At 40.7% G+C, this 144179-nt stretch overlaps 6 protein-coding genes and 1 pseudogene across 11 annotated transcripts; 4 read left to right on the top strand and 3 right to left on the bottom strand.

Annotated features, from left to right (window-relative positions):
• Positions 1-4897: 4897 nt before the first annotated feature.
• capslb (calcyphosine-like b) lies at positions 4898-15943 on the top strand. Of its 2 annotated transcripts, XM_035914898.2 has the most exons (6): positions 4898-5073; positions 7402-7539; positions 9134-9311; positions 9606-9815; positions 9970-10086; positions 15685-15775. In XM_035914898.2, the coding sequence occupies exons 2-5, from the start codon at positions 7403-7405 to the stop codon at positions 10069-10071; spliced, it is 627 nt and encodes a 208-aa protein (XP_035770791.1). In that variant the 5' UTR covers positions 4898-5073; position 7402; the 3' UTR covers positions 10072-10086; positions 15685-15775. The 2 variants fall into 2 exon arrangements, with proteins under 2 accessions (XP_035770791.1, XP_006782224.2); XM_006782161.3 differs by lacking the exon at positions 9970-10086 and having other exon boundaries at positions 15685-15943.
• Positions 15944-16036: 93 nt separating this feature from the next.
• Positions 16037-25512, bottom strand: il7r (interleukin 7 receptor). The gene is made up of 8 exons (XM_006782162.3): positions 25388-25512; positions 23041-23182; positions 22798-22955; positions 22444-22595; positions 21703-21859; positions 21507-21618; positions 21355-21427; positions 16037-20652 (listed from the first exon to the last, which is right to left on the bottom strand). Exons 1-8 carry the CDS (start codon positions 25476-25478, stop codon positions 20251-20253), a joined length of 1287 nt encoding a protein of 428 aa, XP_006782225.1. The 5' UTR covers positions 25479-25512; the 3' UTR covers positions 16037-20250.
• A 13763-nt stretch (positions 25513-39275) lies between these two features.
• Positions 39276-85219, bottom strand: myo5b (myosin VB). 3 transcript variants are annotated; one of them, XM_087843427.1, is made up of 40 exons: positions 85115-85219; positions 68935-69045; positions 67831-68002; positions 67209-67353; positions 65913-66069; positions 65256-65399; positions 65092-65173; positions 64680-64787; positions 63354-63463; positions 63012-63277; positions 62845-62926; positions 62619-62759; positions 60162-60284; positions 59354-59437; positions 58948-59082; positions 58777-58874; positions 57618-57704; positions 57224-57335; positions 56337-56548; positions 55906-56062; positions 55139-55378; positions 53926-54162; positions 53490-53583; positions 52484-52614; positions 51589-51708; positions 51123-51257; positions 50949-51014; positions 50575-50832; positions 49475-49569; positions 47984-48061; positions 47112-47310; positions 46929-47022; positions 46696-46839; positions 46126-46277; positions 45951-46040; positions 45715-45865; positions 43032-43326; positions 41849-42023; positions 41680-41760; positions 39276-40448 (listed from the first exon to the last, which is right to left on the bottom strand). In XM_087843427.1, exons 1-40 carry the CDS (start codon positions 85142-85144, stop codon positions 40296-40298), a joined length of 5544 nt encoding a protein of 1847 aa, XP_087699553.1. In that variant the 5' UTR covers positions 85145-85219; the 3' UTR covers positions 39276-40295. The 3 variants fall into 3 exon arrangements, with proteins under 3 accessions (XP_087699553.1, XP_087699554.1, XP_087699555.1); XM_087843428.1 differs by lacking the exon at positions 85115-85219 and adding an exon at positions 81527-81924; XM_087843429.1 differs by lacking the exon at positions 47984-48061.
• Positions 85220-87568: 2349 nt separating this feature from the next.
• On the bottom strand, positions 87569-93254 carry cfap53 (cilia and flagella associated protein 53). Its single transcript, XM_006782163.2, has 8 exons — positions 93038-93254; positions 91654-91883; positions 90939-91112; positions 90261-90564; positions 89691-89909; positions 88246-88450; positions 88040-88142; positions 87569-87932 (listed from the first exon to the last, which is right to left on the bottom strand). Exons 1-8 carry the CDS (start codon positions 93104-93106, stop codon positions 87683-87685), a joined length of 1554 nt encoding a protein of 517 aa, XP_006782226.2. The 5' UTR covers positions 93107-93254; the 3' UTR covers positions 87569-87682.
• Positions 93255-98771: 5517 nt separating this feature from the next.
• LOC102790796 (scavenger receptor cysteine-rich type 1 protein M130-like) lies at positions 98772-107484 on the top strand (annotated as a pseudogene).
• A 6996-nt stretch (positions 107485-114480) lies between these two features.
• Positions 114481-142969, top strand: LOC148102045 (scavenger receptor cysteine-rich type 1 protein M130-like). 2 transcript variants are annotated; one of them, XM_087843430.1, is made up of 14 exons: positions 114481-114612; positions 115877-115903; positions 115999-116298; positions 129780-130085; positions 130164-130454; positions 132809-133114; positions 133193-133483; positions 135589-135894; positions 135968-136258; positions 138357-138662; positions 138741-139028; positions 140091-140396; positions 140475-140765; positions 142599-142969. In XM_087843430.1, exons 1-14 carry the CDS (start codon positions 114564-114566, stop codon positions 142691-142693), a joined length of 3453 nt encoding a protein of 1150 aa, XP_087699556.1. In that variant the 5' UTR covers positions 114481-114563; the 3' UTR covers positions 142694-142969. The 2 variants fall into 2 exon arrangements, with proteins under 2 accessions (XP_087699556.1, XP_087699557.1); XM_087843431.1 differs by lacking the exons at positions 129780-130085; positions 130164-130454.
• On the top strand, positions 119128-126221 carry LOC148102046 (uncharacterized). 2 transcript variants are annotated; one of them, XM_087843450.1, is made up of 6 exons: positions 119128-121201; positions 122084-122143; positions 122255-122303; positions 123889-124044; positions 124248-124340; positions 125616-126221. In XM_087843450.1, exons 4-6 carry the CDS (start codon positions 123973-123975, stop codon positions 125928-125930), a joined length of 480 nt encoding a protein of 159 aa, XP_087699576.1. In that variant the 5' UTR covers positions 119128-121201; positions 122084-122143; positions 122255-122303; positions 123889-123972; the 3' UTR covers positions 125931-126221. The 2 variants fall into 2 exon arrangements, with proteins under 2 accessions (XP_087699576.1, XP_087699577.1); XM_087843451.1 differs by lacking the exon at positions 124248-124340.
• Positions 142970-144179: the final 1210 nt, after the last annotated feature.

Below are 144179 nucleotides of genomic sequence, written 5' to 3'. Positions count from 1 at the left end.
CCACAATCATACACACCATTCCCCCCGTTTATGGACAATAGCGCTTGGACATCTCTCATGGCCAATATGACAAATCACATATTTGCTTCAAAGGGGTTAAGTGTTCTGAAATCATGAAATCACGATAACTAGCTTAATTGTTTTTTGACATAGTAAAAAACAACATGTATCACTTTAGATTTTAAGCTAATTGGGCTGAAGAGTGTCTTGTTTTGATTGGTAAACAGTTCTTAGCAAATGTATTTGTCCGCTCCTCAATGAAAGTTTTATCCCAAATATTGACAGTGTTGGTAATTAAAGGAATCCTTTTTGGGTTTTCTGTAATGGTTAACTGAGCAGTATATGCAGGCTATTTAAATAAAATAATATTTTTACTGCAAAAATATTATTGATGTTTTATCCACAATTTTTTTTATTTTACTTTTTTACAAAATAGTCGGAAAAATAGTCAAGCATATTATTGTGCCTTGAGGCAATTGCTGTTGTGATTTGGTGATATATAAATATAATAAAATAAAACTGAACTCAGTTATTATTATTATCTTTATTAAGATGCCAATTTAGAGTTATTTACTTGCTTACTTGATTGATTTCTGATTTCTCAGTGTGCCGGCTTAATTTTGGGTATAGAAACATTAATTCAGTTTGTCAATTGCCTAATAAAAAACAACAATTATTGTGTTAAAAAGCTTTTGGCATGTTTCTAAAATATTAGTATTTTCATGCATTTATGACGGGTGGTCTAATAAATTTGCTCACACCCGCACTTCAGGCAGGAGATCTTGCATGTTAATGCATTTACAGTGGCTTGCAAAAGTATTTGAACTTTTCCACATTTTGTCACATTACAGCCACAACCATGAATCAATTTTATTAGAATTCCATGTGAAAGACCAACACAAAGTGGTGTACACGTGAGAAGTGGAACAAAAATCATACATGATTCCAAACATTTTTTACAAATAAATAACTGAAAAGTGGGGTGTGCGTAATTATTCAGCCCCCTGAGTCAATACTTTGTAGAACCACCTTTTGCTGCAATTACAGCTGCCAGTCTTTTAGGGTATGTCTCTACCAGCTTTGCACATCTGGAGACTGAAATCCTCGCCCATTCTTCTTTGCAAAACAGCTCCAGCTCAGTCAGATTAGATGGACAGCATTTGTCAACAGCAGTTTTCAGATCTTGCCACAGATTCTCGATTGGATTTAGATCTGGACTTTGACTGGGCCATTCTAACACATGGATATGTTTTGTTTTAAACCATTCCATTGTTGCCCTGGCTTTATGTTTAGGGTCGTTGTCCTGCTGGAAGGTGAACCTCCGCCCCAGTCTCAAGTCTTTTGCAGACAGGTTTTCTTCCAAGATTGCCCTGTATTTGGCTCCCTCCACCTTCCCATCAACTCTGACCAGCTTCCCTGTCCCTGCTGAAGAGAAGCACCCCAGAGCATGATGCTGCCACCACCATATTTGACAGTGGGCATGGTGAGTTCAGAGTGCTGCTAGCATGGGGCGCCTACAGAAACGCAAAGCAGGAGATGAAGCTGAATATGTTTCCAAACCAACTTCATTTTAAGCCAAAGACTAGAAAATATGGTGAAGCATGTCTTCCCTTTGGCTTTACCTGCACAAGTGCCAAGGTAGGTCTCCCCTGCAGAATTGGTTTTCCCTTCGTCGGGAGCAGCGCTGGGCTCTTCAAATCACGGACAAACAGTATCCCACATTCTTGATTTTTAGTTCACGCACACTTCTTGTAATGACTAACTACTCCTGACATTTTGGAGATGTTAGCTCTTTATACAGTAAAGTTACAGTGGGATACAAATAATATCAGGCTGATCCTGCCACGATTTGTTCCCCCGGTTCAAATCACAGACAAACAGTATTCCACAACTGTTTATGTTTTTAAACCCATTTTGCACAGAGAGGGATTTTTTGAAAAATGTATTGATAGAAATGTTGAATATTATTACACAGGAAAAAAAACAACTACACGTAAAACAATTACACCGTGACGCCTCTGCCATTCTAAATAGAGGGACATTAACTGCGTGTGTATGTAAGCGTGTAAAACCTGCAGATAGTCAGATTAACAGTATTTTGTCTCTATCTGCCATTCTGCAATTCATCTCATGTAAACAATAACGTGGCACACAGTGTGACGTAAAAAAAAGGCACATACCTTTAACGTTGCGTGACGAACTCTGTATTCCTCGTCCACACGTAAACGCAAAAAAGGAGTTTTAAAAAATCTCCGTTTTCGGTGATTCTAAACGCCGTTTACGTGTGGACGAAACAGCTGCGTTTTCAAAAATACCCATGTAGGTGCGGACATAGCATAAAAGAGTTAGTTTATTTCCTTTCTACCTGTAATTTATTGCAGATTACTTGTATTTGCTTAATTGTTTACTAAATGTTTGAGGTGTGAAATAAACCGCAATGAAGCAAAATATGGGTGTGTGTGATTGAAGGATGTGTGCGTGCGTGTGCGTGTGCGCGGGGGGCGCGAACATTTTTCTTGTAAAACAAAGGGAGGCCCAGCAAAAAAAGTTTGGGAACCACTGCCCTATGGACAGATTCCCCCACCTGAGCTGTAGATCTCTGCAGCTCGTCCAGTGTCACCATGGGCCTCTTGGCTGCATTTCTGATCAGCGCTCTTCTTGTTCGGCCTGTGAGTTTAGGTGGACGGCCTTGTCTTGGTAGGTTTACAGTTGTGCCATACTCCTTCCATTTCTGAATGATCGCATGAACAGTGCTCTGTGGGATGTTCAAGGCTTGGGAAATCTTTTTGTAGCCTAAGCCTGCTTTAAATTTCTCAATAACTTTATCCCTGACCTGTCTGGTGTGTTCTTTGGACTTCATGGTGTTGTTGCTCCCAATATTCTCTTAGACAACTTCTGAGGACGTCACAGAGCAGCTGTATTTATACTGACATTAGATTACACACAGTTGCACTCTATTTAGTCATTAGCACTCATCAGGCAATGTCTATGGGCAACTGACTGCACTCAGACCAAAGGGGGCTGAATAATTACGCACACCCCACTTTTTAGTTATTTGTTTGTAAAAAATGTTTGGAATCATGTATGATTTTCGTTCCACTTCTCACGTGTACACCACTTTGTGTTGGTCTTTCACATGGAATTCCAATAAAATTGATTCATGGTTGTGGCTGTAATGTGACAAAATGTGGAAAAGTTCAAGGGGGCCGAATACTTCTGCAAGCCACTGTAATTGACCTTTAGTGCCAGCATTGTAGCAGCAGATCATATCTAAATATTATACATGCTAACATGGTGCTATATGCATTATAACATACATTCAGAGACTCAGCAGTGATCTCAAAATATTACTGGTTGCGCTAACATGGTAATATTACTATTACCATGTTAGCGCAACAGAACAGCAAGTGCATGCACTTTGTTGTCTGTGAAGGTTCTCAGTCATCCAGGTCATCGTAGTCAAAGGAGCTTGCAAAGAAAAGCGTCTGGACTTCTTTAAGTTGCTTGAAGACGTTTCACCTCTCATCCGAGAAGCTTCTTCAGTTCTAAGGTCAAATGGTGAAGAGACCCAGATTTAAACCTAGTGGGAGTTTCCCCCCACAGAGGGACAAAAGGACCCCCTGATGATCCTCTAATTGCCTGAGCCAAGGTGTGAAACTGGGTGTGGGTCCCAATCAGCCAGGGGAGGGAACTCAAAACTGGATTATAGATGGCAGACAGTTGGTGTCGTAAACCACCGCCTCTGTTCAAAGATGGTCGCTCACAGTGGACATAAATGGCTCCTTTCACTCCTCTTTCAAACCATCTGTCCTCTCTGTCCAAAATGTGAACATTGGCATCCTCGAAAGAGTGACCTTTATCCTTAAGATGCAGATGGACTGCTGAGTCTTGTCCTGTGGAGGTGGCTCTTCTATGTTGTGCCATGCGCTTGTGAAGTAGCTCAAAAACCTGATTCACTTTGGTGAGTGACTCATTAAAACTCTATTCAGTAAAAAGAATCACATTTACAATCACTAAACAGTGTCCAGCTGTGTATTTGTTTGTGTTTTTAAACACCATACTTACCTGTAACACAGGAGAGAATGTTAACACAGGAGACACGCTGCCTTTCGTCTTGCCAGAATGCAAGCTTACGGCAGCTATGCACCCCACTCAGTTCACAAAGCACGCTGCTGCCCCCTACTGTCCAAAGTGTTATACACTCTCCTGGCAACAGAGAACTTACATGACGTTGCAGATTTAAATTACACCAATAAACCAGCAACATAAAACATGTATAATAATCTCCATATATCACGCCACTTAACTCAAAATTGTGACCACATATTTGTGTGGATCACACAAACATGTTGGATAACTAACCACAGATCTTCTGCGGATGTAGGCTTCCTCCCATCCTTCTGTGTCTGCATGTAATCCCAGACACACTTAATGATGTTGAGATCAGGACTCTGTGGGGGCCAGCATTTCTTGTTCTTCTTTGTGATGAAGATAGTTCTTAATGCATTTGGTTGTATGTTTGGGGTCATTGCTCTGCTGCAGAATTAATTTGGGGCCAATAGACAATCAATTATATTTCTGAAAGCATTCTTTGTTTACAGCATTTTTTCACACCTGCCTAAAACATTTGCACAGTACTGTATATTTTAAAATATATATTCTAATATATATTTCTACATCTTTCTACATTTTTATTAATATGTTTGTGGAAGAAGGAAAAGACCTAATTAAAAAAATACTATCACTATCACTTCAGTTTACCGGATATTAACGCCATAAATTTAGTCTCTGTTGAACTAAACATATACCTCCGGTTACTCACTGAGAAACACCGGAACTCCTCCCACTGAGCATGGGAGAGCCAATCACAACGCAGAATGGGTCAGCAAGTCTCCATGGTAACGGAGTATCGTTTGGGGAGGGGCAGACTGGGAGAAAGAATCTAAAGGTTAAAGTGTTAAAACTCCTCAGTCGGACTCCTCTCTGTGCTTACACTGATCCTCCTCCTCTTGGGCTTCGTGTTTACCTCTTCATCCTCACTAAGCTACAGACAGCGGACACACAGCAGGACAGGTAACACACCTTCAGATCCTCCATTACGCTTCCATTTTCTCGCTTTTGGAAATCAGAACCTTTGAGGATGAACAAGAATCAGCAGGAAGTGTGGAGATTTAAAAATAAAAGCAGGGAGCAGACCCAACAGTAAGAGCCTCAAACTAACAGCTGGAGCATCGGCTGTTGATTTGTATGTCTGTGTATGAAGAGCAGCTACTGTTTTCACAGGCCCGACACAATAAATACACACATTTATGTTACCATACACTCCACACACACACACACACAGATATATATAATATAATATAATGAGGTTATCTAGTGGAGGCAAAGCAGTAAGGTGACAGAGGCTAAAGCTTCATTTAACATTCAAATGATTTAGTGTGACCACAGAGCAGGAAAACGATCCTGCTGTCTGCGTTTGTTTAACGCATGTGGTTATTTTGCTGAAAGTAGCTGCAGTTGTCAGAAAGATGAAGGAAATCTGAAATATTTCACTGTACAAACTTTATTTGTAGAATAAAATAGAAATATTCCGTGTGGTACTGTGATATAATGTACTTCAAATCTGAAATACTTCTACTTCAGTTTTTATTTTAACCATAATTTCGTAAATAAATAAATATTTTGCTTCATTACAAACTGCTGCTGATATTGGGCCTGCTCTCTCCTTTTTAACTTCTTTCTTGGAATGAAATTAAAACTTTTCCTTCTTTAATTTTTAATGTTCCGCCTGCAGGTGCTTCCAGCCTCCAGCAGGTGGAGCTGTTTGTCTTTTAGAATCAGAATATTTTATTAATACCTAGGGAAATTATCTGGGTTACAGTTGCTCCGGTACAGTAGCATTGACAAAAACAAACTAGACTATTTATCAATACAATATGTTAAGATGTGAGGAAAAACACAATTTATACAAGTCACCAAGTAAAACATTCAGGGTTGACAAATTATAAATAAATATCAAGAAATTGACAGCAACATTACAGAGTAAGAAGATGTGCGAGCTGTGGATCAGTTGTTGTTTTTTTAAGACTTCAAGCTGTTATAAATATCTGGATCAGTTTAGACACAAACTCTGTGAGCCTCTCTTTTTTAACATCTCTCATACATGTGAGCGAATTTAAAATAGTCTTCAGATGACTGACAGCAAGACAATGTAATATGAAAAAACAAAAGAAATAATAAAACAGTACAAGTAACTTGAATATAACATTAAAATATAAGAACAAAAGGATCAAAGGCAACAAAAATGAATAAAACAAAACAAATGCTGAATAAAGCAGATAAATTAGAACAGAAAAATGAAATAGATTTAAATGTATTTACATGAAATCTAATCAGTTAATAAATGAAAGTAGAGCTGAATGAAACTTCATTTAAAAGCCAAAACAATAAAATAATACAGAGGGCTTTCACAGTTTATTTTAATTTCTTTGATGTTTTAGTAAAATAGCGAAATAAATAGGTTCACAGAGTCGGTGAACGTGTAAAAAGAAAGATTACAAAATTGTTTGCATTATTTAAATATTTAATATTTGTGCATTATTGATAATATTGATATTTATTTTTAAAATATCATAATTAATGTAACCATGTCACTCTTCTACAGTAAAGATAAATCACAGTAAATAAAACAAAGGAAATAATGCTTATAATGCAGACTCAACAAAAATCCAGACTGAAGAGTTTTTAACCCATCCTGCTGCTCGCAGGTTCTCAGTTCAGACTAATCAAACAGTTCAGAGAGAAACACAGGAAAAAAGTAAAATACAGAAAAACTCAAACGTAATGAACTAAAAACTCTAAACGACCAACTAAAACCAAAACACAGGATGGATAATAATCAATAAGAATTAATAAGAAAGAGTCCCACAATATCGATCTCAATGTTCAATGTTCCGTGACATGATCTTCATAGAAATAAGAAAGAAATGAAGAAACAGTTATCAAAACAGACTATCTGACCACAGCCCTCATGTCCAAACACACCTGGGCCTGTAGACAGAGCTAATAAGGGGTCAGGTGTGGTTGTGGCCTCAACCTAAAGTCTGGTCCTGCACACAACAGTGAAGATAATCACAGGGATAGAAAAACATCCATGGATGGGGTTTTCTGGAGCGTCCTGGTTGGCTGATCATGGCGGTTCAACGGATGACGCTTTGTCTAAATATGATTTAGGAGATATCTGTCACACCTCCAGGAAGTGACATTTAAAAAATTTTTTTAACATAACATTTCATATTTTATCTGGCTGAGGTCAGACAGACACACACAGTACACTGTAGGCTGAGTTAAGGTATAGATCAGCTGTCAGAGTGAAACCTGATTGGTCTGTGTTATGTCAAGGATGGCGGGCACATCGAGACACGACAGAGAGATGGCGATGAACGCCAAGCGCCAGCTGTCCGAGTGTTCAGACCCCATAGAGAGACTCCGGCTGCAGTGTCTGACTCGAGGCTCGTCTGGGATCAAAGGTTTGGGCAGGTGAGCTCCACCACTTCCCACGTGTGCTCACACATCCAACATCCCAATCCAGAAGAAAAAGAAGAAGGAAAAAAAAGAAGGAAATTCTGTGTTTATAAAGATGTCAAATCAAATCACTTTTATTGTCACATCACATGTGCAGGTACACTGGTACAGTACATGTGAGTGAAATTCTTGTGTGCGAGCTTCACAAGCAACAGAGGTGTGCAAAGTACAATAACATGAGAACAAGCAAATATAAGAATGGCTAAATCTGAGAATTATATGAATAAATATATGTACAATATAAGAGTGTATGCATATTACTGAATGTGTATACTAAATATGTATGTTTACGTGTGTGTATATATGTGTGCGTGTGTGTGTGCACATATTTTACAAATTAAATAGAGTAAAAATAAAATAAATATATAAAATATACAGAGGTTGGTAGTACCAACATAAAAAATCTGAGTTAAGAAACAGAATCAAAATTATTAAAAGTTCGCAAACACGTAAAGATACCCGAGCTTCATCATAACACTGAAAAATAGACTCCAGTCACTCGTTCCTTTTTCCATTTTATCAAACTGAACAACAAATGTCAGCTTCTACAAACATGAGAACCTGCTGCGAAGCTGCTAATTCTTCTGTTGTGTTAGCCCCCCTAATGTAAAATCCCTGGACCCTTAAAAAAGATTTTTTATTCTCTTTAGAAGTAAAAAAAATCTGTGTTTTTAATTTCAGACTGCTTTAGAGTCCTTCGCAGGTCTCTTTTCTCCATGATCAGAAACTATAGGGACCTCTATAGTCAACCAAAGCTTGTCACTTCCATCTGCAGTTGTCTGTTCTGGGCCCTTCCCTCAGATCAGTTCATGACTCAGGCAGACATTCTCAGTTATTCTTTAATGCAGTGGAGTAAATGTCGTGGAGTGTAGGTCCTCTGCCGGCTGTGATTTGTCCCTTTAATGCAGCGGCGGCGGGTTTCGGGGTCAGATGAGAGTAATGAAGCACTCACATCGATGTTTACGCTGAGGTTTTCCTGTCAGATCATCGCTGAGTCGGCACGGCTGCAGGATGTTGTTGTGTTTGTCTTCGTCGTGTTGTTGCTCTTCTTGTGGTTTTTACTCCGCTGATGTTCAGCTGTACACTCTGCAGTAACCTCAGGTCCTGTAATACGCACATTTACTCCCAGCACTGCAGTACTGGAGTACTTTCAGTTTGAGCTGCTGCATACTCTGCTGCTCTACAACTGGATGATGATTTAAAAACACAAACAGTCTGTTAAAGTTCATAAGATCAGTTGGTGAGCTGCAGACACAGTAATGACAGTATTCATACTTCACACATCAGAATCTGAATCCTTCATCCAGCGCTGACTAAAGGAAACAATGTTTCTTTTTTCTAAAGCTACATGAAAGCGGTAAAGACAGAAGTGAAACTGTCTGTTCTGAAGCAGCTCAAATATCAGGGGACTCAGGACTAAAAATACAGTTTACTACTTCTTTACTTTACTGACATATAGACAGTTATAGTTTTTTTTAAAATAAAGTTTTACTTTTCAATGGTATAAAACTGAAATGCTGCTGTCTGATTCGCTGATTTTGTTTGTCAGGACCTTCAGAGTGATGGACGACAACAACAACCGCTCGCTGGACTTCAAGGAGTTCATGAAGGGGTTAAATGACTACGGGGTGCTGATGGAGAAGGACGAGGCCACAGCTCTGTTTCAGCAATTTGACCGTGACGGCAGCGGGACCATCGACTTTGACGAGTTCCTTGCCACTCTCAGGGTAAATCAGACCAACGATGAGAGCATGAGATGAGATGGCCTCCTATCAGTCAGCCAGAACTAAAAAATACCCTCAAAGTCCTCCTTCCATACGTTTTTAACAACTGTGGTTTCAATGCTCGTATTTCAAGGTAGACAGCTGCTCTGAATAAAAAATAGTTGTGAAGGCCCCTTAATGGCATGGATGTTTTAATCTACAGTCAGCGATCGTCTGTTTCAAACTACTGAATGATGTGTCATAAGCTGGACTGAACTGAATCTTCACTCCTTTAACTTCCCCTTCTGTTAACTGCAGCCGCCAATGTCCAAGGCCCGGAAGGAGGTGGTAATGCAGGCGTTTCGGAAGCTGGATAAAACGGGTGACGGGGTGATCACCATCGAAGACCTGCGGGGTGTTTACAATGCCAAGTACCACCCCAAGTACCAGAACGGAGAGTGGACGGAGGACCAGGTCTTCAGGACATTCCTGGATAGCTTTGACTCTCCGTATGACAAAGACGGAAAGGTAACGAGCTTCTGACAGGAATGCCAGACAGGCGGTGTCTGTGTGGGTGGAGGTCAGTGACTGTGGCCCACAGACCAGTAGCTCCTACACTGAAACAGACTTTAGGTGTGAAACTTTCCTCAGCGTTGATGAAGCTTTATGCTCCTCTCTGAAGGTGACCCAGGAGGAGTTTATGAATTATTACGCTGGTGTGAGCGCCTCCATCGATACAGACGTCTACTTTATTGTGATGATGAGAAATGCCTGGAAACTCTGAATTAGCGCCGTTCTGGTAATCGAGCTCCATGGTGTTTGGGTGGTGGTAGGAGGGCAGCGAGTATTTCCATTTTGAGGTGTTTTCCATTGTAGAAAAGCTGTGATTAAATTTCCTCACTGGGGAATCTGGTAATGTTCTGCAGGGTATGTTGTATGGTTTTACTTGTAAATGTGTTCCAATGAGATGGACTCAAAGAACCAGACAACATACAAACTCAGCAGTGAAATCGTTCATTTAGCGTGTTAGTCCACGCACTGCAGGCTGCTTCACTCTGGCTTCTTACTGTGGTTCAACCTAACCAATCAGCTTTTTCTCTTTCACTTTCTGGATGTAAACAAACTGCTGTGTAAACAAACACAGCCGTGCTGTTTCCATGCAGATATGAAACTCGCGCAGAGGTGATCAGTTCTCATCATTTCCTGCTCCACATTTTTATTCTTGCACTCTCCCAGAGCAGCTCTGCATGATTCACACTTCAAAATCATCCTTCTTTATCTTATACTGCGCCTTAATGCAGCCTGCAGTTCAACTTCTGTTTGAAACAAGCTGCTTTATCTCCTCCTACTTTTAAATCAGCTTTCTTCTGATTGGATGATTTGTGAAGTCTGCCTTGGTTGAGCACTCAGTGCTCATGAGCTGTGATGTTTACAAAGATCTTTTGGCTCATAGGGAGTATTTTTACATATCATTACCTTTATATTTTAAACTTTAGCAGGAGCATCTGACACCATAATATCATGCACATGTTGGAAAATGTGGAAAATAAGGTGATGAAAAATTAAACATCTTTTAAAAGTTAAGTATACCCCAAGTAACATGTCTGTAACACACCCAAAGAAAGATTCTAGGTCTGACCAACCGTCTCAGTCGTGGGCAAAAAGATGACAGTCAATAAAATTCTAAAAGATAATTTATTGGCAAAAAAATCAAGAGAAAGGATAAAACAGTCCAGTGTCCCATTTATGAATCAAATAAAAACACACAATCCCAAGGCCAGAGCCAGCTATGCCACACTGCCAGTTGCACTCCACATGTTGCCTTTAACAGGGTTAGAAGTTTTCCTCTGAGACCCACCACCCTGCAAGCATATAGCCAGTGGTCACTCCAGCCTCTGCAACTCTGCTGCCTTTAGGCTGTGGCATATAATAGGCCCTGGCCTGCACAGAGAGACAAAACGACACAGCAATGTTTGTAGTGTGGGCTATAAGTAGACCAGTGTATCAGTGCAATCAAGTACACCTGCCTCTAATTAGTCCAACCCCATTCCAGCCATTGGCTCACCAAAAATGTGACACACACACACACACACACACACCACCACTCCCAACCCAGTGCAACTTCACACAATAATATGGAGCTGAATTAACACAGGCACATTAGTCTACCATGTTACACGTCCTCTCTTTATTTAATAAATGACTTCATATCTATCCATAAACCTGTCTTTTTACAGTTGGCAATGCATTTCCATTTACAGTTAGATTCAGATGACCTCTGTCTAAAGAGCCATCTAACTGCAATTTAATGTGTTTACAGTTTTTACGGAATTTCATAACTATTAGAAATGTTACCCCCATACTTTGCTTTAATTAATTTTTTTTATACACATTAGAACACCTCGAGATTATTGCCTTATTTTGATTTGAGTTTTTTGTTTTTTCAATAATTTTTTGTGCAAATCAAAATGGGCCTATTTTGTTACTTTGTTTTTCCAATTTTAAACAAGAAAAAAATAGATTAAACTGTATGGATGATTGGATGAAAGAGTGGATGGATGGATGTCAATCAGGTGAGGCACCTCATTGTGTGGATGCCCTCAAAGGCATCCACACTATTGAGTTCCTGTTTCTCTTTATTGAGAGAATACTGCTTATTCAGATCTTCTGCAAAATTTTCAGCCTTTTCACCTCTTATTAGCACAAATCTCAGCTGTTTTCAGAAAAAACTCTTTTGAGCAGAAATTCTGCTGATTCATCTCTTTTCAGCGCAACTTTCTGCTTCTTTACCTCTTTTCAGCAGAAATTCTGCTTTTTAAGTTTTCAGCCTTTTCACCTCTTATCAGCACAATTCTCAGCTACTTCTGCTCATTTCAGCAGAATTGTCAGTCTCTCCACCTCTTCTTTGTGAGAATGAGTTTGGCTCAGTGAGATGAGTAGCCGCCTTGAGACCAGGAGGTTCAGGTTCGAATCCTGTTCACGGCAGCCTTTTTTTTTCAGCAAAAATTTCTCCGTCTTTACCCCTTTCAGTAGGATTTTTTGCTTTTCACCACTTTTCAGCAAAAGATTTCTGCTTCTTCACCTGTTTTCAGCAGAATTTTCAGTTTCTTCACCGCCATACAACTTTTTGCAACTTTTCAACTTTTTCAGCTTTTTTCAGCAGACATCTTCAGCGTTAAGGCATCCACACTGCATTTTCGCAGGAAATGCAAATTTTTCTAGTTCTTTATCTTTTCTTCATCTTCAAGTTGCATCCGTACGTTTTTCGGCACTTAACTACTTCCTCAGTTTTCAGCCGATTTTCTCAGTTCAAACTCTGAACTGTTATGCTCTTTCTGCTAATTCCATACTACTTTCTATTTCTTCTAAATCATAGTATTTCAATAAAATCTCAAAACTTGTGCTAAAATGCAGTATTTCGGCTGAATCATAGTATTTGTACCCAATCATAGTATTTCTGCCAAATTATAGTATTTGTGCCCACTTACTATTTCTGTTATGTTATAGTATTACTACTAAGTCATAGAATTTCTGTTATGTCATAGTGTATCTGCTGAGTATAGTATATGTGCCAAATCATAGTATTTTTACCAAATCATAGTATTTGTGCTAAAACATAGTATTTCTGCCATATTGTGGTATTTGTGCAAGAACATAGAATTTCTGCAAAATCATAGTATATCTGTTATGTTATACTATTACTACTAAGGCATAATATTTCTGCCAAATCATAGTATTCCTTAAAAATCATAGTATTACTGCAATTTCGTAGTATATGTGCAAAAACATACTATGTCTGCAAAATCACAGTATATCTGTTATGTTGTAGTATTACAAGTAAGTCACAGTATTTCTGCCAATTCGTACTAAATCATAGTACTTGTGCCAAATCATAATATTTCTGTTATGTTATAGTATTACTACTAAGGCATAGTATTTCAGCCAAATCATAGTATTTTTGCTGAAACATAGTATTTCTGCCAATTCGTAGTATTTGTACTAAATCATAGTACTTGTAGCAAATCATAATATTTCTGTTATGTTATAGTACTAGTACTAAGTCGTGGAATTTCTGTTATGTTGTAGTATATGTGCTGAATATAGTATATCTGTCAAATCATAGTATTTATACCAAATCATGGTATTTGTGCTAAAACATAGTGTTTCTGACATATTATAGTATTTGTGTAAAAACATAGAATGTGTGCACAACCATCGTATATCTATTAAGTTATAGTATTACTACTAAGGCATAGTATTTCTGCCAAATCATAGTATTTGTTTCAAATCATAGTATTCGAACCAAATCATGGTATTTGTGCCAAAGCATCGTATTTGTACTAAGTCATAGTATTTCTCTAAATCATAGTATTTCAATCAAATCTCAGTAGTTGTGCTAAAACGCAGTATTATTGCCAAATCACAGTATTTGTACCCAATCATAGTATTTCTGCTAAATCATAGCATTTGTGCCAAATCATAGTATTTGTGCAAAAACATAGTATGTCTGGAAAATCAAAGTATAACTGTAATGTTATTTTATTACTACTAAGTCATAGTATTTCTGCTTTGTCATAGTATTTGTGCTAAAATGTAATATTTCTGCCAAATCATAGTATTACTGCTATTTCATAGAATTTGAGCGAGATTACAGTGTTTCTGCAAAAACACTGTATTTCTGCTAAATCATAGTATTTCTGTTATCTTATAGTACTTGTAGTCAATTATAGTATTTGTGCCAAAGTTTAGTATTTCTGCCAAATCATATTATCTCTGCTAAATCATAGTGTCTGCGAAATCCTAGTAATTTTGCTCAATGATAGAATTTCTGCTATGCTGTAGTGCTTTTTGCTTGATTATAGTATTTCTCCTAAGTCAAAGTATTTCATGTAAATCATAGTATTTCTACCAAGTCCCAGTGTTTCTGCTAAATCATAAATAATGTTTTTGCACAAATTGTATGATTTGGCTCAAATACTATGATTTGGCAGAATTTTCTATGTTTCAGCACAAATGCTCTAATTTGGAAGAAAAAATATTATTTAGTATAAATACTAAGTTTTAGCAGAAATACTATGTTTTAGCACAGATTTAGCTAAATACTATGATTTGTCACAAATGCTATGATTTGGTACAAATACTGTCATTTGGCACAAACACTGTGATTTACCAGAAATACTGTGATTTGGCAGAAATAATATCAATTGGTTCAAATATTATGATTTAGAAGAAAGACTATGTTTTAGTATAAGAACTATGTTCAAACTTCTGCTATTTCTGCTATAAACAAAATTCTGCTTTTTCTGCTAATGTGTGCTAAGACTTTTGACCATTGAAATGAATGGAACACATTTTCAATGTAGTCACTGATTTGGCTTGCCAGGTTGAGCTGTGTTTTAGCTCAGTGAGATGAGCAGCCGTTCTCAGAGCGGGAGGCCCGGGTTCAAATTCCGCTTGTGGCAACAATATTTTCAGTTCACAGTTGAACTTTTTTAACTCTTTTCAACACAGATTTTAGCTTCTTCACCCATTTTCAGCACAAATTCCAGCTCTTTCAGCTGTTTTCAGCAAAAACCTCTTTTCAGTAGAAATTCTGCTGATTCACCTCTTTTCAGTGCAATGTTCATCTTTACCTCTTTTCAGCAGAAATTCTGCTGATTCACCTCTTTTTAGCAGAATTTTCTTCTTCTTTACCTCTTTTCAGCAGAAATTCTGCTGATTCACCTCATTTTAGCAGAATTTTCTTCTTCTTTACCTATTTTCAGCAGAAATTCTGCTGATTCACTTCTTTTCTGCAGAATTTTAAGCCTTTTCATCCCTTATCAGCACAATTATCAACAACTTCTGCTAATTTCAGAAGAGTTGTCAGTCTCTTTTTTTGCGAGAAAGAGTTTGGCTCAGTGAGATGAGTAGCCGCCATGAGATCAGGGCCAGGTTCGAATCCTGCTCGTGGCCGTTTCTTTTCAGTACAAATTTCAGCTTCTTTACTCATTTTCATTAGAATTTTTTGCTTTTCACCACTTTTCAGCTAAAATTTCTGCTTCTGCACCTTATTTATAGCAGAATTTTCAGTTTCTTCACTGCCATGCAACTTTTTGCAACTTATTTTTATCTTTTTCAGCTTTTTTCAGCAGACATCTTCAGCGTTAAGGCATCCACACAGCATTTTCGCAGGAAATGCAATTTTTTTTCTAGTTTTTTTAAATTTTCCTTTTAAACTTTAAAGCCACACAAGAAGAAACGGGCCGCTGTTTCATTCTGATCTAACCAATGAATAAAGTTGGCTCCTTCCTCTTCATCTCTGCTGTTTGTCTTCATAGTAACACTTTGAAGTACTGTCGTGTTTGATCTCTATGTATTTAAGCTGTCATTAAAGCAGGTTTCTTGTACTTGACAGGTAACCCATGATGAGTTTATGAACTATTACAGTGGCGTCAGCGCCTCCATCGACAGCGACGTCTACTTTATACTAATGATGAAAAACGCTTGGAAGCTCTGAATCACATTAAAACTCCAGAATCTAAGCACGTCATGGATTTCCGACAAACAGAATTTGTTTTAAATGATCATAATGATGTGTCTGATCAATTCTGCAGCCTGAATTCTGTCATATTTTCAGTTAGAAGTCATATTCTAAATAAATGCAGTTACACAGATTGGTCTGACTTTTATCATTTTTGTATCGTGTGCACATTTTTCATTACTAATTACATCACAGGGAAACAGCAGGATTTCATTTTCCACTTTATTACTATATACACTGATATGCATTGTGATTAAATAAAAACAATTCCACGTTACATCAACACGAGTACATTTAGACATTTCCATAAAGTATGTACGTTGTATTTAGTACAGATTACAGACTTCTTGTTTCTGAGTATAAAGCGTACATTCCTGTTTTTGTTTCAGCCATTGTGAGGTCGGTTGTGTCAGATATTGAAGCAGCAGCATTGGGTTTAGCATCTCCATGACAACAAACAGAAACAGTTGCTACAGCAACGCATCCACAACCCGCCTACAGACAGCTGAGCGTGCATGGACATGACGTACACGACTGCTCAGAAGTTGGAGATCACTTTGAAACGTCATGTTTTCAGGAAGAAAAGCTGATTGAGAGAGTCATAAATGGATGTTAAAGTAGAAATACTGATTAATTATGTAATTTCTACCTAACTAATCATTCTTTTTATGGAATATCTATGTAAGTGTAAAGAGGCCCATTTTAAGCAATCATCTATGTTCTAATGGCACATGATGTTCTCTAAAGGAGTTTTATAATATTAAGAGGCTTATTGATTATTAGAAAAACCTTTTCCCACCACGATGGCACACCTAAAAACTGCTATACCGATTATAGATGTACTAAATCTGGCTAGTTGCATCTCTGGAGCATTTCTGTGTAGATGTGAAGCTTTAAAATGGCCAAAAGAAGAATGTGTTCAGGCTGTGTTCGTGTTCTAAGAAATGAAGGTGATGCCTTGCAGCCACAAGAAGAAAACAAACAAAATAACACTGGTGTGTATTACTCTCAAGAGAGCACTGCTGGCAGGCCCCCGGCAACCACAGGTTGCTAGGAGAAAAAGGTGTATTCCCCAGCCGGCTGGCAAGTGGTTGCTGTTGGTTGCTGGCAGTTGCTGTGAAACTAAAGCCACAGTCATACAGGCCTAGAGACCAGTGAGTTACTCACTGTCAACCAGCAGCTGCTCTGGAAAAATGTGTATTTCCTGCCCGGTTGGTGAGCAGCTGCTGAAGGTTGCTGATTGTGACTGTGGCTTTGGTCACTTGCAGATTATTGATTATCGACTTCTCTGCAAACATTTACTAACTACTTGCCGAGTAGAAGTAAAACTGTAAAAAAGTCAGACACAAGCTGGAAACAGAGCAAGTTTCCCTTCAAAATAAAAGTTTTGCCTTTTGAATCGTGTTGATTGAGGCACAACTTTTACTCTGAATTCAAACATTCTCCATTTGCAGTTTGTGTCAGACTTCATTTTCATTTCCACTCAGAAAGCAGTTGGAGAGTGTTTGCAGACAAGTCGGTGTCTTCCATGCAAACTGCAGGCGACCGTAGCAGCCTGCTAGTGACCAAAGCAATGACATAGTGCAACCATGCAATTGATTTCACCCAGCAACAGCTAGCAACCACTTGCCAAACAAGTGAATATGCACATTTTTCCCTAGTGGCCTGAGGATGTGAGGAGATTGCCAGTGTGTAACTACTTAATTAGTACAGCACCTTTACTAACATGATTGGATGGTTTTTCCAACAATGAGTCAGCCTTTTAATGTGATAAACCTGCACTGCTTGCCTCTGATGTAGATATTCCAATAAAAAACTTTGTTTAATGATTCAGTTAGTTATTATTTATGTTCACTTTAACTGTAAATTAAAGCAAATTAGCTTTTCCTTCAAAAACATGGTAACGTCTAAGTAACCCCAAAGCTTTAAGTGCTGTACTATGATTCAGATGAGCTTTAGGAGGCTTTACATGTGATCCTGTTTGATATGCATGGTGAACGCTGCAGCATGAGTTTCAGTTCCCAAAGAGTTTAAGTGCAGATGAGTTTAGATACAAGCAGCTTTAAATGACCTCACTGGTGTTGTTCGATTTTTTTGGTTCAGGAATGAGAAAAAAAGAAAATACAGATGGTGAAAAATTGAAAAATCTGATATACAGGTCTTCTTATACCAGACTAGTTTTTGTGAGATGGAGCACTTATGAGTAAATCCATAAGCTGAAGTTTAATTAAATTCATTTCTACAACACCTGGAGAATAAAAAGCAGGTCCCAAGAGTTCTTCAGGTTGTGGTCATGTGACTCAAGGTTTAGGTTGTAGAGATCTTACAGGTCCTTTTAACCAATAACAATGTTCCACAGATTGTTTAGGTGGTTCTTCTCTATAGGTCTCTTTGTGGTTCCTTGGTTAATTGTAGTGGCTCCTTTTGGACACTGAGAACGTACTCAGGTTCATTTACAGGGATCGTGGTTACACAGGAGGTATCAGGGATGTTTTATGTGGTTTTAATGGCCTCCAGTATGAGCTTCTAGTAATATTTTTTTTATTTCTTGTGGCCCTTTAGACGGGTAAAGTAGGAGCTTTGATCTAGCAACCAGTTAGGTGCTATGAAGGCTCATTCAGTTGGGTGTTTTGGTAATTTAGGTAGTACACTGGGTCAATATAGATGTACTTTGGAGGTTTAAAGGGTTTCTTTAGATGAGCCACACTCTTAAATATCAAATAAACTTTCATTTCTCTCTCATCTGTCAACTGAAGCTGTTCACCACCTCCCAGGCAGCCAACACGATCCATAATGCTGAGTTAAAAGATAAAGTGATCACTTAGACGCTGGGATGCCTGGAAGGTAGTTTTATCTGAAAACCACTATTCTATGCTATGTAGTAAAACAGGCAAAAACACAGGTATATATGATTCCTCCAACGACAAATGACTACATGTGGAGGTGTGTCAGTAAAAACATGAAAACACACTTGGCCTCAAAGCAATAAAATAAATCCTGTATTTCAGAGCTGCAGGTCAACAGCCTGCTCTACTCAAAGCTACATTTTGGGTTCAAGTGAAAGATTAAAGCTAAAAAAAAATCTGTTGGTACAAGCACAAGAATAACAGCCAATTCATCACTTTAAAAATAACAGCAGTGACTAAACATATTAAAATAAACCAGATTATAAAGGAGCAGAAACAAACTAAGTTCATGTTGTTAGAATAACGTGTAACACATCGTTACTTTAGTTGTCTCAAATGTTTTTTGGTTTATGAGTCACAAAAATTAACCACAGGCTGTGTTTTGCTGTCTTTGAATATGAGCTGTGAGCAGCTCCACTGCACAAAAACGTTTTTTTCCTTTTTCTGTTTTTTTTCTTAGCAAGCCTGTTGATGGCTGACTGTCCAAGAAAATGACACAGGAAGAGAGAGAAACACCAAAGTGAGGACAAATTTACACGTTGGTGATTTTTTTTTTTTTAAACGAGTCAATGATGGAGACTCCCCTCACCCCCAACCAGTCACAGCAGATGGCGGCACATGAGCCTGATTCTGCTGAGGCTTCCTCTTATGAAAAGGGAGTTTTTCTTCACCCTGTCACCAAATGCCTGCTCATGTTGTCATGTTGTCTATTCTCGCTTTACAGCCTGTAAAATGTGACACTCCCACTAATCCTATCACGGCTAGCACTTCAAAACCTTTTTCTTAAGTCCCAGCTGGGAGCCAGCTTCTATACAAAGATGAGCCGATTTATTTTGGGTTAAAATGCTGGTGCAAAAGATGCAAAAATATGTTCATGAATCAGAAAAAGAACCCATTCCATGTTAGTGGCAATGGGGAATAAGAGTCTACACTCATGTTAGCAGCTTGTTGAGGCTGCTACGCTTAAAAAACTCTGCTAAACTCAGAGTGTAGCAGTGACAAAGTGATGGATGTATAACATAATGAACTGAGGATGGTGTGAAATTACTAAATGTTATCACTGTTCATCCTGATGGGAACATCTGAACCAAACATCATAGCAGAAACTGAGTAATTCTTGTGTATATTTGCTACAGAACTCCAAGATGGAGTTAAAATAAATGTCAAAAGATGACAAAACCTAAAAGAATTTATCCTCTTAGGTTTATGCACAAATGAGAATCCAAATGAGATACTTCACCAGTAAAAGCTTGATTTCTGTAAAGGGAACCAAACTTCAGCACTCCATTCAGTGATTTTTCTTTTGGTAATGAATGCCAGATGTCTCGTTCTTTGGACAGAGGTCCAGTGTCATTGAAATCCAGGTGAAATGTAAGTGGTAGATAGGCACATATGGACTAAAAGGCAGCATGTTTGTGTTTCTGTTCTTTCACTTTGCTCTGAAGACCTCGTGAAGTTGGAAGCTCTTTGCTTTAGAGCATCCTGAAGTTTGATAAGTACAGTCTCTGATCCTGTTAGCTCATCACTGCATCACCTACTTGATCTTATAGAAACTGGACATGGTGACGTAAGCCTCCTCCTGTCGATTTGCTCCAAACACCTCAAAGTCATTGACTTCAAATTGTTGCTCAGGCTGCTCGGGTCTTTCCCCAAGCTGGAGGATGTCGATGGGGGAAGGACTGCAGCTCGACAGGCTGTCCTCGGCTTCAGACGAGCTCCTGCTCAACAAGGCAGAGAGCTCCAGCTCCTCGGTGCTGGCGCTGGCAGTACTCCTGCAATCTAAGCTCTGGGTGGAGCAGGGTTCGCTCGACTGAGTGCTGTAAGCAGCAGCAGATGCAGGACTGATCGCAGGCTCTGTTTCCTCACGCGCTGTCGTCTCCACCGGGTAGACTTTGAGATCACTGAGCACCTCAGGTCTGAAGGTCAGCAACAGAGGCTGCAAAACCAGAATGACATCATATTTGTCTACAGCCAATCAAAAGCTCCTTTGTCATATCCTTTGTCTTAACAATTACAAGTAAATACACTGGTTCTAACTGCCCTACAGTGCAACAGTTAAAAGTAGCTTGATCTAGCACCTCTAAAAAAAAACTCATCACAATGTTAAACAGCAAAAACCAACAGGCTGTGCAGAGGCACACCAGAATTTCACATAGTTAGTTAAATATCTGCTGCAGACAGCAAATTTTTGTGTTTCTTATTAGTCAAACTGAAAGTTCCAAAGATTCATGTCAAAATGAGTTTCATGAACCTGTAGTGCCTGTTTGATATCTTTTGTACCAGAGAGGTCAAGAGTGCAATGTCAGCACCGCTCACTGTGCTGTAAAATCCTGGTGTCACATCAAAAAACAAAGCAATGCTTTAGGTTTTACAAGCTGTGTTTATAAGCTGATGTGCTCAGCATAGCTCAGCAAGTTGGTCAATAAAAAAGTATCAGCAATATGAATGTTTATGTTACTATGTTGATGCCACAGTTTTGACTACAATTGCTCTTTGGTAGGGGTACCACCACCTGAAATCTCATCTAAGTGACTATAGATTTTGTGTTGTGATTTCTACAGCTGGTCCTGTCGCTCACACGTGACTTGATGTTGCTTTGCAGTGTTTTTATTTTTTATCTGACAGTAGAATAACTCACATTGTTTGGCTTGCAGATCTGCACCAGAGTCTGTTTAGGATGTGGGATGCTTGGCCACATGTAGGTAAATATCCTGTGGAATAAAAAGGGAAAGAAACTTAGTGAAGGGAACTCACTACACAGATTTTTCTGACAGAAAGCAGACGTCATACTTGTTTTTCCAGAGGATGATGATACTAAAGGTCACCACCAGCAGAGAGACCAGACACACTCCGACTTGGTACACTTCCACCTGTACTCCACTGGTCTGCTTCTGGAGGTTTTCTTCAGGAAGGAGAACAACACAGATCATTACTGATATCAGTGTTTAAAAAAGGTCGTGCAGCAGGACTAGACTATTGTTCTTACCAGGGGTAAGGAAAGTGAACGTTTCGCTCCACTCACTCCACGTGCCCTGAAAAATCTTTGGGAGTGTTCGCGCCCGCACTTTGACATAATACTTTGAGCCTTTTTTAAGGTGTCCCATGTTGATATTTATGAAGTCCTGGGATGAGGTGTTCTGAATCTGTGGTCAGAGAGAAAAGAAAGAACATTTCAGTCATTGCAAAACATTTTTGATATTGTTGATGTAAAACAGTCTTTTTATGTTGAAGCACGTCCTGGTACAAGATAAGACAAGTATTAAATTCCAGATGACCTGTAATGTAGCGCTGGTCCATTTTGACTCTACTGGGACTACAGTTTTCAAAAGAAACAACATGTTTTACACAATAAGGTTCAAAACTGGTGATTGAATCCATTAAATTATCAGGAGAGTGCTTAAAATTTATCATTGTGTGAGAAACTGTGGAAATCAGTTTGACCTCGATTGGAACCAGGTGCATTTTACCAGAGAAAAGGTAAGACGATGCTCTCAGATTTGTCTGCATTACAGTTAATATCACAGGAACTTCAGAGACTACTACGGGGCAAACCAAACACTGAAAGATTTACTTTACTAGATTTACTAGATTGTTTAACATTAAAAACAATCCACAATACAACAGTCTCTGTAGGAGAAACTATGTCTGATGTGATAGCAAAAACCTGAAAGTCTTGAAGTAGAATGTGAGATTGCACTTCAGAGCTATACTTTTTAGATCACTGTACCATGATTTCCCCAGCTGTCTCAATCTGAAACTGGAATTCCTGGTTCTTCACTTTCAAGTAGTCGTTTTGGTACGGGATCTGAATCCAAATCTTAGCCTCGTTAGATTCTTCTTGGAAGGTGATGTTAAACACCTGAGGACTCATTGGTTTAACTGCAGGGACAGCACAGAGAGAGAGGACAGTAATGACAGCAGCTTTGGTCAGGCAGAATTCAAGACTTTTACATTTCTATACTGAAAAAAGAAAATGAACATGAAGTCTGACAGGCAGTGCACTGGTGACTCTTCACCAGGCAGCTACTGATGTTTAGTAGCATTTGTAAAGTCTGAAAATGTAACCAGATGACATGTTTACCTATGTTCTTCAGGTAGAGTTTTTGTGAAATCCTGCCACCACTCTTTAAGTGGACGGTCAGATTGAGTTCCGACAAGGGCTTCAGGTCTGGGGAGCTGAATGTATCACTGTATGTCTCCATGCACTTCACCATTACGTTGATGTCATAATCAAGGTAGCTGAACAGAAGAGCAGTGACCTGCATCATTATCTGAATTTCCTCTGACATGCAGCACAGTACTGAACGTTATATCAAAGGTTTACCACAGGGTCATCCTCTCAATGCTGTCGCCTCCATCACCTCCACCCTCTTCATCGTCCTCGTCATCATTTCTGCCTTCAAGCAGCTTGCAGGTCAAATTGCATCTTTTCATCATGATGTGAGACGTGCAGCTGATTCTGGGCTCTGAGATGAAAAACACTTTCAGACATTTCTCCACTTTTTAAGTATTACACTCTTGTCTTATTCTTCTTTTTAATTTTTTTTCTGTCAGTTAGCAGTATATATATCATATACTACCAAAGATGTCTAACCACGGCTGATTTGCAGTCCATGTGCCTTAAGCTGATTTAAGATTGAGCTTTACATACAACATGCCAACACAGACATGAAAACAATCAGGGAGGGAAACAGCAGTGAAATAAATGCAAACTACATCAAAAAACTTCCATGTCACTGATCAAATATTTGTCTTTGTCATTATCACCAGTTTATGCTTTTATCTCTGAGTGTTTCAGATCTTTAAGAGTGAAAAAAGACTAAATAAATGTAGTTTTGCTTGTTCAAAGCCCCACTGACTGTTCCTGTGGTTAAGTATGTTGATTAAGTAGATTGTGGGTGATTTAATTTATGAAAATGTAAAACTTTGAATTTCATGGTGATGCCAGATTATTATCTTCTGGTCCAATATCTTGCATCATGAACACTATTTATTGCTGACTTGTTTAACCCAAACAGTGACATAGCATGAAAGGTGTGATAGACTATATCCAAATAGCTGAACTGATTTCTTTCTAATCAGAAGTTACTGAGAAACCATCACATAACTCAACAGCACACTAGAGTCCCTCCTGATACGTAGATAACTGCATCATCAGCATAATTTTGAAACCCTGCCTCTACAGCTGCCTGTCACTACAGTATGAAGTGCTTTGAGAACATTTTTATTCAAATTTGTCACAGTATAAATAACTAATTCTCTTTGATTTTAGTGATGCAACACAAAAATAATTATTCTGTAGTAACTTGTTGAAGGAAAACTGACTGTGCATCATCTGCATAAAAATGAATACCGAATTTGCTTCAGTTTTTAATTATAAGACTAATTGGAAGCATTTAAGCAGAAAGGGGGGTGGGGGTGGTGGTGGTGGTGGTGGGGGGGGGGGGGGGTGCAGAGGTTAGCACTGACTACCTGTAGCAGCCTCTCACACTATGAAAGCTAGGTTAGGCTCCAGACCCCCGCCCTCACTCTGGCAACCCCAGGACGTTAAACTAGGTCGCGAGAAAGGAGAAAACGCTGAGGCTGTAGATGTCTCTGTTTACCAAACACAATATGCTGCATGACAAAATCTTACCAGTGACTTGACATGTTGACCTTACAACCATGTTCAACACCACAACACTTTAAAGCTGCCAGCATGATTAAATCGTGTTATACAAGTTGTATAACACGATTGATTGATAACCACAACTTTTCTTCCTGACTTTGCAGTTCATTTATAGTCACTGCTTTACTTCACACTAACTGCCTGAACGCCGAACAGTGTCCTTGCTCACCTTAAATACGTGCATTTAACTTTATTTATACCATTGCTTATTATAAACTGCTTTTATGTGTTTTTACTGCTAAATGGATGGCTTAGGTGGGTTTTGCCAGTACACTAAAACTGCATGCACTAAGCAGAACCTCTAAACTGTCAGTTATGTGTGAAGATTTAACCACAGGAGGAATTTTAAGCACCTGATCCAGTCCACCGCGGTGCAGAAACTGAACCGAGTGAAGCTCTGATGGAACAAAACGCAGAGCATCAGTGGAGCCCCACGAGCACAGAGACGAAGCTGTGTTTACTCCCAACTGTCACGCTGATAACATCACTGCTTCTGATTTTGTTTGTGCCTACGAGCCGATGTGCACGAGAAGGCTGATTATTAAATCAATCTCGGATATCAAAAGCTGATGATGGGACTTAACAGGTGTCTCATTTTTCTTCCGAATTTGTGCCTCAAAGCTGAAGTGAGTGTCTCATAAACTCCTGAAATGATGATTATTCATTTGTTTTTGTCTTAAGAGACACAAATTGTTCACGCTTCTTCGAAATTAACGGTAACCACACTTGAGCGCAAAGTCATTTAAGGATTTTAAAGAGTCTCTTCATGAAGCTTTTTAATTTTGAGCCATTATGCTCAGGTAAGTGCTCCACAGGTGCAATAATTCATCTCAGATAATATGTGCTGCAAATAGATCCAAACTTTACATTTTCTAATATTTTTCTGTATTTGTATTAGATACTAATAAGATAAGATACTAATGTAAAATAATCACAACCCTCACGGTGTTTCTCATCACCTCCAACATTCCTGTGCTAACCGCATGTTTTAAAATCTTCTTACCCATGTCGGGGTCTCCATCTCCGCTCTGAGCCTCACACACAGCTGGCAGCAGCAGCAGCAGCATCACGGCGATCCTCCAGCCGAACTGCATCTCATCACCGAGTCTCCGTCCAGCTGCACACACGCTCACCTGCCGCTCTGCTCTTTCATAACCCGCCGTCACACCAGCTGAAAGCTTTTCTCGTCAGCAGGCTGGGAGAGAGGAAGGAGGAGTGGCTAGTCTGCAGAGGAAGGAGGAGGAGGAGGAGGCGGGGGCGATGCTGGGTAGTTGAGATCTTACAGGACGCTCTGTAACAGAAAACATCCTTGATTTGGAGACTGCGGGGTCTGTGTGGTTAGAAGGCTGACGGACAGTTAACTCTCAGATGACAGATTATTAGGAACATTCAGGCTCAGTCACATGGACACAACAACATTTTTTTGACACCAAATGAAATTAAGCCCACATAGACACATTTAGAGCAAACATGTTTGAGTTCATTTATTTTTGAGCAAATGTAAAATAAAAAGCCGCAGACCAAAGAACAATTAATATTCCTTTACTTTATTGTCTCAGACAGAAGATAATCATCATAGATCAATCAACAAACATCACAAAAAAAAAAAAAACAAACCAGACAACATCAAACAGCTAATAGCATAGTAAAAAGCTTAAAAAAAACATTATAAAAACAACACAAGGAAAAAAAAAATACAATAAACAATCAGTGCTCAGTCTGGTGTAAAAGTATGCTGATAAGACTCGGTCCCGCCACAGTTTAAGAGCAGAAACTGTGACAAGCTGATGTTTTAACCTGGACTTCGATCAGAACCGTCCCCCCATCAGACCTCTGACATCTGTGGAAGCGTGCAAGTTCAGAGAGCAGAGCAATGAGCGGGTGCAGAGTAATGACTGGAAAACAAGCAGAGAACTCTAAAAGTGACTGGAGGTGAAGAAGCAGTGTTTGGACCAGCTGCAGTCCTGAAAGTAACCACAGACTGACACCCGAGCAGCGACCACACCGCCTGAGATGAAGGTGTGAAGAAACTGCTCAAAGTCGCTGATGGAGGAAAACAGCTTCTTCCTCACAAGCTCATTAAGGTGAAAGTTATTAATACATTCTTAGCATATATTTAAACCACGTTTCCCTCTGGTTACATTCACACATGCCAACTTTAGTCATCTAAAGACCCCCTGAGCAGATTCTCCTTCCCAAATCACTCCCCACCTACAAGCCTGCCCTCAGAAAGTCCCCACAAAGTCATACAACCAGAACTGTGGCCAGGTTCATGAAATCCATCCCACCTGTTCATGTGTGATCTCACTGACTGACAGACATAAAATGTTCCTCCGCAGAGGGCTGAGACTTGCCCCAAAAACATGAAGAAATGAGCAACGCTGAAGTTAAGTCTTGAACATTGAGACTCACTGATGATTTAATGAGTGATGGAGCTGATCTGGGGTCAGACAGATGCTGCAGCAGCTCGGTGATGATTCCAGGTCGCTGTTTTTGTTGTGTTGGCAAGAGAATAACAGCAGAGATGGATGCATTCCCACCTTCTGGAATCATCTAGATGTCAAAGCTCTAACATGATTAGTGTAGCAGTACCTGAGAAAATGGCTTCCACTTTCACTTAATAGTTTGTTTTTTCTTTAGAGGGATGAAGAACACGAAAGGTCCCATTATCCCATTTCTATGCTGTACGTCCCACAGATCTTTCACTCGCGACTTGTTAACGATTACCTGCTGCGTCTTTTCTTGACTCTGACCGAGCAGTGAGTAAGAGTGAGAAACAATTGAAAAACAAAACAAATCAACGGGTTAAAAAAAGATGGAAACTGTGCTCACAGACTGTGTGTGTGTTATCTCTCATATATCTGTCCCTTAGAATCCCACTGGTGATATTTTTGCTGCTTTTAGAGTTCATGTTCACCTTTAAACTAAACATCAGCAGCTCTATACAGATGTGCCACAGGCAGGGGGATGGACCCACGGTATGGCACAAGTGTTTGTGTTATGTTGTATATTGACTTCAAATCAAATGTTCTGAGTGTCAAACTTGAGTGTCCTGGGAGGCGGAAAAGAGTGAAAACAGGAATTCTTTCGATAGTGGTGAGGCAATGTGGAGCTTTGTCTAAGGTTTGTTTTGGGGGTTTGTTATTCGTCCAGAGTTAGAGCTGACAAAAGCTGCACAGACTATAAACGTATCTGCTGTATAAATAAACTCAACGCGCCTGATGTAAAGAGCCAGAAGGTAAAAATAGCAGTTATCAGTCTGTGGGAAATGTTCTCTCTGCTGTGACCAGACTGTACACTTTTTATCTTTTCTAGCCATCTTTGTGCGCAGACCTATTGTTTTCCAGACTTCTGAGAGGGTGAAGTTTGTGCAGCTCTGAGCGAACCTTTGCCAAACAGCAACCATGGAGCTGAAAGTACAACCAGTAACCTACAAACCACTTCCTGTCTACTCTGGTTTGTTTTCAAATGAGGCCAGCATCTGTTTTAGTTTACTACGAGCTTCAAATTCAGAGGCAAGGTTGCCGATCGCCCCGAACTTGGTCACATGTTAACGCGCCATTATTTACAGAAAAAATAAAGACATCAGCTTTGACGTCAGGAGTTCAGATTTCTGTCAGTTTGCAGTTTTGCTTCATTCCCCTCACACAAACAACTTCTCTGTTTCCCTAAATGAGTATTTAGTTTCTCTGCAGCCCGCAGCCTCAGCGTGGTTTGCTCTGTTTCCTTCTCAGCTACAGGGCCAGACGCACTGCATGTTTCAGGTCGCAACACAGGGCATGCTGGGAAAACTGTGGTGCAATACCTGCTGCCTCAACCTCTAATCTGTAGAGTCGACTGTATGAAGGCAGCAGGAACTGCACAAACACCGCAGTCGGAGGAGAAAAGGGGTTAAAGTTTGAAGCAGCACTGGTTTATTTTAAGCCTCCAAAGGCTTCAGCAGCACAACTCATGAGGTTCAAAATGCACAAAACTGGAAAAATCCAACACTAATGACTATTCAGAGAGGCTCAAGGAACACCAGCAGGGTTTAACCTCCACAACAACCAGCAAATCTGCAGTTTGAAGTTACAAAGTTGCAGTCATGGCGGGAGATGATGACTGTGCAACGAAGACACAAACTGCAAAAAAAAGACGCTTCACAAATCTCTTCAACCCTGAGCTGGAGAAACACTAAATGTAATCTGTCGATTCATGTTTTCATGAAGACAAACCTTTATCCATCAACATAAAATCCCATTTTAAGAACGAAAAATCCATATTCTAGACACTTGCACTTGTGTTTGTTGCCTGGTTAAGTTTAGGCACCTAAACGAGTCACTCAACAACAGAAACAAGGTCACGGTTTGAGTTGTGATAGAACAGTTTCCTCTTTTTTCACGACTCGAGTATCCTGGTGCCGGCATGAAACAACATTCAAACTGAAATAAGTTTAGTTTGAAAATCATGTTGATTGCAGCAAAATACAAACGCTAACACACGGGGAAAATGTCTTTTCATGTGTAGGAACTGTGATGGATCTCATTTCTGACTGAACTAACACTTCAGTCTCAGTGTATTTCACAGTTTTGTGTATTTAACAACAACATAAAAGTGCGCTAGACTGAAAATCACAGCTGTTCCATCGCTGAGCCATGAAAACTGTCATAGCTTCAAACAACCTCCGAGGGCAGCGGTGCGACCGTGGCCCCAACAGGAAAAAATACAGTTTGTTGGTAGTTTGATTTGATCAAAATCTTTGATCGTTTTTCCATCCCACAACAACAAACTTTATTTTATCAGGGCTTGTTAAAACTGTGAGCCACGTTTCTGACATCCGCTCACATCTGCCAGCGATGGAGAAGGAGAGGATGGCTGTCAGCGGGGTGACCTGCAGTTAACATGACACCTTTGTTTGGGTGCCTACTCTCCTGTCAACAAGCAAAAATTACCTCAAAGCCACAAGCTATGCAACTTTATGCAGAATATGATAGAAACTATCACAATGAAAAGGAAACACAACTTAAATCAAGACCAGGGAACTACTGACTGGGTGAGGCTGCGTGGAAGGTGGCTCCAACAGGGGTTTTACCCTGTTTGACTTGAATTTATTAAGGGGGGAAAGTATGGTAGGAGGTGACGGAGCACACGAGAGTATGACTCAAAGAAATGTGCTGCTCAACAGACGCAACCAATGATTAGAGCAAACACTGAACATGTTAAAAACTGAACATGTAGAAGAAGAAATCAGACTTTAACTTCCTTTAAAGATTTCTGGATTCATCTGCTTTCTAAAAATCTCCACGGGAGGGAGAACCTGCTCATTTAGCAAAGATAGTTAGCTGTTACGCTAATGTTATTTCATCTTTTTTGTCATTAAGGTAACGTGTACAGGTGCTGTATTCATGTTGTATAATAAACAGCTAGGCTAAAAATGGGCTAGCTTCAGATGAGGCTAGCTGTGGCCACTGGTGTTGGGTTCTCAGCAGATATTTGGCTCCTAGTTTGTTGCACTGACTGTGTTTATATGCTATTTGTATTTGTGTATCATGAGGCAGTGGTGGGTGGAGATAACACCCGGTGGGTACGAAGGTGAGGTGGGGCATCGAGCTTTCGAATGCATCTGTGGGTGGCAGCTGTGGTTAACATGCAGTTTTCGGCTTTTAGGAGGCAACCTGGAGAAAATCATGGAAGGAAGAAGGAGATGGTGCGATCCTTCGACTGCAGCGACACAAGGCGGGACAGGAGCAGCTGCCTGCGCCTCCACAACGTTCATGGAGGTGAAGATTTAAGGAAGCTGCCGTGCTGAAAGAGCACAAGTCTTCAGTCTTAGGACGGTGCTGCGCTCTCTCTGCTGCACCTTATCTGGGAGAAGAAGCTCTCCCCCGCCCCCACCAAACCACATGCCTGAGGTTCCTATCTCCGCTCAGCATCGCAAAACATCTTCAGCTGTGGTTTCATGTGTTCAGTCGCCTCCCTCTGAGTCGCTGATGGGAATCTGATGAGCCACCTGTTTACGCTGAGTGCTGTGGTTCTGAATCCTGGGGGGTTCAAGATACTGGGAGCAGCGAAGGAGGGAACTCTGCATCACCCGCATGAACACAACATATAGACATATACGAAGAAGATAAGGATGTACACAGTCAGGCTGCTGCTCTGCCACACAACATCAACAGCAATGACACGTGTATAAGTGAAGGTGAAGCTTGAAAGAGGTCTGAAAGCTTAACTTCAGGTTAAGCTGTTCTGCTTTCCTCCAACAGAACAGCTTTGCATGATCCACAGTTCTGGTTTAATTTGTACTGCTCCTTTATGCCGCCCTGTGTCCTGTGTCTTTAATCCTCACAGGAATTACCTTTACAGGTGGCACGTGACCTCTGACTTGTAACTTTATATATATATGTATGTATGTATGTATATAAACATGAGAATATAGGATAACAGCCTTCATTTAAAATGTGTACACGTTGATAAGTCTAATTACTCTGTGACTGAATGTAAAACTAAACTGCCCCTGATTCAACCTAAGTTAACATGAGATTATGGTTTTGTTTTTAAGACTGTTTCAACACACTAAATATAAATCTATAATATAAAGTCGCAATTTTAGTTAAAAGAAAAAACTGCAAAGTAATTAGAGAATTCGCACTGTGCTGATTAGCTGTACCTGTATTAATATATGGCACTCACATATTCAAAATTTCACCTGTAATAGAAAAATATCACTTTTAATAAATCAGCATCTGAACAACAGAGTTGATTGAAAGCTAAATGATGCAACTGCGAACGTTAAATAGTTTAAAGCTGTTTTTGTTTGTAAAATGACCGAAATGGAAAGTCACAGACACGTATGTCCACCTAACAGATAAAATGAGGAAATAAACTGCCTTTATAGACATTTAAAAACATATTTACCTCAGTACAACATCATGTTATAAACAGCAGTTCAGTATTCTAATCTAAACAACTTTATTTCCTTCTTACATTACATTACATTACATTACATTACATTACATTTATTTTGAAAATCATCTTAAATATAAACTGTACTTTGTTCTGACATATAACCCTGACATGTAACCCTGTTTTCTTCATGCTTATCTAACAGCCCAAAAGTACAAACACATGAGCTTATCAGTTTATTGTAGTTTGACTTTATCTTATTCTAATGATATAAAAACTGATCGTATGTTTCAGGAAATGTCAGCTTGCACACATGATTACAGCTGCTGATTAAAGTGTGTCTGAAACTTCAATGAAATTATAATAAAATCTTTGTGTTTTGTCATTTTGATCTAACCTTGGAGTGCAGTTTGCATCGTAGTGGAGGATAAACATTTAATAAAGGAGTTATCACGTCTAAACTGTACAGTTGTAAAAATTAACAGACAAATGAAAACCTGAGCTGTCAGTGACGTGAGATATGTTCCTCACTGTTTTATTTAATATGTTAAAAGATGGATTTTTTCATCTTTAAAGTGTAAAAATTGAGGTGATGAACTTAAATAACACCTGCACAGATTGTTTTCATATATTAACTTACCACAGCAAAATAACGTCACAGCAAAGACGACACTCAGGGGCCCATGTGAGGGGCCTGTGGGCAGTTGACTGTGGCCCATATTGCCAAGAAATGTAGAGAAATGTAGGGCACATTCGGTTCCCCTAGATATGTTTGTAATTTCTTTTTTTTTTTGCTGATTAGACTTTGTGTGCAATCGTAATGTAAGAAAATAATACTAATATCTTTCTGTTTTGTCACAGGTGCAGAGCCCAGATGTGCTCCACATTTCATGCTGCTGCACAGACGCTGAGCCCATCTTGGTCCCACAGCTCAGGTACATGACCAACATTTGCTTGTATGGTGCGTGGACCATAATGTTACTCAAAAAGGGGGAAAAAGCTACTTTTAGCCACTCCCTTATTCACAGGGGGTTACTACATTGTTGGTTTGGCAGATTTTTACACCAGATGTACTTTAAATTGAATTTATTTGTTCTTCCAAACTCAGACCAGGGATTCTTTGTTTGACAGTCAAATACATAAACCACTGTACTGTGGAGCATGCTCTCAAAGGAGGGATGAAAAAAAGGGTTTTTAGTCTTTTTAGAAAATACAGTGCAGCCTAGAAGGGCACAATCCACACTTATTACATTTGGGCCCCAAAGTGGGCATGAGCTGTCAGCAGTTTTGCCACTATGGACGGTCCATAGAAAACTATCATGGGATTCAGGGTTTTCTATGGGCAGTCTATAGTGGGACAGCAATATACTTGCTTAATGGCGTCCCAAAGGGCAAAACAGCTGTTCTGTGTGGTGACACCCACTTGGAGCACACATGGGCTGTGTTGTTTTATCCTGCCCAAACAGCTCCACAGTTCACCCACTGCAAATGCTGTGGGCCAGCACAGGCCCACAGCATTGGCAGTGGGTCCCATTAGGGCCTAACTGTAACATCTAGTGTTATCAGCAGCAGTTTACAAAGAAATCAAATTAATAATGAGGAGAAATGATCTTATCTGGTTCCAGGTTCTCACGTGGCCCCAGGAGAAAATGAATTGCAGATCACTGTCATAAAACTGATCAGATTTTATATAAACTCCATGATCATTAAAGCTTTTTGAGATTGTTTTTACTGAAGTAACTGCAGCTTTCAGATAAATGCAGAAACATGAACTGCTGAGAGGGTGAAAGCTGTAAAGAACAAACGAGAAAAGTTAAAGCTGGGTGCTTTCTTTTTTCTGTTTCAAGTAAGAAAAAAACCCTCCAGCGTGGTGGTATTACCTATTCTGAAGTGAAAAACCTTGGTCGCCAATCATCTCTAATAACTGACTGATTCATAAAGTTTCATGAAAAACTGAAATAGGCCCAGAGTGGAAACAAACAGTTTAAAGTGTAGAAAAGTTTCATTTTACCCGCAAACATTTACTGAACTACCAATGAATCTGTCCCTCCGATGAATGATATGATGACACGAACCTCTGAGGCCTGTTTTCTCTGCGCTTCTGTGGAAATGATGGCACCTGCATGTATAGGCGCCCCCGAGGAGGTCACTGACTGCAGGTCTGAGACACTAAACACTGCACGTTCAGGATGTCTTTCCCTTACATACACATACCTGCCTCCACATATACCTACAGAACGTACAGCTATTTATGTCTTTACACCTACACCCATACATGAAACCACAGTGTAAAATCTCATGGTGCTGAATTTGAGTGAAGCCACACCAAAATGAGTGAGTCTTTGAAGCCGGGGCTACAGCAGCCACATGAATGTCTCCTCCGTACAGCCTTGGTACAAACGCTGCTTCCTGCTGCTCCTCGTGTCTTGTTTGTGCTTTTTTCAGCCCGACTGTTTTTTTTTTTCTTCATCCTCATCACTTCGGTGCATGTCAGCGTGAGTGTGAGTGCACAGCTAACAGTGAATTTCTGTAGAAAGGTGTTGCACGTTGTGCAAACAGGGTAGGGTTAGGCTTGTTTAGAAATGACTTGTCACCACATCCTTTTCCTCCCTCATAATTTGTCTTCATCCTTTTGAAAACAACAAGCAGCTGAAGTGAAACATGAGTGCAGTGAAACTCCTCCGAGTCACTGGGAGGATTTGCTGGGCAGAGGATGCTGACCGGACGAGCTCGCGTACATGTGCAGGTTTCATTCAGCTGCAGGGAGATGCGCTGAAGGCCGCACGAAACTTTCTGTTTCTGCACCACAAACACTGAAATAACTAATGATTCACACAGACTGACAGACAAAAGAGGTCTGTCAGGAGGCTCTTACTAAAAGTTGATCAACTTTTTCATGAGATCTGATTTAGCTGTAAAGGCCCCGAGTGCTCCTCCCAGTGCACTGATACGCTGACCGTGTGTAACTCCTTAGTAATGAACATGATTTTATTAAATAAGACGTACCATAAAGCAAACCAACACAAAACCACAAACTGAAAACAGCAGCAGTCCAACACCGCATCCTCTCAACAAGGCTTCTGGAATAGATATACAAGTATGCAGAGGCTCATTTTCAGCAGCTGTCACTCCAGTAACACATTAACTAATGCAAGCTAGCATGTTACAAGACTCAGTGATAATTAGAAAACAGTGAGTTAATGATGATTACAAAAACATAGATACCTGCAGAATCAGCCTCTGTGGGTTTGACTGAAGCCTAAAAAACGAGACTGTTCTGAGTTCCTGATCCGAGAAACGAAACTCTATCTGTGAAATTACTACAAAAAGAAAAAGAAAACAAAAAGCAGAAAGGGGATTTCATGCACTGGTATGTGTTCCTCCCTCCAGAGAAACTGGCAAACCAGATCCACCTGACACTGCATTCCTGCATTTGCCTCCACTACAAGCACGATCTGAGTCCACACATGAGTTTGTGGTTTCAGTGCACTCTCAGGGCATTTCATGATACAGTCTCAACTTCTTATCTATTGTTTCATCTTCTTGGATATAAACTTTGATCTATGTGTCTGGTCTCATCTCTCCCACCAGAGACCACAGTCCACCACACACATCACAGATTTTCATACTTCCTATTATTTCTCATTAAAAACTGGTTGGTTAAGTGTAGACAGAGCTCATAGTTTGGCTTAAAATACAGCCGCTGATGTTTCTTTTAAACCTACTTTATTGGTTGTCATGGTGATGGGTCACCGCTGAAAAAAATAAGCCTACACACTGCCAATGCCTCATATTGCTCTTGCTGAACAACGTTACTTACAAAGTAGAAAAAAGTTGTTTCCATGACAATAATAATTGTTAATGATTTCAGATTATTTCTAGATTCAGATCAACTCCAAGAATTACTCACATACAAATTTCCACCTTCAGGATATTTTCATGTAAATTACTTTTAGTGTAAACTTAACCAATCATGAACAACCTCCGTTCTTTTCATGCTACTCCTGCCATTAGGACACAAGGAATGTCAACCATGTGACGTCTTAATCAACAATAACCTGAATTCTAAACACTAAACCTGTGCTATTATAATACAGATTTGTTTTCTTTAGTAATCAGTTTTCCTGAATCTTGGTCCAAAGAGGACCAAAAATGAAAAAATTTCATTCCTTCAAACTGAAAATAATTTCTTAAAAAAAGATCACCTCCACCAAAGGTAGCGTAGAAAAGGGGAACTCAGTGGACTCAGTGGAAGTCTGTCATTTAAAACTAAAAAACTTTATATAACAAACTGCTTTCAGTGCATTTTTATACTGTTTCTTCCCATGGGTGATGTCAAGGTGCCTGTGTTCAGTTCTCCTTCACAGTCTGTGGTTAAAATGATTGATCTCAAAGGGACTGGGATGGCTGTAGCTAGTGTATTATAACTCATAGGGACACTCATGCAGAGGTAGTATCTCACATATTTTTATATTCAGCTGTTGACCTGAAGCTTTGGAGAAGTGGTTGATCACCTGTAAGGCTAAAGGAATCTGGTCCAATCTGGTATCATCTGCCAGCTGACTTATTATTATTAGTTGACCCATACTATTTAACCCGTCAGTGTGACTGTTTTTAATCTGAATAGATAAGAGCTCAGCATGATAAACAGAAGTGGTGAGCTGCTGCCTTATTCCTCTAGTGACCTCAAACCTCTAACAGGTGCTATGTTCCAGCAAAACAGAGCTGTTGATAGAATTATAGCATCTCTTTCACACTGATAAATTCTTCTCCAAAACCAAAAGACTGCAGGGTTTTAATATGAATGTATGTTCAATTGACTCAAATGCTTTTTTAAAAACCCCAAAACAGGATGTATCCCCTCTCTTGGATTATGTCACTGTAATCAAGGAGAAAAGCAGCCTAATATTATCAATTAGTTCTTTATTTTCTATAGCTCCTTTTAATGCACCAAATGGCAAGCTTCTTATGTCCTTCCAGAAGAACTGATAAAAAAATAGCAGTTTTCCCATTTAGTTCTTCTTCTTTGCAGAATTTTATGACATCACATGTCTATGCTTTTCTGTGTAGTTCCTGATGCTCAGAACTTAAACTGCACTGTTGGAAATGGTTTATTTTGCTGCACATGCTGATTTTTTTGCAAATTGTGCACAATAATATTTATTTTCATTTTTGCTGCAGTTTACAAAAATTAGTTTATCTCGAAAATGAAACTATGAAGACACTCAAAATAAGTGGTTGGAAATTTTGTGCAACTTTTTGGATTTAAAGTTTTGAGGGATAAACCTCTGAAATTTCTGTAACAAAAATAATCTGTAAAAACAACAACAACAAAAAAAACATTTTCTTTGTAGTTTATTGCGCTTTTTAGAATTTGATGTAGTTACTATGGACTTAATGTATACATATTATAAAAAGTTAGGATAGAGCGGTTGTATTGATGTATAGGAACTTGAAATGCTCTAAAAAAATACAGCATGTAAAAATGTAAAGGCTCTGGTGGACTTGTTCTCAGGGTGGCTGAAGTTAAACAGGACATAACTGGTGCGTTTGTTGAGGAGACTGTTTAAGTTATGCACTCTTAGAACAGACGTGTCAGACTTGACACAACAAGCTTGGTTTTAAAATGTTAAAATAAATGCTTATTATTTTAACACGTCCATTATACATGTGTGGATTATGAAACTAAAGACACTTCCTCTAGTTTTATATTTAACTTTAAGTGCATATTATTATTTTGGGTAGTTTCCAGTTTTTTAAAATTCAGTTTAAATTCTGTTCCACAATTGTTTAGTTTTGTTTTAGGTCATTACGATAAAACCTGAACAAACTAAAGATGGTGAATATATTTTATTAAATACGACTGTTTAATTAAAAATATTCACTCTTTTGCCCGACAGTGACTCAGTGTTTTATTAAGCCTGCAGTCACAGTGTGTGAAACAGATCAGTGGGCGTCCTGTGAAGCTTTGAGCCACCTGAGCGACAGGTAAACCACGGACGACCTCGCAGGCCGACAGCTGGCACAACTGACAGCGAGCTGCTGTGGGAAGCAAACCAAACCCTCGTTCACAGAGCTGCTCTTCTTCTTCTCTGCCAACAGTCAGTGCAGACTGTGGGGAGGGAGACATTTTTATAGTATTTATTCACTCAGAGATCAGAAACATTAGAGAACGTTGTAGTTTTAATTCAGGGTGATAAATCTTATTTTCCTTCGACATCAGTGACATGTCGAGCACCAAAGTGCCTCATCTTCAGACTGTGTTTGAAAACTGGGTTTGATTTTTCTCCAGTTTGAAGAAACTTTGTGATTGTTGAAGATGAATATAATGAAATTTGATTCTTAATGTTGAAGAATAACAGTTATTTGAGGATAACGTTAAAATGCACTGAACGGGTTTATTAATGAGGTTTAATTTTAGTGTTTTATGTTTATACTTTGCAGGTTCATTTTATATTCAGTGTTTTTCATTCTGACTAATTCAGAAAGTATTTTTGGAGGAAGCATTTGTGTCCTTTTGGGTCATTAGATGCTCATATCTCTGTGTTGGTTCATTTGTTTGACCAGTTTGTAGCTTTTCTGCAACACTTTAAGGTAAACATTTTTTCAGAAATCAGACACCAGGTAAGTATGTGCATACACGTGCTGCTCTCAGATGTTTGGAACCACTTGTAAATAAGTTTTCTTACTTTAATATTTTCTCTGAAGGCAGCACACTGAGAAGTTTGTTTGGCTGCTTTAGACATGAAAGATTAATGAACTGACATCGGGCTGCTTTTGTGTCTCTTGTTTGGGGAAATAATCCTGATTAAAGTTGCATTTAATCACCATTTCATTGTATTTTGATTTGATTGAAAGTTAAAAATAACAGAAATGTCCCTGAAATGTTTGTAATTTGTAAAAGTTCTCTGCACATTAAAAACCTGTCAGACTTTCATTTTTAGTGATGAGCTTATTGCTGCGACTGCAGTATTGAAGTCTAAACTGAAGTTTACACCTAGGCCTACAAAGTGCATTTAGCAGTTTCATATTCTCAAACATTTTCTGTTTTTAATTTATGCTTCAGCAGTTTCAGACTGGCACTATAAGCAGTGAGACATCAACAAACACACCTGTAAACATGCCCCGGCTGTGACTTTGGGGCAGAAACAAGGGGCTCGGCTCTCTGAATGATCACAGCAGCTACAAGTGTGTAAACTTGATTAAACTCCCATCAGCTTCAGCTAAACTGTGGAAATAACATTTATATTTTTTTGCCAGAAATGTTTCAAAAAGAAATTTCATTTCATAAACAAAGAAGACGCTAACAGAACATCAGCAAGACTTCAATTCCAAAATATATTCTTTGAGTTACAGTGATTGACTCTGTTTCATCCAGACTCAAACATCTGAAACTGAAGATCTTTACTGCAGAATAAAACCAAACATTCAGTTACGTGTGAAGTCAGCACAAAAATATACATTTTACGGTTTTTGTATTATGAATGACCTGAATTATTAAACTTGTGCACAGCAGGTTTGCAGTGAAACTCTTCACATGTTAAACTTCATTTTATTACATTTGTACTTCATAAAAAGATGAAGATGAACGGCATCCAACAGAACACGATCAGAAACATGAACATCATCAGTGTAGAATGGCACGTGGGTTTGGAGGAAAAGGAAAAATGTGAGGGTGTGATGGTTTGCAGTGTTATCTTGTGCATATTTAGTATTTTACTTATTAGTGTTTCCACGTGTGGTGCAAAAGAGAGAAACAGAAGAACAGAAAGAGTAAAAAAAATAACTTCCCACAGAAATAAACGACATTACAGAGAGACGAAGTGGAAGTCCTGCACAGACTCTGAGGAGATCAGGAAAAAGTGTTGATTTGTGTTTTACAGACTGCTCTGCACAAGCTGAGTGAACAACAAGGTTTTCCAAAAGTCAGGGGGAGAACAACCTACCTGCTCTTTAGCTCATTAACTGTTATCACACTGCCAGCAGCTGTTATTAAAAACTACACCGTCTCATTTTCATTGCTTCATTTATTAGTCTACATTTGAACATTTTTCGGTCTTTAAATACAAAAGAAAACAAGATTCACGTCTCTGCGCCAGCCAACCTGAATAACCCTGACATGTCCCAGCAGTTAGTTTCATGTTAAACATTTGCTTTCGTTTGCAGAATTATTTTATCATTTTGTTTTTTAATTGGCCAAACGATCACAGGAAGACATATCTGATAACTTCTGATACTTTCTTCTGACACGTTTGGATCCTCCACAGCTGACTGTGTGTATTAGGAGCAGCTGAGAGTCACATGATGACAAATGACTGGAGGAGCAGGAGCGAATATGAGATTAAATAACTGTTAACAGCTTAGCTTTAGTTTAGTGTAATTTTAGTGTTTAAAGGTGTTGTTATATCAGTACAGAAGCAGATAATCAGCCTTTTAATGCTACTGAATAACTAAATAAATAAATACGACCCACAACCTTCAAGGCTCAAAGGAAGTAAAGAGTCTACAGAAATCAACATGTTACTCCTCTGACACAGCCAACCAATCTCATGCAATTTTGACTGATTAAGCCTGAACTTTTAAATGCTGAAAATTGTCAGTTATTCGGGTCGCTGATGTTTGTCTGCGTTTGAAATCTTCAGAAACCTTCACGCACATCTAAAAAAATCTTGTTTTTCTTCTGAGTCTAAATGATCCCTCTGAACCTTCCTCCTGACCTTCTTCATCCTTCTGCAAACCTTTCTGCTCCTTCTGTGTTTCTTTATCTACTCAAACAGCAGCACAGTTTACTGTCAGAGAAGAACAACTGTGATGTGGACTCCACAAACTGGACTTCTGCAGGTTTTCTTCAGAAACATGGAGGATTTACTTCAGAGAGACGTGAGGAGATAAACTTGTTCGGCAGAAAGGCAGACGTGCTGCTCTCAGGAAGACATGGAGACAGAAACAATGATCAATAAGAGGTGTCAGGCAGCAGACGCTGCTGGGAAACAGTCAGATTAATGAGAGTTCGGATTAAAAGCAGGTCATCAGACTCTGACGAGGAAGTCGATGTTAAGCGAGGCAGGAATGTGCAGCATCTCCAAGCTAAGGGCAGACGGCGAGTAAGGGAAGAGGACCGGGAAAGTGTGTTTGGTATCCAAAAGAAGCTGAGGAGGGTCATTCCTCTCCTGAAGGCGATTCTGGACACACAGAGACAGAGAGAAGTCAAACATGAGGCTGACATCACTGACATCACTGGTCCCGTAGAGGCAAAGTATTCATACAAAACCCCCAAAAAGAACGGACATCAGAAACCCGTTTATATTTCATGCTTTTGCTGTGTAATGTTGCACACAGCTGAAATGACTCTGAATGCAGACAAACAGAAACCTTCTAGTTTCTGGACGCAGTGGCTCCTGCTTACTTTCCTGTTCCAGGACAGTTTGTGACCTGGATTCATGAACTTTGTTCTACTACTGCCGTGTTACCGGCAGCAGGACCAAGGCAGCTGAAAGCAATTCAGCTGTTTATAGTTGTGCAATCTTTAACCTCCTAAGACCCGAACTCTTTCATGGTATGATTTTTAATTTCTCTTTGTCATTTTGGCTGATTGGGACCTGATGAAAGTAAAAAAGAATTACCAGATTTTTTTTTTGTACCGGATTTTTGTTTCTGAGAAAAATGAGATGAACAGTGGCAGTATAATGTCCTCGTAAGTGGATATCAGGACCTTGTGGAGCAAGATTTAGTATTTTGGTCAAGACAACCCAAGATGTGATGTCCACGTATGTGGACGCCCGGTCCTAGGAGGTTAAATTTGCTCTTAACGTCAAACAGTTTCAGTTTATCCGAAGACAGCAACATGTTTTTTCGCAGAATTGACATTATTGGATATGTTTACGCATGTATGTATGTTACGTATGTTTACGCTTGCCTCATCAGACCGAACGTGGGCATTTTAAAGGATTCGTGTAAGATATCAGGTTTTCCTGAAAACTGCTGGGAGCTCCTGGTTTTGTTTAGCAATGCAGGGCTTTCCCAAATATCTACATTGGATGTGGGCAGTACAAAGTTAAAAATACACTTTGGTAAAAAACAGAAGTAAAAGCAGAGGTGCTCATACAGAGCCTTTTTTCTTTTTTTACACCACCAGAGTGAACTATTTCCAAAGCAGAATAAGAAGCACAGAAGCAAAAATAATTCTGCAGTTCTGTTTTTAAATGACCTGATTGGTTCAGATCTTCAGATTTGGCACCAGCAGCATGAGGTGTTAAATTTTCTAACATCACATCTGCTGTAAAAGGATCTGACATTCAGATTCCACCTTTTATGCTTCAAAAATTTACATTTGTTCTTTTCATGACCCAGAGGAATCCTCCCTCTGGTGTTTGGTAGAGGTATAAGCAGCTAAACAGTCTGTGTGATTCACACCTGAATGTTTCTGATGAAGGACACAGTGACTCGTTCTTCAAACTCGTTCAGAGGTGTGTAGAGGTTCAGGATTTTCACGATCTGCAGGAGACAGCAGGTTAACATCCTGTCATTATCTGATCGGGAGTGTTATCGATCGCCTGCTTGCGCTCAGATGAGCTGAGCGTACCTGCTGCACGGTGAGCGCGGTGCACAGCGCGCAGATGGCCTCGGCGTCCTGCGACGTTTTCTTCTTGACCTGCAGCAGCTGTGCAGCCTGAATGATCGGCTCCAGAGTAGCTGCAGCTTTACTCTGATACAAGTTATTTCCTCTGAGCCACTCCTCCAACTGACTGGTGTTGTACCTGTACACACACACACACAAAATTCAAAGTGAGGGTTGGGGTTGATGGGGGACCCACAGAGTTCAGGCTCACAGGCAGACCCATCTGTGGTTCAGGCATACAAGGTTTTAGCGACGTGACGTAAGTGACGTTAAAGCCAACCTCCATCTCTCTGTGCAATCTTTCTCCAACCTGAATCTGAACACTAACAACAAACCAGCACATTATGTAACAAGTTATGGTCAATACTCTTCTTCAACCAGTGCTTCTTTGATTTCTTGTTCTTTCTTGTCACCCCAGAAAAATCCAGATTATTATTGTAATAATTTCACTTCTTAAGTAAATTTTTTTAATTATTATTTTGGACAGAGCGCAACCTAAAACTCAATTTAAGCTTTCATGATATGAATAGAATAGAAAATCATCATAAACTGGATGATGTTCTATTCCAGCCTTTCTATTTAACTGACACAGTCATGTTGGATTGAGGTTGATGTGTTTTTGTGTACTGCATGAAAAAGCCCTACAAAAGGGCAGCCTGTAGTGATGGAACAGCTGGCTGAGCTCAGTGAGCTGTGAATTAACGGTGTAATTCGTGACCTGTTTGGGATTATTGTTAGGTTTGTTGATAAAAACGAGTCATTAACCACAGCTGAAGCTATCTGCACCATTTATCTCTAGAACTTGTAACTAACGAGGGAAGAACTTCAAAGAGGAACTGAGCTCACTGACGTGTCAAACCATCAGCCAGCTAACAAACACATGAACGAACACACATGTTTATTAGCTGTCTGTTTTTGTTTTGGTGATTATACAGAAATGTAGAGGATAAGTTTTAGTTTTTCTTTAGTTCATTTAACCTGCAAAGAAATTTTCACTGGATTCTAATTCAATATAAAGTATAAAGACAAAATTATAAAATGTATATGTACTCTACATAGTTCACAGATTTTAGTAAATTTGTTTTGCATTGTAATGGAGTACAAACTATAAAGTTGAGCTTGTGGGTGTCGGCTGCAGGTTTAGTACCTGAGCTGCATGCCGGTGCTCCAGGAGCAGACGTCCTTGCGCAGCAACAGGTTGTTAAGGGTAACAGCGTTGATGCAGTGGAAGAGCTGCCGGACCGCCTGACCTATGATCTCAGGGTCCAGACCGTGGTCTCGCATGATGTTGTGGAACTGCCCCAGCTGCTTGATCAGGGCCTGCAGGGTGTAGCTGGTGGGGCCGTCGGCGTCCATGTCCATGCTGGACGAACGGTTCCTGTAGCCCATCGGCTTCACGCCTGCCAGGCTGGGGATGCTCTCGCTCTCCAACATGGCCGACACTGGTTGGCAAAACAGAAACCAGAAAAGGAGTTCAGAAAACATCATGAAGATAAAAACTGCCAAACTGGAGGTAAACTCCGACGCTGACATACAAAGAAGAACGTTTATTGAACAGATGGGAAGGTACAGACTGACACCAGTTACACAGCAACAAAATGATCTAGAAACTTTAAAAAAAAAAAAAAAAAAAAAAAAAAAACACAGGATGGTGCTATACAGACTTAGCTCCTCCAACACTTGTTTTGTTCTCCAGTCACTTTGTGGTTTTGGCTTTTCTCCATTTAGATTCCAGAGTTTTCAGATCTTCAATGAGGTTGCAGCTCCAGGTATGTTGAGGCAGTCTTGAGCAGCACTTTGCTGCCAAAGTTGCTCGCTTTGATCTAAACCATGAATCCATGTTTGCTGTTAGCTACTTCAATTCAGTTTTACTTTGCTCACTCCAAGAACATGCAGCTGATTGTGGTTGAATTCCTGCAGCAGCTCAGAGACTCATTTGCTTCGGTGGAGGGCATGCATTCGCCAAAAAAAAAAAAACAAAAAAAAAAAACCCTCCAGAACTCATCTTTCTTCAAGCTCTGGACCGTGTTTTAGGTTTAGTCTTCGATTTGACCAGAACTCATCTGTCCACTGATAACCGTCCTGCAGCTCTGAGGGGATTTTTTTAGCCTGCCTTTACTCTGTTCGACTTAAAGACTTCTGGTAGATAAAAATACCTTTGATAACGATGAAGTTCACACTGACCACAGCTCTGTGGTTGCTGTGGTAACCACTGTGCACAGTCCGATAGCAGAAAGTCACATGATGACTCATATGGGGACGAAATGAGTCAGCTGCTACCTCAGAGTGACGTAGTTTCTGAAAAAAAATTCCCCAAGTGTTCAACAGACAAACTCAACGAAAACTCAAACCAACAAAAAACAAGAGAAGAGTGGGACTAGAAGATTTCACCATGGTGTTGTTGTGATAACCTGCTTCTTCCTCATGTTATGACACTTGACCAAACACTACAAATGACCACATTTATCATTTAGTTTAGCATCTAAATAATGCTTCGGTTCCGTTTCGTGCCGCTCTCATTACACAATGATGGTTCGCTGGACGGTACATTAGAAACCCCATTTTATTTTTCTGTATAATTGTAACAGGACTTCTTCGGTGGCCCTCAGCTCCTTTGATGATGCGGTTACAGCAGTGAGTTAAAATAAGTGGTTCAGCTCTGAATTGAGAACACAGAATTTGGTTTGGTTGCACCATCAACCTTTGCATTAATGTTTTTGTGACAGCAGATGAAACAGCAGCTACTAGTGTGGCTCATATCTAAAATGTCACTGCAACAGAGAGCAATGATCTGTGAAAGCCAAACATCTTTGACAGCCACTCACTGACACGCTGCATGTTTTATAAGACTGAAAGTGATGTCTGCAGATTCGGGTTGTGGTTAAGTCACTCAGTTTTTCATATTTAACAACAGAGATGAGGCTTCATGACACAGCTGTCCTTGTCATCATTTTAACCTGTTGGCTCCAGAAGTCTTTATTTTCACTTTCACTTCTTTTTAATTTACCACCAGACTTCTGTCCATCTGGTTTAAACACACTAATGGATGGTGTTGTCAGCTTTTTTCAGCACAAACATGTTTGTGTTTCTCATAAAGGGACTCGGGAGGAAAGTACCTCTTTCCCCACAACTGACTCTATACCCACTTCTGTCGGTATGTCAAGCAGCTGACTTTTTCAAGGAACAGAGTTACATCACCTGAACACAGTCAGCAAAGTCCAGCATGTTTTCATTTTTTCAACTACTCACGCAGAAATTAAAATGCAATTTTCCATTTTAAACGTGCACAATTTTACAACCCTGGTGAAAAAAAGATCAAACAATATATTACTACCTTCCACATCCTTAAAGAAAACAAACTCAGGGTTTTCAGATTAAAGATTAAAATTCTCACAGGTTGGGGCCTGTCTCAGACAGGTTAAACATCCCAAATATTTAGTAGAAAAATGTGAAATAACTCTTCAACAATTTTGTAAATGAATCTGCTGCAACAGGAGAAAGGCCATATCTCGAACAGTTTCTAATCTCTTTCTACTGGCTGGATATTTATCCTTCTAGAAATCTGACTGATGAATGCAACTCATATTGTACAGGACATTTGACCATCCAGCAAGAGAGGAGCTTTGCAAAGTTTTCTATAAGGTCCCGTGCTCTTTATTTTTAACCATGCTGAAATAACACACCAAGCTGAATGAGAGGCACCGATTAGAAAACCACATAAATATTTCTTTAAGCAAAATATAACCAACGCAGTATGTGCATTTATGCATCTTGCAATTAGATGCATCAAACCATAAAATTCTCCTTTTTGGTGTTTCAGGCAAACTCACCGATCATGGGTTGAATGATGCCTTCTGCCACTTTGATGAGTTGCTGGTAGATCTGGATGGAGAGATCGCTCAACACCTGTCTGTACTCAGCCAGGTCAAAGTTCTTCAGACAGTGTTCGTTCTGTTTGGGCGTGTTCTGTGTCATAAATGCCTGATGAAGAAGATGTCAGGATGTGAGAGCGGTTAATCGCTGCTTCTGTCTGCTCATTCATTACAGATATCGATCAGGTCCTCACCTCCTCACCGCTGTATTGCTTCAGACAGTGAAGCAGTCGGCTGGTGTTGGCCAACCAGAAGGATGTCATCTCAAAGTCATCGTTGTTCTTCTGCACAATGAATAAAAGGACTTTCAAAATAAAAGAACCTGTGTGTGGAATCAGACAGGTGGGCTGTGTGTGCAGTAGCACCAACCTTGAGGACCTTCTTGATTGCGTTGATGGTGGAGGTAAGCAGAGACTCCACCTTCTGGTCATCATTGATGTAGTCAGCATGGCGGATGCACATGAAGAGGATGTAAGCTGGCAGACAGGGCACCGTACCCGACACGTTGTTGGGGCGGATGTCTGAAATCACATGTTTGTAACCATGCAATGGGTGAAAAAACTCTGGTTTTATTATCCTGAGGACATGCATCCTGCTGCTCGTCTTGTCATCACATATTTTCAACTTCACCTCCAGCTCAACTTTAGTGACAGTAAAGTCGTCACTGTGAGGGACATTGGGGAGCTACAGAAACAGCTGGAAACCAGACAGCTTCTTGTGTTGCTTTTTCTAACTACCAAATGCCCGATTTAATAAATATTTAAGTTAGAATATTTGTTCAGAGCTTCTATTCTAACTTCTGAAAGCTGTGGGAGAAATCTTCTTATCCAGCATGCGGTTTGAACAAACGCAGTCTGAGGTGGATGGGAATACCTCACCCACAATATGAAACCTCATGTAAGATAGAAAGACCACATGAAGCTGGGGCGATGTTCTTACCATTGATCAGGGTCTTGACCAGCAGCGCCTCGTTCTCCTTGTTGTACTCCAGCATCCCCTCAAAGTCCTTCTCTTTCCTCTGGACGGTCACCTGACGTATCAGCTCAGGTTTGGACCTGCTGCTCTGAGCTGCTGCTTGAGCAGCTGAAAAACAGACACATGGACACACACACACACTTAGCCCCTGACCATCAGGTGCAGCTCTACAGAGCAGCTTCCTGTTCTTCTGTTACCTTCCAGCTCCTGGACCTTCTTCATGTAGATCTTGAGCTGCTTCTTCAGCTTCCTCTCGTTCTTCTCCAGCTTCTCCACCAGCTCTTTGAGATCCTGCAGGAAGACACAGGGCAGCGTCAGAAAACAGGAATCAGGAATCAGGAAGGGAGTCCGGCAGCAGCGGCAGCTGCAGTATTACTCACCAGGTTGTCATTGGTGAGCCGCGTGATCTCCTGCTGGACGCTGTACTCCACCTGAGCCTCTGGAGACAGAGACATCATGTAGCTGAGCTTTTCCTGCTTATCCTCGATGTCACCCTTCAGCAGCTCGATCTGAGTGTGAAGGGCCTCCAGCTCGTCTTTGTGCTGCCTGGACTGAGTCTGCAGCTGAGCCTCCAGCAGCCTGGCAGGACCGGGAGGACCAGAGTGTTACTGACAGACACCAAAAACAACAAAACACCAAAACAAAAAAACAAAACAAACAAACAAACAAACAAAAAAACACAGCAAGACACCGCGCAGACAGATCAGTGGTGATACAGCCAATGTGTGAAACATCCTCTGAGGGCTAAGACACATTTTCATTAACCTTCCCATGAAGTAACAACACACTGAAGGTTCACGATGAAGGTTTACTTTGTTTTATTTTAGAAGTAATAATTTTATGTGATTTTTGCTCTAAAAGTTGCTGAGTCAGCACTGACATGTGAATGTGTGACTCACTGAGTTAATACTGATGCTGATGTTTGGGTATTTTAAATTAATGGTGTCCTCTTCTTCAGGCTGCATGAATATTAAACTGCATATGATTCATCAGCAACTCTCAAACATATAAAGAGAATATTGAGGATAATCGTCGCCTTAAGCTGAACCATCACAGCTGCTTTCTGGGCTCATAAACAAACTTCAAATCCAGATTGAGCTCACATGGCAGATTTTACTTAGGAGCTGAGAGCATCCTCATATTTCACACACTGGGTGTAACAGCGGCACTTTACGAACAGACTGAGGTCCAGAACATTACAGCGATGATTTTTTGAAATGAAAGGAAGCAGAGGAAATGAGCAAACAGAAACCTGGCCACTTGTTTGAGGCCCTGGTAAGCCAAGCCCAGCTCTCCATCTTCATTCAGGTGACACCAGTCCTGATGGTTACTGGTGTCCAGCAGCAGCAGGCAGAGGACACACAGAAGCAGATAAAAGCAGCATGTGAGGAGCAATGCAGCGAACAGAGAGGAGGAAGAGCAGCAGAAAGGTTAGTCGCTACATAAACAAGAGAAAAACCACAACTTCAGCTGCTGCCACTAAAACACTGTTAGAGCTGCACTTGTTATTTATGATGATCACAGCCCTGTGTTTTGGTGGATCCGATGAAAAAGGAATGGCACAAAGGTGTTTTATTTTAACCCAAATCACAATCACTTTTGTGGGACTGATTTTGGGGGTTTTTTTTGCACTTTAAAAATGTAACACGTGCACACGAGGAGATATCAGACCAAAGATTGAAATCAAAAATGGGGAAATTCATGTCTAGAAACACAACTGAACAGATTTAATGTGACTAAGCGAAATGAAGTGCAGTGAGACGGTGCTGGTTCAGCAGGAGTGTCTATGATGTCTTCTGAAGCTACATTTCTCCTATATTGGCTTCCCCTCATTGGCTCCCTGTTAAATCCAAAATTCAATATCCTGCTGCTCACATACAAGGTTTTAAATAATCAGGCCCCATCTTATCTTAATGACCTTGTAGCACCATTAGAGCACTTCGCTCTCACACTGCAGGCTTACTTGTTGTTCCTGGAGTATTTAACAGTATAATGGGAAGCAGAGCCTTCAGTTTTCAGGCCCCTCTTCAATGGAACCAACTTCCATAGAAGAGCTCAGATCAGCAGTGTTCATGCTCGACATGAAGTCAGATTAGTTTTGTTTTCTCAGAGTTTGTGAAATTTCAGGTTGTCAGAACAACAGTCCTTCTAGAGACAGCAGGGGAGCTGGATGTGGCCCCGACGTGCAGAAGGAGCCAAATTTAAACCAGCTGTTGGTTATTTTGTTTGTTGTCTTTTTTTGTTTGTTTCTGTTTGGTAGTTTTGTTTCTGTGTTCAGCGGTAAGGAGCTACCTGTTGATCATTATGTAGGTTTGGGAAAAGCCTCAGAGTCTTGTGAGACTCTCAAACTGGACATTAAAAATGAGTAGAGACTGAAAATGTGTGAAGGAAACAGAAATGTGATCTGTTGAAGCTTCAGTACAGCTGACAGCAACTGGAACAGAAGTGAATGACACGAAGTCTGCGACAGACAGTCCTCGTGTCCAGCAATCTGTCGCTCTGAAATCTGATTTAAAGTCTCAGAAAGTTTCAATTAGCAGGATCATTCATTAGAGAAGAAAAGAAGGATTTTTTTAATCAAATACTTGAGAACAGCCAGAGCAAAGTACAAAGAGCGCATTCAAAGCCTTTTGTGTCAACAACTAAAGAGGAGATCAGCTGACGTGACCTGTATAGAGGATCTCTTCTGCCCAAATACCTCACTGTGGTAAAGCTGGCTGGTTTCGGTTCTTTAGTCACTTACTTTTTGGACTCACACAGTCCATGGTAAGCTTTGAGCGCCTCCTCTTTGTCCACAGGCTCTTTGCTGTTGTTCACCACAGGAGTAGAATCAGTTTCCTGCTCAGACACAGAAAGAGCATGTCACATCACCAAAACAACAGCTCACTGACCTCATTTTAATATCACTCTAACACACAAACAGTTGACACATGAACACGATAAATTCATATACATCCTCAGCCCTCTGACTCATCCACTGCACTGCAGACTGTGTGTTTATCTGAAAGCAGTGGCAGCAGGTGAGAGACTTCATCAAGAGAAATGTCTAAAGCAGAATCCAGCCCGTTGCTGCAGCCTCGTGGGAAGTGTTCTCTCACATTTTCAATCACTTTGAGCAAACTGTTACTGAGCCTAATGATTGGTAATATTATAACATAGCCTCTCTTCATAAATAAAAGTCTTAAAATTCCCCCTTTGAGCTGAAACTCCATTTTCTGTTTGAATCGGGCTGGACAGTGCTTCCCATCTAAGCTTGAGACTGCAAAGCCTGTTTATACTCATGTCTGTATGTGGAAGTAGGTCGAACAGTGGAAGTGAGTACACCACTGTGCAATATGAGTTAAATATCAAATTATTCAATATTGCATCACTTTGCAGTGACCTCATTGCTTTTGAATAAGGAGGAAATAAGCAGATTTCCACCTCTGTGAAGCTGAAAATCCTCCTCTATTACTACCTAAGGACAAACCACAAGGTTTGTCTTTGTTGTAATAGTAATAATAAAAATAATGATAGTTTCCTTCTGTCACAAAAATCGTATTCTTTGATAAGAGATGAACGTGTCTTGAGAGCTGTAATCACAAACAGAAACACCACAGAAAGAAATTGTCTTGGCTGCTTTTTAAAATGCTTAAACTGACCTCACAGCCAAAGCTTATCTCACTTTTCTAGACATGCAGACACGCTGCCAACACAAAGCTGAGCTTCTACACTGATAATAATGTGTTTTACCAGAGAGAACACGTGACGCTTTGGTCCATCTATAGTGTGTGGAGTAGCATGATGAATAACAAATACAAATCTGGCCTCCTCATAAGGATTAGAACTTTGTTAATGTGATACCGTTGTGTTCAGGCTCAGGATATTCTCGTTCTTCTCCTGCAGCTGGGCCGCGCTCACAATCTGCGTCCTGAGGATGAGGACTTCCTCCTTGCGAGCATCCAACTCCTCATTGGCTGATTTAAGCTGGCTCAGCAGCAGGTTGTAGCTGTCCTGTAGCTCATTGGATGAGCTGTTCTGTGAGGCTCGCTCAGCGACCGTCTTCCTCAGCTCATTCAAGTCGTTCTTCAGTTTCTTGTTCTCCGATTCCAGCTCTTGCCTCTGCAGAGACACAAAGTTCACCGTTTAAGTTTTAGATGTTGATTTGTTACACACTAGCTTCATCTGAAAGGACAGAGAAGAAGTCCTGATGCCATGAAATGGTTTCAGTTTTGTACCTTGAGATTATTGTAGGCCAGATCGGCCGTCTCCTGCTCAGAAGTGGAGAGCCTTGACTCAGAGCCCTAAAATGAAGGAAGCACAAAGAAAAATATCAGAACCCGATTCATTTCCAGCAGATAAAAACTCACAGGAAGCAGCTGAGCCCCTCTGATAAATCCTTGCTCAGTCACCTTTCGCTTGGCCAGCTCCTCCATCTTCTCCACTGTGAGCTGCAGTTTCTTCCTCTCCTGCTCCAGCTCTCGGACTCTCTTCTGCAGCTTCATGAATAGACTAATATCCATAGCGGCCTTGTCTATCCCCATCTCCTGCAGACCAGCATGATTTAACACACATCTCTGAACACCGAATCATCCAATTGTATTCTTCATGAAGTGATTCAGATTTAAAACCAATGTTTTTCTTTCGTTCAGATCACAACAGCTTAAATGAATAACTGGATATCCTGCAGCAACACATTTGAACAAACTTGCATGCACTTCTGGAGAATCTATAATCACACTTCACCCACATCATTACTGATTTAAATCCTGTTAGTTAAACATCACTGTGTTGAACACCCTCTATTTTTCCATCTCTGGCTCTTTACTTGTGTGATCTGATGCCTGCTCTGTGCAGATAAAGTACAAACTGACTCACGTCCACCAGCTGAATGGAGTCCTCGGTGTCTCCAATCTCTGAGGTGGAGACAGACGGGTAATTAGAGTCCGACTCCAGGCTGCTCTGATTGGACGTGTTCCTCCTGTGGCCAGGCTGGAACTGTAGGATGACAGGAGGAAGAAAGTCACTACAGATGTACTAAAGTCGCTGATATAAAAGGGGAAAATATAGACTGAAGGTCTAGGAAGAAAAACTAAAATAAACCATAAACTTTTAGAAAACCTCAGAAGTTCTCAGATATAAAAATTCTGAGAACATCTGAGTTCAGATGCTGTGACGATTGTGTCGTAGAGCTGTAGGTTTTTAAGTCTGTTTCAACTCTAACCTTTCCCGATGCCTTCATCATTCTGGTACTAACAGTTTTCTTACTGATAAGATCAGACTGCAAAGAACACCTTGATTAGTTTATCCACTACATCTGTGCAGGGATCAACCTTACAGTGTTATCATTGCAATTTAACACTTTTACTTAACAAAATATTTTTTCTTTTCATAATGGTGTTATTAGAGTGTTCTCATGAAGCCTTTAGGTCCCAGGATATTTTTCTGAATGAAACAAAAACTGAATATGATCAGTTAGATCTCCACAGATGTGAGCACCGAACTGAACAACATCCAGCTCTCTGCTTCAAACACACTCGGAAGAACTGTGAAATATCAGCCTGTTTGTTTGTTTGTTTGTTTTTGTTTTTTAAAACATCGGGTCAGAAAGAGGGCAAAAGATTTGCAGGAAAGAAAAATATATTTTTACTTCTCCTAATTCAGAATGACTAAAGGACTGCACCATGACCTGGAGTTCATTGTTGCCCTCCAAATATAAATGTCAGTGTGTGAGTGTGTTTGTGATGACGTCTCTCTGAGGTCAGGAGGTCACCTTGTTGAGCGACATCTCCTCCTTCAGGTTGTCATATCTCTGCTCCAGCCTGGAGAACTCTTTGAGGAGGTTCTGGTAGCGCTCCCTCTCCTTATCCAGCTCCGACTGCAGAGACACACTGCTCACTTCCTCTGAAACACACACACATATATCAATGAACGGCAGCTTTCAGTAAGTAAAGCTGTAAACTCTTCACAGCCTGCTTCACTTCAAAAGAAGCTGAAAAAAGTTCCCAAACATGAAGGTGCTAAATTCACATCAATGATAAAGCTCTGAACTGTAACTGAATGTTCTAATTGTGCTTGCTTTAAGTTCAATAAATGCTCCATAAGAAGATACACTTAAACACTTTCCATTTAAAACCAGGAAGGAAAAGTCCATCACAAGGACACGCTGAGCTGTAGAGCTTCCTGTGGTTTTAGCAGTAATCGCTCCACTTGGATAAAAACAAACAAAACTAAATAACTAAGTAAATAAATTTGATGCGTCTCCAGTCTGGTTTGTTTTTCCTGCACTGCTCGCTGCCACCAGGAGATGAGGGCATTTTTGAGGCTCAAAATGTGGTTTTAGTCTCAGGGTTACAGTTAAGTTTAGGCTAACCATAACCTGGGTTAGGCATTCATTTTTGATGGTTAGGGAAATAATTTTTGTCAATTAGATGTCCTCACTAAGACTTACAAGGCAAGTTGTGTGTGTGTGTGTGTGTGTTATAGTCATCGGTGCTTTAGTCTCTGAAACTTTTCGATTTTATTCTGCTTCCAGTCGGACTTTCTGACTGAATTCACCTTCGTTCCTACTTCCTGTTTCCATTGGCCACTGAGAAGCAAGCCTGCAGGAAGGCATCAATAAATCATTGTTCTCAGCTTAAAGACAGTCACAGAGGAAAAGTGACTCACTCGAGCTGACTCGTGTTTCCTGTTGCAGACAGAGAGACTCTTGTGTGAGTGTGTCGCTTGCACGTATGCTCGCACACATCTTAATCCAGGTGTGTTTCCAGGTAATTTACCTTCTGTGCTCTTTGAGTGCTGCAGGATGCGTCGGTTCATTTCCTCCTTCTCGCTCTTCAGCAGGGAGTTTTCTCTCTCCAGCTCATCCACCCTCTGAACCACACACACACACACACACACACACACAGAGTGATTAAAACACACACGTCGCTGTGTGCCAGTTTTACAGCAGTAACACTGAATCAGTTTAAACACCTCTGATGAGTCAAAGCTGGAACAGCGAGCACATTAAAATCCCACCGAGGAAACTTTTCTGCAGTGAATACTTTTACTTTTAATACTTGAAGTAATATTTTCTGATCATATTCATATAATTTGACTTTCACTGCAGTACTTGATGTGAGTATTTGTACTGTGTAGTATGAGCACTTTTACTGCAGCAAAGCCTCTGAATAGCCTGACAGGACGTGTGCTGTGTCTGTCTCCCTCGCCCACCTGTGTGAGGTCCATCTTCTCGTTGATATGCTCCTCCTCCATCTTGTTCCTCTGGGCATGCGCCTCCTCCAGCTCCTTCCTCAAGTGCTCCAGCTCCTCCTCCAGCGACCTCACCTGGCCTCCGTCCTCCTGCTGACTGCGCAGCAGCTCCAGCTGCTTCTGCAGCTTGTTCACTTCTGAGCCCAGCGAGGTGTTTACCGTCTGTAGCTGCTCGTTCTGAGTGCGGAGCTCTTTGGACTGAAGCAGGTGAGCAGGTGAAGCAGCAGTGAGGTTATCATGTACATCACAGCCTTTGTTACAAAGTAATTTGCACTGGTCCAATACTTCATCATAACTCATATTTATTGAGTCAACGACTTAGACCTGGATCGTTATATCCTATTCATCAACATGTTTGCTGCACACAGGAGCTCACACGTGATGATTATTAAAGGATTATAGTAGAAAAATAAATTGTATTTAACAGACTTTTCTCCTGTGTGCTGATTTTAGATTAAATTATTTAATAAGCTCTTTACCCAAAATAACTCCAAAATAACTTCACTGGAATCATGTGAATCTGCTTCTGCTCATTTTTTTTTTACATAGTTTTAAAACATGATTCAGAGCATCTGACATCAGTCCGCATGACTGTTCACAGATAAAAAATAAATAAAGTAAAAAGCATTTTAAAGCAGTATCACTGCACAGGAGAGGACATGAGTGAAAACATTATGTTTGAGTTGTTTGGAGAAACGCTGTCTGTGTGTAGTCACATAAACATAACGTCACAGATCGACTCTGATCTATAGGTTTAATTAAACAGGTGCAGTTTGTGAACTTGCACTTACACTTGTTTGTCACTAGGGGGAGATGTGGTGTACTCTGATGTACTGTCCACTGAAGACACTTAACAGATCTTAGAGGAAGCTGGTGTTGGGTGGGACAGTTCAAAGTCTTATAAAAACCCACTTTTGTATCATCAATACACATTTCTGTTTATCTACCATCTCTTCACTCCGACGACCTAAACTAAAATGACCTTTATTCACCCCATGTTCACATTATTACAGAAGCAGCGTGGACACCAACTCCTGAAGCTGCTGCTCAGCTAAACCTTTAGAAGACTGAATAGTATCAAATAGGACGACCTCCATTTAAATACAACTCAACATGTTTTATTGTGTGTAATTAACAGACTAGCTTCAGAATAAAAACACGCTTGGTGGCGTACCTGGTCGTCCATTTTCCTCTGCAGCTGAACGATCTTGTTCTCCATGCCCGTGTTGAGCTTCTTCAGGTGCTCGGCAGAGCGAGCTTCGATCTTCAGCTGCTTCAGCTGCCGTTTGGCGTGCATGCGTCTGAAGGCGCACTGGATGGTGATGGCGGCGTTGCGGGCTCGTCTAAACTGCTTCCTCTGCATCCAGCCGCGTACATTCTTCTGGATGATCATCGCCTTGTGATGCAGCAGGAACTGTAGAAGTAGATGTAGAGGTGGTCATGGTTGGAGGACTAACAGCACGCACAGACACACAAATCCATTCAATCAGAGCGTCCGCCTGACCACATTCCTCCTTTAACTTTGTTTCCAGTTTAACGAGACATCAAAAACTGAGCCGAGTCTTTCCAAAGAATCGGCTTTAAGACTCGAAGTTCATACAGAGTAAAGAACGGGACAGAAAGTCCAACGATTACATAACAAACACATAAATTTATGAACACATGTCCCAGCTCCATTCAGGGGTTTCCTGTAAAGAGGAACTTCTCTTTCATCCACAGCTGCTTCATGAGGCACTTAAAAGCTGCATGTTTAACACTTAACACTCATGTTTGTAAGAGCAGATATTCATATTTCTGAAAACTTCAGTAAAGTTAGATTCAGTGTTTAATGAAGCTGTTTTAATTTTATGCAGATTTCTGTCTCTATGCTTGTTTATTTGCTTATTTTTTTAACACTGCAGTTTTGTCGCTGCTAACACTGAGCAGTGATGGCGGCTGTACCTCTTGGTAAATCCTGCGGGTGAACATCCCTTTGGCGTACGCCTGGATGGTGACCACTGCGCGTCTCACTCTCAGAAACTCGCGTCTCTCTCTCACCATGCGGTACTGCTTCTGACAGATGATGGCCGCTCGTGTCTGACGCAGGAACTCAGCGTACCTGCAGGACGGACATTCATTAACATCACTACCTGATTCGCTGCAATGTGAGCTTAAACATGGCGGCGTTGAAGTTTCAATTTCTGATTGGCTGACACAAAGAACTTGAAAATAAAGCAGCATGGATTAATTTGATCTTTACACAGTAAATTAAAACAGTTTAATTCCTGGAGTTCTGGATGATCATTAATTATATCGGCTGATTGACGTTTAGCTCATTTTCTAGCCTCTTCACTGAATCACTCACAGAGTTCCTGGTGTGGGTAAAGGCTCACCTGCGGGCCATGTATCCTCGGCCGTATCTCTGCAGAGTGATGGCCATCTTGCGGATCTTGCGGTATCGGATCCTCTGCAACCAGCCTCGAACCGTCTTCTGGATCTTGATGCAGGCCGAGCGGAACCTGTCAGTCCGGAGCTTCTCCAAGTACGCAACCTGACCCGCTCGGAAGAAGATCTTTGTCTTTCCAAACTGGAACATGTCAGGCTCCTGAAAGACGGATTTAAACGAGGGTGAGGGCCGATTAAATCAGAATAATTACCAAATAAATAAATGTGTGAGACATGTGGAAGCATACACAAAAGAATCCCTCTACATGAAACGCAGACAGGTTTAATGAAATTTTCGTTAAAGTTGACCTTCTAAAAGTTTGGTGTGCAAAATGTGAATAAAAGCTTTACAAACAACAAATTATCAAGCGTTGAAACAAAGTTTGTGTTATATTTAAACATACAGGCTCATTTTTATTTACGTAGAAGTAATATGACTAATTTTATATCCAACTGTGTGTGTGTGTGTGTGTGTGTGTGTGTGTGTGTGTGTGTGTGTGTGTGTGTGTGTGTGTGTGTGTGTGTGTGTGTGTGTGTGTGTGTGTGTGTGTGTGTGTGTGTGTGTGTGTGTGTGTGTGTGTGTGAGAGAGAGACAGGCTGCTAGAAATAAAGTGCCTAAAGACAAAAATTTAATTTTAAATGTAAATTTGTGTGGACACAACACTGGTTCATCCCTCAAGTCAGGGGCTGGTTTATGTTGGAATCATTCATAGGTCAGAGTTAAGAGTTGAATGGTCAGGTGCGAGGTCCGGACTGAGAATGAAAAGACCTTTGTATTGTTTTGCACATCACTGAGCTTTAATGAAAGCTGTGTTTATGCTGCTGTGTTTCCCACCTTGATCAGCGTCTCCAGCAGGTTTTTACACACCAGCTTCTTGTCTGCTGTCGTCATGTCTGATTTCTTCATCAGGACTCGATACCTGTTGAAGAAATCTGGGTACGTCCACCTGGAGAAGCGACACACAACACATGCGGGCATCAGTTCTGTGAACTGTGATTTCACTTCACGTTGTGTTGGTTGAACTGTCAAAAACAAGAGTTCTGTTTCTCGTTCACATGACTGGTTATTAGATTTCAGATCATTATGGCGGCACAGACTTCTCCTCAGGCCTCGAGGAAATGGAGCAGACAGACAAGCAGAGAGCTGCTGGATTTTCCTACCGCTCTGACCATGAAACTTAAACCAGGTGAGGGGTCACATGATTGAATGACAGCTGAGCTGGACTCACCTGGACGGATACCCGGCCGCGCTGATCCGGATCGTCTCCAGGACTCCACAGGCTCTGAGTTGCTGCACCGCTCGCCGCGAGTCAAACCTGCAAAACAAGAAACGCGTCAACCCCCCCAAAACAGAATGATTTAAAGTCCCACAGCCCAAACTCTTCCTCTCACCTCATCCTCTTCATTGGGACGACAGCAGAGTCAGCTCACAGCAGACTGAGTGAGTTGGTCAGCTGAGAGCCGAGTAGCAGTCAGACATGTGACTGAGGCGCTTTATTTAATTTACCCGCTCTGACACAGAGCAGTTTGTGCTGAGCAGCATCAGCAGACAAACACGATGACAGCTCCCAGCGAACACTCAAAGAATCATCTCATCAATCATCAAATCCACAAAAACTGAACTGAAAACGTTCACAGAAATGTGATTGTTTTCAGAAAAAAAATACTAACACGGCTGTTTGTAGTCGGTCTGAATCCTAAAAATGAATCCTGTCATTACTCAAATATAAACCAACATCGACACAGTGCACAGAAGAACCTATTTTAAGATTAAGTGGAGAGGATTAACAGACTGCTACTACTACTTCTTCATCATCTACTATTACTACTACTTCTAGTAACAATAATAATAACCTTTTGATGTAAACTATGCAGCATTACGTTTGCGAATTAATTTGAACTGATGGACATCTTTTCAGTAAATTTGCATGTTTATTGTGAGGCACATGTGTTGTTCCTGGTGTGTTTGTGACTTGTAGGAAAACACGCTTTAGGGGGAATCCCTTTGGTGTAAAAATTCTGCGGCGCTGCTCGCTGTGACGGCCGTTAGTGAAACATTTATTTTTGAAGTGAGCTGTTGTGGAAGAATGCGGCTCGCTGCGTTTGGAGAGACAGGAGTGGTTTGGCTACTGGTTTGGTTCAGGCTGTTTTTTTTTTGTTTTTTTTGCTTGAATAAATAAGAATTTAGTTGGAAGTGGATCCTGTTTGAGCAGGTCGATGTTCTCACGCCCATGCAGAACCTGTTCGTCATGACCTCTGTGATATCAGACCTGCTCGTCCTGTAGGGCTGCGCCACAATGAACTCGTCAGCATTTTGAACTGACTCGGCGTGTACAACCTCGGATCACTTCCTTTGATTCAAATAGAAAACGAGACGAGCTGACTCACGAGAAGGCCTCTTTGAAGTCGTTGGGTTTGATGCAGCGCACGTAGTGAGGAGTCGTAGCATTCAGGGTGTCCATGAGCAGATGCAGAGACGTCCGGAACTGAAAACACAGAAATGTGTGAGAACAGCAGCAGGAAGCACTACAATGCTCCTGAAAGTCCTGCAGAGCTCACCTGATGCCCCACCGTCTTCCTGTGCTCTTTGTTCGGAGCTTTGGGAACCGTCTTCAGCGCTCGGACGTTCACTCTGGCAGACTTTGCAGGGGTCACGTCGTCTTTGTCACTAAACAGGTCGGCGACGAGCTGAAACTGAGGGGAAGAAAAAAAAAGAAAAAGAAAAGGAGGTCAAAGAAATGTGACATGCATTAAGATTCAAGTTCACCAGTTCATCAGAAACAAGCAAATTGAATTCCTGCTACACCAACAAACCCAGATAAAGGTCAAATAAACCAGCAGGAAGGACAAAATGATTATTTGTCATCAGAAATTACAAAAATGTGCAAAATGTGCAGCTTAAACAGATGACGCGGAGCTGGAGTCTCTGATCTCACAGGAAGAAAGTCCTGGTTCTGGTTCGTACCTGGCTGGCCTTCAGGATGTTGATCTGCTCCTCGTAGACAGTGTCTCTGTTCTTTTCCAGGAAGCCATCACACTGATACTCCACCTGCAGAGAGGGCAAGCTGAGCGTCAACCATCAGATGAAGATGAGCAGCTGGACTCAAACTGTAAACTCCCATACAAACACATCTCCTTGCTTTTTATTTTTTCTACTGCACATCTAAATATTTCATAGTGATCATGATCAAGGCTTTATTTAGTCATTCTAAGCTTGACTGTAAGTGTGAAAGGAGACCTGCCCAGAGTGTATGCTGTCATGTATTTTAAAATACACCCTATTAGCCAAAAGGACCTTAATACGATTTCTCCAGGTCACCTTTTAAATCAGATAGTCTTGCCTTCATAATTCTAGATCTGTCCAAGTGATGTAAATATGAAACTTTTCAATGTTTTTATAATGTGATAAACAGCTGGACCACAGCCTGAGGAGACTGTTTAAGGAATCCACGTTCCTGTGAAGTGAAACCCTGAGGACATGAGAAGGAGTCTTTTTAATACCCTCTGCAGGGGGTGAACGTCCTCGGCTTTAATCTGTCAGTGGAGACAACTCTGCCTTCAGATGATCACTTTCATTCATTTCTGCCCCCAGACTCTGGAAACTTTAAAGCTGACCTATTCTGCTTATTTTCAGCTCTGTTTTTCACTCTCGCTGACATCCTGTGAAGTTCTGTAAAACCAGTAAAAAGATTGAGTTTCCTCTGAGAGTACAGTGTTTGGATACTCAAACTCTGAACCTCATCAAACAGCTGGTGGAGGAGTCCCTGGCTCACCTTATCAGCGAAGTGTATGATAATGAAGGAGATGTTGGACATGCGAGGTTTCTGGAAGTGAGCGCTGCTGGAGTGCTTATTGTAGAGCTTCTGGGCCCAGTTCTGATCCGTCCCCTTTGGCACCTGAAACACAAACAGATTACACAACAGCTCATGGAGGAGATCTATTCAGGCTACCTGAGCGCTGAATTACACATTTACTTCCTCCTCCAGTGCTGTCCCACATTATCATCATAACTTCAAAGACAGAGAGAGGATGAATAAATCATCAGCTCTGATCTGAGAGATTTACACCAGATAAACACACAGATCAGCACCAGAGAGGGAAATGCAAGAAAGTGCAGCACTCAGCAGAGTTTCCGACACTCAGTCTAAACACGGCAGCAGCTCGGGAAAACTGGAGCAGACATGAACCCCATTTCATCACAGCCCTAAGAGTCAGGGCATCGAGGATAATCAAAATCTAAATATTACAGGAAAGTTCTCCATCTTACATTTTCCACACAACCCATTAAAAAGGACAAAGTGTTTGCAAGTGCTCAAAAAATAAGGCAAGAATAAGATTACAAGCAGATGTCTCACATCTGTGGAAAAACGTTGTTTTTATGAGTGGTGAGCTCAAACTTTCAATCCAAACAAAGCATATTTGATACATGAAACGAAGTTTCATATTCCAGGACACGAAAATGAAGCCAGCATTGACGCCAAAAACCGCACATCCTCCAGTGTCCACTTGAGGCTCCAAAAGTGAACAGAAATCAACAGTTTTGATTGCTACAACTTATTTTTTAATAATAATAATAATAATAATAATAATAAATTGCATTTATATAGCTTTTTTTGAGACCCTCAAAGCGCTTTACAATTCCACTATTCATTCACTCTCACATTCACACACAGGCAAACCAGTTGTAGCCACAGCTGCCCTAGGGCAGACTAACAGAAGCGAGGCTGACATATCGCACCATCGGCCCCTCTGGTCATCACCAGTAGGCGGTAGGTGAAGTGTCTTGCCCAAGGACACAACAACCGAGACTGTCCAAGCCGGGGCTCGAACCGGCAACCTTCAGATTACAAGACGAACACCCAACTCTTGAGCCACGATTGCCCTTTGTCTCCTTCATAACAACTTTACAGGGAAATGGATGGGTGGAAATGGTTGGTTCATTTATAACTCACCTGTTTAAAAAGTTTGCATTATTAAACGTTGACTGTAGTCGTTAGCTGTCTGTTAAGTAGTCTCTGAACTGGACCTCTGGATTGTTTTTGTGCTGTTGGAGAGTTTTTGAAGAAGTTTTAACTCTTTATCGCTCTAGCACAAATGGTAACAGAGTTACGGTGACTTAAAGAGCCTTTATAAAATAGGCCAGCAACCAGGTGATGGTTTAAAAATAATTATCCGACCATTAATATGTAAGGAAGTCTGAAATTCAGTTCAGGTGAGCGTAACTCTAGGATTTTATTATTTACCTGCATTTGTGGATGCAACAACCAAGCTAGCAAGCTAGCTAGCATTAGCTTATAACTTAACATTCCCTTCTGGCTCCAAAAACTCGTTAATAGTGCCTTAATCCTCACGAGGTATCGAAACGGCATGTCTCACAAAAGTGCTTAGACTTTGTAAAATGCTGGATGGATAAACATTTTCTCAGCTTAATGAAGAAAATACTGAAATTCTTGTTTGTGCTCCGGAAAAGCATACAGCTCTAATACTGGACCCCTGATCTTGGTCCATTAGCCTCTTATGCCAAGTCTTTCATCAGGAATCCTCGGGGTAAATTTTGACTCTGGTTTTACTTCAGATGGTCACGTTTTATCACTGAGGACATATTGTAGTGGTAGTAGTACTAAGTAGTATTATGTCACAAGCAAAACTGGAAACTGTTATTCATGCTTTTGTTTCTTCAAGGTTGGATTACTTTAACTCATTATTCACCTGCTTAAACAAAGCATCACTGGAACATCTGCAGACTGTACAGAACACTGCTGCCAGACTTCTGACCAAACCACCAAAGTTTTGTCACGTCACACTGCTACTCGTCCAGCTCCATTGGCTCCTCATCCACTCCAAAGTACGCGTCAAGATCTTGGTTCTCACTTATAGGGCTCTGAATGGTCAAGCACCAGCATACATCAAATAACTTTTACACCTGTATGTCGGAGCAGGTCCCTAAGGTCATGTGACCAAAGCCTGCAGGTCGTACCATGTACAAGGCTGAAAACTGAAAGCGACAGAGCTCAAAAGCAGCACCTGGACTCTGGAAGGCTCTCCCCTTTAGTTTGAGTCTGCAGACTCTGTTGAGCTTGTTAAAAAGCAAAGCAAAAAACTCATCATCCTTTAGTAGAGTCAACACAGAAGTTTTGCATTCTTTTTGTGTTCTAGTTTTATTGGTTTTGGAGAAAAGAACTTTAATGTCAAAATCACAAAAATATAATGTGTGTGACGGTCAGTCTTACTTTACACTCCTCGTCCAGCAGGTCCAGGATGCCGAGCCGAGCCTCGATCAGGTCGATACACGGCTGGTTATCAGCAAAATCGATCAGAGTCCAGGGGATCTGCTCCTTCATGTACTCCTCCTGCTCCAGCTTGAACACATGCTGAGGACGTAGGAGGATAACGGTTTGAATCAGTGAAATCCTGAGAGGTGAGGCAATTTACATTAAAGTTCATCAGAAAACTCACAGAGTTGAACTGCTGCTGGAGTTTCTCGTTGGCATAGTTGATGCAGAACTGCTCAAAGCTGTTCACCTCAAACGTCTCAAACCTGATGAAAAACCACAGACACCTTCTTATCCAGGTCAACAAAACAAACAACAGCAGGTGAAGCAGGTGGTTAGACGGCTTCGTACCCGTAGATGTCAAGGACTCCGATGAAGGAGTGCTGCTTGGTGGACGTCTGCAGAGAAAGGTTAATGTGCTCTACGATCCAGTCGAACATGCGGGCGTAGATGTGCTTGGCAAGGGCGTCGCGGGCGTTGGTCGCCTGCTTGGTGGACATGGTCTTCACGTACGTCTCGGAGGTGGTGGCAAGCTTCCTGTGACAGAGCCAGTGCTCCATCTGCTGCAGCTCCACACCCAGCAGTTTGCAGAAGTGCTGCAGGTGGACGTCCTTTTTCTGAAACACGAACAGAGTCAAAGTCAGAGCGCCGATAAAAGTTGAGAAGAGACTAAAAGAAAGGCCGCAGATGTACCGCAATGTGGCAGGACTCCCCGTCTCGGTCCGAGCAGATCTCGACGTTCCCAAGATGAAGGATGGACGCGATGACTTTAAAGATGCTGTTCTGACTGCTCTCCTTTATACCTGTAGATCAAAAACATGACTGAAGTGTCTGTTTAAGCGAGTCACAGGAGGGCCAGCAGCACATGCTGAAAGCTCGACCATCAGCATCACACTACAACTGATCCAGAGTCTGAGTTCTTACTACGAGCATGGAGACGAAGAGCAGTTTTAAATTGAAAATCCTTTTACTTGTTTTTAATAGCAGAAAATTGTCTCATTGTCATGCATGCATCCCACATCTTAATGTTAATTAACTTTATTTATATTTTTATTCTGTTTTATTGTTTTGACTTTCAAGTTAAGGGCAGCACGGTGCTTAGCACTGTTGCCTCACAGCAAGAAGGTCCTGAGTTCAATTCAGCCACCAGGTCGGGGTCTTTCTGTGTGTTTGCATGTTCTCCCTGTGTTTGCGTGGGTTCTATCCAGGTACTCTGGCTTCCTCCCACAGTCCAAAGACATGCATTCAGTGGGGATAGGTTAATTGGAAACTATATTACCCATAGATGTGAATGCGGGAGTGAATGTGAGCGCGAATGATTGTGTCTGTGTTAGCCCGTCGACAGACTGGCGACCTGTGCAGGGTGTACCCCGCCTCAGGCCCTAAGACAGCTGGGATAGGCTCCAGCACCCCTGCAACCCTGAAAAAGGATGAACAGAAGCGAATGGATGGATGGACTTTCAAGTTTTTTCACTTTTGTGCTTTATTCACTGATGACTTTTTTGCCAATTGTGCTTTTTGTCCCACTTTTATTTTACTAGTTGTGAACAATTATAACTTAGCGTACACAGGATTATTTATTTTAACACTTTATTTCTTCTCTGGCTCCTTGTAAAATCCATAATCCAAATCCTTCTCCTCACACAGACCCTGAATGATGACTGAACTGAAGTCAAACAGACGTCCCAGCTGAAGCTTGAATATTCGCTGCCCCTTCAGACTTCAATTAAAGGAACATCCACACAGTAAGAGACAAGCTGCTGTGTAGAATCAAGTAACTGTGAAAAGTCAATGAGACTGAAACAGACAACAGGCTAACAGCAAATTAAAACGTGCTGTTTTCAAATGTTAAGGTGAGCCAATGAAGAGGCTACGAATGAGAGCGAGAGTGAAAGCACACTAACACCGGAAGAGTCTGGATAGTCCACCAGTGACCAGCGCTCATCTACAAACACATGCCTGAAGAAATGAAAGCTAAACCACCAAACATGGTGTTCGGGACAGACTCATGACTCTTACCCAGCAGCGTGAAGGCCTCTCTGGTCTTCTTAAAATCTTCGGCGTCATTCACGCCCTCGATGAAAATGTTTTCGCCTAGAGACGTGTACGTGAAATCCTCTGCACTGGCTGAGAGAGGAGAGAAAGAACTGATCATGTGACGAAAGTGAATATTTACAGGCAGAATAAATACTGACTGAACTTCCACAGCATTGAGCTGAATCCTGGTAACATGAAGAAGCAGGAAAAGACTTCAACCTTAACTCTAAATAAATTTTTTCGTTAAGAGATGAAAAATTATAATTTTTAGACCAATAATCCTCAAACGATTTGACCCTGAGGCCGACTTAAAGAAGCGCAACTTTAGACTAATACTTATCCCATTTAATAATAATCGTCCAACCAAAACACAGCTCCCAAACTTTTGACTCACTGAGGGAGAGGTCTTTGAACTCCGGTAAACTGGCAGAGGCGCAGAGCTGGTAGAAGATGTGATAATTCCTCTCGTCCTCAGCCTGAGAAAGAAACAACAAACTCTTTACACAGACGAACCAATCAGGTTCAACCAAACATCCTGAGCGAGTCTGTGAGACTGACCTGAAACACTACGCGGGACTTTTCCAGCAGGTAGGTGCGCATGTTGGCACCGATGATGTGGTAATGTCTGTTAAAACCGATCTGGATGTACTTTCCAAAGCGGCTGCTGTTGTCATTGCGAGTGGTTTTTGCATTTCCAATCGCCTGATGGAAAAAGAGACAATATCATCCATGTTCTTTAAAACTGTACAGCAGCTCCTCCTGCTGCATGGATGCAGTTTTATTTCATGTGAAACAAGTCGCTGTTCTCTCCTCCGCAGCCAACTCTGGACTGCCTACAGCACGCTCCATCGAAGTTTTTGAGGTACAAAGTAGATTTTTCTAGCTGAGATTTTGTCCTCGGCCTCAAAATTAACATCAAGATGAAAGATTGAACCACCAGAGAAGATTCTGTGGTGTACACCTGCTCAGTACTAAACCTCCAGGATATCATTAAAAAAATAATAATTTTTTTTTTTAAAAATCTAGAAGGGGTCCAGAGATGCACACCAAGTCAAGGGAAATGTGCCAATTCACACAATTTTTTAAATCCACGATTCTCTGACTACCAAGTGTTTGGAAGGAGGTTTAACCTGCAATTTGGCGATGGATATAAAAAGAAAATTAAAGAGCTGTTGGCATCGTAATATAATATGAAACAAGGCTCCGCCCACTCACCTCCATAATGGGACTGGACGCCAGAACTTTGTCCTCCACGTTGGTGTCGCTGGCTGAGCCGCCCACCGTGGCAAAGAACCGCATGGCGTACTTTGCAGAAACCGTCTTCCCTGCTCCGGATTCTCCGCTCACGATGATCGACTGATTCTTCTCATCTCTGATAAACACCACAGATGAAGAAGAAAATGAACCACACCGCCTCTATGGTCACAATGCAGGACTTTAATTCGTTCTACTAAAGTTAGCAGATGCTTGGCACTGAGAGAACGATGAAGAATAATAACAACAACAACAATAATAACTGATGTAAATACTAAATTATTCACTTTTCTATGGGTTTATCAAAATATTTGGATTACAGTCTTTAACTTGTTTGCAAAATACAACAATTTTAAGGTTTTTAGGCCTTTTTTTTCTCTTTTTTGTTAAAATATTTAAACTTCTTTTTAAAAATTTCAGACTTGCTTTTATAAATATTAAAATTATTTCAATTATTGTAGTCAATTTTAATCTCCAAAATATAAATCCAAAAATGATTAATTTCCATTTTCTAAATATGCCATCAAAGCACAAATATGTCTAAATACATAAATCTCACATTTAAAAATGTAAATCTAAAACTTTATGTACATAGATATGAATCCTTCAGGTGTTTTCCAACAATCACAACAAAGAATTTTTATTGTGCAAACACTGAAAACACAGTTAACTGAGACTTTTGGGAAGAAATATTAGAGGATGGAGCAGCTCATACGAGTGCTCCTGAAACTGCTCCAAGTCACAAAAATACTGGAAGTAAATTATAACATGAAATTATCTGTATCCTTTACTTGTGCTCTTAATTTGAAGGTTATGTAACAAAGAAGAAACTGTCCCTCTCTCAGACGGTTGTTAAAGTATTGTGAGTATGCCGCTTCCTTAAAATGAGTAAATAATTCACTGAGATTCAGCTGAGAGTAGAATCGGCTAAGAAGTTTCACAGCAGCTCTGGAAACACTCTGCAGATGTGAGTTTCACATGGATGTGAGTATTTCATGCCGTTTCACCATCTCTGCGATAAACTCAGCAGATACAAGTCGTTTAAAGAGAGCGTTTCCTCCCACGTATCTCGCCACGCTAACCAGCTGCCTCGCACACGCTGCTGAGCAGAGGCGTGACTGTAATTAGACTCCATCACAGAGAAAGTGGGAGTTTTTCCTCAGCTCTGTAATCATCGCGCTCCTCCAGCATCGAACCGCAAATGTCACAGAATAGGACGCACTCGTGCCGACGACCAATAAGAACCCACAGTCTCACCTGGCCATCTGCTTGTAGGCCTCTTCAGCCACAGCAAATATATGAGGGTCCATGTCGCCCATGTTCTGCCCGCTGTACGCGTTGATTACCTCCTCACCATAAATCTGCAGCTGCTCGTACGGGTTGATCGCCACCAGCACAATCCCTAGAGAACACACGACATAATGTTAAATGAACAAGAATAATCACACGGTGAGTAAAAATATGAACAAAGTGTTAATCTATAAAAGGCAAATAATAAATACATGAAACTGAAAAAAACAACTCTTTAATTAATAAAAAAAAAAAAATGAAATATATATATATATATATAAAATACTATTAAGTTGGTCAACAGATAATGACTATAATTTTTAATGACAATTTAATTTATTAAAATTCATAAATATTCAAATAAACAGACAAAATAAGCGTGAAGGTAAAAAACATTGAAGAAATTAAAGAAATTATGTGATATTAAATGTAGGTAAAAGGAGAAAATAGAAGATATACAAAAGTAATATAATAAAAATAGTAAAATGGAATAAATAAACATCTAATAACACAAAGCAACACAAATAAATATTTCTATGATATTTCTACTAATCCTGCACTAAGTGAACCACAGGTAGTGCTGACTGACCGCAGTACGTGTAGATGGCGTTGGACTCAAGGAATCGCACTCGCAGGTTGTGCAGCACGGCGGGTTCGTGCAGGTAGCTGAGCGCCGTGAGGTCATTCTCCCCCACCAGGATGTCAGGGTTACGCAGGAAAGGAAGAGGGTTACTCTTCGGTCCCACGGGGTACTCCAGAGGCTGAAACGGGATCAATACGCCATCAAGACACAATCAATACGTCGTCACACAGACTCAGATTGTCCCACAGACACTGAAGCCTGACAGAGTCCTTTAAGTCCTTTAAGTCAGACTCCTTTAAGTCCTTTAAGTCCTGACTCCCTCAGACCCTGCAGGCTCTCCTGTTACAGATGTGTCACCGACACACAGCAGGACAAACATCAACATCTGGACAGAAACCAGAAACTTCGCCTCTGCCTTAAACCATCAACCACTTCATGATGTGACATCAGGTGGTTTATCAGAACATGAGGTAAAAACGACGTTGATGGAAATTTTTAAAAAGTACTTCTGAAAGAAAAACACGACTCTTTTAATTGGATTTAAGAAACAAATTTAAGATTTAGTGCGATTTTTAAAACACACACCTAAAGACTCAGTGGAGAGATGCAGCAGACCTGATGAATACACCTGTGTGCTGTTCTCTCCTGATTAACACTCAGTAATGACTGATCATGTTCCTGATCAGCTGATCATTCTGGGCTGAAATCTGATAGATTTACTCATCAGCAGCTTCTTATGGATAAACCACTATGACAGCATCATCTACACAGTGAACCGTAACTGTGCTGTGATCAGTTTGACCCAACATGATTTATTTACTTTAAAATTGTATAATTTGAACAAATATTTGTTTCCTTCCCCATTTTCTCCCCTTGTGAAATTTGAAAATTTACGAAATTTATCATGTAAACTTGTTTTATTTACAAAATGCATTAATCCATATACGCTCCCCTCTGATCAGCGGAGAAGCACACAGTCTGATGTAAATGAGCTGAAGAGCAGCTGAACATTGTGAGGATGCATGAATTTACAAGCAGGAGTGCAGATTTGTTTTCCCATTCCTGCTGAACACTCAAACTGGCGGCGGCACATCTGGATCTGTCTGTTACCGTTTCATCCTCGAGTTTCAGCCGAAGGACCGGGTCTCCTTCTTTGTAGTCTTTGACGATCTCTGCAGCCTTCCAAACGTCCTCCGGGTCCGGGATCCAGACCCGAGTGTACTGAAACACATGAAGAAGAAACACTTGAGTGCCAACGTTTCACTGCTCTCAGTCTCAGCTTAAACATCAGCTCTTCATGAGGGAGGAGACGACTGGACAGAGGCACGTTCATCAGCTTTAAACATGGTGACATGTTTGGGACAGACAAATGTGAGAACAAGCAGTGTAAATGTTTGACTTAAGCAGTGCGTATATGTGAGTGTGGAGGATATGAACCTGCTGAAGGATAAACTCACAGATCCTGAACTCAGAAAAACAGAGTTTGAGAAAAGTGAAAAGATGGCTGAAGGTTAAAGCGCGGCCACTCCGAGGACACGCGGCGTGATAACGGGGTCGTCTTTACAGTCAGTGTGAAGGAGCTTGTCGGGATTATCAGAAGTTCCTCCTGAACTTTTATCTGTTCCTGCAGATTAACACATTTGCACTTCTGATCAAAGGAATCATTAACCGATTATCAGCTCTGTGAAAAATACCGCAGACGAGCTTTCATCTGAAATAATCCTGCAGAGGCATCATGACAGAGAGAGTAGCTCAGTCACATGACGGCATGAGACACCTGAACATACCTGGGTCTTTTATTAGAAGTAAAATCATTACTTTAGAAGAACAGACTCTGGGGACCGTGCTTCACTTTCAGGAGGAAAATTAGTTCTTGTCCTACTTTTGGGAACTCTTGGATGTTTTCCTGTTGGTTTGAAGCTGCTGAGCTTCTCCTCCTTTTGTTCCTCACAGACTGTCAGTGAGCTCCTCCCTGTGATGAGATTCATGATTCACACAGACTCGTAGCAGTAGAGGAATCGTAGCACCTCCCCACCTTCAGTCTGGTGACTCCTCTGCCTCTTTGTCAGTGGAGCAGAGGTTACAGGTGTCAGCACACCTGAGGTAAAGGTGAAGCAGAGTGTTCTCTCTCTAGACAAAGACCACCGAACAGAACGACCCAGGTAACCCTGTAAAACCTGAACCATGAAATCAGCACCAGCACATGTATTACTTATGATAGGCATTTGTGCTACGATCATAATCTGACATACACCAATCCAAATGTTTCCAGATCCAGGCTGGTACCTGGGCTTCAGGTAAACTATGATCCTGGGCGCTGATCTGATATTAGAATCAGAATCTGTCTTCATGTGTAAGATGACATCAGGTCCACTTAAAGCTGGATCAGATATAACCAGCACAGATCAGCGTCTGTGTTTATTAAGCACATATCAGGACCGCTGACACAGGACCGGATCAGCGCTGCTTCCCTCTGTTTGTTTGAAATCTTTTCAGACTTGACTGCAAACAGTGTTCATGACTGAGAAACTGCTGATGCTCACCTGTTTCTCTCTGTCTCTGTTTTGTTTGCATCATTACAGAAACAGTGTTTTTTAAACTCCCTGCAGCTCCAGTCTGTGTGTGTGAGGAGGTGCATCACAGTGAGCCTGAGGTTAGGGAAAGAAAAGCTAAAGTTCCTGTAAGTAACACAGGATTGTTGGGTTGTTGCATCCTCAGTCAGCTGATGAAAACACATCAAGGTTAAATCAGTCCACAGCTGCACAGATGTGTTAGTGCTGATCAGACTGACATCAGGTACAAACACGATCCTGAGCAGATCTTGTCCCTGTCTGCCTCTTTGACCCTCTGAACCCAGTGGACCTGCAGCGTGACCAGCCCAATATCATCGTTTATGGTTTGTGTTTGTTCCTGTTCTTCATTCATCTGCAGCAATATGGTGTCACTTCCTCCTCTCAACAGACAAACTCAGAAAAATAAAGGAAGCAACATCACAGCATCTGCCTGCATGCTGAGTCCATTCAAACAATCTGAGGTCACTGTGACAGAAACTAATGAGAGCCGAGGACAAACATTCCCACATTACATCACTGCTTTCAATGCAAATGCACTGCTGTGCACCAGAAGCTCGTTTCCATACAGTTTGCCTGTGTGACAGACAGGAATCACACGAGGTCACATGACCCGAAGCCACTGAAACGCTCATGAGAGCAGCCTGGGAGTTCAGCTCTACTGAAACACAGCATACATTAGCACAGAGAGCACGGGGAGGCAAACGGATGGAAATCTCTGACGCCAGGCAGAAGGCAAATCAGTCCTGATGACATCATGAATATGTACATTACATAATTGAAGCACGCTCTGGTTACTTTCCATAGAAACAGGGGAGACGACATGTTCCCAGACATCCCATACAATAAGGTTCCTGTACAGCGAGCTCCAATGCACGAAATCTGCCGTCTCCTGGCAGGTAAACCTGTAACTGTGGATCAGTCCATGTTCAAAGCATGAAGCACATCGCAGGTGCACATGTGGAGAATAACATGCAGGAAGTTCTGTAGCCCAACGTTTTCTCCCCACACTGGAGAGCCATCTTGGGGTTAAATGACATCAAAAAATGATTATTATGAGAAGCAGCAGATTTGTATAAGAGTTTACAGTTCTCACTGCTGTGATTTCAAAGCAAGCAGAAGCACTGTCCTCACATCCTGGAGCTCTGATCTTCATCTGTGTGGCAACAGGCAGGTAAACTGTGCTTCAAAGAACCGAAAACAGCACAAAAATGTAGATTCAGGCTTTTTCAGCTCTCCCTAAACAAACACAGTTTCTCCTGCTCTCCGTCACCACATGCTTCTCAAACCGGAATACTATTACACACCATTTAAAGCCTCCCGAGACTGGGCAGGTTAACATTTCAACTGAAATCAGAACCACAAATAGAGAAAAACACCAGGGCATTAAAATTCATTACAATGCTGCTATTTTAACGTGAAGTAGTCCCATTGTGCTTATGCTCCTGTTCTTTATTCTTGGACCCGACTAAATGAGATTTTCATGAGTCACGGTTCAAAATATCTGATACTGAGTAGATGGAGCAGCCTGTCAGTTTGTCTTCAGTCTGAAACAAACTGTCTCTGCTGCTTAAACATAGAGAGTGTGAACAGCAAATGGGCGGAGCTTCTATACCTTCTCTATGACAGCATCCAGATCCAAGAGCAGTGAAAAACTGACAAATGAGATGATGATGATGATTATTATTATTAACATTATCATCATCATTAGAAACTTTGGTTTGTTTGATGTGAACACGGTGTGACGTGTAACAGAATAACAGAACGCTTCAGTCTGCAGACATGAACTAAAGGACGTCTGACACAAAGTATGCTGTGAGCTGTGTGTGATGGCATGATCTCTATCAAACAGTGTGTGAGTGTGGTGTGAGTAGTAAACGTGTGTGTGGTGTGAATGCGTGTGTGGTATGTGTACGCTGTAAGTTTATCTAGGACACCATCAGTAATTATCCAATGACTGAGAAGCATGAAGTCCACATGCACAGCATCTCAGCAGGAAACCCAGCCAGTAATGAGGACACACACACACACGCACACGCACACGCACACACACACACACACACACACACACACACACACACACACTTCTGAAGTTGATTTGTTGTTGTTGTTTTTCCTTCACGTCTCTGCACAGGCGAGCATGTCTTCAGCGGGGGAGGGGCTGTACACTTATGTGGACAGTTACTCATTGTTTGTCCTTTGAACTCTGATAAGTTTCAACTCATTCAGCCGAAAGTAACACAACATGACAATGAAGTGAAGGAGAGCAGCTTAAAAGCACGTCTCCACAGACCGAATCTGAATCATTTTACCCCCCAAAAAGTCACTGATCAGGGCAGAGCTGGGCAGATTTGTGAAAACATATTTTCTGTCCACCAAGCTCTACAAGTAATCTGTAACTTGCCAATGTCGCATTAAAAAATACTATTGAGGAAAAACAGCTGCTGGATTCAACTCAAAGCCTCCATGTTCAAACAATGTTACATCTACCCACATAAATGCACAACAGAGAAACTGCACAGCTCCAGCATTATGCTAAAGCTCTCTTCCACATCTTTACAAAATTTAAAGCTGTGGCTCAGAATCAGAAAGCATCTGTGTAAAAACAAATACAGCAGGTCTGATTTCTGAACGAAGCTGGGTTTAACGCTGTATCTCAGACTTTGTTTTCCTTCTGTGAGTCAGAAACGTGGACGGACTTGACATTCCGCTGCTGTGCTTTGTTTTGGGGGAGGGTTTAGGGAAAGAAGAGGACCAGCAGTGGAGGACAAGTACAGGTTTGGAATAAAAGACGAGCCTGCAGGGGAAGTGAAGGTGTTGGATTAGCACACACAAAGAGCTGAAATGGCTCTGAGTCACGGGGCAGAGTTCACAGGCTGGTATTTCACTCTGAGCCTCAGTCTGACCTGAAGAATGAGTTTGTCTGTTTCTACATGCACAGATCAGGTTTCCATTCAGAGCTGCACAGGTGAGCGAAGTCTCCGCCCAGTGACGTGTCAGCACGGTGACATCAGCCCCAGGGTGAGTGCTGGGTGTGTCCTGCAGGAAGAAACAATACGACCTGTCGAGGAACTTTGACCTGCACTGAAAGCTCAGAGAGAAGAGAGGCCGAAGGTCGTACATATCAAACATTCAGCCTGACAAAGCACATTACGACACTGCGTGTCTTTCTAATGTTCTCTAATCACACACTAGTGTGGTGCTAAAGCTAAAGGGAGTCTCCCTTATTGTTGCTACAGAGAAAACGTCCTCTGAGGTTAGGCAATAAAACACCACACATATACAAACACAGAGACAACAGCTGCTGACGTGATCCACAGTTCAAGCGCAGCAGGAGTGAGAGACTTCAGGTTCAGTACTTTGGTCCATTAACTTTTCAGTTGTGATTGGACTGTTTCAATGACATCACCCTGCAGCATGCAGGTGGGAAAACACAATATGACTTCAGTGTTTCCATCAACTAAATGCAAAACCATCTCACCACGAGCACCTTTCAGTGGAAGTGAGGCAGCAGAGGTTCACCTGACCAGCTCACCTCCTGGGTGAAATGTTTTGGGCATTTCCAACTCGGAAAAAGCCCAGCGGCAGAGCCAGGAGAATGCCTGGGAATGCCTCACTGTTCAGAAAAGCTGGAGGAGATTGGTGGGCATGGTGGGAGTGGGAGTCCTGCGTATTTCTGTTCAGACTGCTGCCCCAAGACTTGTTTAGAAAATGGGCGGATGGACATCCTCAACTAGGGCTACGTCCACACTAGCCCAGATAAATTTGAAAACTGCGTTTTTGTATGAAAACGCTCCGCATCCACACTTTCGTTTCCAGTCGTTTTCACAGAGTTGTGCGTCCACATTGAAACGGACGAAAATGCTTATGTTCCAGTACTGCGCATGCGTGAAACGCAAGAAGATTCAGCCTGCCTCATTTCTGTCTGCCGTTTATTTACTTTCCAGCTCTTTGAAACATCGTGGCAAAATATTGAAGAAAAGCACCGTTTTTAAATGGACTAACATGAGGTGGAGTTGTTGCTGTGAGTAACACAAAAGTACAAAGTTGCAAAAGCGAGTGAGAATTAAAGAATTTGAAGAAAAGCTATCTGGAGCATGTACAGACTGATATTAATCTTTAATAGGACTGTCAAAACTGAGAGCAAGAAAAACAACTGCTGTATAATGCCCTCTGATAATGCCTTAGTGTAATTGGTCACATGACTGCATCACATGACTAAAATGCATCATCGGACCCACAACTCTGTGAAAACGACTGAAAACGCTAGTGTGGACACGGAGTGTTTTCAGACGAAAACAACGTTTTCAAATCTATCCGGGCTAGTGTGGACGTAGGCTATGATGACAATGTTTCAGTGTCTATCACACCTCCCTGACTCCCTGGTCCTTTCTAACAGCCTGTGTGAAGGACTCGTGATGAAGTTCACACCAAAGTCAAAAGGACGTGTCACTGTCGCCAAAGTCCTTGCTCATAGAGGGACGTATGATAGGGCAGTGGTTCCCAAACTTTTTTTGCTGGGCCCCCCTTCGTTTTACAAGAAAAATTCATTCGTTCATTTCACACCTCAAACAAACAAAAGTAAACTGCAATAAATTACAGGTAGCAATATAATAAACTACTAACTCTTTTTTTTTCTATCAATACATTTTTCAAAAAATGTCTCTCTGTGCAAAATCGGTAACTTTACTGTATAAAGAGTTAACATCTCCAAAATGTCAGGAGTAGTTAGTCATTACAACAAGTGTTTGTGAACTAAAAGTCAAGAATGTTGGACACTGTTTGGAGAGACTAGCGCTGCTCCCGACGCAGGGGAAACTAATTCTGTCGCAGAGACCTAACTTGGCACTTGTGCAGGTGAAGCCAAAAGGAAGATATGCTTCACCATATTTTCTAGTCTTTGGCTTGAAAGGTTGGTTTGGAAACATATTTGGTGATGCTTCATCTCTGCTTTGCGTTTGTGTGGGAGCCCCGTCAAAAACTTGTCCATTATGCTAGCAGTGTCAAAGCGTTCTTTTTTTTTTTTTCATACCGCACCCCCCTGCAATGGCTCAGTGATAGGGGGTCTGTATGCATTATCATAGTATCTCCCTTATGATATAAAGCATATACAATACATAAACCTTGAGGCGTCTGTCGTTGTGATTTGAGGCTCTATAAATAAAATTGAATTGAACTTCTGCTTCCAGCCCCATCAGTGAGGAACAGAAGTTAAGTTAGATTGGTTACAGGATTAGTGGACTCGGTTTTCAAACAACCAGCTTCCTCCACCTCAAACTCCACACTTGGAGAAAAACACTTTAACACACAGACAAAAGTTACAGAAACCATAACCATCAGTACACCGTTAAGTGTACAGTTAATCAGCAATAACAGTTCAAACATGGTCACCTCGTCTGTCTGCATTCAGCAGTTCTGCCTAATGCTAATAACAACATTAAAGAAAAAGCCTTTAATTATCATATCAAACAAACATTCACCGAGTTCAGGATCACTGGATTCTGTCACTACAAACTTAAAGGAAACATTTATGTTTGAGAAGCAAACATCAGAACAAAGAGATAATAAATCTCTTTGATAAATCCGACAGAAGTCAGATCTTTGTGTAGAAGTTTGCTCTGCCAGATTTGTTAGTTTACCTGCAGGAACGCACGTGGTAAAAATGATTGACACGCAGGTGGAGATGCCTATGACAGGCTAAACTGGACAAACGCAAACACTTAGCAGGTTAAGGTGAATGATAGTGTTAGCTTGATTGGTTTGTGACTGGAAGTGACATCATCAGTGAGCCACCAGGGTGGAATGAGACCGTTTATTAATCATGCTCTGATCTTCATCCAAATCATCCAAAGACAGGTGGAAACTCTTCTTATCAGGCCCCCATTGAAGTGGGCGGGGTTCTGACAAGAAGAGTTTCCACCTGTCATCTTTCTGGATGGGTTATGTGAGTGAACATGGCTCTCTGCTGGCAGAATGTAGGGATCTACAGACGCTCCATCCTCCTGCAGAGAGGGTCTGTTGGCAGGCAGAGGCAGTGTCCAAAACATAAATCAATAAATATTTTAGTTTTTAAATATTTAAGTGCACTTGATTCATCTAAGAGTTCACCTGCATTTTGTTTATAATATGTGAGACAGGTGAGTGCAGAGGTTTAGTGCTAATCACAGACACATGAGTCTTCAGGGTTTCTGTGAGCTGGACAACACGCTCCATTCATCCAGCAGCTGCAGCGCTAGCCGAGCGCTGACAGTGGTGGGAACCAGAGAGCTGCAGCTCAGGAGGAGAGAGATGCAGTCTGTTTGTTTCCTGCTTCCTCACAGACCCACAGCAACATGTAAATCCACCAGCAGGAGAGCTCCACCCACATTTATCAGAAATCACACAGACTTCTTTCCGGATACAAATAATTACCTGCATGTGTAACAGTCTGTTACTAACTGCTTCAAAACAGCAGACCAATAAATACATTTAACAGCTGGAATAGCTGACTGTCAAAACCCCAAACAGCAGCAAACAGCAGAACTGAGTGAGACAGATGCCGGCTCTGGGAGGGTTTATGTCACATTATTTAAAAAATAATAATAATAATTACTCGACTCCAGGTAAAAAAGTAAACCCACAATGCCTAGTGAACAAAACTCTGAATCACTAAATATTCAGGTGCAGACAGACTCAATATTTTGTAATGAAGATAGCAAACTTAACAAAGCTGCTTCATCACCTCAGCGGAAAAAACTCCAGCCACAACCAGCACCAGAAAGATTTAATGAGAACTATTAATATTCACCAATGGACAAAAGAAAAATGATCAAAATATCAAAAATATCGATTCTGAGTCCCAAGAGTCAAAGTTAATGAGATGTGTGGCCTAATTTAGTTTGCCAATGATAATAAATAAATTACTGACATGGCAAAATAAATGCGTGAAACTGAGTCTGTCATCTTTCCAGAATCTTTATCACTGTGACCCCTGACCCTTCGGTACCTGATGCAGGAACTCAGTATTTTTGATTTTACAATCGGGATGTATGTAGTGTGAAGATGCAGCTTCTTCAGAGATGGAAGGATCCAAAATACCAGTAATGTAAATTCATAAAGACTTTCAGACTTCATGTTTTAGGTCATTATGGAGCCATAATCACGTAATCAGCTGATCAATACAGCTTAGTGGGAAATCACTGAGCTGCTAGAGAGAACAACAAGCATACAAAAACAGAATAATAAAAGTCCGACGTGGAGCGAACTCACTGCTGCCCTGATCATCAAAGTGCTCGAAAAAGGAGAGAACCGTCCGAGTTTAAACCGAAGCTCTGGATTCTGGAAGACACTCTGACCACTTGGTGATCAACAATTGTTAAGATTAATCAGACTGTCAATCAGATTAATGAGTAAAGAAACTTGTTCCACTGCAGGCCTGATCTGCTCTGACTCAGCAGCCTCAGCAGAGTCCTGGATCTGAGTCCAGCAGATTCCCACTAGACCAGCATCACTCTGAGATCACACTGATTCCCAGTGAATCAGTGTGATCTCAGAGTGAGCTTCCCAACCCCCTAAGCCACGGTCGCACCGTGCATATCTGTAACCGGAAGGTTGCCGGTTCGATCCCCGGGCTCTCTGTCCTGGTCATTGTGTCCTTGAGCAAGACACTTCACCTACCGCCTACTGGTGTTGGCCAGAGGGGCCGATGGCGCGATATGGCAGCCTCGCTTCTGTCAGTCTGTCCCAGGGCAGCTGTGGCTACAACCGTAGCCTTCACCAGTGTGTGAATGCGAGAGTGAATGAATAGTGGAATTGTAAAGCGCTTTGGGTGCCTTGAAAAGCGCTATATAAATCCAATCTATTATTATTATTATTATTATTATTATTATTATTATTATAACCCTGTTGGAGAGCCCAGCAATCATGACTCAGCTGAGCACAGGTGGAGCTGCAGGTGGAAACCCTCCCCCCAAATACCAGATTACTCAGTCTGATGAGGTTCAAAGTGGCCCCACTTAATGAAGCGGACCACCGAGCCCAGGAGGAGGATTACAGATCAGAGCTGACTCACAGATAGATACACACATACCCGGACACACACACACACGCGGAGGTTCAGTCAGAAATCTGCGTCTGACTGATTCTAATCTGAAACATACGCTCACGCTGTCCTCGGAGCAGAGCTGCGACTAACGAGCTGTAATTAATCTCAGCTAATCCCAGCATGCACAGCAGAAGACGACGACTTCTTCTGAGTGAGTCTCCATCATTCAATCCAACGCTCCTCCTCTGCAGGGTGGCAGGGGGGTGGGGTTGCATGGTGCCTGTCCTCGCTGGCTTTGGGTGATCACATCTAAACACAGTGGCAGTTTCTCAGACATGGGTTAAAAAGAGAGGTTACAACAGAATGTGGAGGATGTAGAAAAGTGCTGCTGTCAGAAATGTTTACATGACTGAACTTCACTGTTTGTAAAACAATATTAAACATGACCGACTGAAAGCTGAATGAACTTCAGGGTTACGCCTGCACGTGTGTTGTTATTTAGTTTTTACTTTTCAGTTTTGGTTCCATTCCAGAGATGTCTTGATTTTTTTGGTTTATATTTTGATAGTTTCTGTTATTTTTTACGATGTGATTGGTATTTGTAAGACTGAAAGAAAGCCGGTGCTCCTAATCTCAGGGGCAGCGATCTAAGCAGAGAAGCCCACCCTCCTCCTCCACCCTTTCTAAGCCAGCAGGGAGACATAATCTCTGCAGTGTGTCCTGGTCTGTCCTGGGGTGTCCTCCCCGATAAATGAAAAATAATACAGTGGAGGTGAACAGGAGGCGTGCTGGTCAGATGATTTAGCCACTTCAACTGCCTCCTTTCAGTGTAGAGGAGCAGCAGCTGTACTCAGCAGCACGTACACATGGTCAAGCTTCACAGGTTTCACTGTTACTGCTGCAGGAACACAGACTCTGTGCTCACAGGTTAAACATGTGAACAGGTGTGGTGAACAGGTGTGATGACAGGTGTGCACCTCTCTCCTGTCCTCTGAACATACCTACAGCCTGCCGTCATTATTTACAGTTAGCTTTTTAAAATCTAGCTGATCCAGCGTCCAGCCTACAAGTGCTGCTGCAGCTCATTTCCCCCTTTTTCCTCCCAATTATGACACCTTTAAAATGAGGTTTTCATCCTGACACCAACATCTGTTACAACAACTGTCGCAGTCAGAGTTTGTGACGTCACATAAATTAAAAATGATGAAAGAAAAGTGTTTCAGTGACTCAAAACAACATAAAACATGGAAACTTCCAAATGTGCTTTTTAGTTAGAAGCTATGGCTATATAAAAATGAACCGTGGAAACGTCCCATCAACACAATTTGAAGATGTAGGCTAACTTTAGTCTACAGAGTCTTACCTAACCTAACCTGCTAACTTCTCACAGTCCACATGCAATTTTGCTTCAGTTCAAACTGAAAGGTCCAAAAGTCAAAGTGAGTTTGGTGCAGAAGAGCTCTACAAAGTAACGACAGTTAAAAGTACGTCTGGTGTCAGAGTCAAGGCTATCATTATCAGCAGCATGTAATAAAATGAAGTATCAACAGATTAAAGTTGGCTTCTGAGTTACTTTCTTCTCGTAACAGCATGAGGAAGAAGACTCACTGAACTCCAGCACAGAGAATAAAGCAGAGACCAAGATCACAAAACAAAACGTCCTCACATTTTAAAAGCTTTAACTCTCATCTCTCACAGAAAAATCTCAGAAAAAAAAGAACAAAATTAAACTCATAACTTTCCCCCTGCTGTGAACGCTGACGTAAGAAGACACTTTTCTGCCTGATTACAGTGGTCCAGGAGACGGTACAGACTGAAGGACTACAGGTGGGACTACAGCGAGTTCTGCTGCAGGGGAAGCTCATTTAGTCTTTGCGTCTCAGATTTCGGACAGCCTGATTGAGCAGAGGTTTCACTCAAACTGAGGCGAGGTTTACAAGTTCATGAACATTCAAACGGGTTCCTGCTGAGTTAATAAAGAGCCACAGATTAGACTGGAAACAAAGCTCAGATTAAAGAGTAGAACACAAATAAGTCCAATCCTCAAATCAAAGAAATCCAACCATCAGAGGATGAATGGAGCCTGGCCTGACTGAACCCACAACACTGCTGAATCCTACAATCCCCACAATGCATTAGAGTCTCTCTGCTTTTATTCTTTTTTTATTTTGTTTTCGTCTGGGCATTTTCTTCCTGTTACTCATCAGCTGTTTTATGTTTTTATTATCTCTCCCATTTCTGCCTGTCGGTTTATGATGCTGAAGAAAATTAAGTTGGAAGACAAACACAACAAATTTAATGACCTGACTGCATGTGTGTGTGCTAGTGTGTGTGTGGCTGAAGGATGAAGACATTAGATAAGACAATGACTTCATCTCTGATTTTCGTTTGTTGCTTATTATAGAAAACGAGCTTTAATCATTAATCACTGACGTGCAGGTGAGCAGATGATGGGATGTCAGTGATCTGAGTGATGAATCATCAGTGAGTGTAATAATGCTGCTTTTCCAGGCTGATAACAGGTTCAAACAACCAGCAGAAAACCAGCTTCCGGTCTCGCTCTAAAGGTTTATTCAACCAGTGATAATGCCCTGATCACAGAAACCGTCCAGCACGGCCTCACAGACAGCCTGAGTCCTGTGAACCACTCTGAAATCCAACACGGGTCCCTTTTAACTCAAATCTGCGCCTCCTGCACCTGTCCGCTCAGCCGCACGCAAGACTCCATTCAAAAATTAGCCATTTTACACTAAAGTGTGCACTCTGTAGAATTTCTGCGGTAAAGTCTCTTTAGTTGGCGTTATCCAGGCTTTACCTGTTCCTCTCTTACATTCAGGCCGAATAACCACATATAGCTCCAACGTTACTTCACTCTCCACCCGCAGCGCCATGAACTAATGTTCCAACACTAAGTCCCAACAGGTGACTCATCTCTTTAAAATCTGAATAAACACCGTGATGTCTGGTTTGTGTGTCGGGTGTAACATAAATCATCCTCAGAGTTTAGTGCAGGTGAGTCCTGAGCGTCTAAAGGCGACGTAAGTGACGGGGTTCGGGCTGGAGCTGCTCCAGCAGGTGCGCGTCTGTTCCAGGTGAAAAGTAAACTCACCTTCGTGTACAGCTCGTTCACGGACATCGTACCTCCCCGGTGGATCAAACTACACTAATAAGCTCCTCTTGTGTCCATTAATGATCCATTAGAGTCCCTCTGCGCTCCGGTTCGGTCCTAAACCAGCAGAGACTTTCCAGTGCGCATGCCCCGCAGCAGGTGTCTGGCCGAGTTTCGGTCACTTTGTTCGGTGTAGCGTCGGTCCGAAGGAGCGCGCTCCCGCTGCTGTTTCCTCCGGTAAAAACGAACCCTCGGGTACGTCAGGGTAAACTCAGGGCCGATGAAAAGAGTTCTAACCGGAAGAAGGATCCCGAAATCCAGAAAAACGGAAACGAAAAGCCTGAAGCGACCCGCAGGTGGAGGGAGGGAGGAGGCCGGTTCTTCCTGACAGCCGTGTTTTCCCCACACTGCCCGCTGATTGGCTGATCCCTGGCTCCAAGCCAGGTTTCAACCACACACACACATACATACACACACTACGCAGGGTGCTTCAACATGAGGCGTGGAGCCCTACAGAGGGTCCTGAGAGAAACCTGGAGGGTCCATTAAAAAAAAAAAAAAAAAAAAAAAAAAAAATTCCCAAGTTAACATTTTATTTGAATTTCTGTGAATACCATCCCTGTAAAAGTATCAACACTGTGACAGCATCTCCAAAATTCACTGCCTCACACAGTCAGATCTGGTACAGATCTACAAGACTGATTCTGTTTGTGGATCCAGTGGAAATTGGCAGCAATTCCACTGCCTGTTTATTCCAGTATATAGAATTATTTGTATGGGTCTAAGTGAATGGAGCAAAACCGCTAAAATAATCACTCCCACCTGCTTCTCTAAACTTTTATTTCACTTATTGCAAATCCAGCATCAATCATCTGTATGAACTGTAATAAAACAACATATATGACTTTCAGTCTTTCTCACAGTAATTCAAAGCCATCTATGGAGCAGGAAGACCCCAGAGTGGGAAACCTCCAAGTTATGAGAAGTTCATTGGTAACATAAATACATAAAGCAAAAACATAAATTTTTCTGCCTGCTCTCCAATATTCTTCCTCTATTCACCAAACTTTGTATATATTTTAATCAAATGACCTCTAAAAACCTAAAACTTCTTTTCTGTGATTAGCTGACACACCTTTGTGGGTGTGGCCACTTTAATGGTCAAACTTCTGTAATTCTTTAATGTTTCATCTAGTTGCAACCAAATCTGTTTATAAAGGTCAATATTCCAAATGCAAACTGCTGACCTTGTACCAGTTTTACCACTAAGGGATGCTAATTCAATAGTAAAAAAAAACGTAAAAAATATAATTAAAAAACAAACAAAACGAAATTGGTGGTCTAAGTTCAATTCAATTCAATTTCAATTCAATTTTATTTATATAGCGCCAAATCACAACAAAAGTCGCCTCAAGGCGCTTCATAGATACAGAGAAAAACCCAACAATCATATGACCCCCTATGAGCAAGCACTTTGGCGACAGTGGGAAGGAAAAACTCCCTTTTAACAGGAAGAGACCTCCGGCAGAACCAGGCAGTAAGTAAGTAAGCGTTGCAAAATATTGGAATTGTGGTGCTGTCACAATAGCACCATCATTTGGTCGATAAGAGAACTACCCTCAGAGGAACTTCGATTTTGTATTTTTAAACTTTCTTTTGTTTTTTTTTATTATCTTTTCATGAAGGCTTCAGAATGACAACCAGAATGTTAAACAATCAGCCACAAAGAGAAGACAAACACACATGAAAGCAAACAGGCTGCACACTGGGAGAATTAATCATTTAACGCTCGTCCACGCCTCCTCACCTGACAGCATTCATCCAAACGTGTCGTCTCATTCTTTCCACACCTTAACCTCTTAAGCCCCAAGCCTAACTGATCTCCAGCCTTTTGCCCCTGTATCAGGGGGCATTGGGGCTTAAGAGGCTTTGTTCCACTTCAACTCTTTGTGTTTAAATTGACCACAAAAACTGAATGCAGTGGAACCAGAAAGAGGCCAGACCAATCAAAAGTGCAATAATGAGGTGGGATGTAAATAAATCCTGTGTTAACACCTGGTGTGTACGTAAGAATTTTTATGTTTCTTTCTATTTTTAAATGCAAATCATGTACTTTATAAATCCATTTATTTTACAGTAGGAGTTACACTGTAGGCTGAAACCAGCAAACATGTCACACCAGCTGTAATCCTGTGTAACCTGTGCATGTCAGTTAGCCTGCAAAAAAAACAAGCACAAACAAAACACCATTAAACCTTATTTTGGGATAAAGCCTTCAAACTTCTGAAGCTTGTAGACTAAAGACTGTGTAGATTTTATGTCTTGGTGATCACTGATGTGGAATTTCTGTTATTACTGTTAATTCAGTCTTTTAAATAACTGCCAGGAGGAATTTCCTAGACTGTGGCAAGAAGAAGCATCAGCCTGCGCAGCTGCAGTTCCCCTAATGGCCACTTGAGACTCCAGCATTGAGTCAGTCCCCATAGTCTCCCATGTTAAAATGGTTGGCTTTACTGCAGAAATGACATGTTTACAGGCTGATACAGGAAACTGTTTTGTTACTATAACCTATTTCATCCTTGTTGACTTTGTGAAGACTGTTGGGTTTGATCTAATTATTACAGTTTGCTTTATTATGGTGGTGAGAGGTGGCTGTAGATAACAGGACCTCTGTGTTTGTGCTGTTGGAGGCAATTATCTGACCAATATCATGGCTGCTGTCAGGTTAATTATTGTCACAGATCGGCCAAATTCAAGGAATGTAACTTAGTGCTAACATGCTAACTAGCATTAGCTGGTCTGTTTGCACTCCACCACCTCATCTAAATGTGGTCACTCCAGAAACAAAAAACTAACTCAGCAGGATTCAAAACCAAAGGGTGCCTAAAACCAGTCTGTGTGTGAGACTTTGTAGACATAAATCTAAAAATCTAAACCTGGAGAGAAATTATGTCCTGTTATTACAGATGAAGCTACACAGTAGCATAGAAAGTAAATGAGCTCCAGTCACATTATTAAAAATATAGTACTTTTGCTTAGATGATAGTAATACTTCATCACTGAAAGAGCACTACGCTCTAAACTGCTTCAACATTTTGGGTCTTTGTCAATGTGAATGTTTTGCTTCAGTGCAGTAAGACTATCCAGCTGCAGTATGGGAAATGTAGGATTTTTGGCTGCTTTCTTTGTGTCTCATTCAGGCCTCTAAGAATCCTTCAACTAACTAATTTATCGTTTTCTCTTCAGACGTGTTGATAAATCTCTCACAAACACAGTCAAACTAAAAAGTCTATCGAGCCAGAGAAGGATATTTGACCTTCATGCTCCACCACCCATCACAATTATATTTCCTGTAATATCTCCTCACAGACATAAAATTTGAGAGTATAAAGCTGGTTTTACATAAAATGTTCGTATGTAAGTCAGACCTTTCCTTCTGATAACACATCAGTAAAGTGTGTCTGTTATCAGAGATGTTGTGTAATGCCCACAGGCTGATAGTGAACGTTATAGAGAATATTTTGTGTGAACATTAACCACAGATATGAGCTCTTACAGTGAGTACAGAGGCAATAACAGGTCCTTTACCTTGGAGTAGGGGTAATAATCTCCGCTCATCCTCTCCGGCTGATAAATAGATCCTCATGTGCTGAAATAAGCTCCATTAGATCCTGTGACAGTGATTGTGGGAAGCAGCAGACCTGTCTGAGCACAGCTATTATTCTTACTCAGCTAATGAGTCCACTCCCAAACCACTCCTTCTGCTGGTATGAGGTGTTTACCTGCACATGAATCTGACAAGACGCCGGTCCACCCACAACAGGCTTTATCACGCTGCCACAGTTTCACTGGCGTGAAACACAGGCGTAAAAAAGAACAACAGAGAACTTCAACAGGCTGCACACGGAAGAAGAAATCTCACCACAGGCCAACAGTCCTGTGACTTTCATTAATGTTCCTGAACCTGTGCTCCTCTGACATCTGTGAAATATAATGTGGCACTAGCATTCATGTCACTGTTTTCCAGCTTTGTTTCATTCTGGGAACAGAGGAGCTGTGCACTATTAACAGTTCAAAATAATCTTTACTGGTGCTGCACAATTCACTGTTCAGTCCTGTGGTCAGTCTGTGCAATAGAGACACAGTTAGTTACATAAGAAAATGCACAGTATAAACATGTAAGCATTTTTTTACTCTTTGACTCTACAACCGTAGCTGTGCATGATTCAGAGCTTTAGATGAGCTGATTTCTTTCACCAGTTTTTCGAGGTGTGCTGAGGGACAGCAACAAGTGTTTCAAGCTTAGCAATTTGGCAGCTGCCATGTTACTTTCTGTGGAACCAGAAGCAACCATATTTAGAGGAAAGGGTGGAGTTTGAAGAAAAATTCACTGAGGTCAGAAATCAGGTGAGCAGTAGACTCATTTTGTCACAGACTTCTATTCAGTCAGACTCCTTTTTTTACTCCTTTTTCCTGCATAGTAGGAGGAATGCAATGCTTCACTTTACTGACCTATATGCTGTGTCCATCTTTGATATACAGTTTATGTTTGGTTTACAAACATGATCAGGTGAAACAAAGATGAACTGAAATAAATGAAAATATTGAGTTAAATATGTGATTCAGGTGAGTTCAGGCATGCAGAAACCGTTTTTTTAAAGTCATTTTGAACTTCAGGTGATTGTTTTGCTATTTCTCGGCATTCTTAAAAAAAAAAAAACCCAAAAAACACTCTGGTCATGCTGAGGTGTTCATGTTATTCTGTCCATCCCACCTCCAGCTATGATGTAATGATGAAATGATGCAGAGTTTATTTGTGCTTGCACAAGTTTACCCATGAAAACCTCAGCATGTGTCAGAGTGTGTTAGTATGACATTTCCTTAACATGATGATTGAAAAACTTTATTAACACAAGCTGCAACAGTATGTTGTTAGTAACAGAGTCTAGTGTACATTAAATACTCATTAACTTCTCCAATTAGTGATTTGTAACAATGATGTAAGCATATGCAAAGTGACAGCATTACAGTAGGGCCGGATTAAATGCTAAGCATGGCCCTGGGCAAAGAGATGGTTTTGGGCCCCGCATAAAGGGAACGTTAAAGGAAAACTAGTGTGAACGATTCTTTGACTGACTTAATGGAGTCAGGCTTAGGATCTTAGGATCGAGACATTTTCATAGTGTGTAATCCAAACAACACAGCAGATTATTAATGACAAATATATGAAAAAGAGGCTGGGTACAAACTCCGCCAGAAAAGGAGGTCACATGTCTACCAACGGTAATGCAAAAGCCATTTGGGGCAATCTTGAAAAACAGTCAAATAGTTTTATCCATTTATTCTGCTTAAACCTCCCATCCTACCTGAATATAGTCATGTGGGATGAGGTTCGATTAAAATAAGCGCTTTATAACGAAGAACCAATATGCTGCTAATAAACAGAAAAAGAAGGGTGAGTATGTGCACCTTCATGTTAAGTGTTACCTGTTCATTAAATACATTAAAGACGTGATGCTTGCTGAGCTGGGAGCTTCATCCGGAGAGTCTTCTGTCAGCAGCTTGCAGTGATGTTTATAAAGAAGAGTCACTTATAATTATTAGAGATGGTTTACAGTGAGTCACCCAGTTACAGCAAACTGCTGCTGTTGCTTATTTTCTTTTTACCACATGACGATTCTTTCACAATAAAAGACTGAGATGTTTTGTAATGTGGCTCTCTTCCCTCTCCTTCAGTAAATATTACCCAACAGAGAGTGTGAATCACAAACAGGCTCCTCTGACATCACCCACCCCATCAGTCACTTCACAGTGAAGCATTTAAAGGGCAAACCAAAGCAGCATAACTCTGTCACCTGCTTCAGGTGTTTATTATCATGATATAAAATAAAACTGCTTCAGAGAACCGCTGTTATTAATACCAACATGAGCTTAGGTACTTAAGTGTTATTTTTTCAAACTTTTTTCAGCTGTGATTCAATTTCTTTAAATTTAAATAGTCTGAACAGCTTCACAGAAACATAACCAGACTAAAACTTCTCTTGAAATCACTCTTTTTAATGAATTTTGTGTGTTAAATAAAAGAGAAACAGCCAAACAAAATACATGTGGAGGAAACCTGATACACACCCCGTCCCCCAATTAAACTGTGGAGGTTCAGTAGTCTGTAAGCTGGGTCTGGGGTGCAGACCTGGAGACCTCCACTCTCCTAAAAGGGTGGGTGCCAGCACTGTGGGACATAAATCTGGACAGTATGTGCTCTTTCTTGGCGCTGAGGAGCTGCTCCAGCAACAGGCCCTGCTGGTGCTCCCGCTGCTCCTGAGCCTTCAGCTCTGAGTGGAGCTGCTGCTGCTGCTGCATCTGAGCACGGAGGTCGGCTTGGTATGCCCCGGCTGCCTGCTTCTGCCTGTGGGACAGACAGACAGTAAGTCAGACACACGGATATCAGACACACGGATATCAGACACACGGATATCAGACACACGGACAGCACTCGGCCGTTTGCTGACCTACCGTCTCTTCTCCTCCTTCTCCTTCTGATTCTCCTCCTCAATAACTCGCTCCAGCTCCTCACACTCCTTTTTCACCTGGGATTGTTTCTGCAGATTAGCATACACTGGAGTGCACAGACACACAGACGCAGACACACACACACTAAGTGAGCATTTAAACAGTGAAACGATTAAAGAATTCAAGCCGAAGTATAAAAACTGCCTCACATTTGTTCTGGATCTGCAGGTGCTGCGCCTCCATCACCTCCTCTATCAGCCTCTTCCTGGCCTCCCTCTCCAGCCGGCTCTTCTCCTCTCGTTTAGCCCAGACCTCCTTCAGCTGCTCCTCTATCAGCTGCTCCATCTCCTCCTCCTCTTTCCTCTGTCTCTGCAGATACTCTCGGTACCTGCGCTGCTCCTCACGCAGCTCCGCCTGAATGCACACACACACACACACACACACACACACACACACACACACACACACACACACACACACACACAAGCATGCACGCGGTAAATCAGATGAGTGCGTTCTCGTGTTCATTCACAAGTGAAAACCTTTCTCTTCGCTGCTGAAAACTGCAAATGCTGTTCTTCATCTTTTATCTGAATTTCTCGATTCTCATCACCTCACAAGAAATATGTTTTATTTACATTTTTTCCAATTTTGAAACATTAATTTAATCTTCACTCTGTGTTAGACCATACTGATTAACTTCAGCCTATAGACAGCTTCAGGTCCTTAGTAAATGTCTGGCCTGCTTCATCAATGTTCACTCTTGTGTCAGCTACAGCTGACTGCAGTGCTCTGAGGCCCCCTGCTGGTCTGAATGAGGAAGTGCACTCACTGTGGCTAACACTACCTGAATATTTTCATTCTTCCACTGAAGTCGTTTGAATTTGTCTGAGAGGATCAGTGCTAAGAATCAATCTGTCACTGAACCATAGAAGGAACAGCACAGAAAACTCATCCACCAATCAAATAATGTTCATTCATCTTCTGAGTGCTGTTCCTGAAGTTCAGGTCTCAGGAGCAGTAGTCAGACCCCCCAGACCTCTGCAGTGTGTCCTGTGTCTGCACTGAGGCCTCCTCCCAGCAGGAGATCGAACACTTAAACCCGGTCGTGTCTGAGCCTCCTCATTCCACCTCAGCCTGATCCTTTTGATGCAGATGAACAACTCTCAGCTTCATTCTTCTGGTCTCTACCCAGAGCTCGTGGTCAGCTTTACTTTTACACTCAGTTCTCTCTTATTACCAAAGCAGTCCATCATAGCATCCACCTGCAGTCTGCTGCGCTGTCCTTCTCTCACTGAAGAACAGGAGCAGAGACACTTATAGCACAGTGCTCTCTGACCTTTTACAGCTGAACACATGACCTCAGACATGTTAATGCTATTTCCTGCCATAGTGCTAGTTTGAGGCCATCCCTTAATCAGATCAGCAGAACTACATAATCTGCACACAAAAAATAAGTGGTTCACAAACTCAGTGATAAAAAGCGCCCTGACTGAAGTCCAACAGCCACCAATCTAAGTCTGTGAGCATCCTCGAGAGGACACAGATCTCATCTTGTGTTAAACCCCAGTGTTACAAACAAGAGAACAATCATTTATAGAATTGATTTTACATTTCCTGGCTCAATCCGGCCTTGACGTTCAGGTTCTCTTACCTTCCTCTGAGCAGCTCCTTGTTTCTCATCTATTTCCTGCTTGAGCAGTGCCTGTAGGATGCTCATGTCCAGCTCCAGCTCCTCGCGCTGTTCCCGGGCCAGGCGCTTCATCTTCAGCCTTAAACCATGGTCCAGCAGCCGCCGCTGGCCCTGCTTTGCCTGGAGCTTCTGCTGCTGCTCCCGCTGCTCCTGCAGGAGGCTCGTCTGCCGCTGCTGTGCCTGCACGCCACAGTTATCATACACTCAGTTACCACATCTGCCAAATGTGCAAAAGGTGAATGTGTCACTGGTCTAGATAGATAGATAGATAGATAAAACTTTATTAATCCCTCGGGTAGGTTCCTCTGGGAAATTTGTTTTCCAAAAAGGTCTAGGTTGGAACTGTAGACAGTGTTATGTTCAGAAGGAGTGTGGAATATGAACAGGAGGCTCCTGGGCATGCTCAGAATGACCCTTTAAATCATCTTTCAGTTATCAGAATGATCTGCAGTGGTTGTATGTGTATGTGAGCTGTGTCTCCCCCTTGTGGTGATTTGAGATGAGTGCGACTGTAATGACTGAGGAACAGACCAGAAGCCGGGCCTCCTCTTCTTTCAGCTCCCTCTCCCGCTGCCTCTGCTGCTCGGCCGCCTCCATCTGCCTGCACAGGATGCTGCGCTGCTCCTTGTTCCTGTGTCGCTGGCTCTGGGCTCGAGCGCTCTCCTGCTCCTCTTTGGCTCGCCCATCACCCGCCCACAGTTCAGAGAAGAGCAGGTCCTCCTCCTGCTGCCGCCGCTGTTGCGCCTGCCGGCTCCTCACCTGAGCGGCTCGCTCCTGGCACACCTGCTGCTCCGTGAGCCTGCTGCAGATGCTGCGCAGCTCCTCGCACTGCTCCCTGAGCACAGCAGTAACCACACAGCTGAGACTATTCATTAAAAATTAAAAGGATTTTCTGATGTTGGTTACAAGACTGCATCAGCATTTTAAAGTCTAACTTTCTGAACTTGTTTTTAAGCAGCTTCAGTTCAGGTAGGCCAAACTAGCTTCCTGCCTCGAGTTGTGCTCCCGTTTAACTTGTTCCAATGTGAATCAGTAGTTTGAAATTAATTCCTTCAGAGGAGTTCACTGGCTCTAATATTAATGATTTATCTTGGGAATGTTTGTAACTAAGATGAATATTTGTAACTGTTTTCTGCTGTTTAATTAAAGTGAATCACCATCTCTATAAGACATGCTGCGGTGGATGTTTAGGTGGAGGGTGCAGGGTACCTAAACTGCTGCTCCAGTTTCTCAGACACCAGCTGCTGCCGCTCGCTCTCTCTCTTGTGCCTCAGCGCTTTGGCTTTCTCTCTCATCTTTGCCTGTTTCTCTAATGTTGTCTCCTTTTTCTCCTCCATCTCCTGCAGGAGCTGCTGCTCCTCCACCTCCAGCAGCTCTGCCAGCCTGAGGACACGATTGGGTGAGAAAGATGTCACAGCAAGCACAGACTGTAAATACTGTATCCCACCATCCACTCAGCACCCTCCTCTGTCACACCAACCCTCTGCATGTCCTCCTTCACTACATCCATGAACCTCCTCTGAGGTTTTCCTCTCCTCCACTCTGCCTGCACTTTCTTCTTCACATCTTGTGCACCCTTGTACATTGGATGGTTGACCCCAGATATTTAAACTCATCCACCTTCATCTGCTGCTTGCATGTTTATCTTTCCACCTGTGTGCTTATTCCTCTTCTCTCCAGTTCTTCTCTTATCTCCAGGTTCTCCTCCGGATGCTCTCTACTCTCACTACAGCCGAGGATTAAAACTATGATGCATTATTTTTCTGAGCTTTAATAATCTCTGATTTTAGGTGGGATACTGGATGATGAAAACCGGTAAAAAGTCACTTGATTAGCAGGTACTAAGGTTACATGTGTGTTGTGTAATCAGAGTATAAAGTAATCTGAGTACTAAAGGTGCTGTGGGTGGACTTTGTCATCAAACCTGCGTCTCCTCTGCTCGACGTCAGTCTCGTGCTGGCTCACGGCAGCTTGGACTCCCCTCTCCACGGCTCCTTTCAGGAATCGCTGCTCCGTGTCTTTCAGCCATGACGTCTTGATGTTGCAGCTCTGTTGGTACTTGGAGAACTCCAGCACTTTGTCTCGGGCCGCGTCCTGCCTCTGCCTCTGCAGCATCAGCTGCTCTGCAGGCCTCAGAGCAGGAGGCCGGGCTCTCTGAGACACCACACAGATCCAGAACAACAACCACACAGACAGAATCTGACATCAGTAACACTGCAGTACTGTGAGGAGTAGTATTCATATTTTCTACTCCACCATCGAGAGCCTTCTGTCCTACTGCTGCACACTCTGGTTCAACTGCTGCACTTTGGAGGACAAGAGGAAACTGCAGCGGGTGGTGAGGGCAGCAGAGCTGGCAATTGGCACTTCACTAACCCCCCTCAGAGACATTTATCCTGGCAGACTTCAGAAGAAAGCCAGCATCATCCTCAAAGACCCCTCGCAACCTGGACACTCACTCCCACTTACTTACGCTATTGTGTATTTCACACGGAGAGATGCCAAACTGCCTTTCATTGTTCTTGTAACAGTGACAATAAAGAGCTATTCTATTCTATTCTATTTTAATCTAATCTATTCTATTCACTGTAACTCACAAACATATCTTACTCCACTACTCCTGTTTAGTTACGTTGCAGGTTAATACTGAAGCAACAGCAACTATAATACTTTATAGATTTACTCTGAAATAGGACACTTTGCATAGTAAATGGTAAATGGACTAGTGATTATGTAACACTTTCTTCTCTAAGAGATCACTCACAGGGCGTATACAACTTGCCTCATTCACCCATTCACACAAGCACTTTTTTCTATGCTCTTTTTAAGTTCTTTCTATCTGACACTCACACACATTCATACTCTGATGGATGCATCTGAGAGCAACTTGGGGTTAGTATCTTGCCCAGTGATATTAAGCATGCAGACTGGAGCACACAGGGTCGAACCACCAACCTTCTAGTTATGCAATATTTTCACTTATACCTCATAGTATTATTTTTTAATTTTTACTCACAGTAGAGTACTTTTACACTGGAGTATTTATACTTTCAATGCATGTATATCTTTTAGCGTACTCGTAACAGATTTTACAGTATTCTTACTTTCATTTGTATGAGCCCACCTTCACATGCAGAAATTGTACTTTTACTTAATAGCAGTATAAGTGCTATTACTTTAAATGTTGCCTTTACACCGCTGCATTCTTTTGTACTTTTACCCTGCAGTAAATTTACCTATTTACCTTACTATTATGGACCATTTTTACTAAAGGCGTGGTGCTGCTTCTTTGTTGGTGTCCCTCTTACCACAGCCACAGAGTGGGGCGTGGGTCCGGTGATCTCCCTGCACCTCGTTCTCCTCTGACTGAGCAGCATCCCGCGGGGTTGGGCTCTTGGTGTCCGGGGGTCTGCCTCTGCTCTCCGGTTCACGACTCTTCGTTTCAGCTCCGTAAGTCTTAGTAAAAAGTTAAAACACAGAGGAGACCTTCGCTTTCCGTTACCATGGAAGCAACAAACAGAGAAGACGTTGGCCACAGCTCAGTGTATGCGCATGCGTCACCGCAGCCGACATGCTGCTCCGGTGCGTCAGCGTGGCCGCCGTATTTCTCCGGGGCTGCCCCGCCCCCTAAAGCACGAGAGTGAAGTTTTTTTGTAAGTTCTTTTTATTTAAAACTTTTTTTTAAGTGAAAAAAGTTTTTTTAAAATCATAGTATAGTAATTATAGCACAAAGTTTGGTTTGTTTCAAAGTCTGACTTAATGCGATCGTTCAGATCGTTCTGCCTCCTCTCTGCACACCCACGAACGACCCTCTGCAGGTCGGCAGCGACACTAAACTTTATTTGTTACTGTGAGTCACCTCAGCCCCGTTTAACACTTTTGATACTGAGGTAATTTAGATGATTTAGGATGAGTTGACACAGTGAAATATGTGGTGATATATGTCACTTCCATCATCTTTCATCAGTGACTTAAATGAAAACCCTCATCTTGTTTTTCTTTGCCTGACATGATCCACAGTCAGCTTTGTTTAGTGAAAAAAATTAATGAAACATTTTCATAAACTATTATTCAATAATGGAAAGTTCAGTAAACTTTCCTTGAAATTAGGTTTAATCCCCTTTAAAATGTGATGTGTAGAAAAATGCTGTCTTTAGTTTTAAGAGTAATGCACAGGAACATCTCTATGTTTCAGCAGTTATACAATTCATATACAAAAAAAAAGTCCATAGCCTGAAATCACAGCTAAATACGGTGTTCACAAGAATGAACTTTTAGAACTTACAGATAGGCCTGTGTGCCACAAAACATTACTGCAAAGATGAGAACACGTCACTCTGAGTGACATTTAACAATACACTGACTTGTTTTTCAGCTTCACTCATAGGCAGGATGTTTTTAATTTTACTGATACTGATCAGACAAGAGGAAGCAGTCCAGGTTGGAGGTTCACTTAAAGCACTTAAGTAAGTAAATGTACACAGTGGTTCTATTGACGCACTCATTCAAGACAGTGAACGTGGACAAAATGTCCTCATTTTCTTAACAAAAACTCATTGTTACACACAGGTGCAACACAAAAGTGATGCACGTAAACTGATTTGTACGTTTATCATTTTATGTTCTCTTTAAAATCCACCAAGTCAACAGTAAACAGCTGACGGTTAGCTTTAGGGTTGGGTGTGACTTAAGTCACAAGGTAAAAAAGGGAGATTTTCAGAAACTAGAACTTTGATTTTAAACTGAGTCTAAGATATTTTGGCAACTTCTATTTGAGTTTAATAAACCCAACCACTTCCCCTAAACCTATCAAATATCTGGTGGATGTGAAAAGGTTATTTACGCAATCATATACTGATATATGACCCTGGGAAACATACACTGTTCCAAAAAATAGTAATGTCAAAGTATCTTACTGTATATTTTACAGTTTTGTACTGTCTTTCTAGGATATCATTAAATTTACATAAGTAGACTGTGATCTTACATGTCAAAGGTAAAATAACGTAACAGCTCTGTAAATATAGTAAAACACAATTTACTTGTTTTTTAAATATATATTTTTGTACATATGCATATTTAGATTGTAAAAATACATCCAGAAATGTATCATAATTTCACGAATATTTGTCTGTTATGTGAGAGAATGATTTGTTAAATTCAAATGTAATACTATGGAAAAATATATGAAATGATCGAAAATTAATGAGAACAATCAATAATTAAAGGAGTATTTGAATTATAATTTTGCTGAAAATTTCATGTCACCTAGGTCTGATTCAATAATTAAGAGGTAACAAGTGAAAATATAATTAATAGGAATAAAAACTAAAAAAAAAACATATTGTGGCGTGTTGGGGGAACAGCTAGTTCTCTCCCATCATGCCTTGGGACATGTGCTGCTTAGATGTTCTTGTTTTATTGTTTATGGTTACGTTACTTTTAACTGTTATCTTGAATGTTGTATTTATGCCGTGGTGCAGAGTCACTGACAGTTGTTGTTTTGTAGCGGGAGTGCTGTACCATGAGTGACTTCTGTTGTGCTGTTGTTGAACATTGAGGCACATCGTAGCGCCAGCAAGTGTTTTAATAAAGAGCTCCCCCTACCAACTTGGGTTTGGATGACAAGCTCATTCTCTCTCTGTGAGCTTCTTTCTTAAGATTCCTTTGTATGCCACAATGTAAAACATTGCACGGCCACGCTGTGCTAATTATAAATTTTGAATAAGAAATGTAGAGTAAGGAATTGCAATTAATATAAATCTCAGAACAGAAATAGGCCTCTGCACCTGGGGTGAGGGTGTGGCCATGAAAACAATGTGACATGCCATTGGATGTTGGGACACATAATAACATGACGCTAAGCATCGGCCAATGAATGTGAACTAACAACAACCAGGTCGCGGGTATGGCTGCGACCGTAGGAAAAAATCCTAATATGAAGGTATTTTACTGCATTTTACAGTAATGTTCTGTTCTTCTAGAATATCATTAAAGTTACGTAAATAGACTTTGACTTCACATTTCAAATGTAAATTAACGTTAAATCACTGTAATGTAATGAAACATAATTTTCATGATTATTAAATGTATCTGTCTGTACATATGCATATTTAGATTGTTAAAATACATTCACAAATGTATCATGATTTCACAAATATCTGTCCGTTATTTGAAAGATCGACCTGTTGAATTCAAATGTAATGCCATGGAAAAGCATATAACATGATCCCTATAAGCTTGTGTTACATCACATAAGTATTGTTATCATTGCTAGTTAGGGCGATCGTGGCTCAAGAGTTTGCAGTTCGCCTTGTGATCAGAAGGTTGCCGGATCGAGCCCCGGCTCGGACACTCTCCGTCTGTGGTCAAGACACTTCACCTACCGCCTACTGGCGGTAGCCAGAGGGGCCGATGGTGCGATATGGCAGCCTCGCCTCTGTCCCAGCGCGTACAATCCATTATTATTTAAACCAACTGTTAACTGTATATTTACGTATTATGATTCATATTGCCACGTTCATTGACCTTGTTTATAGGTAATTTCATTGCTTGATCACGTTATAATGTTCCTAATTTAATGTCTAAAAGCACTTGGAAAAGGCAAAATTCCATGTAAAATTAGCGCAACAAACTCTATTTTCATTACTGAAAATAACCGTATTTTTATGGGACAGTTATTTTCTGTTATTTCACGGTCGTATTTTGGCGCCCCAGCTGCCGGAATATTACCGTTGTTTTAGGATGTTTTTTTTTTTAACAGTGTAGTCATGATTGCATTCACATTCAACTTAACCCAAAGAAATGGGTTAGGTGCTTCTTTTGTGGTTCGGACTCCTTCTGACATTTCTTTGGAGGTGGAGGAACATCACAGTAATTGCTTAAAGGAGCTTCTTCAACATCTTTAAGAGTTCTAAACAAATGTCCTCCAGAAAATCTTATGTACGCAAACGCGCGTTGCAACTTCTTATCTGGTGGGCGTTTTTTATTTTGACAGCGAATGTGCACCTGCGGACCACTTATGTGCACCCCTGTCTATAACTACCTAAGTTATTTAAAAATTATTATCATTTAATTTACCCCCCTTTCCCAGCATCTTCACACTAATAACCCTGCACTTTGAAAAATTACCTGCAGGTGTGTCAAACATCAGCTTTTCTGTAAGTTGGCCATATAAGCAGGTTGGCATGCCACGAATCAAAACAGCAGAAACAGAAAAAAAAAAACTCTTCAGTCCAACTCCAGACTTGTTTTATCGACTGCCTGATTTACACTGTTTTAAGTTTTGTGCGTTTACATTTAATAGTAACTTATATTTGTATCTGTTCATCACCTTGTGTGGCACCTGAGAGTCCAGGCCACCGGTCAGAAAAAACCCAACTGATCCTTCTCCTGGAACCCTGAACTGGACATTAGTGTGGTTATCAGAGTAAAACAGTGAACATCATCCTGAGCTGCACTTTGGTTTCTTAGCAAGTGTTATCATTCGTAGCTGAAATGAGCTGTAATCCGATAAGAGCATCTCAGTGATGTTGTCATGGTAACTCAATGGCAGCAGCTGTGACGTTCAGGTGGGACACTTCTGTGTGGATTCTCGATGTTTTTCCCTGTGCTTGTCCTGGTTCCTTCCGGAGCTCCGGTTGCTCCTGCATTGAAGGTCGTGCTGGGTCACTGCTGCCGGTGTGAATCCAGGATACGCTCACATCAAACATTCTTAATCTCAAGAGTTTCAATTCCTGTTTTATAGAGAGGTTAAAAACCACAGCCCTGTAATCTGACAGCAGCTTCTTATCAAATTACAGGTTATCATCAATTTTCTCAGAAATAGAAAATCTCCAAATACAAACTTTATCTTTATGTTTTTCAAACAGGAACAGAACTGTGAACCAGCAGAAACCAGAAACAGATGAAACTGCTCTGCCTCACTGACCCCTCATGACAAGGTCTGACTAAAGCGGGCTAATATTTCATGTGCTGCATGTGAGCATCTTTCTGTGTGAAGGAAATGAGACAAGCTTTTCTTCATTTAAATATTCTGCAGTTTCTATAAAAAGGCTGTGCGATCATTTTCAGTGGAGTGAAACTCAGGGAATAAAGTAAAATAAATAAATAAAATGATGGATTATAAGAGAACAAAAACTAAGAAAGGCAAAGATTAGAATTAGGAAAACTAAATGAGGCATAAAATAGAAACTTGAATGATGTGAATGAAGAACAAACCATGCAGAAAATATAATAATAACTAATAACTAAAAAACATGCTTATGGATAACAGGTTGTTTTGGTTTTGTCAGAGGTCTAGGCGTTCACTTTCAGTGGGTGGAGTTCCTGTCCTGACGTCTTGATGCATTCTCAATCATCCAGGAACCCCTTTTGGGTTCTTGTCCTGACTGTGATAACAAAGCTTTCTGCATATCAGTCATGCTCATCCTCCTCACACACACTCACACATTCACACTGCACACATTCACACTGCACACACACACACACACACACACACACACACACACACACACACACACACACACACACACACACACACACACACACACACACACACACTGTTTAAATAAAAGAGGTGCTACTTTAAAAACAAATCATCAGATGCAGAAATTGTGTTCACTCCTCAGTTACAGAGGAAGAAGGAAGATTTCATCTAGTTGTTAGCACACAGTTTCAAGACCTGCATTACGGTGCACACTTGTGCATTTGTGAACTTTTACCTAGCATGCATATACCACTAAAACAATACTATCAGTAGGGTTAAACAGTTATAAAGTGCTTGTAGCTTAGGAGATAGAGCAGGTGATCTATTTATCAGAATGTTGGCGGTTTGATCCCTGGCTGCTCTTCTCTGCATGCCAAATATCCTTGGGCAACATAGTAATCCCAAATTGCTCTCTGATGCATGAATCAGAGTTTGAATATTAGATAGTAGGAAGTGCTGGTATGAAAGAGTCATGTTGTATAAAGTGCTTTGGGTGCTCCAGCAGAGTAGGAAAGCGTTATAAAAGCGTGAGCTTTTTTTCCCTACCATTTGAAATGACCACAGGTAAATGAAAAGTTTATTATTTGTAAAAATAATTTCTGTTTTATGGGTTATGTGATAGTTTCCAACATTGCAGACAAAAACAAACACCCAGGAAATACTGAACATGTGTCAGTGAGGGAAGGCCACTTCCTATTGACGATAAAAAAGTAAATGTGATTGGTCTCTTCCTGCAGGCAGATACTTACTGAGGACAGCAGGTTTGATGATCAGAGCAGCGAGCAGGCAGAGAGACATCTACCTGGACATGGATCACCTGTTGCTGCTGCTGCTGTTGTGGAGCTCAGGTAGGACTGGTTTAAACATCATCTGTAAGGTTTCACTGATCTGACTGGAGGATTTCACCAAACGGCAGTGAGAAAATTATATACATTATGATTTTGCTGTATGTGTGTTTGTAAGTCCCTTATCTCATCCTAGACAAGTGGACCAATCATGATGAAACTTTGAATAAACATTGCTGAGGCCACTGTGAGTGCTAACATTATGATGTACACAAATAGTTTTCATGCAATCGTATGTATTTGTACATCTGACAGGTCAAATGGTGACATTATGATTTAGTATTGTTCTGTTACATTTACCAGTATATACTGTAAATCTTCTGTCATAAGCTAATCTGATAGTGACTGTAATGCTTTGTGGACTTAATAAACCCCAAATTACATGTAGAAATAAAGTTATTAAACTTTAATATTTCTAACATGTTTAGTGTTTAAACAAGCAAAACCCACATGAATGAAACACAGAGAACATTTAACCATATACTTACTAACATGAAAACCCATGAAACATTTTATTTAATCCCAATGTAGAAAAATGCATCATTCTTTATTTACCTAACCCCAAAGCAAACACCATGCATAGCACAGAGGTTTGCTGGTACATTTAAACATTTCTTTAACCAAATAGTTTATTAAAAATAACTGTAACATAAACATCAGAAATCTCAGTGTAAAATTTGGTGAAGAACTAAGTTTAAAAAATCAACACTTCATAATACGGCTTGTCACTAAGGACATAATTGCCCTGTAATTAAAATGAATTTTTATGTATTTTCTTAGAAGTTACAATGTAATTATATTCACATAAATTGTATTATTTAAAGGTAGGGACACTAAAATAAGGGGGTAAGTCAGATTAAAAAAAATAAAATGTACTGTATAAATAATGAATTATTGCATAAGTAGTCTTTATTAATGTGTAAGTAATCTTACACAACACATGAGTAATTTTAAGCATAACACCATATATTTTACAGGAAATGATAAATCATACTGTAACTAATTTTAACTGTAGCATAATTTCATGGTAATTTTGTGCAAAGACAATATTTCAGCATCATACTTTGTAAGTATGGCGTACGGAGCGGATTAATATTGCCTTTTTATGTCTTTATTTTAAAAACTTTTTTCTAACTTTTTTTTACATGATTAATTTGTCTTAAAGATTTTTTAAGGTTTGTTTGACGCCAGATACATTTTGTGTGTGTGTGAAGCAACTGTTTTAGATGCTCTCAAAATAAAAGTTGACATGGATGATTCATTTTCCACATACTCTTCTTGTCACTGGCTCAGCTCCTCAGACTGGTCAGAGCTCATGGGAACAGTTTAAACTTAATAAAGATTAAAGAAATCCGTCTATCACAGTTTAAAAAGACAGTTGGTAAAAACACGATCAGTAACAATTTCAGATAAGCACGTTAATTGAAGTTTTAGTGCTCAGGGTATGAAATTAACTAGACTCAAGACTTCTTTGGTTTCCAAATCTCTATTACATTATAAAAAACGAATTATAAATTCAGATTTGAATGGGTACTTTTGTTCATTTTTCATTATTTGCATCTTTCTCTCGTAGATTTTGGCTTTAAAGCACTTTGAACAGACTCACACACCAACATCACACACATACAAACTAGAGATGGACCGAGCCGATATTACATATCGGTATCAGTCCGATACTGACCTAAATCACTGGATCGGATATCTAAGAGAAATAAAAAATGTAATCGATCCATTAAATATCAGAAAAGCACCTCACAAAACTTGCAGAGCAGTATGCCTCACGTGATAGAGCGGCTGTGTGTATTTGTAGTCTTGCTACCAAACCAGCATTTCATCTCCAAGGAAGTTATCCCAGAGAGAAGTAAAGCAAGTGTGTAAGTTCATCTCTGAATGTTTGTAAAGCATTCCCACGCTAAGCTTAACAACGATATATGGAGCGACTGCTTCTTCTCTCTCCCTCCCTCTTCTTGCTGCTACTTCAATCATTTGGTCCACTTCGCCCCAGAAAGAGGAAACCAGCGGCTGAACAACAGCAGCACGTTTAAGCTTGATAAGCTGTTGTTAGAATTTATTTAATATTACTTTCTAGACCAGGATCGTTTTCTACGCAGCTGACGGCTGGTAACTGTGCAGGGGCGGATCTAGCAAAGTTTAGCCAGGGGGGCCGATAGGGCATGAACAGGGAAAAGGGGGCACAAAGACATACTTTTCTTTCTTATTCTCATTTAAAATGTCTAGCTTTTAATAAATAATTATCTGAATCTAACACCCAAAGTTTTAATCTGATGTATAGAAGTCCATTACTGTATATAGTAACTGTTAAGTCTAATATACCCTAGTAAGCTATACTACCTTTTCCTTTGGGAAGATACCATCTGTGTAGTCTGCAAATCTGTTGAAGAAAGATGTTGAATCTATTTAATATTTCTTGAAAAATAATTGATTTCTGTGCATTTCTTCCACACTGCATCAAATTAAAGTTGATTACATCGATTAAGCATCATGAGGTGGAGGGTGGTTCCCTATTTTTTTTTTGCTGGGAGTTTGCAACCCTATTAGTTAGGTTGCTTAATATTTCTGCTAAGTACTCTTTAAAATACCAGAAAAGGGAGGATGGAGTAGATTTAAGTTTATTAGATTGATCAGTATTGCTGAACTATGAAATATTTTGTTGTATTTTTTACATACAGGTATAACAGAATAGCTTTAGTGTTGTTGTTTATTTAAACTTGACTATGAACTTATACAAAATGCAGAAAGATATTAAAAAAACAGTTTTATTGATTAAAAAACACACTATATCGGATTCATATCGGTATCGGCAGATATCAAAATTTATGATATCGGTATCGGTATCGGACATAAAAAAGTGGTATCGTGCCATCTCTAATACAAACACCCATACACTCATATCTGACGATCAAAGGAAAAGAACAGAAGAAACTCTGCAAAATCGGTCAATTTGAACTTAACATCAAACTGTGCTGCTCCTCTCACTGTCAGGGGGATAAATGTGATGAGCCATAGAACGCAGGGTAGACAGAGTCTCTTCACTCACAGATTCACTCCAGAAAATTCAGTTACAGGGAAATCAAGCAGCACAGCTCTGAATGGTAAATGGACTGATTCTTATACAGCTCTCAGTACTCAAAGCGCTGTATACAACATGCCTCATTCACCCACTCATACAAGCATTTCTAAACACAAGTGCAAACTAAACTACTTTCACACACATTCATACTCCGATGAACGCATCGGAGGGCAACTTGGGGTTAGAATCTTGCCCAAGGATATTTGGCATGCAGACTCAGGAAGCCAAGGATCAAACCACCAACCTTCCAATCAGTAGCTGATCTGCTCTACCACCTGAGCCACAGCCACCCCACAGCCACTGAGAGCTCAGCTTTTGGCCCAAAGAATGAGGACAGCTTGTCCAGTGCTTCACATTCTACCCCTGGATGGATGTGAATGTTTCAAAGCATATGTTTAGAAAAGTAGTTTATTGTGCAACGCTTTTAGTCCAATGTGCTGGGTAATGTAATGGATTCATGCATTCATGAATTCACCTGCCGTCTACCTCCATTACTCCTGCTGCTTTTACCCATTATTGCCTCCACTCATGATCATTAAAATGCACTATTCATTCCACACATGTAGCTTGCACTTATTGATCTGGCACATCTGGCTTCAAACTGATGGTTTTCTTTGGTTTTCTCTTCAGGAGTCCAAGCTGAAGGGAAACACAACTCAACAGGTGAACAAAAAACAAAACAAAAAAGTAAAATACTGACTCAGAATCAGCAGGAAAGGTAGACTTTAACATTTTCAGGAGTAAATTTCTTTATTGATGGCTCTCTGCTTTCTGTTCAGAGTCTGATGATGTAAGATTGGTGGAAGGACCCAGTTTGTGTGCTGGTACATTGGAGGTGAAACATCTGGGAGAGTGGAGACCAGTGACTTTCTTTGACTGGACCCTGAAGGAAGCAGCCGTGGTCTGTGAACATCTAAACTGTGGCTCTGCTGTTACGTTCGGATGGAAACCGCAGAGGCCTGCACCTTTGTGGAAGATCAAACTTGACTGTGTTTGGTCAGGATCTACTCTGAGGGAGTGTGCAACACCAGATAATTCTTATATAGCCCTGATTCTCACCTGTTTGGGTGAGCTTATTAGTGACATAATCTATGTCATTGTGTTTGACATTAATTCAACAGTTTGACACATATGCAAGTTTTCTTAGATGATGGTTTTCAGCAGCAGCATTTTTTTCTTTCTCCAGACTCTGTCAGGCTGCTGAATGGTTCCAGTCTGTGTTCAGGCAGACTGGAGGTGAAGTCTGACCTGCTGTGGGCCTCCTTCGGTCCCCCAGGGGGCGCTCTATGGAGAAGTGGAGGCTCCAGTGTGGAGCAAAGAGTTCCAGTGTGGAGGCCATGAGTCTGCTCTCCTGGACTGTAGAAGCTCAGGCTCAGCTAGAAACAGCTGCTCACCTGGCAAAGCTGTTGGACTCACCTGCTCAGGTAGAAGAGGAGCTGCAGCTTTGATGTGGTTCAAACTTACTTTATTCTTTTACTGATGAATTTATCCTTTCTATTCAGATCCTGTTAGGTTGGTGGGAGGTGCCAGTCGCTGCTCAGGTACATTAGAGGTAAATTATCTGAGGAGGTGGGGACCAGTGGATGTCTCTGACTGGAGCCTGAAGGGAGCAGCTTCTGTCTGTGCACATCTGGATTGTGGGTCTGCTGTTTCTGTAAGACGGACAAAGGCCACTGGATTCTATTCGAGTACAGTACGCTCTGACTGTGTTAAATCTGGATCTGCTCTAAGGAAGTGTACAACATTCATCCCATCTTCCTCCATGATAAAGCTCAACTGCACAGGTAGCATATCATTTCAATCCAAATAATTTTCTTTATGTGGATCGAATCTACAATATGTGTCAGTACTTTGTTAGGTTAGAGTCAGGGAAAGAAAAGTGAGGAAAGAAGATGGTGGTAAGGGCATTGAAAATATATCAGAAAGATCCAGCTCACAGCCAGCTAATGAAGAATGGTACAGACAGAGGGGGTATGAATGACTTCCAGTGGTGCTATATAAACAGAGAAAACCAAGTAAAGATGTACCCAGTATATCCTGAATGGCCACTTGACAGAGAAATTGATAGTAAAAGAAACAGGTGTCTGCTGTCTCTGATCTCTCTGTTTGATCTTCTCTGATGTCTCCAGACTCTGTCAGACTGCTGAATGGTTCCAGTCTGTGTTCAGGCAGACTGGAGGTGAAGTCTAACCAGAGCTGGTCCTCAGTGTGTGAAGCTGACTTTGACCAGCAGGATGCAGAGGTGGTCTGTAGGGAGCTTGGCTGTGGGCCTCCTTCGGTCCTCCAGGGGGCGCTCTATGGAGAAGTGGAGGCTCCAGTGTGGAGCAAAGAGTTCCAGTGTGGAGGCCATGAGTCTGCTCTCCTGGACTGTAGAAGCTCAGGCTCAGCTAGAAACAGCTGCTCAGCTGGCAAAGCTGTTGGACTCACCTGCTCAGGTAGAAGAGGAGCTGCAGCTTTGATTTGGCTTTGATTTTTTTTTTTAAACTCACCTTGTTCTTTGCTGATGACTCTCTGCTTCTGTTAGAGCCCGTCAGGCTGGCGGGAGGAGCCCATCGGTGTGCAGGCACACTCAAGGTGAAACATTTGGGAGAGTGGAGACCAGTGGATGTGTCTGACTGGACCCTGGAGGAAGCAGCTGTTGTGTGTGAACAACTGGACTGTGGCTTAGCTGTTTCTGTAGGACAGAGGATGGAGTCCTCAGACTTGCCATTGTGGGTGATGAGACCTGACTGTGTTCAGGTTGGATCATCTCTGAGAGACTGTGGAACATCAAATGACCTCCATTGTGAATATCACCTGCTCAGGTAAGCTGTGACATAATGAATAACACTCATGTGTCCAGCGACAGTTAACGTTTTCCATTGGAGTGAATCGAAAAGATTCAAATCCTCCATGGACTACTGAACCTCACCTGACATGACACACCTTTCATTGTTATCTGCATCATCTCTGTCTCCTACAGACCTGCTTGTTCAGCCAGTCATTTCTTTGTCCTCCATTGACGGGGTCTCTGAGGCCCAGCAGCAGGGGCTTCGGGTATCCAGAAGTTCCAACTTCACCATCAGTTGTTTCATCCAGCCACAGTACCCTGGAGGCTCCTTTCATCTTACCTTCAACAAAGCATACAAATACACCCAAGCAGCTGTCAATCACTCTGCCCATTTCCTGTTTCCTGCTGCAGAACCCGCCCACCAAGGAAACTACAGCTGTGTTTATCACGTTCATGGTTTTTTTTCATAACTTCTCCTCTGAGAGCCGACTGCTGTCTGTCACTGTCTCAGGTAAGCTGAAGCTGACATCAGCCATCAATATCAACATGAGTTTGAGGACAAAAGGAAAAGAGAAAAAGGAAAAAGACAAACACTTGACAAAACATAAATTTTGAGGTGACACAGCAAAAAAAAAAATCTAATTCACATGCATATTATAAGCTTCAGTTTAACAAGCAATAAAATATCTGGAGACTAAAAATGAAGATTAATTGTAAGAGTGTCCTTTGCCAAGAGGCAGCAGCGTTAATTGAGCTTGTTAATATTTGTTAGGTTTCAAAGGTAACTGACTCAAACAGGTTTATTCTGTTTTCATGTTGCTATAGCCTGAGCTGTTGGACTCATGATGGTTGTGATGTGTCTGATCAGATCACACAGGTCTTACCGTCAGAGTGATCCTCCTGCCGCTGATTCTGCTGTTGGAGAACATTGCCTTATATTTCTGCTGTAAGGTAAAGAACAAATCTTTTTAGCAGCAGGAATGAAGTCTGTTCATTGAACTGAAGTGAGGAGCGATGCAGTCAGTCTAATCTGTGTGCCACTCCAGAACAGGAGGAAGCAGAGGTCCAGCAGACAGGAGCACACTGAGATGGTGGACGGTAAAGTTGGTGTTTGTGCAGATGAAGGAGCTCATGGAGAACAGGAGGACGTCTGAGCAGCTCACCTAACATCTTGATTAATTTGTCAGCAGAAACACAACGGGCCATTATCTCAGTGAAAGATTTTACTTCCCTTTACTAATAAAACTGGAATTATTCTGTAGTTTTCGTACTGTGTTTGAAACAAATCTCTGCTCTTTTCATGTCAGCATGAATACAGTTTGAATCTCACCTGTTCACACATGGAGACAGTTTGTGGTTTTTCTTCTATTTCTGATCGTGACTAACATCCAGAGAGTCCACAGTCTGTGGGAGGATCTTAGCTGATCAGCTTTCGAGCACAGCCTGAAGTAAATGTTTTAGTTTGTCCTCTTAGTGAAGCGGAAGTCTTCTGTTTGGGAGGTTAGACACCTTTAGTGAGCTCCCCTCCCCACACCTAGAAGGCATTGAGACACAGTTTTGGTTTTCAGTGAGACATTTCTGAATAGTTTGTAGCATCTCTGGGTACTTCTCAGTGGAGATTTCCTTTGTTTACCTTTTTTTTGGTCAAATATTATAATAAAGTACATCTGTTCTTGGTTTAGTTTGGGTTTCAGCTTTTCTTTGTAGCTCCAGATTTATTTATTTTTTCCCACTGATTTGTTAAATAAACCCCTGAAACTAAGTTAAAAATATACAATATATATACAAATATTTATAAAAACAAAACTTATTTGAATTCTCTTTTTCCTGAATACCCAGAACTCGATTCTCCAGTTTTTCTTTCTTTATCTCCCTGACTATCCCACTTTAAATACGTTCTTGCACTTCCTTGTTCTACCATGAAGTCTCCATATCATGGATTATCACATTAAATATTCATAAAGACACTTGCAGTAATAATAAAAAAGTGCACAATAACATAATTAATGTGACTTTGTCATTAAATGTCAACCTGTTTGTTCTGTCTTTATTTAAACTTTATTTAGACTGATCTCTGTAAGTTTCCAAAGACTCCCCTAAAAACTGTGTAATCCAGGTGTTCAGCAGTCTTATACACCTGCCTGTTGTACAAGGTAAAAATGTATGACAATTCTAAGTATGTACCTTTTTTTTGTGAGCAACTTTTCTTGTTTATTTCATAAATCGTTTAATTGTGTTGTCTTCATTTGTAAAATGATCTGTGTTTTCCGATTCTCATCTCACATGCACACTGGCATGTTTGTTCTGTCCTCGACTGATCTCCACTCAGGAGTCCAGGCTGAAGAGAAGTCAACAGGTAAGAAGAAAAAAAAGAGATTTAAAGAATTGCTGGAGCAGAATCTACTAAGTTTGATTTTAATATTTTCAGACATAAATTCCTTTTCTGTTCAGAGTCTGATAATGTCAGGCTTGGGAAGAGCCAGTTGCTGTGCAGGAATACTGGAGCTGAAACATCTAGGAAAGTGGAGACCAGTGAAGGGCGATTCATGGACTCAGAATGAAGCAGCTATAATCTGTGAACATGTGGACTGTGACTGTCTGTTTCTGTAGGAAGAAGAGAGGATGCCCTGAGGAGATCTATGTGGTTGATCAGTCGGGACTGTCTTCTGTCACGATCTCTTCTGGGGCAATGTGCAGCGTCTTGCGAACTGTCACTTACCAGCATCTTTGACATAACCTGTTCAGGTAAAACCATTTTTGCTATCATCTTTTTGTAACATGTGACAACTAGTCTGTGTAATCTTGGAGGCCATGAGTCTGCTCTCATGGACTGTAGAAGCTCAGGCTCAGCTAGAAACAGCTGCTCACCTGGCAAAGCTGTTGGACTCACCTGCTCAGGTAGAAGAGGAGCTGCAGCTTTGATGTGGTTCAAACTCACTTTATTCTTTTAGTCAAGTCATCTTTATTTATATAGCACATTTAAAAAACATCAAGTGTCAGCCAAAGTGCTGAACAGAGGGATAATATAATAAAAGAATTAAAATAGAAAGAAAACATTAAAAAAAAAAAAAAGAATTGTAAGACATGTAATATCAAAGAGATCCGAAAGCCTTGGAAAATAAGTAGGTCTTGAGATTCGATTTAAAGACTTTTACTGATGACTCTCTGCTTTCCATTAGAGCCTGATTATTTCAGGTTAGTGGGAGGAGCCAGTCGCTGTTCAGGTATTCTGGAGTTTAAGCTGGGAGTCTGGAGACCGCTCATTGTTAAAAGCTTGGCACCAAATGAAGCCAGACTTTTCTGTCAATATCTGGACTGTGGCTCTGTTGTTTCTTTAAAATACAAACATCAACTTGGATATGTGTGGGAGATGAGTTTTGACTGTATTAATTCTGGATCCCGAGTGGCTGTGCAGTATCACATATATATATTCACATGCACTGGATCTAAAATGCTCAGGTAAGAGAGCTAAGAGGAAGTTCTCAGCTACAGAACAGTTACTTTAATTAAAACATGAGAAGATGTTTACTAAATAATTTAAAAAAGTTAGAACAATGTGAAAACAGAATGCAATAATTTGCAAAATGTGTTAATTAATATTTTAATCATAATAGAGCATATAGAAAACTAATCAAATGTTCAAACTAAGAAAATGTAGCATTTTAAGATTTTTAGCCATGTCCCTTTAGCCGAATTAGCAATAAAAACTCTATGACTTATAAAAGACATATGACATAAAGACAATTCTACAAAAAGTATAAAAAATAAAATTGCTCTCCAGCAAAATTTTATATGGGTCAATATTACTACCACAAATGTTTAATTTTGATCGTGTTTCAGATGTTTTATATCTCTCGTCAAAGAGCAGAGCTTTGTCCATAGAGTACATGTGCAAAGAACCAGCGGCAAGTAGCAAGCCTCTAAGCTCAGCCTGCCATATACAGATTTCATTGGCTCTTTTGTCAAGGTCTGCAGAGACAATAGTGAATTGTGGCTACAAAATGGCAGCAATAGAGGATGGATGCAAGTAGGAATGAGAGAGACTTGTAATAAAATGCTGTCTGAAATGAAAGGAGAGATCGCTTTACTTTTTACATACATTTTAAATGATGATTTTAAATTTCATTAAACAAGCACTGCTTGCCTTACTTGCCGTGATTCAATATGGCTGTTCCACCAGCTGTTTCGTTTTAATACCACTTATATTTCCAACCTTGTGTTAACCCTGTTCCAGCTTTTTTAAATTCAGTTCAATTTTACTGAATGTTATTTTATTGAATCACAAAAATAGTTGCCTCAAGGCAAAGAAAACAGAGAAAACCCCAAGAATCATATGGACCCCTATGAGTAGGGATGGGTATTGATAAGATTTTCACGATTCCGATTCCATTTTCGATTCTGTTTAACGATTTGATTCTTTATCGATTCTCTTATCGATTCTTTTTAAAAAAGGAGAACACTAAGGTCTAATAGCTTAGAACTTTGTTTTATATCTTCTCTTTGAACAAGATAGAAATTTAGGAGTAACATGGCCTTACAAACCCAACAGTGAGCTCTTAAGAGATCCACAGCCTACGGCTCTTCAATGGGGTGTCACAGGGTCCCCAGGAAAAAAAAATTGTAAATGTAAAATAATAAAATAAATATTCTTCTGTAGCAATAACAAAGTATAACATCAATTATTCTGTAGCAATTACACAAGAATATCCAGTAATGTCCCTGCCTACAATTAAACACATTCACTTACCGAAAATCATCTGCTGTGGCAAATGGGTGCAAACCTTTGACCACAAACTTAGTCACTGCTCGGTGACATTCGTCTATCCTGGCCTGAAAGGAGACGTTACCGGTAGACTGCAGTGAGAACTGCCAGCATCTGAGCCAGACTCTGTCTGTCTCTCTCATCATGGTCACCTAAATGCACAGTAATGGCAGGTTTTGTAATAAGGCAGATCGCGCTAACATAATATGCACTGTTAGTTGATTATTTACCTGCCGCATTAACGGGAGAGGACGTGCAAACGTTACCGCTGCTGCTGGGTTGAGATTCACAAGTCCGGAGCGGAATTAAAAACACGACATTAATTTAAGGTCATCGTGTGTTTTGTGAGCAAATGCTTTTGTATATTTGTAGTGTTTCCTCCCTTAAATTAAATATCTACTTTGCAAGTATTGCAAGTTGCCCTGTTGTCATCCATTCTCGTAAAGCAAAACCAAACTTTTGAGCGTTTGAGCCGCTTAGGCGCCGTGTTTCCTGCCAGGTAAATGACGCTCCGCAACGTGGTGACGTCATTCGGGGCGACTGGAATCCATAAGGGAATCGTTTGCAAAAATGGCAAACAATTCCAAGGGATTGAAACACTGGAACCGGTTCTCAACAAGAACCGGTTTTCGATACCCATCCCTACCTATGAGCCAGTGCTTTGTCAACAGTAGGAAGGAAAACTCCCTTTTAACAGGAAGAAACCTCCAACAGAACCAGGCTCAGGGAGGGACAGCTATCAAGACAGACATTTTCTTTTTAATTTAACCTTTGTTTATACAGGTAGTCCCATTGAGACTCAGTGTCTCATTTAGAAGAGAGACCTCTTCCAGACAAATATTAAAATTACAACAATAAAAGAAACAATAAAATAGCTACATTTGTCTAATGTACACAGTCATATCAAAGACAAGAACAAGTTCCCAGTGATGATTTCAAAAAAACATTTGAACGTTTTTGAAGTCTGCAAGTGAAATCAGTTCAGAGAGCTTTAAATCCTTCTATCTATCAATGTATTCCATGAAGACAGGCCCAAAAAGGAGAATGCCTTCGCCCCAAGTTCTGTACAAACTGATGGAATGGTGAATAAAATTATGTCCTAAGACTGCAGTCTATGACTAAACTGGTTGCATAACATGTGCTCTCATAAATAAGAGGGCAGTAAACCACAAATGGATTTACAGATAAAGTGATACCAATGAACCATCCTGCATAAGACCAATGAGGACCAGTCAACCAGAGAATACCAGAGAGTACAGTGGTGTGTTAAAGGTTTACAGCCAGTTATAAACCTTAATGCCACATGATAGAGAGCATCCAACAGATGAAGAGAGTGAGCAGCGGCATTCATGTAAATTATGTCACCGTAATCCAGGAGGGGTAAAAAAAAGTGGCAGCAACAAGCCTTTTCCTTGTGGTGAAAGAGAAACATGATCTGTTTCTGAAAAAGATCCCCAACTAGGTTTCTTTAATTGGTGGTCAGAAAGTAAAGATTGCCATCAATCACAATACCTAGGTATTTGTATGAGGCCATAGTTTCAATAGAAAGGCTGCATCTAGATTTAGTCCCACACTGATGACACGAATAGTAAATAATGTAGGCTCCAGGACAAAAACCTGCGGGACTCCATTAGTGATATTTAAAAATCTGGAAGAGAGGCCACTGAACTGCACGCATTGCTTACGGTCTGAAAGATAATTAGAGAACCAGCCAACTGCTTGGTCTGGAAGGCCTATTTCCAGTAATCTCTGACATAAAATACCATGGTCAACAGAGTCAAAAGCTTTTCAGAGATCAATAAAAAGAACTGCACAGTAGTTCTTTGCATCCAAGGCTTCAAGATGTCATTGAGAACTGTTAGGGAAGCAGTTACAGTACTGTGCAGTCTCCTAAATCCAAATTCCACATGCTTCTAAAGAGAGTCAGACACACACACACACACACACGCGCGCGCACACACACACACACACACATACACACACACACACACACACACACACACACACACACACACACACACACACACACACACACACACACACAATTTAGTGATCAACACAGCCCTCTTGTTGTCAATTAACTTGGATTCCTGAATTGTTTGTTATTAGATAAAGGTTTTAACGGCAGTGTTAAAATGATCTATTGTGGAACTATGATTGAAAGCAGCAGTGATTTTCTCTGTGCTTATCAATACTAACAAGTTTTCTACCAATTTAATACCAGTGCTTGGTACCCATCCTTAATGCTGAGTACACCTTGAGTGAATTCACACCTCTAATGGATGGATGTCCACTTGGGATTGGATTACCAGAACCATATGTTAACGCAGGGAGTGAAAAGTGCAATAAGGTGTTAGCTTCAAATACAGGGTGACAGGTTTTTTTTTCATTCTTTCTTCCACTTTTATGAAGTCCACCAATAAACACACACACCTGTTGCGTTAATGCATCAACAATCAGCATGAAAGAACACATGCTGGAATTTGAACTTAAAGCACCGAATAGTTGCTAAGAGTAAGAGGGAATTCATGACGATGTTTTTCAATTGTGAAGCGTAGTTTTGATCTTCTTTTTCTGCTGGCTCAGTGAAGCTTGCAGCTTCAGAATCCATGACTTGTTGATCTTTAGCACATATCTGTGTACATTCTTGCATTTCTGGCAAAATACATTTATTTTAACAATGGATTGAGGAATTAATGAATTGATATCGCATTATTCATACTAAAATCGACTTAAATCGGGGAAATCATTTTTTAAAAATCCACCCCTAGTTATCAGTTAATGCTACTGAGTTTGGTTAACAAGGTGTATCCATGCACTGTGTAATGCACAATGGGTGCATTACACACCTACAGATATCTGCTAACTGGTGCTAAGTAACAGAGTAATAAAATAGTAGATGAAAATATTAGAATTGCAGTCACTACAAATGAAGCACAAATGTCTTGGTTCACACAACATTCAGACCTGCCACATACTCACCTGTATGTTACAGTCCCCAGATTGTACTTGTTTGCAGTGAAGTATTAAAAACAATAAATAAATAAGAGAAAGCCAAATCAAAGAGTAAGAGTAGGAGAACACTGTTTGAATGTGAGTGATTTACTACTTTTACTGTTTTTACTTTCAGACATGAGTGATGCAGTCGGTCTGATCTGTGTGCTGTCATGTCTCTCCAGGCTAGCAACAGTCAGAACTAGAGTTGACAGGAGGGCGCTGAGCAGGTTTACTGGGACCTCTGTGTTTGAGCTGTTTAAGAGGACAAAACTCAGGAAGCAGAGGAGGACCTCCAAAAAGCATCATCTCATATCCAAATGAATTTCTGCACTAATGCTCAACCAATGATTACACACTTTTCCTGTTCTGTATCAAGTTTTCTTTGATGTGCATGAAAATAATTTGCTCTGCTTTTTGTAATGAGCCAATTAAATGGAGCAACTTATCATTATCATCTAATAAAGTTCATACAGACAGATCATTTGTTTGGAGGAATGTTTGTGCCTGCAAGTGATTGTATCAAAAACACGGCTGCAATTCACCTTGAGATATTTATCAGTGAATATGACTGGATGAAATATTTACTAAAGATTTACTAACACCAGCTTTTAACAAAAAATACTGTAAAATTGTTTTAAATTTTAAACTATTTTTAAAAATATTGTATTGATTAATTTATCATAATTTCAATGAAACAATACTAATTTTATTTAAGATCAAAGATTTCCAACAGGACGTATCCCCTTAATGACGTCCATTTCCAAATGATAACTACAACATATCTTACTGCAGATGTCTGAGCGTAGAAGTAACAGAAAAATGACTGTGTGTTTGAGCTGGTTGTGTTTGTCAACAATGTGAACTTAAATTGTAAAAAATGACCTTAAGAGCTCTGTGGAGTTTTTGTTGATGTCTCTAATATATAATATAATGTAATGTGATGTAATCAATCCTCTTTTTTATTCTCTTGCCTGGCTTGCCTTAGACATGATAATAGTGTACCAGATATAAGGTAATAATGGAAGTAGCACAAATAGAAATGAATAAATAACCAGCTATAAGAAGAGGCACCTATAGAGATTCTATGTAGCTGTTCTTGTTTGGCAGCACCACTCATTCAGATCACAGTTCTGATTGCAAAAGCTGCCCGACAGGACAGGATCTAGGATCTTCATACACACCACTTGCATGAAACATGAAAGCCAGTGGTTAGTGACCACCAGGTTCCGTGTTTCAAGTCTCAGGTGTTTAGTTTCTTTTTACTTGTTTTTAGTTTCCTCCCTGCTTAGGTTTTGTTAGTTTAGTCATTGTATTCCTGCATCTGGGTCCACACTCTTTTCACTCCATACATCTGCCATAGATGACGTGACAATCCAATGCTTTTTGAATAACCAGGACAAAAAATGAGCTGGATGACAAGATCCATGTAAAAAAAAAAAATAAATAAAAATGGATTATCTCAAATTGATTATTTTTGTCTTTGCATCACACTTTTTAAGCAAACGGGCCAGCATGATGGGAGTCTGAGTGTGGATAACCATGCTGAAAGGTCAAAGGATCACTTTACACAGAAAGAAAAAAACACACTGAAGTTCAGTTCATTTATTTTAAGAACAAAGTGCAGGTTAATATTTACTGTAGGAAAACAGTCAGTATTTAACCTCGTTCTTCTTGTACTACGTTACATGACCATAAATGGGAATGTCAGAGGACTTACGGGAAGTCTAATGAACACAGCCGGGAATATGAATGGGTTCAAATGAGGTCAACAGATTTGAAGATGAAATGACAAAATTAGACACAGTGGACTCAAGTCCTGCCTCTCCCTACAGATAAATACTGAGCACAGCACAGAAGACCATCAGAGACGTCTGTGTAGACATGGATCATCATCATCATCTGCTGTTGCTGCTGCTGCTGTGGAGCTCAGGTAGGACTGTACTTTAAAAATTCCCTGTTGGTGTTCACTGAGTTAACTGGACCATTAAACAACCTGATCACTCACACACACACACACACACACACACACACACGCGCGCGACATGACATGACACACATAACATGCTGGGGTATCAGCTGGAGTATCCAGAGGACCTTGCAGGCTCACAGAGAACGTGGCAGACAGCAGCTATGAGCACACTGCCCTCTTGCTTTGTGGTCACCGTCTAAAGCACGTTGATGAAGAAGACTGAGTTGAATTGGTGATACCAGGCGGCAGAAAAGAGAACAGTGTGGTGACCTGATGAAAGTGGTACAGAGCTGAAGGAGCCTTTGTCTCTGCTTGTTTGAACTGAGCAGCCAAAGGATAAAAGTCACTACCTGTAACCTTGCTGATACGTATGTGGGTCTTCTGATTCTGCACTAAATGATTAAAAATAAACTCGACTATGCCGATGCTGGGAATGATGATTTTCTCAGATTAATGGTTGATTCTAACGTGTACATGATGTTTTGCTCTGAGAGAATAACGACTGACTACAGTGACTGACATTATGTGTTGCCTGGATTTTAAATACATCATGATATTAACTGCTTCTGATACTACACATTGACCTTGACTATAACTCTGTCAACATAACTCTCGTGTGCTTTGTAGTTGATGATTGATTCTGTAGGGTTACCACATATTTATTGAAAAGTTTTGACTTTGTACTCTCTTCATGAAGACTGATCTCTGCTTCCAAAGACTTCACTAAAACTGTGTAACTGTTAAGCAGTCTTATACACTCACATGTTGTACAAGGTAAAAATGTATGACACTTTTAAGCATGTAACTTTTTTTATTGAAGGATTTGGACACAACCTGCTGAATAATTGGTGCATAAAATTAACATCAGATACAATTATAAGTAAGAATATCAGGAATATATAACAACAGAAGGAGAAGTTGTCTCTGTCGGCCTCTGTGCTGAAGGCAGACATGCTGGACACGCTTCTTGCTTTCTTTGTTTTTGTTGAACCTGCACGTTTGTGGATGTTCAATAAATGTGGCAAAGAACTTTTTTTTTTTTCTTTTTTTCAAAAATCATTAATTGTGGTGTTTTCATTTGTACAGTGAGCTGTGTTTCCAGATCCTCAATTCACATGCACACTGACAAAACATAAAGTTTACTGGCATGTTTGTTCTGTCCTCGACTGATCTCCGCTCAGAATTGCTCTTTATGTTCATGAGTTTTCTCTCATGTCCTCCTCAGGAGTCCAGGCTGAAGAGAAGTCAACAGGTAAGAAGAGAAAAAAGAGATTTAAAGAATTGCTGGAGCAGAATCTACCAAGTTTGATTTTAATATTTTCAGAAATAAATTCCTTTTCTATTCAGAGTCTGATGATGTCAGGCTCGTGGGAGGAGCAAGTCGCTGTGCAGGAATACTGGAGCTGAAACATCTGGGAGAGTGGAGAGCAGTGAAGGGCGATTCATGGACCTGGAAGGAAGCAGCTGTTGTCTGTGAACATCTGGACTGTGGCTTTCCTGTTTCTGTAGGAAGAAGAGAGGATGCCTCGAGTAGACCAACAACGTGGTGGATCAGTCGGGACTGTCTTCTGTCTCGATCTCTTCTGGGGCAATGTGCAGTGTCTTGGGAACTGTCTTCTACAAGCGTCTTTGACATAACCTGTTCAGGTAAACCCATGTTTGCTATCATCTTTTCATAATATGTGACAACTAGTCACATTTATGGAGAAAATCAGGGACATTTCCATTGTCGCAGTAAGGCTGTCCCTCTGGAGTAGGAATCCTTTTGTTTTCTTTCTGAGATTATGAGGACGAAAACAAGATTTTTGAAAAGTGTGTTGAAGTGTAAATATGCACTATAGACAAAATGTGATGTTGAAAAGAAACTTCATGCTGCATTTAAACTCACAACCTTCACCACACAAGGCTGAGGGGAGTGAGTGGTAACTCTGCCACTAATCCACAGGTAAGAGAGAGGCATTGCTCCCCATTCAAAATGATTGGGATTCTACTATTAGAAAAAGTGGACTATTTCACCAAAGATACAAAATTATGAAATATAGGCTTGTAACACATAATGGAGCTGGTTATTAGTATGAACAGTCTGTCTACAACAAACAGTGTGAGACTAGTTAGTTGGTGAAAAGAAGTAAAACGGCCAATGACAATAACATATTCTGGGATTGCTGCTTTCAAAAATTCTCCTGTCTTCCACCATCTTGAAGTAATATTATGTGTTTATATCCATCATGAGATAAAATTAGGCTTTGGATCTAATGAATTTGAAAGACCAGTAAACACCATTAACCTTCTACAATGACATCATGAGTTCCCATAGCTGTGGTAAGGATTTCAGAGGCTTAGGAAGAGTGTGTGTAGATCCCCTCTGTAAAAAAAAGATTTCTTAACTCCACAGTGACATCATTGCACCTGTTGAGTCCCAGATGCCACAATGAACTTTACTCACACTTTCCAGACACGGCAATGAGAGGTTTAATAACTAGTTTAATGACATTGTAATCTACTATGGGATTGTACAGCACACAGATAGTGGATAGCAGATAGTGTCTCAACAAATCAGAGAATGTCTACCCCCCTCCCTTGACTCCCACCAGTTTGCTTTTAGAGCATGGAGGATGCCATCACCATCATCCTTCACAGAGCACTGAACCATCTGAAGAACAAGAAGAGCTATGTGAAGATGGACTACAGCTAAGTGTTCACCACCATAAACCCAGACATCCTCACCACCAAACTGGACCACCTTCAGGTCCCCCTGCCACCTGGTCCTTGATCAAAGCCATCTTAATCCCACTGGTCTTAATCACACGCCTCTCCCCCCAATTGTCACTCAGCACTGGATCCCCACAGGGCTGCATTCTCAGTCCCTTACTGTAAGCCCTGTACACCTATGACTGTACACTAACCCACCCACCCAACGTTATAGACCAGTATGCCGATGACACCACTGTGGTCGGGCTGATTTCTGATGGAGATGGGACAGTATACAGCGCGGAGGTAGAGAACTTGTCACACTGGTGCTCAGAAAATAATCTGAACATCCTTAAAAACAAAAGAACTCATAATGAGTCACAGACAGTGTCACGGCCGAGGCCGACAGACAGAAGGACTCAGAAGCAGGACTCACACGAGAAAGTGTGTTGAACAAGATTTTATTTAGAAGACATGAAATTGCAAAATCAACTAGACAGTGAACTAAGAACTAAGGTCTACAAGATCAGTGAGGCTAAAAACTAGTGAAACTATGACCAGGGAAAAATACACAATGACACTGAATATGCGAGAAACTAACTCTTCATCAGGAGTGCTTTAACTCCGGGGCATGGAGAAAAGGCATGGGCTTCAGGGAAGGTACCCAGGAGTCTCAGTATTTGAGAAGGCGGAGAAATGGCAGGGGGGGGGGGGCAAGCATCCGAGGCGTATGTGTGTGTGTGTGTATCCTGTTTTCAACTTGAGAGAGAGTGTCCTTCACCCGGTTAAGCAAAAGTCAACAGTCTTCAGCCAATGCAGGTGTACTTGAAGAGAGACTAAACATAGTCCCGTTATCAGGGACAAGAATTTGTTGTTCCGGAGCTGCATGAGAGAGGGAGATGATTGTTTGAGTTAGTGCAGACAAGTGCACCAATTTTGCAGTTGTTCTTAATGTCCATCACTGGTCACCAGGTCTATCTATTTCCCATTGCAAAGCCGTGAGCTTCTCTACAATCTTCCCATATGGCGTTAAATAAACACAGTCTGAGTACTCACGGCTTACCCATTATTAAACCCGATTCTTTGATCCCCATGATAGAACAGAGAAAACCCGACTCAGAGTGGTCAAAACATAATTCTTTATTCAATCATCTTCCGGAAGAGAGAGCCCTGCACAGCCCAAAGCCAGTTGCAGAATCTCTAACATTAGAAGCTAAAAATGTGTCTCATATAGGTGTTATTTTGGTCCTTTACACATAACATACAGCCTCGATACAAACAACTCCTTATATGTTACTAGTTCCTCTTTCTGTCTGGTTTCTGTCACGGTACTGGGCCATGAGGCCCAGGGTTTAAGTTCTAATGCATATTTTTGTATGTGTAGTTTAACGCATCTAGTTGTTTTCTAGTTTGCAGTTTAGTCCTTGGTTTCTTAGTCCCTTTTGTCATCTCTCCCTGGTCCATGTGTCTACCTGTCACACTCAAAAAAGTCAACTAAGGCAGTTGTTTGATTAATTCAATAGACATTTGTCTATTTAACATGAACATATTGAGTTTAGGTTTTTAAATCATTATCAGTTGTTGGTTTAACATAAAATAACAAAATGTTTAATGAACTAGATTTGCATTCTTCAGTTCAATTAAATGTAATTATTTTAAATCAACAACTCTAAAACCGATGCCTAGTGCGCATGCTCAAACTTCCCAGAAGTGAAGAGGCGGGAACGCGGAGAAAGTTATATGTGTTCAGTGAACTGCCGTTTGTCGCTACCCGATCCGTACCGGAAACCCGATCGGTACCCCGCATGCGCGAAAGGTGTCTACTTCCGGTCGTAGCGTTTTACGATAGTTATGGGTCAGCGTATCAGTTAAGATGTTAAGAATAATAAGTATATCTTAAAATGTTTGCAATAATGAAGCATTTCAGTACAATGTAGACAAAAACGAAAAATAAAAAGATAGTTACGGATCGGGACTCCCCGATCCTTACTGCGCATGTGCAAAGTCGGACCGTACAAATCGGGTCTACCCGATCCGTACCGCGCATGTGCAGATGTTTTCTTCTTCTTCTGTTGGTTTAATGGCAGTTTACTCCCCAGTGTATGAGGATACTGCCACCTGCTGACCGAGCGAATGAACCCTATTGTAAACTGAATTGGCGTCATTACAAACGCGTGTTAAATTTGATTTAGTGATAGTCGAGTGTGTTTATGCTTGTCTGTGTTGAGAGGATTGACTGGAATAGTGATGATGATGTCCGCTATCACTGTCAATTGTCAGTAAACACTTAATCTGGCTGATGAATCTTCACGTGACACATTGCTAAATCAATATTATTAAGTCTGTAATAAGGCGCCATTCTTCTTATTTTACGGCGCTGTTGTTCAATCGGGGAACACTCTCTGTTGAGGAGAAAAGCATGAATTTGTTTGTATACGGATTATCCATTGTTTAAATGTCCCGGGCAGTCGAAAAGGAGGCAGAGCTGTTGAGAAATGCTAGGAGCTAACTGGGCGCTAACCGTATCATTCAAATATATTGAATGTCGTAATGTTGGCAAAGAGAGGAAGTGACGTAAGATTTGCGCATGCGGGGTACCGATCGGGTTTCCGGTACGGATCGGGTAGTGACACCGTTTCCCTCTGCGGAATCTTCCACTATAGAGATTGACAGACCACGTGACTTTCGCGCATTGCATGCAGGTAACTCATGGCAAAACAATCCAAGTACCGCATCAAATGCAAGCATTTGCAGCACCGCAAAACGTTCTTTCTCCGGTTCCAGTACCTTCTTGCTTTTTCTTTCCCCCCAAAAAAGTTATGTACAAAACGAAGGAGAACAATGCCGGACCGTACAAAGTCAGACTTGATGAAAAGTCAAAGAAAAGATACGAGGAATAAATCAAAGGGGTGAAAGGTTTATACCCTTACGAGCACACAGAGTGGACAAAATACGTTAGCGTGCTGCCCAACTTTCACCACGCTCATATTTATAATTATACGGTTCTTGGAGTGAGTGCATACACTCATGAAGTTCAGTAACTTCAGGTCACAGCAACAAGCCCAGGAACAGTTTACCGACGGATGGGTACAGGACCATGAAATGCACCGTGTAGAACGAAAGACCATCGTACGTATCATAAGTTTACCAGTCTCACAAATCAATTCAATTTCAATTCAATTTTATTTATATAGCGCCAAATCACAACAAAAGTCGCCTCAAGGCGCTTCATAAATACACATTCGTTAACTGTTTATTAATAGGACTTTTGAGCTCAACGGTAATTAATTAGTAGTGGAAATAATTTCTGGTTCGCATTACAGAAATGTAGCAGTGACAATAATATTGTATGTTGTAATCGTACTGGGCAATTAGTGATAGCATAGCGCCACAATTTCTGTTCAGCGCCAGACTTGCTTGTAACCTATATCACCAATTATGTTATGAAAAATGACGTATTAACTACTACAAAACACTGACCTTTGTGGAAATGCTTGGAGCAGACTAACCTGTGAGCTGGAGTGTTCTGGGACGTTATATTTGGTCTTTGAATGGCTGTAATCCAGGCCATCCGTCGCCTCTTTTTACTTCAGAAACATGGCTCGAATAATTTCTCTTCAACGACGTAATCCGATAAAAAAAACGATCTCTTTACCCGTCGGCTTCCCGTGGCTGTCATGCGACCGGCTATTGCAGTTAATAATACAACAGCTTCTTGACAGTTTTTTGTGTTTCTTTTTATCGCTGTGTAACTGATTTCAATTGAAAGCCTGCGTGCGCTAGTACCTCTTGCCACGAGTTCCCAGAATTCTTTGCGGTTTTACCCTTGAATGACGTCACATTTTCAATCTCTATACAGGTAAGTAATAAATAACTGAAAATATCTTAGTCAAACGAAGTTGTTCCGTCCGTTAATTGTTTAACAATGTTTTTAATTCCAGATGTGTAATTTGTCATTAGACAGCGGGAGTGGAGCAAATACAGTGAAAATCGGGTATTAGATGGTGCCAATCGGTACCGTCTAATACCTGATTTCTAATCCGCTCCGGCTATATTTATATTATTATTAGCATTTCCATTTCATTCTTTTTTTTTGTTACCCGTTTTTGCAGTTAGTCTTATAGTGTTTTTAGCGGTTATTAATGTGTTTAATTCAATATTTAACACGTTTGAAATTCAATTTCAAAGTAAATGAAGTTAGCTAAAGTTGTATGGTTGTCTCATTGAACTTTTACCTAGCTCTGTTAGCATTCACTTTGGTTTTAAATGACGGTTATTGCAAGACATGGTCTTTCTTCATTTTTTTTTTATTATCAATTGCATTTCTTCTTTCTTTCTCTCTCCTTTTTTTTAAGCATTCGGCCTCTTGCAGTAATGCAAGTTAAACTAGTATGCGCGAGTTGCTAAATATTAGCTGTGTCCAAATTCAGGGGCTGCATCCTTTGAATTGACTTAAACGCTAGTGCATGGGGAAAAGAGCATAAACACGAGGTCAGAGGAAAAGGCAATGGCGGATAATTATGAAAATTGCCTGTCGGACCTTTACCGCAACTACCAGCATCTTTATTGCATAGTGTGAAACACTGCTATTACATTTGGCAACAGATTGGATATTTATCTGTGAATTTTATATTGCAAAAGGTATTTATATGTATTTGTATTTTTTTATACGTTTGCAACAAAGTAAAAAAAAATCCACTGGAGTTTTTATAAATTTTTTTGTCTGTTTTCTTTACCATAGTAACACCACAAAGAAAGCTGACCCCTTTTCTGATTGTTTGTGCCTTCTCTTTAATACATGGTAAGTTTTTACCATCATATATTTTTATTATAGTTTTATGATTTAATCAAAGTAAAAAAAAAGGTGGTCAATAAAACCATCCTTAAAACTGCTTCTCTTTTTTTCTTTCAGTGACTTGTATGTGGCAGTGCAAGCGTTGTTCCATCAGGGAGAGTAGTAGGTAAAAAATATTGAAACACTGTACAGGGCTCGCAAAATCGCTAGCCCGACATCCCGGGGCTAGCGATTTTTCCAGTCGGGCCACCAAAATCTATCTCTGCCCTGCCCGTCGGGCTGTCATAGGAAGGAAAAATATATGTCAATGCTTTTGCATTCTTTCGGAAATGTAGCTGGGTAATTATGTCATTGGCATTGGTGAGCCACTGTCAATATGTGACATATTGAAATCGCGTTTGAATTTGCGCTTGTTTTTTGCTTTCACTTTGCAATCGCGCGAACTGTGTATAGAGAGCGACAGCACTGATTGGTGAGTGATGATAATTTGCGCACCAATTCCTCTGACATAGTCTTATCAATTGTTAGCTTACTATGCAAACATGACAAGTGAAATCTTCCGCAGCAAGCTTAAACATGTGAGAGGTTGATCGCACAGAGAATCGCTGAGCGTTATGTAAGTGCGTGTGTAAAAGCAGCAGGATATATATTTTAGTTCTGCTGAGCCAAATAAGACAGGTCAGGGTGAAGAAGTGACAGCCAAAGAAAAGCTTACCACAAAACGGAAAAATTATGACAAATCAGACTATAAGGCAAAAAGAAAGTGCAGCTTTATGGTTTCATGGACAAAAGAATTTCTGTGGCTGCAATATAACAAGCTATATAACCAGGGGTGCACATAAGTGGTCCGCAGGTGCGCATTCACTGTCAAAATAAAAAACGCGCACAAGATAAGAAGTTGCAACGTGTGTTTGCGTACATAAGATTTTCTGGAGGAGGACAGACATTTGTTTAGAACTCTTAAAGATGTCGAAGAAGCTCCTTTAAGCAATTACTTTGCTGTTCCTCCACCTCCAAAGAAATGTCAGAAGGAGTCCGAACCACAAAAGAAGCGCGTGTTCTGGGAAAAGTGGTTGCAGGAGGTGAGCTGGCTTCAAACAAATGATGAACGCACAGAGATGTGGTGCAGAATGTGCCGTGAAAATCCCACTCTAGCGGACAAAAACAGCCTTTTATATGGACGCAAATGCGCGTTGCAACTTCTTATCTGGTGCGCGTCTTTTATTTTGACAGCGAATGCGCACATGCGGACCACTTATGTGCACCCGTGTAAATAACATAATGTTCTGCCGGGTGTGTTGTTGGTTTTCCCTCGATTTCTGAGTCGACAAGCGCCTTTGTTACTGGGACCAGTACATTTAAGAAAGGCCCCCATTATAAATGCATTATTGCTCAGTCTGCAATATCTTTCCCAGAACAAACACCAATTGCAAATAACATACTAAAAATAAACCTGAAAAATCTGTTTAGACCAGCGTACTATGTTGCAAAGAGTGAACTACCACTGGCACAATTTAGCAGTCTTTGCAAACTTCAAAAAGCAAATGGCCTAGATCTTGGTTCCATTTGCCTCTTACCCATGACATCAGTGGAAATTTTAAATTCAGGATCTGACACAGACTGATTCATGTTCTACACAGACAGCACTGATGTCTGCATGGTCTTCTAAAATCAGCTTTAGTCAGCTTAGATGTGAAGTGAGTGAAATATACAGTTGAGTTTTTAATCAATGTATTTGTTCTCTATTGCAGATTGACAAGGAGTTTCTGCGAATCACCAGAAAGCCTCTGCTATCTACTTTCTTTGCCGAGCTTGACCAATACGCGCCACGCTTAATGGAAATCTTTCTGAGCAAAGGAGGGACACCTGGAAAGAAAATAAGAGGTCTCATGCTTGCCATCTCCAAGGTTTGTATTAGGATTGAGTAGATTTTGTCATAGGCAGCAAAAATAACTTTTATTTGGAGATGAAGTTGTCAATTTTGTTTCGGCTTAACAAATGGTACATGCCAGGTTCTAACCTAAAGAATAATTATGCAAGTTAACTGATTACCCTAGCTTTAAGAAAAACAGCCTGGTTTTGGCTCATATTATCTCCTCCTCCTCTCCAGCATGACAACATCCATACCAGACGAGCATGCATCTTGAAGTCTTTGTGCATCTACCTAAACGAAGACTATGAGAAGTTAATAAAGGAGTACTTGGTGAGTCATTGTGACAGCATGTTGACTGTAACATTCTCATACGGGGCGATCGTGGCTGAAGAGTTGGGAGTTTGCCTTGTAATCAGAAGGTTGCTGGTTCGAGCCCCGGCTTGGACAGTCTCGGTCGTTGTGTCCTTGGGCAAGACACTTCACCCGTTGCCTACTGGTGGTGGTCAGAGGGCCCGGTGGCGCCAGTGTCCGGCAGCCTCGCCTCTGTCAGTGCGCCCCAGGGCGGCTGTGGCTACAATGTAGCTTGCCATCACCAGTGTGTGAATGGGTGGATGACTGGATATGTAAAGCGCTTTGGGGTCCTTAGGGACTAGTAAGGCGCTATATAAATGCAGGCCATTTACCATTTTATTTACCATACAAATTGTGACGTTGCCTCAAATGCAAATCGTTAAAATTAAAATTTTGAGATTAGCAACAAGATACCTGGTATTGGGGAAAGGATGTCTTGAATACCAAACAGTATTAAGCGTTGCAATAAAGAATTTATGGAATTTGGTATTGGAAGGAAAGAAATTTATGCATACCGTAGTTAAACTTGTTACACAAACATACAATGCATTTAACATGCATCAAGACAATATTGCTTTTGAATCTGTACTTGGATTAAAACAAGTCCTGTTGTTTTTTCATTGCTATGGTCATCAGTATTTGTAAATAGAAATGTCTATGAACTTTGAGCTGTTTAGTACTAACACTTCTATACCTGTTTTATTTTAGCAGCTGAGTTAGCCTTTTCTCGAGTCCTGTCCCCCTAAGTTACTCTTGCTATGTCCGACAAACAAATGGTTTCCTCTGCGCACCAATGGGTACCCAAATGTGCGAGCAGACATGCTTCATAATGTTTGGTACATTTACCTGGGAGTGGGGCCATCCACACTGTTTAATCCATTCACGTTGTTTTTGACTTTGTGAATGGAAAGAACACAACTCCTCCAGACACAATCTCTCAGGGTATCGGTGGGCACACTGCTTCTCCATCTTGCTTGAGGTTAATGTTTGTCAGACACAGTAATGGTTGCTATAATGTGTAATTGGACAATGGCCCTTTTGGGGGAGGGGCCGGTGAGAGGTCAATTATGCCACCTCTTTTGACATGAGAGGTGTATTTTATAATTTATGTATTGGAGTAATTACTAACAACTACTTTAGTGGTGTAATTTTCTGTTTATTACTTTGACTACTTGGATTTTATAAACAGCATAGAAACAGTTGTTTAAACAATCTCTTAAATTTTACTTTGTTGTCTTATATTTTTTCATGTAGGATACGGACAGCGAGGCAAAAAGCTGCATGGAGCAAACTGTGATGGGGGTGTACGTCATCCAGAAGGAGGGTGCTGAACCTGAAGATGACCCAGAGGACGTTGGTGTCCTGATTGAGGGTGTGGAGGCTAACACTGATTTGGGTAACATTGCACAAGCATGGGCTCTGTTGTTTGGACTCATATACTGTTTGAACCTGAGCTACCCACCAGAACTTAAATGCACCTTTGAAGTCCTCCAGAAGATACTTTTAAATCTTGATGGACAAAAGCTCTCTTCAAAGGCACAGTTTCTGAAAAACAAGCTTATGGGGTGAGAGCACTTGAAAATGATTGATAGGTCTTGAATGGTTCATTGGTGCAATGGTGATTTCCAATAAATAATGTTAATATTTGAGTTGTTTATATTTTTTTCTATTATTTAAAAAATATTTTTAAGTTTTTGGATTCTCTCTGTTGGGCAATTCACCTTTTATACAGCACTGCAGATGATTTTTGTTTGTCCTTATATAGATGGCTCAAAATGGATCAGAAGTACTGACAGAAGTACTGTTCTGTTAATTATTTTTCATTTAATTTTGAGTTTGTAGTATAGGTACTAATTCACACATACCATAATGCTGTCATGTGTTGAATGAAGAAAAAAAAAAGAGGGGGGCACTAAAGCACTCCAGTGCTTTAGTGCCCCCCTCTTTTTTTTTCTTCTCCTTTGTAGAACAAAGTTACCATTTTACAGAAACTGCATTGAGGGGTTTTCCCAAAGAAATGTTCATTGTTGTTTTTAGCTGCACTGTTACTATGTTGTGTCAAGGGCCTGTAAAGTTTAAGACCACTGCCACCTGTTAAGTTCACTGTATTATTGTGTCCATTTTGCTTGCTAGCATGTTTTAAAACACAGCAAAACTATATTGGTAGCTGTGGAGGACTGCAACCAAAATTAAAAAAATAAATACAGAAATATAAAAATTGGTCAAACTAATAATTATTACAATGAGATACACCAAACAAATATAGATTTTCATTTCAAATAATTAATTGCATTTGAAAAAAAATTGTCATCTGTCATTTAATTTGATGTTAAGCCTTCTGTTTCTATTTTAGTTTTACTTCCTAAATTTTTTTTAATCCCTATATTTTTTTTTTTTTTTTTTTTTTTTTTACCTATGGATTTTTTGTTGTTGTTGTATTGCCCCCAAATTATTTCTAATTTTTTTTTTTTTCCAAATTCACACAATAGTAATTCTATTTTGTCACATGTTTTAACTTGCCAAGTGGGAGATGTATTTTTATCTTTTAGTTTAATTTTTTAAAATACAGTTGAAATATTTAGCAAATTTTGCATCTGTTTTTAGTTGTGGAAGCTTTGGTTCCAACATATTACCTATGTAAATAAGTATTCTAACGTTATACCTTTTGAAGTGGCATAATGCTTGCAGGTGTACAAAAATGGTAAGCTTTTATATTGTCCACTAAATCCAGTTAATAAAGTTAATGTTATCATTATCTGATTGTGACTTTTTTTGTAAAGTAGTGGGTTTCTAAATGTGTAACAAATGTAAACAAATCTAATTGAAATAATTCGATTGAAATGAGTGAAATCATCAACCCCCATATTGGTTTATTAAGCAAGACTTGCAGTAGTTGCCTTGATTAACAAAGTAGTTGTTGAAACAGCAAGATTTAATTGTGTTTTCCTAAACTTTTTAACATGTGTAGAATGAATTAAAACAAATTTCACTCTACATACTTAAATAAATCACTTCAAATCAATGTAAGTATACTATGTTGATCCAACATAATCTGATTACATTAAACCACCAAATGCTAAATGTGTTGGTTTGACATGATTGAAAATGGTTTATTGTACTTGGTTAAATCGTGTGCAAAAAGGGTGCCATGATTAAATTGTGTTCATCCAACAACACATTTTTTTGAGTGCATGTTTCATGTCTCTGGTTAGGTTAAGTTCATGTTCTATCTCCATGTCTATGTCTCTGTGTTTCCTGTTTTATTTTGAAAGAGTGTGGTGTTCTTTGTTCATTGTAGTTAGTGTTACTCTCCCCCGTATTGTCATTAGGTTTCATTCTAGTCAGCTGTGTTCTCATGTGTCTCCACTTCCCCTGATCACCTCATGTGTGTATTTAAGTCCTCAGTCTTCCTTTGTTTGTGGTTGTGTCGTCTGTTTTACTTCCCCCATATTACGCCAGGTTTTAGGACTCTGTGCTGGTCATGTCCATGTTACTTATGTGAATACGTTTCATAGTTCTTTGTTGTTCTAGCACAGAGTCCTGTTCATAGTTGTCTCCGTCATGTGCATCATTGTCACCCTGTCTTAGCCTTCCCTGCTGTCTGAGTTAAGTGTCAGTTCTTAGTTTTCCCAGTTCAGCTTCTAGTTTAGTCTTGCCTCAGTGCTTTCTGTTGTTTGCCATGTTAATCAGCCCAAATAAAGGCTCGCTTTTCGTTTCAAGTTCAGTACTGTCTCCTCGTCTGTGTCTGCACCTGGAACCTCACACTCCCACACACGGTCCGCCCACCGCAGACCGTGACAGTTTCCTGTATTTATTAATATGTCTCAGACTGAACTTCCTGTTTTTCAGTCTGGCTAAGCACTTAGTTTGTGAGTCAGAACTGGCCTTGCTTTACAAGCCTTTATTATTAAAATACATAAAACAATATAATCAGAAAATAAGCACTAAGAATACATATTTATTTCGTAACACCATCATCAATTATTTCGGCTAGCCTAGTCGGGGATTTGAACAGCTGTAACCGCTTTCTTTGTTCTTCAATTAGTCAGGTCCGAGCCAGCTTTGATCAGCCAGAAGTCTGTTATCATGGTTCTGAATGGCAGATGTTGTTCAGTGTCCTCCACTGAGAGTGTCGCCAGGCACATGACACAACCGACCATCGAGTATCCGGCAGCAAATGTCTCTGGAGGACAATCAGGGCTCTCCCGAGCCCAAGCTTCTCATCAAGAGTAGAGTGTCAACTTCGTTAAGGGACCAGTTGATCAAATCCATAATTTTTTAGGTTTTAGAAAACAAGACTGAGAGACTCTCTGAGGGTTAGAGTTAGACAAGACATAGAAGCCAAGCAGGGAAGATAAGGGAGGGAGAGGGTGAGAGATGTGTCCGCCTCCACCAAGAGCCAAAGTAGTAGTATAATGTAAACTTAATTGGTCCTAGCACTGAACCCTGTGGAACTCCATAATTGACCTTAGTGTGTGAAGAGGACTCTCCATTTACATGCACAAATTTGAGTCTTTTAGACAGATATGATAGAAACGACTGCAGCACAGTACCTGTAATACCTATTATGGTCAACAGTATCGAACGCTGCACTAAGGTCTAGCAGGACAAGCACAGAGATGAGTCCACTGTCAGAGGCCATAAGAAGATCATTTGTAACCTTCACTAAAGCTGTTTCTGTGCTGTGAGGAGCTCTGAAATCTGACTGAAACTCTTCAAATAAGCCATTCCTTTCAAGAGTTTTTAAGAAGGAAGGAAGGTTGGAGATTGGCATATAATTACCTAAATCCACTGGGTCAAGAGATGGATTTTCAAGTAATCGTTTAACTACTGCCAGCTTAGAGACCTGTGGGCCATAACTGATTATTAGAGATAGGTTGATCATATTTAAGATTGAAGCATCAATTAATGATAGGACTTCTTTGAGCAGTCTTGTAGGAATGGGGTTTAAAAGACCTGAAGTTAACTCGGAAAGATCATTTGGAGAAATATGACTCAGTGTCAGTGGCATCAGTGGTACTGTAAGTACCATGTACTGTAAGTAGTTGTACATATCTGAGATGATTATGATTTTTTTTCTTTTATGTTTAAAATTGTATTTCCAAACAAATTCATGAAGACATTACTAGTTATCGTTTCCAACATCTCTGCTGATCTCACCTGGACCGCTGGTGAAGAAGAACATTTTTATAGGGCCTCTTTTTTTTGTCTCTCTTGATGCTGTTGTCTACTTGACTAAACCCAGCCCGGTCCAAGTCTGTGCAGAACAAACCAAACAGTTTCCAGTCTCTTTCAGACAGGTAGTGTGTCAGACCCCCCCTCCCAAATTTGAATCAGTGAATAGTTGTTTGCTGCCATCTTTTTCTTGTGTGTCTGCTGTCTCTGATCTCTCTGTTTGATCTTCTCTGATGTCTCCAGACTCTCTCAGGCTGCTGAATGGTTCCAGTCTGTGTTCAGGCAGACTGGAGGTGAAGTCTAACCAGAGCTGGTCCTCAGTGTGTGAAGCTGACTTTGACCAGCAGGATGCAGAGGTGGTCTGTAGGGAGCTCGGCTGTGGGCCTCCTTCGGTCCTCCAGGGGGCGCTCTATGGAGAAGTGGAGGCTCCAGTGTGGAGCAAAGAGTTCCAGTGTGGAGGCCATGAGTCTGCTCTCCTGGACTGTAGAAGCTCAGGCTCAGCTAGAAACAGCTGCTCACCTGGCAAAGCTGTTGGACTCACCTGCTCAGGTAGAAGAGGAGCTACAGCTTTGATGTGGCTCAAACTCACTTTATTCTTTTACTGATGACTCTCTGCTTTTTTTCCAGACGGTGAGGATGTCAGGTTGGTGGGAGGAGCCACCCAGTGTACAGGAACGGTGGAGCTGAAATATCTGGGAGAATGGAGACCAGTGGAAGCCATTGAGTGGACCCGGAAAACAGCTACTGTTGTCTGTGAACAGCTGGACTGTGGTTATGTTGTTTCCTTAGGGAAAAGGACGGGTGCATCAAGCAGATCTGTGTGGAGCATCAGTGATATGTGTATTCAGCTTGGATCTACTCTGCAATACTGTGCATCAGCTTCGTTTTCTAAGTCCATTTTTGATGTAACCTGCTCAGGTAAAATTATCTGTGACATTATACATGATATAATATGTGATAGCTGGAAGAGAAGCAAACTATTCACCAATCGTGACTGGCTCTGTTCCACAGCATATCTTTGTTTTCTCTTCCTCCCCTCACCCCCAACAGATGGACTCCTGGCCTGTTGTTGTGATAGATGTAGATCTAGATACAACTGAATTGAACTGAATCATGGCAGAAGAGAGGTTCAGTGTCCTGGGAGTCAAACTAAAGAGTCCCTTCTTCAGTGCTATAACTTTCTGGGCTTCCTATTTTTTAGCTTGGTTTCAGTTCAGCCTCTCCTCACTCATGTATTGCTACACCATGGGACTCATTCTTAACAGTTTGCACAAAGAAATCTGGGCAACTTTTGAAACAGTTTTCTAATTTTCAATTTTCATTTTCTAAACAGATATAATATTCAAAAACATAAAAAAATAATTGGGCCTCAATTAAGAAACAATTGAAAGTTGAAAATATATACAAAGCAAGTTGGCAATGCTACAGTTTGTACTTCTCCCAGTTCACAAGATACTGGAGGGTCTTACCCTGATAGTCTCCTGACTGAATATACAGAGCACAGGACACCACTGTAGACTTGCTTAAGCTGGGATACATAGGATACATTCATTGAGTATCTTCAATGTTTTGGGGAGTATGAGATCACAGGCAGAGTTAACTCAAGATTCTCAATTTCAAAAGATCCAGTGATCCTGAGACAGAGCTTCTTTGAGTTATATTGTAATGGAATGTCCTTGAACATAACCAAATTTTCTGATCTAAGGTCTGAAGTTCGAAGCTGAAATCTGGTGTTAGTCTCCCAAACATTTAGTTTTCTCTACGGCCCTGAGGAGTACTGTCTCGGGGCATCTCTGGATTTCTTGACGTAGGTCGTCGTGTTGCATGGAGTGAACCGCTGTCTCACTGTCCAGCTTTGGGAACATAGAGTTCAGTAGCACAGAGAGGACTCAAATAGACATAACCCAATGGGAGATGAGGTCATGGTGTTGTGTACCTACTCGTCTGCTTCAAATGGTAGGTTTGATAGAGCAACACAGTAGAGGGCAGCTTATGTAGAACAAAGTGTCTTCACACTTGTGAGGTGAAAAGAGTCCCTCAATCAGAGATTTGTTTCAAAATCATATCATTTAATCTGAAATTACTGAACCATCTGTCTACATTAGTTGTTTGAGTGGAAAATATATGTACAGAAGTTCCTAATTCATAACAGAGGACAGAAAAAAGACATTTCATACACACCAATGATCATAGATATTTACAAAAAAAATGTTTGCATGCATCGTTGTCATACACTAACACTTAAAGACTAATTTTTTACCATTTCACTCACCAATTTTCACTATTTGTAGTGAGTTTCTCATGTTAAGCTGAATCTGTGGTACTTGGTACTGGTCTTTTACCCACTTCTTCCTTTTTCTTCAGGTTTATGTTAAAAACATTTTGTTCTACTGAGCTAATTTATTTACTTTTTAACCTCAGCCATAGTATCAGAGGAAGCAACATACACAAACTTGTTTAGTGAAGCCAGAGCCCAGTTTTAGTTTACAAACTGTCAACCTTTCAAAGTGGCTTCACCCTCAGACACTTTTCTTTACATTTCATCAGGTGGAAATTATCATGTAGCAGTGCATATTTGTCTCTCAGAACAACAAATTGAGGTAAACATGTTTTGTGTTTTAGATTAGTGGCGTCACTATAGTTTGCAGATTGCAGGTAGTGAGTGTTGATTTACAGTGATTCTAGCTGACTGATTTAGAGAATGTGTACATAAGAACATAACAGACTAGTGCCAGGAACAACTGGCATTGGTTTCGCTAATCTAGGGTCTTATAACCCTCATTTCTCTGCTGCTGCTCCGCCAGCCAATCCTGATATAACAGGAGCGATCGTGGCTCAAGAGTTGGCAGTTCGTCTTGTAATCGGAAGGTTGCCAGTTTGAGCCCCGGCTCGGACAGTCTCGGTCGTTGTGTCCTTGTGCAAGACACTTCACCCGGTGCCTACTGGTGGGGGTCAGAGGGGCACCAGTGTCTGGCAGCCTTGCGTCGATCAGTGCGCCCCAGGGTGGCTGTGGCTACAATGTAGCTTGCCATCACCAGTGTGTGAAGGGGTGGGTGACTGAATGTAGTGTAAAGTGCTTTGGGGTCCTTAGGGACTAAGTAAAGCACTATACAAATACAGGCCATTTACCATTTTAATGGTATTATACTGTCCCACCAATAAATAGACAAACAGTCTCATCTTTGATTCAGTGAATAGTTGTTTGCTGCCATCTTTTTCTTGTGTGTCTGCTGTCTCTGATCTCTCTGTTTGATCTTCTCTGATGTCTCCAGACTCTGTCAGGCTGCTGAATGGTTCCAGTCTGTGTTCAGGCAGACTGGAGGTGAAGTCTAACCAGAGCTGGTCCTCAGTGTGTGAAGCGGACTTTGACCAGCAGGATGCAGAGGTGGTCTGTAGGGAGCTCGGCTGTGGGCCTCTTTCAGTCCTCCGGGGGGCGCTCTATGGAGAAGTGGAGGCTCCAGTGTGGAGCAAAGAGTTCCAGTGTGGAGGCCATGAGTCTGCTCTCCTGGACTGTAGAAGCTCAGGCTCAGCTAGAAACAGCTGCTCACCTGGCAAAGCTGTTGGACTCACCTGCTCAGGTAGAAGAGGAGCTGCAGCTTTGATGTGGTTCAAACTCACTTTATTCTTTTACTGATGACTCTCTGCTTTCTGTTCAGATAATGATGTTTTCAGGTTGGAGGGAGGGTTCAATCAGTGTGCTGGTACACTGGAGCTGAAACATCTGGGAGAATGGAGACCAGTGGAAATCTATGATAGGATGCCACAGACAGCCGCAATTGTCTGTGCACATCTGGATTGTGGCTCTATTATTTCCATAGAACAAAACCATGAGTCTTCACATAGATTAACGTGGGGAATCTCAGCTGACTGTGTTCAGGATGGATCTTCTCTGAGGCAGTGTGCAAAATCAGATGACTCATCTCTCATAGCAAAACTTCACTGTTCAGGTAAGTTGATCACCAGCAGAGGTGGCAAAAAGTAATTATTTGGTGGACATTTCTAGTAATAATAAGCTAACATTAGCAGATGTAAATACATGCTTTATTTCAGTGTACATTTTAATTATAAGTAATGAACTCAACTTGAGTCATTTAAGCAGAACATGGGCAGAGAACAAGATGAAAAAATAAAAAATAGCTCTATGTTCTGTTGACTACATTGTAGAGTGTGACTTTGTCTCTAAACAGGGAAATGAGTTTGGAAACAGTTAAAAATTGATTCAGCAGGTGTGCAACCCTAAAATCAGTTGTAGTTGGCTCAGTGAAGCACTTTGAATCACCTTGTTGTTGAATTGTGCTATACAAATAAACTTGCCTTGCCTTGCCTCAGTGTGGGAAAAAGAATCACAGCTCACAATAATTTCTATTGAGAGCTCCAGTAGGTTTTCTTAATATACAGGCTGTGATCAGCTGATCTGAGCTACTGTTGCTCTATGGTATACTGCTGTATTCAACCAGATGTCAGCAGATGTTTCATGAGTTGTCCTTGCTGATTTTGATCTTCTACACTGACAGTACACTGTTTATGCTGTCTTTATATTAGACTTTATGAAGTGGTATAAAGGTGGAATTCAGTGAATGAATCTCAGCATCATCAGCTTAACTTCAAATTCATCTCTGCTACACTTGATGTAACCTACCACTGACCATAAAACCACAGCCACTGTGCACCAGTCACACACTGTTTTTTTTTTAACTTTAAATCCATTACAGTACAGCAAAATAGCCTGTTTATCCTGCACTAACCTGCAGTGGATTTTCATGCAGCCTTTAGATAACATAGTTAGTTTGTCTCAGTTGGATTTGCATATTTGACAATATATCAAAAAAAATAATGTCACATGTGCAGACCCCATATCTCATTTAAAAACATGAGGACTTCATGTAAGCTTTAAATGAGTAGTCATTCCCTTTAAATCTAACCTCTCTTCTTCCTCTCCTCTCCTGTCTTTCTTATCTCTCTCCATCTCTGAGTGAAGTTAGCTCTCTTTCTGTTCTCTCCCTGTGAAATACAGCAGCTGGACCTTTAGCTAGCAACACATTGTGAGACAAACTGCACACAAACAGTTTGTGTGTTTGCTAATGTTTGATGAGCTGATGGAAACACTGAATTTGAAATTACCTGACACACAAAAAATGTCACTCTTTTTATGCTTTATGTTGTGGTCCCTGCCACACAGCAAATCAAGACACTATCTCATGTCTTTGTGATCTCTGTTTAGTTCTGTCATGTTAGTATATCTTAGTCCTGGTCCTGGTGTTAGTCATTTACTGTTTCATGTTGTGTTGTGTTTTACTTCCCCTTCCTCTATTAGATTCAGCTCAGCTGTCTTTCAGTTTGCTCTCATCACCTTGTATATTTATTCTGTCATTTTTTTTCTTGGTTTTTCCTTCTGATGTCCTAACTGATTCCTCATATTGCGTGCTCGTCCATCTGTGCGCTTTCCTCTAGTCCTACTTTTTCTGTCAGTTTGATCCTGCCTTGCCCTGGTATTATTTTTGCCATTTTGTCAGTTGCCAGCTAAGACTGTGTCTTAGTTTATTTCCTGCTTCGGGTGTCCTGCTTTGGGGTTCAGATTCTGCTTGCGACACAATGGTTCCATGACATTAATCTTCGGGCACACCCAGTGAAGCATTACTTTCATGAAAGCAGGTATGGTCGGAGAATATTGTGGTCAGTTGAGAATTTTGCAAAGAAGGCTGACTCTCTGAGTATGATCATTTTGATCAATATTTAATGGGGTCACTATGCTTTGCAGATTGCAGGTAGTGAGTGTTGATTTACAATGATTCTACTTCACTGTTATAGAGAATGTGTACATAAGACCACATGGGCTGATACTCTGTTTCGCTAATCTTTGGATCTCTAATAACCCACTTTTCTCTGCTGTTGTTTCTACCAGCTCATCCTGATATAACAGCATAATACTGTCCCACCAATAAATAGACAAACGGTCTCATCTTTGAACCAGTGAATAGTTGTTTGCTGCCATCTTTTTCTTGTGTGTCTGCTGTCTCTGATCTCTCTGTTTGATCTTCTCTGATGTCTCCAGACTCTGTCAGGCTGCTGAATGGTTCCAGTCTGTGTTCAGGCAGACTGGAGGTGAAGTCTAACCAGAGCTGGTCCTCAGTGTGTGAAGCTGACTTTGACCAGCAGGATGCAGAGGTGGTCTGTAGGGAGCTCGGCTGTGGGCCTCCTTCAGTCCTCCAGGGGGCGCTCTATGGAGAAGTGGAGGCTCCAGTGTGGAGCAAAGAGTTCCAGTGTGGAGGCCATGAGTCTGCTCTCCTGGACTGTAGAAGCTCAGGCTCAGCTAGAAACAGCTGCTCAGCTGGCAAAGCTGTTGGACTCACCTGCTCAGGTAGAAGAGGAGCTGCAGCTTTGATGTGGTTCAAAGTCATTCTCAATGTGACTATTTTCTGATTCCTGTTTAGATGTTGATCATGTCAGGTTGGTGAGAGGAACCAGTCATTGTGCAGGCGCACTTGAACTGAAACATCTGGGAGAATGGAGACCAGTGAAAGCCATTGACTGGACACTGAAGACAGCAGCAGTCCTCTGTGGATATCTGGATTGTGGCTCTGCTGTTTCCATAGAACAAAATTTGAGCTCTTCATTTAGATCTGCTTGGGAAATCACTGCTGACTGCGTTCAAAATGGATCCTCTCCGAGGCAGTGTGCAACATCAGATGACTCAATGTATTTTGTAAAACTTAACTGTTTAGGTAAGTCCATCATTAGTGACAACATATATGCCATCATCAGAGCTTTACTCCGAACTCTACATAAAAAAAAGAAAAAGACAAGTGCAGTTAAAATATGCAAATAGATATTTCCTAATAACATCTAAATTTAGAATAATGTATTATACAGCAGTGGGGAATATATTTGATGACAGTAGCTGGCTTTTTGAAAGTGCTGTAACTAAGATTAGGTGTAGAATTCCTCCACTGTTATCTTATTTTAATATCATAAGCTAACACAGTACAGAGCAGCTACCTAAACTCTACTGCCAAAGAGGTCGATTATCTTGTTAATAGTGTTACATCCTCATTGTGTATGACTCCTGATATTGTGGTTTCTCTGTAAAAGAAAGCCTCATATCAGAAGTGCTTGAGTTCTTGGTTTAACTCTCAAATATGCCCTTTAAAGGAGTGAACTCATAAGCTGGAGAGAGTTTTACTGTAAGGCCTGTACCTTACAATTAAAGTGTTTTGATGTAACCTTTGCTATGATTTGGTGCTATATAAATACGACTGAAATTAATTAAATTGAAATTCAGTTTCATGAGTTTAGAAGATCTTCATTTTTAAAAAGCCCTCCATAAAGCAAGAGCATCTTATTGTCTTTCACTGATTGAAGAAAATAAGAGCAACCTTGAGTTTCATTTCAGCACTGTAACCAAGTTGACATAGACTCAGGGCTGTGTTGAGCCAAACATTCATTTGACCTTACCTAGTAATGACTTGAATTTGTTGATAAATAAAATTTTAACCATTAGATAAAACATTTTTTATAACCACCACTGAGATGTATCATTATATACAACTACTTTAAAAAAATACTGATATTCATTCACTCTTTCACTCAAGTGGATATTTCTGACTTAACTTCAGTAATTACTTTCTCTAATCAATAGTGTGTCTTTTAGACCACATTCCTACAAGTGCGCTCAAAGAAGTCCTAACAATAGATAATATTTCAATCTTAAATGTGATCAACCTATTTTTTTTATTAATAGGCTACAGGCTTTTAGGGTAGCAGTAATGATCTTCTTGACCTCAGTGCAGCATTCACTAATGATGACCATAATATTTTATTACAGTGATTAGAGCATAAGCTTCAAACCTCTCTGTTGCAGCATTTGAATCATATGTAACTGATAGACTTCAATTTGTTCATGTAAATGGAGAGTCGTTTTCAAACACTAGGGTTGATTATGGAGTTCGACAGGGCTCAGTGCTAATACCAATTCTGTTTACTTTATAGATGCTTCCCTTAGGCAGTATCATCAGAAGGCATAGCATACATTTTCACTGCTATGCAGATGACACTAAACTTTATCTATCTATGAAACCAGATAACACACACCAATGACCACTAACTCACTGCTTCTAGATTCAGATAAAACTGAGGTTATTGTATTCGGCCCTGAAAATTCTTAGAAATATGGTATCTAACCAGTGACTTGCTCTTGATGGCATTACCTTGGTCTCCAGTAAACTGTGAGGAACCTTGGAGTCATTTTTATCAGTATATCTCCTTCAGTGCACATATTAAACACATATGTAGGACTGCTTTCTGTCATTGGCACAATATCAGAAAAATCCTGAGCAGTTTTTTTCAGCAGTGCTCCTTCGAGCTCCTTGGAACTAATTCATGCAATTGCATTGATGTAGCTGTTGTTCTTTATTAAAATATTTGAATTGAATTGAGTTATTACTTTTAGACTGGACTACTGTAATTCATTTTCATCAAGATGTCCTATAAAAATCCCGAAAAGCCTTCAGTTGATCCAAAATGCTTATTCAAGAGTGCTGACAGGGACACACACACACAGAGAGCACATTTCTCCTATACTGACTTCCCTGCATTGGCTCCTTGTTAAATCCAGAATCTAATTTAAAATCCTGCTCCTCACATACAAGGTTTTTTGAACCTTACTATTACCATTTTCTTAGTATTATTATTCAGTCTTTACTTTACAACATAAAGCATCTTGAGATCACAGTTGTTTGCCTCTAAATAAATTTATTTGAATCTAATCATTTTCTTTTTCTGCTGTCTCTGATCTCTCTGTTTGATCTTCTCTGATGTCTCCAGACTCTGTCAGGCTGCTGAATGGTTCCAGTCTGTGTTCAGGCAGACTGGAGGTGAAGTCTAACCAGAGCTGGTCCTCAGTGTGTGAAGCTGACTTTGACCAGCAGGATGCAGAGGTGGTCTGTAGGGAGCTCGGCTGTGGGCCTCCTTCAGTCCTCCAGGGGGCGCTCTATGGAGAAGTGGAGGCTCCAGTGTGGAGCAAAGAGTTCCAGTGTGGAGGCCATGAGTCTGCTCTCCTGGACTGTAGAAGCTCAGGCTCAGCTAGAAACAGCTGCTCAGCTGGCAAAGCTGTTGGACTCACCTGCTCAGGTAGAAGAGGAGCTGCAGCTTTGATGTGGCTCAAACTCACTTTATTCTTTTACTGATGACTCTCTGCTTTCTGTTCAGAGCCTTTTGATTTGAGGTTGGTGGGAGGAGAAAGTCGCTGTGACGGAACACTGGAGGTGAAAATGGGCGAATGGAGACCAGTGTATGCCTTTCAATGGACCCTGAATGAAGCAGCGGTTTTCTGTGAACATTTGAACTGTGGCTCTGTGCTTTCGAAGCAAGAGAGAAATCAAACCAATTCCAGAGGCACCTGGTGGCTCAAAAATGATTGTATTGAGTCTAGTCCTGATTTAAGGGTGTGCGTAACATCAGGAATTACTGAACTCATCCTGCATCTTACCTGCTCAGGTAAGCACATTAGTGATTTATATATGAGGTGAGCAGAAGCTTCTCAAGTTGAATACAGCTTATCAAACATACAAAAATGAGGTACTGGTTGAAGTTAGCTGAACAGCCTTTTGTAGTCTGGACAGACCACAAAAACCTGTCCTACCTGGAGAATCCTAGAAGGTTGAAGTGCAGGCAGGCTAAGTGTGTTCTGTCTTTTAATTGGTTTAAATTTACCTTTACATATCGCCCAAGGTTTAGAAATCAGAAACCACATAGTGCTTCCTTTGGTCAGCGCTGCTTTCCCGAGGTGTTGGGTACTCGATGATTCTGGGGTGCATGGCCAGATGTTTTGACATGATTGCTCCCTTGGGGTTGTGGTCTGGCTTAGCTTGGGCCTCCTCAATGTGGGGTGCAGAAGGTTCTGACAGTTCCCGGGTTCCTGTGACCTTGTCCTCAGCACGTGCTGGGATGGATGGCTCCTGAAGAGACTGGTTGACTGGGGATCTGTCTAGGGCCTCCCTCTTCCTTCCATCAGTTTTTCTTGGTTCTTTGTCATGTCCTCCCTAATCTCTCATATTGCATGCTTGTCGATCTGTGTGCTTTCTTCTAGTCATATTTTTTTCTGTCAGTTTCCTCCTGCCTTGCCCTGGTATTATTTTTGCTATTCTGTCAGTAGCCAGCTGAGACTGTATTTAGAGTTTTTTTGTTTTTATTTCTTGCTTTGGGGCTTTGGGGTTCAGATTCTATGACGTCTATGTTCAGACACATCCAGTGAAGCATTACCTTCATAAAAGCAGGGATAGTCTCAGAATATTGTGGTCAGGTGATAATTTTGCTTTTGGATGTTTTTATAAACTGCAGTCAGCCTATGTTTTAAAAACCACTGATCCTTTATTTCACAGATGGTTTCATTAGTCTTTTTACACAGCTAAACAAAAATGGTAAATATTCAGTGAACAATCTCAAAATCCAAAGTGACCATCAAAACCAATCTGAAATAAACATGAAGGACTTATGATGTACTGAGTGGGGGCTGACTCTGAGTATCTCTCTCTGTTTGATCTTCTCTGATGTCTCCAGACTCTGTCAGGCTGCTGAATGGTTCCAGTCTGTGTTCAGGCAGACTGGAGGTGAAGTCTAACCAGAGCTGGTCCTCAGTGTGTGAAGCTGACTTTGACCAGCAGGATGCAGAGGTGGTCTGTAGGGAGCTTCACTGTGGGCCTCCTTCAGTCCTCCAGGGGGCGCTCTATGGAGAAGTGGAGGCTCCAGTGTGGAGCAAAGAGTTCCAGTGTGGAGGCCATGAGTCTGCTCTCCTGGACTGTAGAAGCTCAGGCTCAGCTAGAAACAGCTGCTCAGCTGGCAAAGCTGTTGGACTCACCTGCTCAGGTAGAAGAGGAGCTGCAGCTTTGATGTGGCTCAAACTCACTTTATTCTTTTACTGATGACTCTCTGCTTTCTGTTCAGAGCCTTATGATATCAGGTTGGAGGGAGGAGCCAGTCGCTGTGACGGAAGACTGGAGATAAAACATCTGGGAGAGTGGAGACCTGTGGACGGCTCTGACTGGATCCTGAATGAAGCAGCTGTTTTCTGCAAACACTTAAACTGCAGCTCTGTGGTTTCTGTAGAAGTGAGAGATAACTCCTTTTACATCCAGACATGGTTTCTCAATCAAGGCTGTGTTCGGTCTCGATCTGATTTAAGGGCGTGTGCAGCATCAGGATTCACTTACAGCATCCTGCATCTTACCTGCTCAGGTAAGCACATTAGTGACACCTATGAGGTGATCAGATGTTTGCTGAGTGGTAAACAGCTTATGAAACACACTTCAGTAAATGTGCTGTTACAGATGTGTTTCTACCGAGACATCAGCAGCTTTCCCATTCTGCTGCATCTTTCATTATTTCTCTGTAAAGTTTCACTACAGAGTCTGTTTGTTGGAAAAGAAAAGGTCTTTTGGTAAAAAAAAAAGAAAAAGGCAAGCCCTTACCTGGACCGTTTTGTTCAGGATGACAGCATGTCAGTGCATTCTCTCTTTTTTGCTCTCTGCGCTGTTTACTGTCAGTCTTTATAACGGCAGGATAATTGGAGCTGTCCTTTCAACACGATAACAGCTTCAGGCAGTAATGGCCAGATGAAACCTTGTGAGAATTTAACGTTTTTCATCCAATTGGTTCAGAAAAAGGGTCTTTTCTTGATGCTTCATATGCACACAACCCCCCCTGCTGGTCAACACCTTAATTGTCATTGGCCTGCATGATGCAAACAGAGCTGTATCAGTCAATGTTTGAATAATGATGGTGGTGGTTTTTTAAGAAATACTATTTTTCCACTGTGCTTGGACTAATTTTCTCTTTTTGGTAATAACTTCTCTGGCTTTGGAGAAATCGTGAAGGTGAACACTGACACATGCATTTTCAGGGGTCCATTGCGCTTTATTTTATTGTTCATAGATCACAACCGCACTTGAACCAATTTGAACCAACGAGTCTTCAAACCTCATAACTGATGTCAGTCACATGTAAAGAAGCAAGCCTCAATGAGCGCTTCATTAAGCATTTCCTGGATTTCTCAGCACATGCTCTGAAGCTTCATCCCATCACCAGTTTTATGATAACCTTTGAACGTTTTTAATGTGTTTTTGTACATAAATATATCTATCTATCTATCTATCTATCTATCTATCTATATATATATATATATATATATATATATATATATATATATATATATATATAGATATATATATATATCTATATATATATATATCTATCTATATCTATCTATCTCTATATCTATCTATCTATCTATCTATATCTATCTATCTATCTCTCTATCTCTATCTATCTATCTATCTATATATCTATATATATCTATCTATCTATCTATCTATCTATCTATCTAGATATATATATATATATATATATATATATATATATAGATATATATATATATATATATATATATATATATATATATATATATATATATATATATATATATATATATAGATATATATAATATATATATATATAGATATATATAATATATATATAGATAGATATATATAATATATATATAGATATATATCTATCTATATATATATATATATATATATATATATATATATAAAATATATATATCTATATATATATATATATAATATATATATATATAAAAACTGTTATGTGTGTTTCTTGCTCCATACTAAAAATGTTAGTGTGAGTTAAATCTGTTATGGGTGTTAAAGTGGCTGTTTAGCCTTTTTTCCATGATATCATTTGTTTATGGTCAATTGCAATATATTTAGTTAAAAGGAAAAATGCAATTAATTCCCCAAACTGAGGAGGATGGGACACAAGCACAGAATCCAGAGGATAAAGTGCAGTATTATCAAGAGAAGGAGACTGGATTCACATAATGATGGAGTGCTTCCTGTCAGTGTGTTTGATCACATGACACAGGTCTTTCTGTCCTGCTACTCACACTGTTGTGTATTTATACTCGAGGGCAATGAACACATGAGTGATGATTGAGTGATGCAGTCGGTTTGATTGTCGGTCTGACAGTGTGCTGTCATGTCTCTGCAGCCAAGCAGCACACAGGAGGACCCAGAGCTGACTGTGACCTCCATGTTTGTGCTGCTGAAGATGACAAAACTCGGGAAGCAAAGGAAAACCTCTAAAGAGCTCATCTCATGTCTCAATGAATTTCTTAGCTGACAAAAACCCCATGATCTTTATGTCTGATGTAATTAGCATTTTTGGACATTAATTATTCACATGATTCTACACTTTTTCTGTTATGTAATAAGATGCTTTTGCTGTCTGAGAAAATTAATTCTCTGTTGTTGCAGTGAAAAATGTATTTTAATAAGCAAAATAAAAACATAAACAAACAGTATTTCACTTCCTTTCAAGTGAAATTTTGCAGCAAATTTGAACAAAACTACTTTAGTTTGGTTTGTTTATTTTAAAGGGAACAAAGTGCAGGTTGATATTTACTGTTGGAAAACAACCAGTATGTAACTTTCTACCTGTGCAAGGTTATAGGACCATAAATGTAGGGGTCAGTGGGACTTTGAGAGGACTTACGAGAAGCCTGTTGGACAGGAATGAGCATCATGGATCCCCGTCTGCTGCTGTTGTGGAGCTCAGGTAGGATTAGAAATCAACTGTCAGCATTCTGTGATTTGATCATCAAACAACCTGCACACACAGCAAGATCATCATAACACACAGATATGAATGGATCAGAGGATGAACTGCTCTCTCCAAGTAAAATCCGTCTTCATATTCATGGTTTTTTTCTTATGTCCTTCTCAGGAGTCCAAGCTTGCAATGAGCTCATATCAAAAGGTAAACTAAAAAATAAAGAATCACAAAAACATAATTAACAGTTTCACTTTAATCTTTTCAGAAGTAAATTCCTTTTCTGTTCAGAGTCCGTCGGGTTGGTGGGCGGCGCCAGTCGCTGTGCAGGAACACTGGAGCTAAAACATCTGGGAGAGTGGAGGCCAGCGGTGTTGTTTGTGTGAACTCCGAAGGCAGTCACTGTAATTTGTGAACATCTGGCCTGTGGCTCTGCTGTTTCTGTAGGAAGGAGAGAGAAGGCTCCACACAGGTCAATGTGGTGGATCAATGGTGCCTGTGTGGAGAAAGCATCTGCTCTGTGGAGCGTCTGTGTGTTTGAACCCTTTCCCTTCGCCTCAGAGTTAACCTGCTCAGGTAAACCCATTTGTGACATCAATGATGATGTAATATAACAAAATAATATGTGACAACAACATGACAGGCTGATGCATTCACCACCTAGAAGAGCAGCAGTCACGAAAGAGTTTCAGGAGTCTCTGGAACCAAAGGGCTGCTCAGCTCCACAGCTCATTAATAACTTACATACTTATTATTGTATTGTATGATAGAAAACACCCCAAAGGCAGCTGTTTTTGTAATTTGCTGCAATACAAGTTAAACTTAATTGAACTTAATTGAACTTTCTTAGCTTCTAGTTTCAATTGATGAAATTGAAACTAGATGCCAAGAAAGTTCAGAGACTCCATGCTGAACAGCTCCTCAACAGTACCAGGGCTCGCAAAATCGCTAGCCCGACGTCCCGGGGCTAGCGATTTTTCCAGTCGGGCTACCAAAATCTATCTCTGCCCTGCCCGTCAG

This window comes from Neolamprologus brichardi, chromosome 7, assembly GCF_056152115.1.
Source record: "Neolamprologus brichardi isolate AB-2024 chromosome 7, ASM5615211v1, whole genome shotgun sequence".
Classification (NCBI taxonomy): Eukaryota; Metazoa; Chordata; class Actinopteri; order Cichliformes; family Cichlidae; genus Neolamprologus; species Neolamprologus brichardi.
This window is presented reverse-complemented; position numbering and strand designations above follow the sequence as displayed.

Bases quoted from the DNA above. Each gene is read 5' to 3' on its own strand.
- capslb (XM_006782161.3), top strand. From the start codon at position 7,403: ATGGCGGGCACATCGAGACACGACAGAGAGATGGCGATGAACGCCAAG. The intron at 9,312-9,605 runs GTAAATCAGACC...TGTTAACTGCAG, and splicing joins AGTTCCTTGCCACTCTCAGG to CCGCCAATGTCCAAGGCCCG. The intron at 9,816-15,684 runs GTAACGAGCTTC...TGTACTTGACAG, and splicing joins CGTATGACAAAGACGGAAAG to GTAACCCATGATGAGTTTAT.
- il7r (XM_006782162.3), bottom strand. From the start codon at position 25,478: ATGCAGTTCGGCTGGAGGATCGCCGTGATGCTGCTGCTGCTGCTGCCA. The intron at 22,596-22,797 runs GTAAACATGTCA...CTGTCCCTGCAG, and splicing joins ACTCTACCTGAAGAACATAG to TTAAACCAATGAGTCCTCAG. The intron at 21,428-21,506 runs GTATGACGTCTG...TTTATTCCACAG, and splicing joins ATCATCCTCTGGAAAAACAA to GATATTTACCTACATGTGGC.
- myo5b (XM_087843427.1), bottom strand. From the start codon at position 85,144: ATGAGCGGAGATTATTACCCCTACTCCAAG. The intron at 69,046-85,114 runs GTAAAGGACCTG...CATGTGTTTCAG, and splicing joins ATTATTACCCCTACTCCAAG to TACACTCGGGTCTGGATCCC. The intron at 64,788-65,091 runs GTGAGTCAAAAG...CTCCTCTCTCAG, and splicing joins GTTCAAAGACCTCTCCCTCA to CCAGTGCAGAGGATTTCACG.
- cfap53 (XM_006782163.2), bottom strand. From the start codon at position 93,106: ATGCTGCTCAGTCAGAGGAGAACGAGGTGCAGGGAGATCACCGGACCC. The intron at 88,451-89,690 runs GTAAGAGAACCT...GTGTGCATTCAG, and splicing joins AAGGAGCTGCTCAGAGGAAG to GCGGAGCTGCGTGAGGAGCA. The intron at 87,933-88,039 runs GTAGGTCAGCAA...TCTGTCCCACAG, and splicing joins GAGAAGGAGGAGAAGAGACG to GCAGAAGCAGGCAGCCGGGG.
- LOC148102045 (XM_087843430.1), top strand. From the start codon at position 114,564: ATGGATCATCATCATCATCTGCTGTTGCTGCTGCTGCTGTGGAGCTCA. The intron at 136,259-138,356 runs GTAAGTCCATCA...TGATGTCTCCAG, and splicing joins TGTAAAACTTAACTGTTTAG to ACTCTGTCAGGCTGCTGAAT. The intron at 140,766-142,598 runs GTAAGCACATTA...ATGTCTCTGCAG, and splicing joins CCTGCATCTTACCTGCTCAG to CCAAGCAGCACACAGGAGGA.
- LOC148102046 (XM_087843450.1), top strand. From the start codon at position 123,973: ATGGAAATCTTTCTGAGCAAAGGAGGGACACCTGGAAAGAAAATAAGA. The intron at 124,045-124,247 runs GTTTGTATTAGG...CCTCCTCTCCAG, and splicing joins TCATGCTTGCCATCTCCAAG to CATGACAACATCCATACCAG. The intron at 124,341-125,615 runs GTGAGTCATTGT...TTTTTCATGTAG, and splicing joins AGTTAATAAAGGAGTACTTG to GATACGGACAGCGAGGCAAA.